The 113998-nt window shown below is 46.2% G+C and overlaps 3 protein-coding genes and 1 long non-coding RNA gene across 5 annotated transcripts; all 4 read left to right on the forward strand.

Moving 5' to 3' along the window:
* Positions 1 to 6611: 6611 nt before the first annotated feature.
* On the forward strand, positions 6612 to 18967 carry LOC144144717 (monocarboxylate transporter 14-like). Of its 2 annotated transcripts, none has more exons than XM_077676246.1 (5): positions 6612 to 6701; positions 8155 to 8398; positions 10624 to 10767; positions 14207 to 15205; positions 18801 to 18967. In XM_077676246.1, exons 2-5 carry the CDS (start codon positions 8164 to 8166, stop codon positions 18947 to 18949), a joined length of 1527 nt encoding a protein of 508 aa, XP_077532372.1. In that variant the 5' UTR covers positions 6612 to 6701; positions 8155 to 8163; the 3' UTR covers positions 18950 to 18967. The 2 variants fall into 2 exon arrangements, with proteins under 2 accessions (XP_077532372.1, XP_077532373.1); XM_077676247.1 differs by lacking the exon at positions 6612 to 6701 and adding an exon at positions 6881 to 7134.
* Positions 18968 to 29497: 10530 nt separating this feature from the next.
* Positions 29498 to 44717, forward strand: LOC144146736 (monocarboxylate transporter 9-like). Its single transcript, XM_077678664.1, has 5 exons — positions 29498 to 29740; positions 33530 to 33768; positions 36796 to 36939; positions 38480 to 39571; positions 44475 to 44717. Exons 2-5 carry the CDS (start codon positions 33534 to 33536, stop codon positions 44621 to 44623), a joined length of 1620 nt encoding a protein of 539 aa, XP_077534790.1. The 5' UTR covers positions 29498 to 29740; positions 33530 to 33533; the 3' UTR covers positions 44624 to 44717.
* A 4764-nt stretch (positions 44718 to 49481) lies between these two features.
* Positions 49482 to 86855, forward strand: LOC144144718 (uncharacterized). The gene is made up of 3 exons (XR_013317321.1): positions 49482 to 49622; positions 85636 to 85879; positions 86717 to 86855. It is a non-coding gene; the product is annotated as an uncharacterized LOC144144718 (long non-coding RNA).
* Positions 86856 to 90072: 3217 nt separating this feature from the next.
* On the forward strand, positions 90073 to 95696 carry LOC144144719 (monocarboxylate transporter 12-like). Its single transcript, XM_077676248.1, has 2 exons — positions 90073 to 91066; positions 95532 to 95696. Exons 1-2 carry the CDS (start codon positions 90076 to 90078, stop codon positions 95678 to 95680), a joined length of 1140 nt encoding a protein of 379 aa, XP_077532374.1. The 5' UTR covers positions 90073 to 90075; the 3' UTR covers positions 95681 to 95696.
* Positions 95697 to 113998: the final 18302 nt, after the last annotated feature.

Below are 113998 nucleotides of genomic sequence, written 5' to 3' on the forward strand. Positions count from 1 at the left end.
ACTTGGGGCAAGGTTTACGTGGGCCAAACGGGAAGATGCGGTAATGTGCGATTGCGAGAGCATGAATTATCGAAACAGAACAGCGCGCATCTCCCCACTCACTCCTCGGCATGCACGTGTAAGCCGTGTAAGCCACTCTTGAAGGCGGTTAAGGTCTTTTGTCGGTGCCGGGATAGCCGGGCGAGAGAGATACGCGAAGCATATTACATAAAGAAGCTGGGTCGTGATGAGTGCGTCAGCGAAACGTCGATCTGGTTGCACAACCGTAAGATAAAATTTATTTATAACCGGAGTTAAGGTATTCGATTTGTTGGTTTTTATTATCGTTATGCCAAGTCCTCTTGGTTTTTATATTGCGCATGCGCAGTGGCGGTGTTTCCGGATGTACTATCGCGGTCAAACTTAGTGGGAACACGGGAGCGCGTGGCGCGAGCTACTACTAGAGATTCCTAACGGCGCCGCGCGGAAACAGCACGCATGCGCGCTGTGAGGGTCCGGAGAATACAGAGCTCATTGCGCGCATCGCGTCACCGGGCGGCAGAGCGTCGTCTGCTACATGCGAGCTTCCGGCGCTAAACGAGCAGCAGACGTTGCCAGCGGCCGTGAGCCTCATTCGCGGGTATACGCAGCAATTTCTTGCTGGAAATCCAGATCACATCGCGCTTCGTTCCTCAGATGCGCACCGCTATTCTGCCGTCTTGGCGTTCACAAGCAAGAATTGCCACCGCGAGCAGATGAACCTTTGATGCGTGACCACACTGGCTATGCGCGGCCACTGCCCGCGTCGTCTTTGGGGGTGTCATCTTTAAGAGAATTTTTTTCTTTGTGGGCGTGAATATGCCCGAAATGGCGGTCATGCTGAAATACGTTTTACGCCAGTGATGTCGGGATCCACGCATATATATCTTTTGCGCGTGGTTTTACTTCATCAACAAACTTCATCAACAAACTTCGTTCGTCCTTGTTCCTTTCGCGCTTACTTACACGAAGCCGGCATGGGTGGTGACGGGAGCCGACCTCAACATCATCGAGAATGATTGGGGCCGCATGAAAGTGGCGCTGAACTGGACCCCCATATCTTCGGCCCCTGAGGTCCAGCTGTGGACCGCAGTGCTCGCCGATTGGCAGCGGCTGGCAAGCGACACCTCACTTGTGACAGCGCTCTACGAATCGCTTCCGTTAAGAATGTCTGCTGTCGTCGAAGTGAACGGTGACATGACGCGCTACTAAGGGCGTCTCAACTGGTTACTTATTATTTTTTAATGGCCCAGGCCACCGTCTTTCATAAGAAAAGCTTGAAATAAAGTGTTTCCTCGGCCATTTGCTTTACAGCACCTTTGTTACTGGCATTACCATGCGAAATAATTTGCGTGCTCGCGTCAGCGATAAGTCCGTCGCTGATAACTTTTTGCCTTGAAAAGCATACAAAATGTATTTACCTTCAAACAAAGTTCCTAAAGTCATGGTTCTGCCTATTGCGGAGCTTGCGGTGACAATTATTATGTGTAAAAAAAATCTTAGACGTCTGCAGTTGTTTATTACTGCGGTTCACGGCAGCTCGCTTGTAGCAGACGACGCGCTGTCGCCCGGTGACGCGATGCGCGCGATGAGCTCTGTACTCTCCGGACCATCACAAAGCGCATGCGTGCTATTTCCGCGCGGCGCCGTTAGGAAGCTGTAGTAGTAGCTCGGGCCACGCGCTCCCGTGTTCCCACTAAGTGTGAATGCGATAGTACTTGTATGTGACTTTGGTGTAATAAATGGTATTTGCAAGTCTGCGCCTGTCCTGTGTTTCTTCCCTTTCTGTGGCCTAGTTTTTTATCGCGTAGTTTTTTTACTTTACGTTGAAGATGCACAAACTCGGCCACCAACAAGTTCTTCTAAACCGATATTCTCTAGTACTCATTTGCTTGGCCTCCAGAATATTTACGAACCCAAAGGTGCCTCGGCATTATAATGAATAAAAGCGCTCCTGGTCCCAAGAAGTGAAAAGATTGCCACGCGAATATAAGCAGTATCCCATACTATTAAATTTCTTCGTGGTACTCGCTGGGACAATGACTGTCGCTCTGCGGTGTTCCACTTCAAGGTATATGTTAATGGTGTCTTGCCCTACAGCCTACTCGTCCTGCAGCAACTGTCCCCGACTAGCAGAAAATAGCTGGAAGCGGCAAGGAACAACTGCCTGAGGAAGTGCCTTGGCCTTTCTGCAGGCTCGTCATGTTGGGCTAATATTCCGCAAGCGGGCTGTCTGCCCGTGGATGTGTTACGGCTTCAATAGTTGCTACGCAATCATTTGAGGCAGAAACTGCATGCCACAATCCATTTCCTCGATCGTATTGAGGATCCCGGTCCTTCCAGCTTTGGACCAACAACAAGGACAATTACTGCTTCCGTTCCAAGTAAAGCACCGCAAACCATGCCACTGGATTCTCCGCCATGGACTCCGGTTGCAATGAACATTTCATACCTGGAATTGATTAAACAAGATGGACATCCCAAAATGCTCTACTTCAGATTGCACTTGCCCATACTCACAAATATTACTCAGCAATGACCAACATTTTTAGATGGATCTGAAACAAATCAGGTCAGTTCTTCTGGAGTTTTTATTCTGTCAGCTAACAAATCATTGTCACACCATCCTCAGTGAGCGACTTCGTACACGCTATCTGAGCTTTATTGCATCAAAGTAGCCGTGCAGTACAGTCGCGCTCACTATGACCTACACCGCTCATTAGTATTCACAGCTTTATATGACCTTTGTCTGGCACCCGGGGTTAAAGACCAAGTGCGCATTAGGAGAACAATGTCCTAATGAATCATGCCTTATCCTAACGTATATGCCCATAGTCATTATTTTGACGATATATTCGTCTGAATACTAATGAGCGGTGTAGGTGATAGTGAGCGCGACTGTACGTCCTTCGTCAGCCAACGACTATATGTAATATTTTGACGGACTCGAAAGCCGCACTGCAAAGCCTGTGATGTGCTAGCTGCTTCAGCATCCGCGACCACATCCAGCATGAAGTATCTTTACCATCTCTCGTACACTGCTGGCCATCGCGTAACCCATCAGTGGTTCTCCAGACACCGTGATGTTCTGGGAAATCAGAGAGCAGATGAGGCGGAGCGCAGGGGTCTAGAAATTAAAGAAGGAACATTTTCTTCACAAAAAATAATGCCTCAACTATTGCCGAGGCCCTAGGTCTAGCAGAAAGAAACCTCTTGTGGCCCCTTCCGATGCATCATCAGAATTGTCTGTTCTCCAGTGACAGCCAACATGAAAATCCGGCTGCCAGAACGACTACGTCGCGGAATGGAAACGTTATCTTATAAACTGCGACTCAATGTGGTGTTCACCAGTGCTTACTCACATCGTTTAGGGATATCGTGGAGGCTCGAGTCAAGGTCGCGGGGTTAAAAAGAAGGTCCCCTTCACACCGCGTAGTCGTAGGGGCGCTGGCAACCACCCACAAGCACAGGAAACAATTGCCTTCGTATAAATACCCTAGAAAGTGGCGGGGAGCACAGCCCCACCGGTAGCGTATTGGTCGTGGCACCAGACACGAATTCTGGAGGTCGTGCGTTCGAATCCCACCCGGCGGGCTGATTTTCCCCGCTTTCCTCCTTTATGTCTTCCTTTCTTTCTTGGGTTCTTCTTTTCTTTCGTTCTTTCTTTTTTTTTTTTCAACAATCTGCATCTGTTCAACGTTAATAAATGAACGACCACATTATCCTGTTTGCTTTCCTTGGCTTTCTTGACTGCTACCCTTGTTTCTGTAATTATTCAACGAACCCCTCATTTTCCTTTCAAATTCGCTATATGCATTGCCAAGGTCTCGGTTGTGGCAGTCTTGGTGCAACAGGTAGCTTAAGAGGGTTCAACGCTGGTCGACCACTCTCGACATGTCGTGGACGCTCGTGTCCTGGCCCGGGGGTTAGCAAGAAGGTGCTCTTCACCCTTAGTAGTCGGAGTGTAACTGCCAACTCCACTGGCCACTGCCATGCACAAGCACGGAAAAGTATTGCCTTAACATAATTGCCCTCAAAGGTGGAGGGGAACACAACGCCGTCGGTAGCGTAGTGTCCACCACACCAGACGCGTATTATGGAGGTTGTGGGTTTGAATCCAACCAGGTGGTTATGTTTTTCTCCACTTTCTTTCTTTCAAAAACCTGTATCTGTTTCAACCATAATAAAGCACCTACCACCTTATCCTCTGTGCTTCCCGTGGCTGTCTTGTCTGCCTATCCTTGTTTCTGTTTCCCTATATATATCTACATATTAGTGTGTATATATACATCTATACAAATGTATGTATATATATATATATATATATAGAATAAGGAGTGGCAGTCAAGAAAACCTCAGAAAGCAAAGGCGGGAACGTAGTAGGTGATAAAAACAGATGAAGATTTTTTTGAGTCAGAAAGAAAGTGGTGAAAAAATGCTCGCCGGGTGGGCCGGCAAAGGAGTACTAGAGAATATCGGTTTAGAACAACTTGTTGGAGGGCAAGTTTGTGCATCTTCAACGTAAAGTAAAAAACTGCGCGATTTTGGAAGGCCACAAAAAGGGAGGAAACAAAGGACAGGCGCAGACTTGCAGATAAGATTTTTTCACCACTTTCTTTCTGACTCAAAAAATTCTTCAACTGTTTCTATGACCAACTACATTCTCTGCTTTGCTTTCCGAGGTTTTCTTGACTGCCAATCCTTATTCTGTCTTAATTCACCGAGCCCCTCATTAGTCTAGAAAACCAAAGAAAGGAAAGGGGAAGATGTGGTAGGTCATTTATTATTGTTGAAAAAAGCACAGATTTTTGAAAGTGGAGAAAAACATGCCCGCCGGGTGGGATCCGCACCCACAACCACCAGAATACGCGTTTGGTGCTATTACCACTTCGCTCTCAGCCGGGATACGCCCCCCTTCACTTTTCGGGTAGGAAATTGTTTCCTGCGTTTGAGGGAGATAGCCAGCGCCAGCGTAAGGGGGTGGTAACCAGCAATAGCTACCACACGTAAGCGCAGGATTCAATTTCCATAACATAAGTCACCGAGAAAGTGGAGGGGAGCATATCCCCGCCGGTAGCGTAGTGGTCATCGCACCGGACACGTATTCTGGGGGTAGTGGGTTCAGATACCACCCGGCGGGGATATTCTCCTCCACTTTCTTTCTTTCAAAATCTGTACCTGCTTCAAGAATAATAAATGACCCACCACATTGCCCCCTCAGATTTTTTTTTTTTGCTTTCTTGGCTGCCTACCCTTATTTCTCTATTCAACGAGGCCCTCATGTCTCTTTCTGATTCGCTACATGCATATCGAGGGTCTCGGTTGAGGCAGTCTTGGTTTCATAGGTACCTTAATAAGAGGGTTCAACGCCAGGCGACAGCTCCCGACATGTCGTAAACGCTCCAATCATGGCCCAGAAGAGGGGGGGGGGTTACAAAGAAGGTCCTCATCACTCCGAGTAGTCGGGAATAGCGCTGGCTACCACCCCCAAGCGCAGAAAACAATTTCCTTAACATAAATATCAGAGAAAGTAGGGGGCAGCATTTACCCGCCCGTAGCGTAGTGGTCATCGCACCAGACGCGTATTCTGGTGTTCGTTGGTTCGGATCCCACCCGGCGGCATGTTTTTCTCCACTTTATTTCTAAAATCTGTGACTCTTTCAGCGATAATAAATGACCTACGACATACTCGCCTTTGCTTCCTTTGGCTTTATTGACTGCACATCCAAGATATTGGTGTGTGCGTGCATCTATGTGCGTGTGTGTGTGTGTGTGTGTGTGTGTGTGTGTTCAGACCTCTGATGCCCCAAGAAACGTGAGAAGGGGGCCATGATGTCGATTCTGTGTCCACGAGGCGAAGTGCGGCGGTCCGCCGGGGTGCGGGCGCCAGGAAGACAAGTGCATGAGGCGTAGTCATTGCGGAGCGGAACAGTTCCACAACAAAACCAAATGCTCTGTGCTCTGCTATATCTCTGTTGTAGCCTGCTCAGCAGGGCCCGGGCGGTACTGGCACATCGACTCAATTGGAGCATAGTGCTGAGTGGGCCAGCTCTTCGTAACGACTGGCGTAAGGGCCACCCCAAGCGAAGTTGTTGGAGCATCCCTTCAATAGCGATCTACCCAGTACTTTTATGAAATAATTTAAAGGCATGTTGAGTTCCTCCCTGAGACATGAGCACCATTTGGTTGAAGTGGGGCTGGTTTTTACACAATGATTTAAACACTTTCGTTCATAAGTGCAGTGAAGTGTACAATACAGAGGGCGGGCAGACCAAATGAAAAGGCGATGTCCTTTATGGTTGTTCTCTTAAGGTGTATGCGATTAAGGAAACCTCTTTGAATGTTTTGACATAGTTGCTGCGCATCCTCTCCTGTCCCCTTGCTTCTACATACGAACGCAGCTACTTCCAGTTAAGCTACCCATTGTTTTTATTGCGAGGACATATAAAAATAGCGGCATTGGAAGGCCTGCGGTATGAGAGGAATGTGTGACGCGCGCTTGGAGACAACTGACATGACATATACGTGATTCGAAGGGATGTCAGGCTGCTTTGAAAAGTTATTTTTGTTTGAAAATGCCCGAGAGAGATAATAACGCTGTGTAGCCTCACGGAATTCCGATGCTATTAATGTTCAGCGTGCGCACAACGTTGGCTACCTTGAGGGAAACAACTCGAAAAGTCGTAAGTGTTGCTTCTTTCCGTTTCCGTAAATGTACCTTACGCAACGTCTTTCGTGCCACCCCATACCGGTCATTAGCAGCAATTAATGCCAAGGCAAATTAGCGAACCTTAGACAATATAATGAACTACTTGGCTGGCAAAATTATTTCTTGAGTAACAAAAAAGTGTTTAAATAACGCCTCACGGGCGGACAAATCCCACAAGTGAGGAACACACACTTGACTGGTCTTCGCAACCGGCAGTACGAAATTTTTTGAATTGAAGCACTGGTAATTTTTTGTGGCTGAGCAACACAAGCATGCTGCGCAGGAACGGGGTTTCTAGCCGCCTCGGAGGATGTGTAAAGAACAATGTGCAACTGCAAGTTCAGGTTCCCGAGAAGAAACCTCGTCTCTTGTTGCTGCACTATGAATACCTGTAGAGCACCTTTTTCGTAAGTACTACAGTGGTCATTTATATCTATTGGGTTGACGCTTGCTTCTTGATTTGAACTTTGACGAACGCACACATTCTCAGCAAAAACCTGTGATAATGTGTGTTTTAACGCTTATAATGTCTTGTTCTGAGGCGATCCGGCAGCTGTGCTTCGAAATGTAGCTGTTGTGAATTCGGACGCACATGCTCATCCGCACTATGACCGGTCATCATTTAGCGAACTCTCACAGCTCTAAAAAGCACTGTGCGTCTTCAAGGGCAACATAGCAACACCTTTTATGCTCTTTGGAATACTTCCGTGGCTGACATGTAGTGATCTGTTTGTCTGGCGCTTGCCTTGTCTAGCTACATATCGACGAGACGTCTCTAGCTCTTGGTCAAGTTCCAGTAAGGGGTCATTGTAACAATTCAAGTGATTGCAAACACTCAAAACAGCCCTACAATCACTCATTTTGGTGCGTTGCCTTGTTTCGTTTTCAAACGGCTGTGGAAGGAGTCTTGAATGGCTGCATTTGAGTTGATAAGGCTTTATTTCGTTGCGACGGACATGTCGGCTATCAGGTGGAGAAAGTGGTTGAGGCAATACGTCTTCGATACTCATATGATGCAGTCGTTAAGAAAAATTATACATGAAAATTTTAAAAGTATAGTAAGGTTCAGTTCAGGTGAGCCACTGAATACCTGCTACTCTGTTTTGTTCTGTATATCTAGTTGTCCCCGACACTGGTCTGGTGGGATTCATTCAATCATCACAGCGACGCGCTTGACAGTTCCTTGCGCCAGTTGATTAAACCTTCGAGCAGGTACATATCAACCGGCTGCCCTCCCAAAGTTTAACGCTTCGCTGAAATCAGAGCAGCTTTCATGAAACGTGGGAAACGAGGCCACCCATGGATCACACAGAGGTCGTGAACCGGAAATACCTTCAGTGGGAGAAGAAGGTCTGGCGGATAGGGTTCAAGTTGAACTCCTTCAAACTTCAGGTATTGTTACAACGTATACTCTTTTCTTTTCCCAGGCTTTCTAAATGAGGACCCCACCAACCTCAGATTCACCCCGGAAGAACTCAATGCGGTCTGAGCTCACTGCTGTGGACCGCTGCTGGGCGCTGCCAATTGTTTCGGCTTGCTCATCCTTCCTATACTCGACGCCTCAAATGAACAGCGGCATCTTCTTTGTCTTGTTCATGGAGAAGTTTGGTGTCAGCCGTGAAAGCGCGCTGTGGCCGAAGACTATCGACTCCATGATGACAAATGTCATGGGTAATTCCAGCGCTTCGTACCCCCTCTTAAAGCCTGTTTGAAGACAGTATCGATGAGTAAGTTAATATTTAGGCCAGTAACACGCTTCTATTCTCTATCATCTTTCGATTATTTTCCTTGTGCTTTCTTTGATCAGCAATGCCAAATTCACTTTAACCTCTTTGTAAATAACAAACGTTGTAAAATTCTTTTTTGAAATTTTCGTAATATTTTGTTCTCGACTTCAGTGTAAACTTCATTATACCAGCTCAGTTTATTTCAATATTGTGCTGCAGTCCTTTCATGCAGTAGGGCAGGAGACGAATGAGACCACGCTATTCGCCTCAGTCGGAATTTGATAAAAAGATATTGGTGATTTTCTACCGAAGCATCCTATCTGGGTAAGGTTCGTACTAAAAGTTTTGCAGTTTAGCCATCCACCAGACACGTGGTGCGACTGCACTTACACCAAATTGCTGACCGCGAAGAATCTTCGGAAGGTTTTGTAAAGTAAAATGTTGCAAGGACTTGCAATGGAATTGCAATTAATCACATTTTGTGGGGGGGCGCATATTCGCCATTGTAAAATCAGCTAACCTCACGCATTTGTAGTTTCGACAATATTCAACAAGGGAACGCAGGTAAATGACCATAGACCAGTACGCTTCTACTCCGTTGTGCCTGCCGTATACGTGACACGGGAGATTACTTGTCGTTTGATACGGCGCAATAACACAGCAGGCCGTTACGGAATCGCACGGAAGATCCGGTGGAAAGCGTTCCGAAAATTTTTCAGTCGTACTACTCGTTGGCTACGTGTGAGGTTAAGGATATTAGCAATGTTGGTGTGTGCGAATACGATTACGGCGCAATATCCACCGCAGTGATATTGCTCCGCCTCAAACGTCAACGTTATCACCGTGTCACGATTGCGGCTGGCACTCCGGAAGAGAAGCGCCCTTGGTGGGTGGTGGCGTCTGCCCATTAGATTGGCGCATGCGAAATGACGCGGCCGGACCAAGCCTGTGCAAGGTCCGCGCCCGCGCGCAATGGCCTGCTATCTCCAACCCCGCAGCCACCAGAAGATGTAGGCAGCATGCTCCGCAGACGGGCGCTCGCGGGCCCTTGAAAAGCCTTATGCGCACTTACTCGGAATCGCCTACATCAGCAACTGCTGTAAAACATGGCAGCACACACAACAGCGGCATATCCGCTACGCAGTCCAACACTAAACATTGGTGATCACTACGTCCTAAGGAGTGCCAAGACCTCTATTTTGGCACTACGGGAGACCATAAATATACGCTATGAAAAAAAACAATAAATAGAGCAAGTACTTTTCTTTTGTATCCACCAGTCAACCAAATGGTACCATCAATAGGCATGTGTTGTGATGCTTACTTTTATGCATATACCAAACGTTAAGCCAATCGTGGGGCGTGAAGAGCACGCAATAAAAGCGGGTCTAAGAAGGTACCTCTCGAAGCCTAAAAAAACGGTCGATGTCTTGAAACGAGAGAGCAAAGGGCGAAGCTACGCGTGTCTTAAGGCGAGTACACGTTAGTACTACGACAATTAAGCCCATTACTCGCATAGAAGTCATCGATCGCAGGTTCTGCAAAGCATCACGGCAAATAAGCCCATTACTCGCATAGAAGTCATCGATTGCAGGTTGTGCAAAGCATCACGCAATGATGCATCTATTGTAGGGGTTTATATGAAGGTAATCAACATTTAAACCAGATTTAAACCCGATACGAGAGAGCATGGCCAACGCAGCCATTATTCACTGACTTTCACGTTAGGCGACATTTTCTATTGGTCGCCGCAGATTAAGGGTACTGCCCAGAAAGCGTCCGCGAATCCTGCGGCCAGAGAAAGTGGATCACCTCACTATGCGCCTCGAATTCCGCAACAGTTACGTAGGCGCTCGAAGTGGTTGATGTGCTCCCAGTTGAAGATATGCTCCGTCTGTTGCCACCCTCCAAGCTGCTGCAATGCTGCCAACGTTTGCTATGATCTTAGCACTTGTTATGCGATTCCCTGTTTCGAATTCTCCGAAGCCTCCCTATAAACCGGGAATTGCAACTAATATTTTGATGACAGTGTATTTCTAAAGCCCTGCATCAATTTTTTTTGCAAGTCGCAGTGTGCTCACAGTGAAAGATCTTCTTTTTACAATTCTTGTAGTGTTTATATCGTCTGTGGTAGCTAAATTTTGTTGTTGCTCATTTCCATTTTTTCAGGTTTTGTGATCGGCTTTTATCAGAAGAGATTCTCGGTGTACAGCATTATCATGATGGGTGCTTTCGTATGCCCCTTATCTGTCATCTTTTCCGGCTTTGTACCGAACATGGCTTGGATGTCAGTCACCATGGGGTTTTTCTATGGCAAGTACCACGTTAATTCGTTTCTTGTGCACTAAAAGTTGTATCGTTCGATAGGTTGGTTTCAGTGGAATATACAACACTCCAGCAGTTTATTTTATAACTGGCTAGCAGAAAACAACAATGTACCCGCCCGTACAGAGGCACATATTGACCGATCTTTCGTCATAACGTTACAAACATATTGAAGCACTCAAAATGGTGATCTTGACTACGATAATGAGCCCCGAAATAAGCCGTGCGCTAACAACTAACCACCTCAGTATTACATGCTGCTTCATCGTAACCAAAGCGTCATTTTTAGCGTAATCACGACTGTCTTCACACCAATGTCATCGTCTTGCTAACTTGCTCTCTTTGCAAGGTATGGCTGAATATTTCCAAACAGTTGAGCTGGACTGGCTCCGAACACAAGGAGTAGAAGTTAGGAGAATGACAAAATAACCTATTTCAGGATTAAATGTTTGCAGAAATAGCACACTATGGTTTGCAGATTTCGTAAGCTTTGACCAGACAGCCTTTGTATTTCTCCGGAAACACATGAAAAGGACGTAAAATTTCATAATGAAGGAAACAACCAGCTCAAGAAAGACGAGAACGAGGGCTACAAACACAGCGCTGCTCGTAGCCTTCCTCGTCCTCGCCTTTCTTGCGCTGGTTGTTTCCTTCATCATGAACCCGTACCAACTCGCCCGGCCAACTTGCCATCTTGCTGCAATACTAACAATTTGTCGTGATGACGGGCCGCTCACCGCTGATGTTATTATACAAGATCAAAGCAACAAAAACACCTTAAATTATTTGAAGTAAATGATACCAGTGTTATATGTGATGCTTATGAAAGGTCATGCCGGGCATGCGCTCCACTTGGAAGTACTTCGCTGAGACTGTGTCTAGAGTGTCATGCGACGGCACAATGAACCCTCCAGTAAAGTGAGGTCGAATTTCATTTCGAAAAATGCCGCGTCTGGCGCTACATCGCTCTCCCTAACATAACGCAACATAACTCTAGCTAAGAAAACCTAATTAACCGAAAGGAACGATTTAAAAACCTAGTACTGACCTATGTACGTCATCAAGAAATATTTTAAACTAAAGATGTAAAAAAATTAAGAAGGCAACAATAGGCCTATAGTTGGGTACAACTTAAGGGGGTCTCATCCCATGTAGCAAATGATTGTTTCTACACGTGATAAATAGGTAATTAGCTACTTACCGCAACAAAAGAAACAAGATGCAAATTTTTTCTGTCAGTGCCCCTTTGAGGCGGACTCAACTGATCAACGGACTCAACTCAATTAGTACGCCCTATGTGACGTAGTAATTCATAACAGATGGGCTTAAAAAGCACCGTGAACCGAACACAAAGTTTTACAGACGCATGAAAATGTTCCTAACGGCCTTGTTTGATTTGTGTAGGAATATGTCATTTCCTTGCTGACCCGTATTACTGGCTTATTTATCACGTGTAGAAACCTCATTTGCCTTAGCGCGTGACGGTTGTTTAATTAAATACGTTTTTAATCCGGCCAGTCGCAGTTTCCGTTGAAGCGGGTGCCGCGAAAGGCTGGATTTGGTATAAACAACGCTGCCCACGTGACTGTCGGACGGATATCACAGAGCCGAGCTGCCGTAGTACTGTCGATTCCGCGTCGGCGGAAGTTTCTGCTAACGCCCCAACGTACTGATCTCGTCAGTAGCTTAAAAAGAGACCGTGGACGTGATGCTGGCGCCGCGAGTGCAATTTGCTGCCGCGGCTTGAGAACGACGCGTGAAGCTCAAGACAGTGGGTGGGGAGACGCACGCTGTGAGCAGCCGGCCGGTCTGCCTACAGGTCCGCCTACAGATGTGTTAGGCTTGAAACTGCGGCGGATAATCGATTGCCGCTCTCGTAAGCGGTGCAGATGACGATTTTTAATGCACTTCGCTACCGCAGCAGTAACTCCTTTCTCGTATGTGCTATTTTGTTTGGAACTCGAGTCCCCTTTCGTGCAGCGGTAACAAGCTGTCGCTCGAGCTACCTGCGCCGGCCTGAGCTACTTCTCGGCCGTGGCCGCCGCCTGCGCAGCGACCGTGAGGCTCGCTCAGTGCCGCTTTCGTGCCCCCGGCGCATTTTGCCTCCAGTGTTATATGAAGCAATAGGAACAGAGTGCCTGGAATCGCTGTAGAGACTAGATCGCGGCCAGCTGCCCGATCAGCCAATGAAATCCCGGCGCCTCCACCGCCAACGATCGTATCTTTCGTTGCTTGAGAGCAAAAGTTCAGACCTCCAACCGCAGCGGCAAGCCGGAGAGAAACGCCGGCAGTGCGGAAGCGGCCAACACATACTCGTGACGTGTTCGGACGTTGTTTATTTACTCACATCCCCAAGATTGAGGGACACGCGCCGCCAAAACCTGATTGCACCCTCTCCGGGCGCTTCGTTATTCCGGGCGCAACTGAATGGCGCAGTATACAAACGGCCGCCGATTGATACCTAAGACAGCTAGGATAAAATACCCCGGGGTATCATTAGCATCGCTCCAGCGGCACGCTGCGGCAAATTGTTAGGCTTGTAAGGCTAACGTGTGAGGCTCCCTGTTCGTCTAAACTTATTCTGCTGCTGCCTATGAGAACAGGCTGCATTTCAGGTTGTGCCGCCTTGGTTAACACAAAATTGTGGGACACAGCTAAAAGATAGAAAAAACAACGCTCGGGTTTCGATAGCTCAGGTTTGGGGCTAAAACCATTTATTGTAGATTTCTTGCAACGTTGTTTGCGTAGCTTCCCTACAACGCATTCCATTCATGGCTGGCGTTTGACTTATACGTATCCTCAGGTTGTCCGAGAACCATGTGTTAGTTGTGATGACCCTAGCCGGGAGTAGCAGTCCGTAGTGTCAATGTGAATGTGTGCAAAGCAAAAAGGCCACACCAACCTGGCCCGCCCGACAACTTACCGGCTTCGTGTATTGATGTGACATTACCCAAGAATGGGCCTGGAGTGGCGAGTGTGCAAATCATGAAGCATAATACCGACACAAAGTCGCTATGACAGTTGCTAGGCGACGATGATTGATGGGAGAAAGCATTCCTAAGTTTTTCAATTAGCTGAGACGAATGGTCGCTTGTTTTTTGTCAGTGGCTACCACAGATGTATTTACCCGCTATGAGCTTGCGAGTTATCACGCCGCTTATTCTAAGGCAAATTTTATTCTTATCCGAACACACTGTTGGAGACGGCACAAATTCCCAGTGGCATCAATTATGTGGCTGAGTGTTTATGTTCACCTACCCTAAACAGGATTAAGATTACTGGAGGTCGTCGCTTTATAATTATGATTTCTGTGTACTTCTGCTAAAAACTCGCACACCAAAATTTTGTAGCCTCGCTATCAACAATCAACTTTTGCTAGACGAATTCTTGCCCGAACCCTCCTAATCGCTCTTATTTCTACTTCCAGGTGCATCACTGGGAATCCTCAGTATTGGGACGTCCATCTACATCGTGTCTTACTTTGAAAAGTATAGAGGTGCTGCAACGGGCATCACGCTTCTCGGCGTCTCGCTTACGGGCATCGTGGGACCATTGGTGCTACCGCACTTAATGCTTATTTATGACCTTCGTGGCACATTAATTCTCACTGGCGGTCTTATGCTAAACTTGGTGCCACTCTACTTGATGCTAAAAATGCCACGTCCCTCTGAACAATGTTTCGGTGAACCGAGCAAGAAGCAGCGGAGCCTGGAGAAACAAGCAGTCATTGCAAATTATGGGACAACGGAGAAAGAACCGGGACAAAGTCACTTGCAGTCATTTACGCACCTTACGTGTCGAAATAATGATTTCTCAAGCAACTCAGGATGCCACAACGGGCGCATTTGCGGCGACTGCGAGTTTGATGATACTTTAAGCGGAACACCAGGTGCAGCTTTACGGTCACCACTGAAGTCACCAACGTTTCTACACGGTAAAAATAGTGATGGTATTACCACGCAAGCTACACGTCTCTTAAAAACACCCCGCTTTTATGCGCTTTCATTTTCGATTGTGGCCGCGAAGTTTACTTTTCATTTATTTAACGCCACTATCGTCGACTACGCGCGGAACAAAGGAATGTCTCTGTACAGTGCCGCCCAACTGGTGACTTGGTCCTCTGTGGGATGCTTATGCGGAAATCTCGTTATTCCCTTCGTGGCCGACAAGGTTGGCATCAGCCGTTACACAGCAGCCACCTTCAGCTTTGCCGTCGCAGCTCTAAGCTTCATTGTGATGCCTCACACTGGTCTTTTTGCGGCTGTAAGCGCGGCAACAATAACGAACGGAATCCAGCAGGGCTGTATTAGGACTCTGAAGCCTGTTCTCATCGCTGACTGTCTTGGCATACACCACGTCGCCGTGTCATGGGGCATTATGGGCGTCATAGCGCTGCCCTTCACCTTTTGCGAACCACTAGTCGTGGGTGAGTCAATTTTATATTACTTTTTTATTTGGGGTAACAAATACTACCGCACCTGCCATGTAGTGTTACAATGCAACTACTTGTCTGCTCTGGTGTGCCCACCTCGGACGAGGTTTGGGTCACCCACCAATATTTGTTCGTTTCGCGAACATAGAGCGACCACACCCCACATTGGGCCGTAAAAAGTGATGATAACTGGTGAAACATTAAGGTACCCAACAGTATGTAGAACATCACTTCGCTCACGAGAGCAGCAAGAATGAAACGCGATCTCCTCTCACAGGGAACGGATCTTGTAGAGGCTATGGTTTGGTTTCCCTCACTAGTGAGCAGCGAAATAAAACTCCGCTTGTCGTGCTAAAAATACCCTAAACATACTTTTCGTCCCGCTTGCTTGAACCCAGATTTATGCGCACGTTTCTTGCAGATAAGTGGGAAATTTTTCTGCAGTTTGTTACGCTACGCGCGATACCCGGGGGCGGAAAATACCTTCAGTGCTTCCAATATTGAGTGTCCCCATTTGTTACCTACAAAACATTCTTAAGTTCCTTTCATCATTTCGCCGTCATTCTCTTCGGATTATAGCGAACGATTGCTGATTTGTAATACATTGTTAGTGCTTGTCTACTTTAAGGTACAGCAGCAACCTGAAAAAAATATGTAGAAGGTAACCAAAAATAGGTTTACCTGCAAAATCCTCCACCATTCACTTCTGCCTCACAAATGTGATCTCATGGCCGAGTCTTTTTTCACAGTTAACCATCCGATTAAGATTCATAGAAAAAAAAGGCGTCACAAACATCGGAGAAGCGCTTGGTGGAACATGGCTTCTCGACAGCAAATATAGACAGATTAATTTACTCCCGTACTCACTAATCCTCGCATACTCACACTAGAAAAAATCTACACATAATATACTAGCAAGATAACAGCAAATACACTGAGCTATCTGGGACATTCTCTTTTGTCAATTTTACACCTTAACACCCCTCCGTACCCAACAAGCAAGCCATCATCTATGGCCTCCTTCGGACCGGTGCCTTCTACAAAAGGCTTTCCGGCTCATCGCAGCTTTTTCAGCAGGGATTACTCTGTAGTTATGCAGCGGAGTGCAATATATTTTTGCACAGCTAGTATTGGGGACGCAATCTTTTTTTCCTCGACCGAAGTCCAGAGCCATGGAAACTATTCCGCAGAAATGCAGGCGAAGTCAGTTTTCACAGCGATTTACAGAAAAAAATATCAGTATCCTGAAAACTGTTTTTCGAGTTTTCATGTACAATTCAATTACTCGCTCCATGGCAAATATCACTTGCCTAAAATGGTTTCCTATTTTCCTGAGAAGTAGGAATTTTGAGCGAGAAAGGTGGCGGTGATCACGTCACCCTCCACCAGATTGTGCCCACTATCTATGCACGTCAACATAAACACGATGACCCCCCGCTCACCACAGCCCACCTTGTATACTTCTGTCCCATTACCCTAACCCCGTCCTCTTTCGCACCCCTGGGCAGCGGGAGACTGCGCTGATCAACCCGTACCCGGCTCGTCAAACAGGCTTGGTTTCTCGGGTCATATATTTTGCCCTGTGAAAAGGCACCCTGTAATATGGAAGCTTTACCTCCACCCTTTTTTGTTTTTTCTTGCTCCAATAAACGCTGTCTAGCACGGGAATAGAAACAGCAAACCAGTAGTGAGTTTCACACCGTGAAACGTGCAAGTCCACCAAATGGGCAACCCGAAAGCCATATGTACAAGCGAAAACACTGTGCTCATCAAGCCCACGTTTAGTGAGTGCGTTGCTACATTCGGGAAGGCATCCCCGAACTGGGCTCCCCTGCTTGTGTCATGTGTGGTAACGTGGTGGCCGATCGGCCGGGAAACGCTGCTGCGTCGGAGATAACAACAAGCCCTGGGCAAACTTAAGTTGTTTACTGCATGGCGAAAGATGAGCCAAAGCAATACAGGAACAACGTCCGGGCGAGTTTACAGCATGACGCGACAGGGCAACAACATTGATTCGCTGCTGCAAAAGGCAGGAATTTATCCACCAAGAGGATGGGGTTTGAACAGAGAGGTAACGGTCTCAGGGTTCCCAGTGCTTCTACGAACATGGCCCGAACATGGTACAGACACACACAACACTCTCTCCCGAGTTCGTAAGGATCGGCAGTAGTGGTGCACGCTGAGCCTGAGGGAGGGGGAGAGGAGATATCGGTGAGGAGCGTCGGCTTCGCCGGGGCATGGCTCAACACAGCGAACGGTTTGCTTCGTATTTTTAAACAGCCGCAACTCGAATCATCCCTCGCCAACAACACGTTTCAACATGTTTATCGAGGTTACGGGCTTTCCGCAAGGTACACGTGCATGCATGAAGTGTTCAGCACGCGCGAACAGGGAACCAGTGAGCTGAATCGTAACTGCATCTACAGCGCCTTGTTTGGCGCGCATCGCAATCTTGTGCTAGCGTATTGCAAGTGCAAGCGCCAGTACGTGTTTCCGCCTTCCTTGACATCCTTTCTATGCATCTCCACTTGTGAGCTAGATTGTCTGGGTAAGGTTCCTCGTTTGTAGGCTTGACCTCAAGACAGGGCATCTATATTATGTGAGCAGTTCATTTCTTGCGCAAGGGATAACGTCACCGACCGATAAGCCTTAGTTACGTTTTCGCTTGATCTTTTTATTTTTCTGGTAGGATGAAATATTAAAACGAACTTTTGTTGCTTGTAACCCCTCCTAAGCACGACCTATAAAAAAGAAGGCATGCGTAAGGAAGTTCGACCCGCACACACAGTGAAGAGTGCACAAATTATCTGCGAAAGTTTGATTTGTGGATTCGTGTAAGTGTGAGGGGGTGGGCTTTCTTACGCAGAAAGGTACCCAGGGTGTTTCACTTAGTATGAAGGGTCAACCTTCACCAACACAAACTTTGCCAGAACAACTGATTGTATGACCAGCCAGGCAAAGCTAGGCATTATCAAAGCCAGACTCCTTGCACCGGTGATAAAACATTGCCGGTCCCCTCTTCAGCGGCCTATGGAGTTTCCCTAGTCTTTCCCGTGTGCCCTTCTCCATCCGGCCTTCCTTCCTACATTTTTGATTTCTTTCTTTTGTTTTTTTCCTTCCTTTTTGTTAATTTGTGTTTTCCTTTTCCTTTCTTACTTCTTTCCTTCCCACCTTATTTAGTTACTCCCTCCCTCAATTTTCCTTCCTATCTTCTTTTCTTATTCGCTACCTTCCTCCATTTTCTATTCCTTCCTTCCTCCCTTCCTTCCTTCCTTCCTCCCTCCCTTCCTTCCTTCCTTCCTTCCTTCCTTCCTTCCTTCCTTCCTTCCTTCCTTCCTTCCTTCTTTCTTTCCTTCCTTCCTTCCTTCCTTCCTTCCTTCCTTCCTTCCTTCCTTCCTTCTTCCCTTCCTTCCTTTATTCCTTCAATATGCAGTTCGTTTACGAAAAAATCAAGCATCTCAATTTAACAATATACTCGATGATCTGCTCAAATGTCCCATGTGACATACAATAGGGGTCTGCCGATATCTTCTCGTGTATAGCAGTTGCTTAGATTGCCTTAGTGATGTCGTTATTATTTTCTATGCAGGTATGTTTCGTGACAAGGGGGGCTCGTACGACAACTTATACCGGATGTGCGGAACAATAGATCTTGTGGCCGCCTGTGTGCTATTTTTGCAGGCCTGCGTCGATGCCAGAAACGAAAAAAGACACGAAGAAACGTTGTTAGACAACTAAATAGCGGCACCTTTTCTCACCTGGATGTACAAAATGTTCGTAGCGTGAAGTGCCCTGCTGATTGCACTTGGCGAACTTGGCAAATTGTGTGAAGGTAATAAATAAGTATACGTAATACAGCAGGCAACATGTGTAACAAAATTGGCGCCGATTGCAATAGGGGTGCAAGGCTGGAGAAAAAAAGTCGCCCGCCCGCATCTTCCCACGGGGGGAACTCAAGTAAATGCGTCGCATAGGGGTGGTTGTATTGCGTGAAAGTTGCGTAATTGGGTAGTTTGTGGTTACCGTTTGGATGTGGGGAGGGTTTGGAATGCTTAATTATTTCTTTCGCTCCGCCGCTTATATACACTGCGCGTGCTGTCGAGGGAGAGGAGTATGGGGGAGAGACGCGCATGCGCGCACTTCCGTGCACAAGCGCGCGACCTTTCGACGCCCCCCACCACACTGTTGTCACGCAGCTGTCACGCCGCTAGCACGCCGCTATCACGTGTACACCTGCCGTTGTTGCTGCTGAGCGCGACGGAGCGCACGGGGTAACTACTGCGCATGCGCGCGCAGACGCGTTCCCCCCGCACCGCCGCAGCTGTTGTTGAGAACGAGGAGGGTACGGGGGAGAGGCGCGCACCTGCGCCTCGACGTGACGTCATGAGCTGCGGACGCCTATGGACGGAGGAGTTGGCGAGCCTAAGAAATGCTCCGCATTTAAAAGCACAGCTGGCGGCACCTTTTCCCAACTAGACTCTGAAAGTTGTCCAGCACTGGCAGGCCCAGATCCGTTCTTCCGCACGCTTTCACATGTCTCCCAAATTGGGCCGCGTGAGCACCCGCTAGATCCTGCGGCCAAGTCCAGAGCCAACGCCCACGCTACGAGCCGAAAGGGAAGGCTGTGCACCCGGAATGCCATGATATATCAATCAGCGAGACGTCGGTTTCAGAACGTGAGAGGCCCATACTTGATTCCGACCAGGCGAAGCGTTTTTTGCCTTTCCAATAGGCTGCAATTCCTATCCTTCCCCGCCGCTGCTAACCCCGTATTCCTCGGGCCTTAGGAGTGGCCCAGTGGTTAGCTTGCCGGTTTCAAGGCGTAGAGGCATCGCGTTCGATTCCCAGGACCTCTCTAAACACATGCTTTTCTTTAGGTGCACACTCCTAAGACCTGCTCATGGGCTCCTTGCTTCCTCACCAGTTTCCCCACACTTCGACATTTTCGGTGCGACGGACGGATACCGCTCTGCCTAACCAGCTCTGCTGTTAAAAAGGAAAATTATGGAATACAGTTACGTATTGCACTGATAACGGGTCCGCATCCAACTGAGGGATGTTCTCGGACATTCGACTTCGGTGGCCGTAATAGTACTGGCAGCCATGGCCTGAATGACTGTTGTCTCTGATTGCGTTTCGGTCATTCAAGGAATATAACTGCTTTAATTCGTGAGTGTGTTTGTACTGCTGTCATTTTTTGTTCACGTTTCGTGCTTTTCTGCGGGTGTGCGCCTAGCAAATCTTAATTGCCATCTACGGTAGAAAAAACGTGACGGACGCTGCTTTCATATCTCTACCTAATTGAATTTCAATTGCGAAGATTTTGTTTTGTGCCCCATAACCCCCAACAGCATAAAGGATGGAGAAAACGCTGACTAGAACGATTAAGGAAAATAAAAACGCTTACTTGCTCCTGACTGTTTAAAACAGAAACCTCACATTGATATCAGTGATCTTGAACCCTCTAGTGTCACGATATGAACATCGGCTGTCACCGTGTCATTTGTGACAAAGCGGTGTTGAAAGAGCCATGCAGAGACCAACTGGTCACACCACTCACAACATGCCTTTACAATGATACTGTGTACCACCAAACGACCCCTACTTTTATGCAAAGCCATTTGACGTCAGACGTAGGCAGTCACTCTCGTTCTGGCTCACAATTTATAATTCACTTCTTCGGGTGAGCCCTAATGTAGCCTGCAGGATTCTGTAAATGTAATAAAAAGATAAAAATGGTAATTAGGTTGGAACAATATATTAGTGGGGCGAAACGAACAGTAACACTCGCAGTTACGCCAATGTCCCAGAATAAGCTAAAACTAGACACTCTTCAGCGTAGCAAAGTGCGTCCTAATGTTGGAGCGAAAGCTTCACCACTAACCATACAAATTCAGAAAACACTCCACTCCTCACAATATAAATGTAACCTTCAGGTTCAGCAATGACCAAGCCCGCGCCTCTTGGGGTTGCTGAGTGAAAGGCTGTTATCGCTCGTTCCTTAGAAGGCAATGAGTGCGGAGAGGGGGGTAGGACAAGAACAGTAGAGCCTAGTAGTAGTACAAGGAGGCTCTGACTACACATAGTTTACCCGGATTAGACTGGTTTAAGCATGACTCATTAGTCCAATATCATGCGGCCTGCCCTATCATCGAGTCACCCACATGGAAGAGCACAAAATTTACGTTATAATTCAAAATGCTAACAAAGCCGCGTTGAATCTTCTGTTTAATCTGCACTGCCAATGAGAAACTCCTTCACCTAGATCTTCATAACATCGTTCAAGAGATACTCACAAGTAAAAAGTACGTCTGAAGTGCACTACAACGGGCTGCGCCGTTCTCGTGAAAGCAGACACTCCACGTGAGCGACAATGAGTCTAACCCATGCTAGATATGAAGGCTGAACAACGGCAATATTTAAGCTTGTCCTCCCGAGCACCACGAACTCCAGCCAATACAAAGAGAGGATACAGACAAGGGTCAAATCCTTATTTAGAAATTTAAAGATCGCGAAAATACAGTGTATACGGATGCATGCATGTACATGACTTAATAGCCACCATTGTAGCACTGTACTTTAAAAGGGTTGTGCAAGACCACGTGACCGTTCTCCGCATTGGAACATAGCAGAGGGAGGTCAGGGCCATCCTCTTAGCTCTCCGTCAATGGGAGACCTCGAGCGGCAGTCTCAACATTATACACACTAGCCACGGGCTGTACGACTCCTGGCCCGCAAGATGAATTCCACAGCGCTCTAGAGGGCTTCTCCCCTCCCTCATGAAGTAGAAAGATCACATAAATTGAGGCCCATGGCACCAGGGCCTGGACGGAAACGAGGCGCCCGACCTGGTATTGCGTGATCGCACACACAACCCCACTTACAATTACGACTACAACGTTCCCCTTACAAACTTTGCAGAGCCTCATCCCCCTACGCGTAAGACGAGGTTCTTTCTCTAAACCTCAGAGGAGTTTGACCGCCAGCGAATCCATAGCACAGCGAAAAATTCAGAAGAGTAATACTTTTTTTTCTTTTTCCAACGTCTCTATGGGCACTTATATTCGAAAAAAAATGAGCCGATCCTGAATGGGAATCGGCAACAGTGTGGAGAACTGTACACTTTATTTCAGGCGTCCTGGGTTTGTCCTTTCATTTGGCCCGGAGACACCAGCCCCACACACATCACTTCAACGGAGGAATGGTAGGTGGCCATGACCAGCTCTTCCCCTCATAATGAGCGCTCACTTATCCAGGTTACGAATGCACGAGCCGTTTCATCTGTAGAGCAAGAACTTGGGCGCCACCTATGAACACTTTCTTCCTTTCCTTCCCCATTCCCCCTCCTTCTTTTACTCTCTTACAAATGTTTTGCAGTTCATCCACCCACCCATCATTGCGTGGTAATGGCTATGCTCCAACTTCGCCAAGCAGTGCCTGCCTTTTTGTCTTGTAGTGGCATTGTTCCTACGTTCAGTCTTCACTCTAGGAATGAAAACTGAGCTGTCGATCGACAAACTTCGTGTCATCGAGGTAAACGATGCCGAATTATTTATATAAATACAGTGGCCTGTCTTGCCGATGCTAAGAGGGGCCATACGGGGAACTGTGAACCACGGAGCTTACAGACTCCGCTAGCTGTGGGATCATCTGTCTGCAAGGTTCGAACGTACGGCATATGTGCTTGTCTTCCACATCATGAGCCCTGTTCTCGGCTCCAGTTTTAGCGGGAATGTTTCCTGGTTGGCCTAATTTTATTATGTGCTTGACCTAACCAAGTGGTTGTGTATTTATTCCTCATTGCATTTTTCGGGACACTTAAGAGCGTCAGTACTAGGATGTACCTTTCTTCTCGCTAGTGAAGTTAGCGAGGACAAAGGTTCATCTGGGTTTGAACTTGTTCTTGGTCTCAACTCACAAACTGGACTAAATACCACATGCATGGCAATGTAGGCTTGCTTTTGCATAGAAAAAGTATCGCTTGTAGGACAAACAACCTCTCTGATTAGCACAGAACACGTGCTGTATTGTAAACAGTTGGTGGGGACGCAAAATTCACCCGTTAAGAAATTTAAGGAGCTTAAAGGTCAGGTTACTTTATGCAAGTCCTTGAAAATTATGGTTGCCGCCGCCCCCAAAGCAAAGAAGCAATTAGACAGACCTCTTGCGTCCTATATTCTCGTGAATTTGCACCAGCCGTCGGTTCCCCCGAGGTGCTGCTTGAGACGGTTGACTACAAAAAATCAAACTTCTTCTGCTCTGTTTACAAGCTCTCTGCGCTTCGGCCTTCCAGACGTACTCGCGTGACATACGGCGCCTAGCACGCAAAATAATGCGGTGGCACACCGGACATTCAAGCACCCTTCCATCTTCTATATGGCGCACGTAACTGCGGAACCTACGACGAACAGACCGCAAACAATTCCATGTGCCTGGCGCACTATGGAGTCACCATTAGCATGACCTGTTGCAGCTCTGAAAACACAAGAAAACTGACGGCTGTGCTTAGTGGGCCACAGAGCCAGGTATCTCGTGACTTGGTATACCACTCCTACCAACCCTTCGCAAACTGACGGCTTCGGCTGAGGCGGTAGGAAGCTACGAAAATACGCAATCTTTTCAAGTCACCTAGGGTTCGCGCTCGTGTTGTATTCGGTCTTTTAATAACTCTTCTTGGTATCCTGCGGCCAAAGCCTGTGTTCCACGCACCCAACTAGAATTGCAGGCGTAGAATATTAGAGCCGTCTTCCACCCAAAACGCCAGATTTATTCCCTCATAGGCAAAATAAAACTTCCGCCACATAACTAAGCGTAACCCTAAGTAACATTTTGAACTGCATAAAACTTTTCATGTTTCGTTTAAAGGTGTACCAATCAAATTATAGTTATTAGCTCGTATACACAGCATCAAAAAGGGTAGTAAATTCCTCTTCTTTAGAAATAAACCAAATGGCTGAATCCCTCCATACTTCTAGTACCTTTTCTTGGCACATGAACGAACAAGAGGGGTAAAGGAAATAAATGTATTTTGATCATCTTCACTGTGGTAGAGTTTATCCTCCAGAACGGGTGGATGGGTGCATGGGTCCAGGTTCCAATGGCTTTCAGCTCCTCGTCTGTCCCGGACCACCAGGACGCGCTGGTTATCCAGTGCCTCCCAGGACAGCAGCGCCTCCCACTGCTCCGCCGATGTCGGCAGGACCTCTTGGAGTTTTTAACCCCCTAGCAACCGCACACCATGTGGTAGGGAGTGTTGGGGGCATGTAGAATTTACAGTCGTAACGAAGAAGACTGGGGCGAATCTTCTGCAACAGTGTGGCGTGCGGGAACAGTCCGTCGGAAGACTTCCTGACTGACTTGCTTCTTCACTTCAATACAGTTTAGTTCAGTTCAGTTCAGTTTACCCGTTAAAAAGATCTCGATAGATATACATACATTCCGGGGCTAAATCTTGTTGAAAACAACTTGACTAGGGCCCAAGCGACTGATGGCTTGGCTTATATGGCACAGTAAAGAATAATTAGGAACAAATACAATTCTTCCGTAGATGTGTACTTGGAATCCAAAAACTATTTAAATTGCAGTAGGTATCACAAAACAAAAGATATAACAAGAAAGATAGTCAGTTAAACATAGCAAACAACACCCTTTGTGGGCAAAATAAGAGGTCCCGGAGATCTACATAACTTAGTACAATGCAACAGTGACGGATAATTGGTTGAATAAATAAAGGTGTAAGCGGAGACAAAGAAAAGAGGTAGAGGTGTATAACTCCAACATACCAAACAAAAACTAAGAATGTAAACTCAGACATTGCCAAAAGAACTCAACCTAGCAAAAACACCACACATAATTCAAATTTCATCAATTAGTACCAAGTCTACAAAATACCGGAAGGGTTTTCTTAAATTAAAAATGTCGTACTGTTTTAAATCTATTAAGAACATCAGGAAGGTTGTGCTGCAGAGATTATAGCTTCTAGTTGGTACGAAGGCGGGGTATGGGCCAGGTGTCAATGTTGCGCGTGTTTACTACGCGTGATGCATGTGTCAAAAGTGCTGTAGAGGATAAAAAGTTCCTCGATGCGACGGATGAAAAGTAAAAGGAACGTACAATGCGGAAATGATACATACGCATGAAAGCTATTATATTGTAGGAGTTAAATATACCGGTTGGTGGTGATAAATATTGCACACTTCAAATGAGTGGCATAACGTTTTTCTGCCATATTTCGATTTTTGTTGTAGTTGTTTTTGTCGAGGTTGCCCAGACTAAGCTGCAGTAATTGAGGTGTGACTCAAATGAGGCGTAGTATCATTCCTTTCATTGTTACTTTTAAGGGCCGAAGTGAGCGGGTGCGTGCCAAAATTCCTGTTGCTGAATAAAGTTTTCTACAAATGTTATTGATGTGGGTATCCCAGCTAAGGCATTCTGAAAAAGTGACACGAAGAATTTTACCTACGTTCACTATTTCAATAGTACTGTTGCAATGTGTGGTTATATGGTTTAGTTTCACGCTTTGCTCTAAAGATGTTCTTTGGAGCAAGATGTTCTTTGGACCTTTGTTCTTGCTAGATTTATATTTATTCCGTTGGATTGGGGACCAAAAGTGCAGCCTTTAAAGACTACCCTTGCATTTCGTTACTAAGTTATACTCAAATTGACAAGATATCAGTAAAGTACAATCGTGAGCATACCTTATAAATTTTGCTTCTGAGTCAAATTGTACGATATCATTAACGAACACATTGAAAAGGAGGGGTCCCAGCACACTTCCCTGTGGTACCCCAGTTATTGTGGGCAAAAAGGATCAAACGTTATCACGAATACAAACTCATTGATGCCGATTGGTTAAGTAAAACTGAAGTAGTGATAAGGAAGTTCCACGCATTCCATTCGGCATCAGTTTGTGTATATCATGATTAAGTGCATCTAAAGCCTTCTGAAATTTATGAAAAGACCGAGGGTGCAATACCTGCTTTCAATATTTTGCAATATGCTTTCTGTACTTGAAAATAGAGCTTTCTCAGTTGATTTGGTTTTCTTGGAAACCAAATTTGCATCAGATAAAATGGTACCACTGTCGAGGAAACGTGTTATAAGGGAAAGCAGCAATTTTTCTATTGTTTTAGAAAACACTGAAATTACTGATACAGGTCGATAATTAAATCTGTTTTTTTCTATCGCGCGACTTTTATGTATTTCCGAAACCCTACTTTTCTTCACATCGTCATCAAATGCAACTTTAAATGCATAAATTATACAGGCGAGTAAGCACTGGGGTATTTGTTTCTATGACACATTTTATAGGTTTAATTGTTAGGTTGGCAGTGCCCAAGGCTTTGCTGTTTGAACAGCTCATAAATGCGGAATAAACTTCTTGTTGATCATTTGGTGCAAGGAAAGAGGTTCCGATGGACTCTGTGATGGGGTTATTTATGGCTATGACATCATTAACTGGAGGGACGATATTAACGAAATACTTATTAAATTGTTGGGCCATTGTCTCACCCGTTAGTTTGAGATTGTTGTACATTATGCTATCGGGAAACGATCTCTTGCTTGCTCGACCTACTACGCGGTTCAGTAATTTCCAACTACCGTCTGGTTGTTTGGCACTGATGTCAGCAAAACGCTGCACATAGTAGTCTTGTTTTGGTCGATTGAACTGCGCAGTGACTGCATTTCTGGTTTTCTTAAATTCCTCATACACTGCCGGCATTCTTTTGATAAGAAAGCGATGGTACAGACTGTTTTTCTTGTTCATCATAGCCAGATGTGTTTTAATAATACATGATTTTTAATTTTTTTGGAGATTTGAGTGGTTTTAGAGGAAAGTGGGAAGTGTATGTCTGAACAAAAGGCTGAACAAATTCTCGGTACGCAACGTTCACAATATTTTCGTTTAAAACGCTAGACCAGTCAGGAAGGTTTATGTCTTGTTTGAAAAGTTCTAAACCTTCGTTGCTCACACATTGCACATGATCTGCTTTATAACTACTTGATGTATGTCGGTTCTCGGGGCAATATAGTGCGAAAATTGGGCAATGATTACTAATGTCAGATGTAATTGTTCCATTGTCAAAAACAGTTGTGTCTTTCGTAGGCTTCGTATAAGATGGTGGATATTTGCGTGCCTGATATGTTGGAATATGTTCCTGATAGGACTTGGAGTATGTATAAACATTGACGGAAGGGTTTTTGTGATTGTGGTGAGGACAGTGATTGCTGTTTAGCGGGAACGACCTCTGGCTGCGGTGTTGGCCGCCATGTAACCCTCGAGAAATTCGTGCTTTGGTTTCCACACTATGTATATGTCCGGTATATCTTTTTTTCATTTTCTTACTTCAGATAAAGGAGTACATTGAGCAACACTGTGGAGAAAAGACCCTTCGGAAAAGCTTTGCAGGCGGCATGAAAGCCCGTGCTTATGGTCCATCGATCTTCACTTGTCGTCATCGTTGCAGTGGCGAGAGCAATCGCTTGATCATCTGTCGTGTTGATGCCATCAGTTGGATGGTCGCTGAGCTTCGCTGTTTTCCTTTGCTGTTTCTTCGGCCGTCGCCTGAGCTCTGGAGTTGACTGAAAAATAAAATACAAAATGATGCAGATTTTATTACAACGGTGATTGACTTTAAGATTGCGGAATAAGTTATTGGGCTGCATCAGCATGGTTTTTCATTATTAGCGAAGTGTATCAAGTCAATTACCTCGCCATCGCCATTATCATAGTTTTTTTCTTGCGGTCTCTGCCTAGACATACTGTAACACTGCCACAGACGATTGCGGGGCAATCGTAGCGGCAGTAAAACTGATAACAAAAAATAGCTTCCTAGTAAATATAAAAGCAGAAACCCCAGCGGTGCTATCAAAATTAAACCACAATAACTAAACAAAAAATATTGCGTTACATTTTTTTTTCGTTTCCGCACGCGTTCACTTAGATTTGGCTCAACTGTACCGGAACGCTAAAAAATGTGTTCTTTCGCTAGCGCTTACTTACGTAATGCTTCTTGAAATACTGTTTCAATATGTGTTATGTAAATATAAGACAGCTTGGGGATCGCTTTTGTAAAACAGCCGCAAGTCTATCATTCTTACGCAAATTAATTTACGCTCATCGTGCCCTCCACTTCTTTCATTTTTACTGATCTGCAGTTTAATTTTCTATTATCGGTACCTGCGCTAGCTTAAGTGGACCGCGGCTTCTTGAACTTTTATTTTTTGTCTTTCTGTGGTCCATATCCTGTTGCCATCTCTTACTAGCAAATTTACTTTCTAGTTTAGCGGGTGCGGTGTTGCATTTTCCCACACTGGAAATGGTTTCATTTTCTGCTTTGCTTACTTGTTATTCCACCGAGTTCATTAGGTCATCATAATATATTACATTTGCTGTTCACACATGCATTCTTTTTAATGGTTATTGTCAATGTCCGCCACATTGTGCTTACATTTCGGTATACGAAGTTCTTCATTGCAGGCTCCCAAGTTTCAGAAATTGAGTATATACTCCACGTTTGCTACCCAGTGTGCTTTTTTTTCTGTCGTTCTTATGTTTACTTTTTGGCTCGTGTTTTGTGAAAGCACACTCTAACCTACAGTAGTCTGTCTGTTGCCAGATTGCAACGTTACATGCTGGTCGCCGTTATGTTCCGGGTAAGCTGTCACAACTTCCGGTCGACACTCCCAGCAATAGAGACTCACTGCAATCTTTGGACCCATGCATAGGCTAAACGAGGACATTCGAAACTTCCGCACTTATAACTGTTTGTAATAAAGCCTTCCAAATTTCTATTTTCTCTCATAGCATCGTGAACTGTCCACATATACCATACTCTGAGCTACTTAATCTTTCCAGCCATGGCGTTCACACATCCACCTTTTAGAGCCATGGTACTCTCTTTGTTCTTTCCTCTTCGCGTACTGAGCATGAGCTCGAAAAGTTGAGTATTCGTTTAAGCGCGATCTGATGGAAAGAACCCTTCTTCATACCGACCATTCCCCCGGCAGCTGCCGATTCCAGCTGGCATATAAGTGACCCGACCGTTATCTCGAAAGTCTGCCGGATCAGAACAAGGTACGCCTGTTTTAAAGCAATGACGCGTAAACCGATTCTGAAATGGACTGAAGGGTTTGGCTTGCGGAGACAGCGTGACACACGATCCGGATGAGTGACTGCGAAGGAACGTGGTATGTGTATATGACACGCGTGTTGTCAAAAATTCACTTGCAGCTGGCCTATGTGCTGCCTTCACAGATGTTGTTTGTACCATCACACAAGTGCGATGTAAGAGGCAAGCATGATTTGTCCTGTAGTAGCTTTCTCGTTGTTACCTCTGAGTGCGAAATCGTCGACTTGACTATCACGGCAATTGCAGTCGTAAGTTTTTGGCTTGGCGTAGGCAGGAAAGGTATAATATGCAACGCCGTTTTGTGGCGCTTGGCAGACATCCTTATTCCCGGAAGAGGCGATGACCGAACAACCCCATCAAATTTAGTCCTGGATCTGTAAATCTTCTGCTATAACAGGTAAACATTTTCTTACCTTCTTGATATCCGCCTCTTTTCTGAACTCGTCCTATGCGTCACATGTTCCGGGTCGTGCATTGATGCTAGGCATAAAATTTTAACTCATGTGTTCTCAATGTACAAACACCTCTGCAGCCTTCAGTAATGATAAATTCTGCAAGGTAAAATATTCCTGCACGGCTATTGGAGAAATATAAAATTATTGTTTAGCCTACTTCTGTCACTCAAAAGAAAAACCTCCAACCAGTGCACACTGCCGGTGATGACATACGGAGCTCAATCTTGCAACCTTACTAAAAAATTTTGAAAGAAAACGTAGGTCGCCTCAACGATCCATGGAACGAATAATGCTAGGAATAACACTCAGGGACAAGAAACGAGCTACCTGGATCATAGAACGAACTAGAGTTGACGATATCGTCGTTCAAATAAAGAAAAAGAAATGGACTTGGGCTGGCTTGTTGTGAGATGAACCGACAACCAGTGGACAATAAGGGTAACAGAGTGGATACGAAGCAATGTGTCTAGAAAGGGGAAGGACAATGACACGATGGAGAACTGAATTAGGAATCCTGGGGGGGGGGGGGGTGTAAACTATGGACTCCAGTAGCCCATGCAGGACCGGAGCGGTTGGAGGTCAATGGGAGAAGCCTTCGTCCTGCAGTGGACCTGAGCTTGCTGTTGTTGTTGAGGACAATGTTGATGAAAATAAATGTCTTTTGAGTGGTTTCAAAACTGCAGCATTAGCAAAACTGATTCATCCTAAACACAACCATCATCGCACGTTGCTTCAGAATTGCTTTAACTGACTCAGGAACTGCCGCTTGTTTGTAGCAGGTTGTATTGGTCTTCCGCAGAGTGCTCGTGTATTCCGTGGGAAGTCCCAGACTCACGGACGTAGCCAAGGGCGGTGGTGTTTCGGTGTTAGTTCCCCCCCCCCCCCCAATTTTCTGAGTAGTGGATTCACCCCATCGCTGCCCCCGCGTTTCGGCCTTTTTTCCATCTATGCCGTTCACATTCCGCACTTGCACATCAATAGGTGAAAACTCAATGAAGAAATTAGATAAAAAATCAAAATAAAAACATGTCTGCGCGCAGCGTATTTTTCCTTATAATTTTTTTAGTTTTTTTTGCCGCCGACGTAAAGCACCCGCGGAAAATATTTCTGACTAAGCCATTGCAAAGTTTTAGCTTTTCCTTCTGTTCTATTTGGCCCACTTTTGGCGATAAATGCGAACATGAGCCACGCAAAAACAAAATGAAGGAAGCTCTCTCTAACGCGTAAAGCGTAAAGGTAGCGAAGCTGTACGAGCCTGCACGACCATCACTCTGGTTTAAGTCCCAGATGCAGTTCATTCTGTTCTTCGCTGCCGCAACGGCATTTATTCCGTCATTGTTGCTATAAGTACGGGCTTCGTTCATTTTGAAGTGATAATCATTGTACACTACCTTGACCTTCAATTGTACAATGTGATATATATTGTACATTGTACGCGATGACGTGTCTTTCTCGTTCCGAGCAAGTGTTGCCATCATTACGGCGAACGCTAGAGTGTTTTTGGCCGATTTCTTCCAATCACTTCAAGTGGATGTCCCTAGCATGAAAAACATGCACCGGGGTTGCAGGCGGTTGCCACCAGGCACGAACACACGAGCGCTCGGCACTTTCTGTTTTTTTTTTTTGCTGGGCAGCCGCCACGATGCACGCGCTCATGTGCGCGAGTTCAGAATTTCTTGGTGTTTTTCACTGCTGATAGTAAAAAACACGATTTCCTAACAGCTTCGCCATTATATAGTGTTGAAGTGAATAATTGTTGGTTGAGAAACAAAAACTTGCGCAAAAGAAGCCAATCAAATCGGTTATTGATGATGATCAATGCTAGCGTTTAATCTAACTTTCTTGATATTCGGAGAGTGAGAAATTGAAAAAGGTGAAGGCCCCCTATTTTCTTCGAGCTGTTAAATATAAAGTAGAGCAAGAAAAGGCAATACACAGATAGATTTGCTTCTGAATTTTTTGTTTTCAGTGGTTACTTTTTTAGCTTACGTGTATTCTAAATGTTCTATATTTTTTGTGATTTCAATACCTTTTGCGAGGCAGCTGAGCCAGTTTAATCCCGACTGAAAATATAACAAACATCGCAAACAAATGTTACTTTCCACTGCTTCAAGGCGCCTGATAATTCATTGCTGAAATGCTCAGACACGCTATTATGCCGTGGGCACGCTTATTTAAAGAGTAAGTCTGATGAAATGGACTTTTGGGCTCACTCGACACTTTGAAATGCAGTACACTGCGACCGCTTTACTACGACTGTATTTCATCGGGAATTAAAACGTTTGAATGCGTGCTAAGAGAACGCGTTTTGCACCGAAATTCGAGGGGTCTGAGAAGTCAGATCTATTTGGCCACCATTATTCATAAAAATGCGCATATTCACATGCAGAGCACGTCGCACGAGCGCCTTCGTGCAGGCGCGATTCAACATTTTTCCTCTTGAATAAAGAGCTCACACGAGAAAGATAAATATACAGGAGAAATACAAGCAGCCTTTCTGGAAAGCCCAAAATAGGTAGACTCAAGGCCCGGAAAGACCCAGTCTGGACGTCAAGCTACTGAGATATCATGCAGAGGGTATTTTTTAGTGCCCGAGCTTTGAGAGGGTGGACCAAAAGACACCTTCGCGCCTACTTTGAAGCCTGCGTAAGATCCTGCGAAAGTGACGCAAGGAAGGAGAGTACTGTTCCAGCACCGAGCGGGAACGACTTAACTGCACTTTTGCGGAGCAGAAAGAGCACGCGTGGCGCCACGACAACTGAAGAAGGGCGACGAAGGTGTGCTGCTTGACCCGCGCGCGGTTATTTGTGGTCATGTTAGTGGGTGGCACCCGCGATCACATATGGAACGGCGAAAGGAAGCGGTACCACTCCGATAGGGCAACAGACGATAGGAGGAGGAAAGAACATGAACATACGCACAAGTGAGAGACCGTGAGCATGATTCTGTGTTTGCTACCTAGGTCACGCAAATGAACCAAAAAAAAGCGTGCTTTTTGAAACGAATTTTGCATGAGGTCCTTTATAATTTTATTGGTGACCCACGGCGGTTAGGTGTGCTGATGGTAGGCTCGTGAAACTACTGGGGACCGCTTTAGGCTGGGGCTTGTTATACATCCGCAGTGACACCTACATCCCTAGAAATCAGTGTGGTTGTCACGATAACACTGAACCAGAATATCTGGCGGACTTAAAAAAGGTTACTTTTATTGCATTTGAATTTGAAGCTAAGCGCAGTTTGGTTCCAATAGGCGGGACTGATTTTGGACGGGTAACACACATGTTCTGGTACATTGATGACTAAAAACTCAGGTGAAACAACAGGACAAATATTATTTGATGCGACGTTTATCCGGCCTATCTTAAGTCAGTTTCTCTTTAGTTCCCGGTATGTATAGTATGTGATGCGCTTTATTATACAGCAATGTGCCTGGGATGTACGACACAAAATGCTGGCTTTGACTACGGTTAGCTATATCAAAACAGACTTGCCAAAAACGTGAATTCTTATCTACTGCTCAATGTTGCCCAAAGCCATTACACTACGCTTCAAAATTGCAGACGTTCACAGTCATTCGTGGACCAGAAAAGCTCGCTATCTGCATCTACACAAATTAGGCGGCAATGGCGGGCAGGCAGCCTAATGATTGGACACAAGTTTTGTTTTGCTGTCTTTATTGCTCGCATTAATTGATTGCTGTTTCGCAAACGAACTTCTTTTTTTTTTCAAAGGTCCATGGATGATGGCTCCAGTAGTGGTTCCTTCGTCGTCGAACAGCACGGTTGCCCCAGTTCTGTCGTTGATCGTTGCTGGGCGTTGCCATTTGTGGCGGCTTGCTCGGGCTTTTTGTTCGGGATGCCTCAGACGAACAGTGGCATCTTGTACGTTTTATTCATGGACAAGTTCGGAGCCAGCCGACAAACAGCCCTGTGGCCCAGGACCATCGATTCTATTACGTCTAACTTCATGGGTAATCACCGCCTGTGCGCTTTCTCATATTTACCCGCAGCCTCATTATGCGGCAAAAGATGTGGTGGCAAAACGTTTATTGAGCTTAAAGGGAAGGGGTATAAGGGCGTGGTTAGCCTCCTAAGTCCAGGAGGCCTCTAGTCCGGGCTGCCTCCAGTGCGCGCCGCACCAGGGCGACCTGGCGCTCCGGTGCGGAGCTGGTCAGCTCGGACTCCCACTGCTCAGGGTAAGGGGAGGGGTGGGGATGTGGGTGTTGGGGGCAGGAGAAGACGAGGTGGTAGGTGTTGAGAGGGATGTGACAATGGGGGCAGTCGGGTGGAAAGAGGGAAGGGGAAATGTGGGATAGGATGATGTGGTTAAAGTATGTTTCGGTCTGTAGTCGGCGGAGGATGTAGGCCTGTTGGGCGGTGAGGGAAAAGTGGGGAGGCGGGTATCGCCGTCGGGAGTTTGTGTGGTGGGAGAGGATGGAGTTGTACGTGGGGTCGAGAGGTGTCAGGGCTGCTGGGTCTGGGGTTGGGGGAGTTATTTGGTCGAGGCTAGGCGAGGGAAGTGCCCGGGTAATGAGTGCGCGGGCTGCGGCGTGGGCCGCCTCATTCCCTGCCAGGCCGGAGTGGCCGGGGGTCCTGACAATGGAGAGGTCAGTGTCTTCAGGGAGGCGTTGAAGGAGGTGAATGGCTGCTGGTGGGGCGAGGCCGGCTTGGTAGAGGCGGCACGCTTGCTGCGAGTCGGTTATTATGGTCAGATAGGGTTGGTGGCAGTGGGTCAGGGCAGCGTGGGCGATGGCGAGGGACTCGGCGGTGAGCGTGGGGATGTGGCGGTAGGAGGCCGCGGTGGGGAGGCGGCCCTCCGCAGGAACGCGGAGACGAATTGGTAGGCGTGGTGGCCGCAACCGGTGTGATTGAGGTTATCGAGAAAAAAACAAAAATATCTCCACATGGTCTCTCCACAAGCAACCCTGTAATGCAGCCGTTTTGCCAATGAATGAGGTTCTATAAAGGGTCTACACCAGAACCCTAGCCTGAATACTAGTTTTTGCGTGTGGTGAGCAAAATTGATTTGTTATTACAAGTGGGGTTTTGTTATAAACAGCACCTGTGCTAATAGAATTCCGCATGAATAACCCACTTTTCAACTTCGCTAGTTACATCCTGCAAATATGTGTATTGATTTATTTATTTATTTATACTGAAATTCCAGATAGGGACTTCAGTAGGTGGGTTACAGGGCATAAAAATAATAAGCTGTGGCAAATACTATTACGCATAAATAAAAATAACAACAGAAGATTTGTTACGCAAGGCTATAAATAAGGAGAGAGTCAAACAAACTTAGAGTGCCTATTATACCAATGCTCGAATTTACAGAGAAAATGAAAACTGCTTTAAAGCCCTGTATCAGCCAATTACGTGAGAGACTTCTATCCTTTTAGGTCTGATCTGCTACCTTGTCACAGGGTGTTCAGTGGAAGAAAGCGGGGGGAAGTCCTGGTGACCGCCTAACATTTCTGCCACCTAAAACTTTTCGTTGGAGCGACGCACGCAATCATATAGCGTGATCAAGACCTACTTATCACAATTGATAAAACTTCTCAACAATCGCGAACACCGACTGTTTTATACACCATTACCGTTTTTTTTTACGCAACGCAGCAAGCATTGCCCACTAACTTCGAACTTTTCGCTGTTAAAAAGAGGCTCAGGTTAGTGACTCGAAGGGAGCAGGCATTGCCCAACGCGTTCCAACGCATTCACCCCTTATAGTTAGCATAATGCTAGCAAAAACTAGTTCTCGCATTGAGTTCACTTTAGCGCTAGTGCATTCCACTTTCTGCATGAGAGAAGAATGTCTCGCTTTCAAAATATGATCACCGCAATAAAGGTAAGGAGTGAAATATCTTTTTTGGAGCATTTAAACACATACCGTAAGCGCTGCAGCCCTGTTATAGCACATACAGGATTTCTATTACCAAACATTGTTGTAACAGTGATCAGTACTTATTGCCGGTCATACCCTCGTGGGATGTTTCGCAATACAGAATTATTCGAGTAAAGAATGCTTGACTGTCGAAACAGCGCCAGAATAAAAACAGGGGTATGTTCTGGTAACACATGATAACAGACTAGGATGTTACTTTCAAAATTTTTGACATTTTGTTTTATCTTGAAAGACTGAGAGAAGCTCCAAATCATTGTCTCTATGGACACCATCTATACGAAGTATGCGGAAAGCATACCGCCAACGTATGGTGCCGTATCTCGCTTTTTAATCAAGGCACAAGCGTGACAACCATGCCAAGCATTTCTACTTTAAAAAATTATTTTATCCTTTTGGTTTTGAAAAGATAATCTGCAATGTGTATGTCCAGGTGCGGGACACGTGTATGACTTCTCTATTCCCACAATGTATTCCCGTAATGGCGTATGTACGGAACAAGCGTTCCGTGTATACGCAATTATGGAAATACAGAAGTCATACGGCGTATTTGGGGTATTTTATGAATAAATGTTGTTATATATATCTGAAACAATTTAATCCCAAAAAAGAATCGATAAAACACATGTAGTCTGGGATCCACTGCTCCCGGTGTGCCCTATCTACTAATCGAAAGGGCTTTAAATACCGTACTGAAGCTAAATTTTAATATAGATAAATTGTCTGGGTGTAAAGACTTCCGTCCAAGCCACGCGGGCAATCCGGAATTTGCAGATCCAAGTGAGCGCTATTTAAATAAACACATTCTACATAACTGCCACAAGACATGTAGAGTGTAGTAGATGTTTTCGGCCTACCATACCATACCTTGTGCGTTTCTAGAACTCGTCGATGAAAAAAGAATTGCTTCATTGGTGAAGTGAAAATGTGGCTACAAAACGAGGCAAATTATGTTTAAAAGCCGTCTGTCAAAATGAATGAAGCTCTCAACACGACGGTGTATACTTGCATTCAAAGGACTACTTGTCGACCTAATGTTGTTGGTTTCGGTGACATGAAGGACGCTTTTGCGTAACTTTTTTGTTCTTCTTCTCAGGATTTGTCATTGCTGCGGCACAGAAGAGACTGCCTGTCTACAATTTGATCGTGGCGGGTGCCATCGTGTGCCCCTTGTCTATAGTGGCCTCAGCCTTCGTCCCAAACTTGGCGTGGATGTCGGTGACGATGGGATTCTTTTACGGCAAGTATTATTCGGTAACTATTTTGTGTGTTACCGTGCATGCTGTTTTTATTTTAAAACAGGCCAACAGCTTTTACTCCAACATACGTCGCGCAGACTATTTTCGAGTAATTTTTACTTTTTACGGTGTGTAAGCAGTAACTGATTAATAAAAGAAAAACGTGGCAATAAGGACTCTTTAAAGAGGCCTCAGAAATCCGGAAGAGCCAGCCCCGGTGAGCAAAGGGAGGGGGTTTTATGTGACAAGTAGCCCGCAAGGCAAATGTAACTTCGCATAGCCCGGATACTTAAGAAAGTTTGTTTAGGTCCGGCAGCATTTTTTGAAAAGAACCAGTATATTATGCGTGGGTTTCCACAGAATTAGACACCTCATAACAGGTCCAGATTTACTGTCAGCTTCGATTACTAACAAAAATACTGCTGTACAAACGGAAGCTTTTCAGAATACAGGTGTTTGAATGTGGGGCATTCCGAGGTGTGTTTGTGCATATGCTCGAAAAGACAGCGTACAAGCTTAACAACAGGCCCAGCATAGCTTTTCGGGGCCAATATAGTTCCACGCGAGAAATGAAATAAATTCTTGAGACATCTGCGCAATTGACGACCAGATGTAATACCGTGACTCAGAAAAGCTGTGTATTTATTAGAATCTACCACTGACGATGTAAGAAATAAATTCTGTAAGCATTGTTTTTTATCGTCTCCCAGAGGACGAGGGTGCCGTCTTTGTTTATAATAAATACTTTGAAAGCTATGGAATGTCATCTTCGTCTAATCAATTTTTTAGTGAACAGTTATGTTTTTCTTATTATGTCTCTCTAGCTTACCATGTTCTAATATACTATGTTTTACTAATTACGAAGGTGCAGTGTGTTGTTGAAATACCTGGCCGTTCTTTTCAGTCTGTGTACCTGCGTGTCTTCTCTTTCAAACCACTTATAATATTTGATTAGAAGAATAATAATGATTACCGCTTAGCAGATCCTAAGCTGTAGTCATTTCTCTTCTTGTATCTAAAATATTTACTCCATTACCTTTACAGATTTCTTAATCTTCAACGCAGATTTTTTTCTTTTTCTTCATTCCTGCATTCCCATACGATCTGTACTGAGTAGAAGGAGGCATCCCTATGTTCTCAATAACCCCACAAAATGATGATAGCAGGTGTATCAAATGTTACGTATAGACTTCGTACAAGTATTTGAGAGACTGTTTTCGCTCTCATTCTGCCTAAATATTGCGGTGTTCTTATTTTAATTGCAATTTAAAAGACAAGAACTACGTTGTTTTTTCAGTCGAGCACATTTATAATGCACAACCGCATTCGCGGCGTATGAATATGTCGATGGACCCTCATTTGTACATTTATTTCTGAGAAAATTCCAATCCCCCCAATGCAAAGTTTCGCTCGTGGAACCAATGCCCTGACTACCGGATCCCCTCAATGCTGTTTATAGTGTGCCTCTTGGGATTTTGATGTCGTCCTCTTGGATATTATTTCTAGTGAACACTTCTCAATTTTTTTCTTCTCTCCTTCAAGGGGCATCGGTTGGAATCCTGTTGATCGGGCAATCCATCTACACAGTGTCTTATTTTGAAGAATACAGAGGTGTGGCCACAGGCATCACGTTTGCCGGGGTGTCGCTGTCGGGCATCGTGGGACCTGCGATATTACCGCCATTAGCGCAGACTTACACTGTAGATGGCGCCATGATTTTAGCCGGTGGCATCTTGCTGAACTTGATACCATTAGCCTTGATGCTAAGAAACCCGCGACCCTTTGGACGAAGTTTGTGCGGTTGCAGCAAGACCTCAGAGTGCCCGTATAAACATGTGGCTGCTACAAACTACGGCGCCATTAAGCCAGCTTCTCATAACGCTATTTGTGGCTTCTCTTCCCAGCCCGCACATAGACATCATGATACATCAAGCATAGCTGTATATCAAATTGGCAAAACGCGCCCAAGCTCGGCGTTCGAAGAGAGGTACCTTACGTCATTAAGCACCGAGAAAATTTCATCACAGCTTATAGCTCTTCAAAGTGACGAAATGGTACACAACACAGCGCTGGAAGATAGTTACCTTGTATCATCAAGAACAGAAAAACTGTCATCACCGCTACTGTCACTTGCCGAACAACGTGAAAGCAAGAATACCGTTTTAGACCAAACCTTGCATCTTTTCAGGCAGCCCTGCTTTTACATTCTACTGGTATCGATGGTGGCTGCAGACTTTACATTTCATTTGTTTACCGCCACCATAGTCGACTACGCTCGGGACAAAGGACTCTCTCTGAATGGTGCCGCCCAGCTTGTTACGTGCACTTGTGCCGGTGGCCTGTGCGGACATCTGTTTCTTCCACTTGTAGCCCACAAACTCGTGAGCAGCCGTTCCACAACCGCCAGTGTGAGTTTTGCTGTGGTGTCTCTATGCTTCTTCGTGATGCCTTCGCTCACTGGTTTTGTGAGTGTCAGCATAGTGACGTTCGTGTCCGGCGCCCAGCAGGGGTACATTAGGACTTTAAGGGCTGTACTGGTGGCTGACTATCTGGGCGCTGACTACGTCGCCATGTCCTGGGGCATCATGGGATTTGCTGCCCTGCCATTGATATTTTGTGAACCAACGATTGTGGGTGAGTGTATTCGACATACTGTCTTTCTTTGTTTAGAGAAGCAGAGTAAACCTAATAGTGGTGTAGCAGCTGGTATTAAGGTCACGAAAGCTGTAAGAAGCACTTTCCCTTCTGTTTCTTTTGCACTGCCTAAACCATAATTGGTAAAAGAAGAAGATAAGAATTTCGTAGTGTATTCAACATACTGTCTTTCTTTGTTTAAAGAAGCAGAGTAAACCTAATACTGGTGTAGCAGCAGGTATTAAGGTCACAAAAGCTGTAAGAAGCACTTTCCCTTCGGTTTCTTTTGCACTGCCTAAACCATAATTGGTAAAAGAAGAAGATAAGAATTGCTCACTTAGATAAACGTGATTTGCAGACTTGAGCGATGGATTCAGTTACTAACTTCACCAGGCCTAGTAGGTAGTTGGTGGAGTCCACTTGAAGGCTACATCAACCTGAGAAACAGTATACGTGGTATGAGTATACGCGGTATGAGAAACAGTAAACTCCGTATGGAATCCAGAGGGTCCACCTCATTAGTTTCCCCGCTAAGACCAAGCTACCTTTTTCTCTCTTTCAAAACACTTTTCCGCCGGTCCTATAGCCAGGAGACAAGGGGCTCACAAGAGCATTTAAAAAAGCAAAAAAACAAGAGCACTTAAGTTTACCTTGCACCCGCATCCCATCTACAAGAGTTCATTAGGCTAACTTAGTTCGCAATGCTTATTTTACGTCGTCTCCTATGCAAAGCATTGTTGCGGAATTACCACTTCTGAACTGGAATGACTCCGGGTCATTTCACTTTTTTCCGACCCCGGAATGGAATGAGAATAGAATGCCAACAAGGTTTGAAGGATTGGAATGGGAATGGATTTGGGCACCTTTTGTCCGGAATGGAATGGAAGGTTTTATACTAGCTGTATCTCTGTTAAAGTGCTACCTACAGCCAAATCAGCTCTTGGGCAAGCATCACTGCAACCCAAGCGGCCAATCGCTGTATTTCGTGCTTTTGGAGGCTGCTATGAACTTGTGGATGAAAGTGGTGACTCCCAATAAATCAGCCAAAAGAGAAGCTCTAAGCATGCAAAATGTTTCTTGCACCTACACTTTGCCAAAGCGGCTGTTCCGCACGACTACAATCGGATCCCGCAGTCGGGCAGTCATCAGAACATATAGCAGCACTCGCTGTCACTAATCCCCGCCAGGGAGATTCCTTCCTGTTCTGGTGTGGATCGCATTTTACTGGGCTGCATAAATGTACGTTTTTCTAAACTCCAGTACTGAGCCCCAGATGAAGCAAAACGTAATGTGCCGAACCAAAACAATTTTATTTTATTTCGTCATATTCCGTTCGAGAGTCACCGTATTTAAGAGTGATCGTGTCGTAATCGCCCCCAATTCATTAATATGAACATTTAAACTGCTTGGGAGAGATTATAACATGGTCAACCTAAAATTTGAATGCGGTCACATTATTTTACAAGGTTGACACAACTGTGCCGTGATGGTATCTGTCACCCGCTCCAGCTCAAACATTGAAGATTAAGAGTTTGCATTTAATTTAACGCTTCCAAGCTTTACTACGCCAACAGAACATGCCCTATCAGGTGTGTGAGACGAACCTTTCGCTGGCGGCGTAGTGGGAAGGGTGACCCGGTTTTTTTACGGGTGAGCCTCACTCATGTACTACGTGACTGAAGTGGCGAAAAACGCGCTGTCCCCGTATATTCGTGACGCCAGAAACGTGAGCGCAAAATTCTAATTAGCGGAGAACACAGATATGCATTGACTCCGAAAGCGGATATGTGTCGGCCTGAATGGGGGTATGCGCTGGTCTGATAGTCTCTATTGGCTGGGAGCGTGTGATGATTGACGTCCGCGGGCCGCAGAGTGCGCCAGGAGACGGCGGTGAAAGAAAAGTAGACGACGAGCGGAGAGCACGAGAGGGGTGTGTGCCGGCAGTGACCGCGGACGAGACAGCGCAAGGATCCCTCTCGGGAGGCGGTTCGAGGGCAGGCCACCCTTGACTGGTTGCCACCCTTTCAAAACGCTGGATGTATGCGTCAAGCTCATCACGATCCTCGTTAAAGGCAGGAATGAACTTGTGAGGGCTGTGGACGCCTTGTGCTGCATTAGCCGCAGTGTCGCCTCCCACATCGTGAGAACCCTGCGACCCTTCCTGAAGCCGCAGCTTAAGTTCTACCAGGGCCCGTTCAGCCTCAATCCGCGCTCTGGTCTCGGACTCTGTCTCCTGGGCTAGTATTGCCGCCTCTCGAACCGCCTCCCGAGAGGAATCCTTGCGCTGTCTCGTCCGCGGTCACTGCCGGCACACACCCCTCTCGTGCTCTCCGCTCGTCGTCTTCTTTTCTTTCACCGCCTTCTCCTGGCGCACTCTGCGGCCCGGGGACGTCAATCATCACAGAGCGGAGTTTGCGCCGGCCTGACTTCCCAATGGCGGGTACGGTAGATGTGGCCTAACAAAAAGGGTGACAACGTTATATAAACATTTTTACTTGACAATGTGTGGTCGGTGGCCTAAAAAAGTGAAAATATCAAAACATAACCAGCCGAACTGCTATGGAGGGATGGGTGGGCGTGTGTATGCCGTGGCCCGACATTATTGCTAACCGTATGTTCTAGGTCTAACGTATCCAACCGGTGCGAACAGCTTGACGTAAAATAAGTTTGGCATAGCTTAGTACGTCGTTAAGATGAGTGATAAGATGGCTGACGTTAAGCCTGAACATAGGCCTAACACGAGGGATGGGCGGAGGCTGGTGACGACGGCAGATTTGAAAAGGAAAAAATGCAATGTAAAATATGGTGTTGAATATTTCTGAGTGGTGTTGAATGTTTCGCGACTAAACTCAGCAGCGTCAAAATTAGTGAAACTAAAGTTAGCGACATAACTCGGTGAAATAACAAAGAAAAGTGATGCTCACGCATTCTTACAACACTAAAGAAAGCATAGCGGTGACGCGTATAATAACGTGACTATTATGTGGCATTCTTAGGTAACTCTATACAGCCGCCAGGATGTGGTTTCTACGTTGAGAATTTACAGGAATAGAATTGATTTCCCTCCATTCCGGTAGTGTGAAAGGGTGGGATTTTGGGATTCCAATGATTCGGAGGAAATAGTATTGCGTAATTCCTCGTAATAAATTGACATGAAATAGGAATGCCCACTCCCCAACACTGATGCAAAAACAACGGACTGTTGGCGTCTGAGGAAATAGCAAATACTAACTAGCATAAGGGTTGCCCTGCAAGCAAAGTTTTATTTATAATCTACTATGTTTCCTCAAGCGGATGTTCTTCCCACATCCGCGTTAAGGATGTTTTGCCAATATTACGCAGCCACGCGGCTTTCATGCGCTAGAGATGTTCCGGCAGTGAGAACGTGGAGTAAATCGGCTTCATTTCGCAAACAGATTGCCTTTTTTTCGACGCGGTAAATAAAAATCATCCAAAGTCAATAACTAATCTTAATGTTAAAAATCAACTGACCCTTTAGGTTCCTATTTTCTAATCAACTGAAACTGTTTTATGTGACTGCTGGTTAGCCCGCACAGTTTTCTCCTGATGCGAATGATTACATACAGCCATACACGTCCACTTGTCCAGACAAAAGTAATGTGTAAAGCAAACTGAAACGTTTGCGCGCGAAACTCATGCATTGAGTATGCAAGCCCTCAGAAACTCTTAGCTTGGCGTGACTACTAGTGAACGTGGTGCTTTTTAATATTGCCGCATAACAGTCGTAGTTGCACAGCTGCATCGCCTCCCTCCAAGTGTCTGCGACGAACATACAAATTTAGCACCCAAGTATACGTGAGCAGCACTCACTAAGAAGAATAAAAAGTGCATGGCTAAACGCCCAAATGACGAGTGTTGGAAGGAAGGATAATAGAGTGCATGAAAGGCAGGGAGGTTAACCAGATTACAGTCCAGTTGGCTAACCTACGCTTGGGAAGTGGGAAAGGAGGGATTTAAAGAAACAGAGCGGGTATTGAAAATACGGGGAATAAAGCTTGAGGAGCAAGAAACAAAAAATTGAAGGTAACTACAAAAACAAAACCATGGGCGATAACAACGCCTACACTGAACAGGTAAACTAACCAAATGACGATTGAAAATGGTACACGATGTCTCTACAATCGTTCAAACACGCCTGTATCCTTTAAAAACGAAGTAATACTTTTGTGGCCTTTTGGGACTGCACTGGGCAACACCTGTGACACAAAACAGTCTGCGCAGTTAATGGCTGGTTATCGATTTTCCAGAGTGCGGTTGACAAGTGCAGGCTCTGCGTTGCTATCCGGGCACAGTGACACAAGAAATGTTCTATTGTTTCGTCCGTGGCACAAACGTCACAAGCAGCGCTGTCAGTCATACCGATAGCGAAGGAGTAAGCTCTGGGGAAAGCATCTCCTATCCACAGGCAGTATAGTAGGGTGACATCCGAGCGTGGCATATTAATGGGTAACAGGCGCTGCAGGTCGGGGCCGAGCAAGTACAGACGGGAGTTTGTAAAGTCGGGCATATTCCAAACTGTAAGCGTGATTTTGCGGGCGATGGTGCGCAGTGACCGTGCAGCATCATGGCGTGATAACGGGATGTCGGCCAATTGAGCACTTCCATGTTGGAGCCCCTTGTGGCCACCAATGGGTTTCCTGCATGTCTAGTAGTTTTGCTGTTCAAATACAGTTGTTTATGAAGGTAGTTTGAGAATGAACTTTACCTAGCCCAATTACTGTGATAAGGTGATACACACTCACTCTGTCCGCATGGTAGAAGGGCTGCACATTAGAGGAAATCTCATTTGGAGAAATGAAAACATAAGCAATAAAATTATATTTAAATAAACCCGAAAAACATGGCTCACCCCTAATGACTGTACACACTGTCTTCAACGCAGGTCGTTTTCGTGACGCTGAAGGTTCATACGACAACCTGTACCGGATGTGTGGAGCTGTGGACCTCATCGCTGCTTTCGTACTGTTAATACAAGCTTGCTGCGACACCAGAAACAAGATAAAGAAGGATAACATTATAACACGCCAATAAAAACATCCGATATCCCTGCCCGCACATGAAATATTTCGAAGGTTGGAATGGTGGGAAGTTTGAAATAAAATAGCCGTGGATTTTCCTGCCTGAACTTAATTTTCGAAGTTATGCTTCTGTTACGCCTGACTGAAGCGTTAGGACTCATGAAATGCGACGTATTATACAAGTGATTTGGTGTTTTAACGAAATAATAAAAAGCGACAACTTGTTCAACTTTTTAATTTGGCACAAATCAATGCATAGCATCGCCTGCAAGTTCTTTCCTCTCGTAAGAGTTTCTGTCTCCCAATAGACGCTGTAGCTATAGGTTAATACACCATTAACATATAGTAAAACTTGCTGCAATAGTAGTCATTAGTTAAGAGAAACTTGCCCTGGTCTGTGAGAAAATCATAAATACACGATCACTTATATTCATTTTCGTAATCTACCTTTACAAATTGACGTATTTACTAATCACGACGTAGAAAACCAGATAAATATGATCTAAATTCATGGCTTTCTCTGTCTCTAAATTATAGGTGCATATACAGCACGTAGCGAAATTTTAGAATTTAATAAAGTGCTCTGTTTACGCGATAGCTGTGGCCAGAAATAAATTCAATGAACTTGTGCCCAACTTACCTTTCAGGAATTATCTGTAGGGTATTACTAGATTAACTCATTTTAGCACATCATTGACCCCAACATATCGTGTCGTCGTGGAGGACGTGTTGCTCCAAAATTTTTCAAACATTTTTGAAAGTACTTTGCGTTCACTGTTCGATCGGCTCGAGTAACGTCGCGTATTGGGTTAGTTGCCGTAGATTAGTCTTGTAAAACAGTTAACCTCCACAAATGCTGAAGAAAGAGAGAGCGCGCAAAGATGCCCGACCTCGTGTTGTAACTCTCCTCGTACCCTTGGACCAACTCCAGCCCTGGTGTCCCGGTGACAGTGTCGAAGTACTTGCCCATGTACATAGACTGCTGCTCCTTCAGGGCCAACGTACTGATGGTCCTCGCAGCTCGAAGCTTTCCTCTCCATGATTTCTGCAAGCTTTGGGTAAAACCTGAACTTATTTCGCGCACCAAGACATCCCAAGCACAGTGCTAGAAGGGCTTATTTTTTTCAGAGATATTTAATGCCGGAGTATGAGGTCTGTTTTAATTCTGGTTCTTTTGGAGAAGCAATCTCACCGTGGACTACGGGTACCGGATAACCTACTCCGCTGTTTACAACCATGACATGAAGTCCCCTAAATGGCTTGTGTTTCCTTGTTTCTACCTCACCGTTTGTTTATTTCCCCTGTTTTAGAAGTTAGCTCGACCTCAGTAGTAGTGTGCAGAGGAATTAGAGATCAAACACCGTATGGGAGGAATGGGGTGCTATGTGGCCATATTCTTCGCTTTCGCAGTCCCGTTTTGCATCCGAGGTTGGTGAGGTCGGCATCTTTTATACAGAAAGAGGATCTAACGTGGCTCGCTGGTTCTACGACATGGAAACGACCGGGAAAGACCTTACGTCTTCCCCGCCGATTCAGCTCTGCATTTTCACGTAGCACCCACAGACTCGGCATGGTTGTAAGTTAACAATCGTTGCAAACGACCGCTGCTTGCATACAAGAGGTGGAAATGAGGTCATAGGTCGACAGAACGAAACAAGGTTCATCAGATCGGCCGCAATCAGCAACCTTTATACCATATTTGTTTTCTCGAATCAAACAAATGCAATATTACAGCCTCAAACACTGTATGAACGATACTTTTGGTGTTCATACATCTTAGAAACACCAAAAAGGTTTTACAAACGTAGATTGCACTTACCAATCTCAAACAGGTTTCCTTATTTTTCATTTGTGCGGACTAAATGATAAAAAGCCCCACACATTTGAGGTTTGAGCGTAAGCCTGATCGCCTGTGTTCAATTTTCCTGCGTACTGTAAGAAAATGAATGCAAAGCCATTTTTCTCAAGAGGACAATAGTTACAACGCGAAGCTTTTTCATGCAACCTGAGTAAAACGCTAAGTCCTACCAGCCGCAGTGGCTCAGTGGCTAAGGCGTTGCGCTGCTGAGCTCGAGGTCGCGGGTTCAATTCCCGGCCGCGGCGGCCACTTTTCTGATGGAGGCGAAAAGCAAAAACACCCGTCTGTACGAGATTTCGGTGCGCGTTAAAGATCCTCTGGTGGTCAAAATTATTCCGGAGACCTCCACACGGCGCCTGCGTTGCGTCGGTGCGTTAGACACTACAATCAATCAACCAAAATGCTAAGTCCAAAATTCACAGTGATTTTACCTTGTCATCCTGACGCAATCGGAATTCCGTCGGCTTCATAGAGGGAGGGACCCAGGTTTGGTTCGCACCACAAGAAGCGTTTTCTTTATTTTTTGAGCTATTGATGCATGGTGTGGAATCCCATTATCATTCTGTGTCCTGCGATTGTGTAAAGTTGGCTTTTTGTGCAGTGTGTTACGAGTAACGTCGCCATCACTGGGGCAAAAAATGCTTCGCTTTAAAACCAAATGCAGTTATTCACACTGAGAGTTGCTACCACGGAAGGCAGCTTGCGATGATTGTATAAAAAAATCATGCAGGTGAAATCAAGGCTTGTACAGCTGTACAATCCCACCCTTTTCATACAAACACGGGTGGGCGCTATAAAGAGCAGGAGACGCGGAAATGACTAATCATGAATTGTAGCGTTCGTCATCGTCCGAAACACTATACCAAGCAGCTCCACAATGCTGTTTTGCTTATCACACGTTCGCGCTCATTTGCACAACTCTGTCGACACTGGTGGTTCAAAAAAGACGCATAATTTCATTCAGCTGTGGTTGTGTGGTTGCTACTTATTTTCATGAAGCAGAATTTCACCGAGTGCAAGCACTGCAAGGCTGCGCCCGCTTCTCTCTCTCTCCGTTCCTCCCGATTAGCCCGCCTCTCTCTCTTCGCCAGGCGCCAAGTATCGCGCCCTTCCTGCTGGTCGAGTTACTACACGGCTTAACACATGGTACTTTCGCTTCACATAATAAGTACAAGACTGACGCTACGCCTCGATAAACATCACACCCCGAGGCTTTCGTGGTATGCGAGGCATCCTGCCTAGGGATCCACCGTCACCGCATGTTGCGGATTGGATTTCTCCTCTCAGAAACACCGCCCTGGATCTCAATTATGTTTCGAGAGTTGAATTGCTTCGACGGTGATGGTTTCGATTACGTTCATTGTGGCAAGAGTGAGAAGGAAGGGAAAGCAGTTGAAAGGTTGCAGGGGTAGCGAGAGGGGTGTGATACGGGTTAGGGGAGGCAGAATAATGTCGCTTTTGAAACACATTGGAACACGCCAAGCAAATGGGAGACTGCTCTTTTTATTTTATTATTTGACCGTCAGTCGTGCATTCCGACAGTCAAATGAACGTGGCCGCAGTTGCGTAGCTGTGACTGTGGCAGAAAGGTGCACGTTTCGTAGCAGCAACAAGAAGAGCAGCAGTGCCTGATGTAAAAACAGCGTGGTAGGACGAAATACACGAGGAAAGGAACCAGACAGGACGAGCGCTGACTATCAACTGAAAATTTTATTTTACCGGAAAGACATATATCCTTAAAAATCACTGAAATGACGCATGCGCTAACATCTGTGCCATACCGACATTGATAGTGATAAAAAGGGGAGAAACTAGTTTGCTCCTTCATAATGTCAACCACAAGCAAGATAAGCCACTTCTTTAGCATGTAAAGTAACGGATGCCTGACTAATGCACTCATCACCAAGGCTGTTTATATACAACGCCTCTATTATTTCGCGCTTTACCTGATTAGAATGACGGAACAGTAAGACCGTTTTTTTCAAATTGAAGCTGACATGAGCGCGTAGAACACGAACGCCAGGCATCAGACAAATGAGATGTCGGTGTGCCTTTCAAATAATTGAAGTGCTCTCTCAAACGCACATTTACACAACGGTCCGTTTGTCCAACGTAAACATGACCACAAGACAAAGGTATTTTATAAACAACCCCAACACTACACGGGATGTACTTGTTCTTGTGTTTGACAGTGCAAATGTATGGACTATCTGAATTTGTGTCTGGTTTCTTTCTGTCTACTATGGCACAGACTTTACCTAGTTTATTTGGTGCTTATATGGCAACCTGCACCCCATATCTGGAAGCAGCCTTTTTTAATCTGTGAGTGGTACGGTGGATGTACGGAACTACAGCGAACTTCTTTTTTTGATCTACTTCTTTTTGTGCGCTATGCTTGTAGCAGACTTTTATCATTCTTAGAAGCTTATTTCATGCTGCAGCCAGCGCACTAGTTGGAAAACCAGCTTCCTTTAGCTTTTTAACCTGCTCTTGGAAACTTGCATCCACTGAGTGTACGCACAATTTCGACAATGCTGACCGAAGGCTGGAAAAAGCTAGAGTGTTTGAAAATATCACTGTGGCCCGAATGGTAGTTCAACAAGGGTTTTACAGACCTGGGTGCAAATTTCCAGCAGGCGTGGTTTGCTCCGAATTTTAACGAAAGGTCCAGAAACTGCATGCAGGAGTTTTTATGGCTTCAAAGGTGAACTTAAGGACCATACCATTTTCTTTAAAAATCTTCAAGACATCTACAGTTCTGCGGAGAATATCACGCCTTTCGACAATCACTAAGTAGTCGTCTACATACCTGAAAAAAATTTTCACCATCCCTGACAGAGTTTCATCCAAAGCACGATCAACTTTCAGCAGCAGTGTAGCAGCAGATGTTCCATCGGTGGACGTCCTGTATTTGTGCACTTACCGGATATGTGCTCAACCCGTTTTTTAAGGCCACGTTTGCGCTGATGACTTTTTTTTCTGGGATACGTCAGCGGTTTTTATACTAGCGTTTTGCCTGACTATTGTGCCTGCGTCGTTGCGACAGCACCTATGAAAAATGATCTGTGGACACAGCCCATAGCTGTCACCGCGATGCCATCTTTCTCGGATCATCCGTCAGCGTGCCTATAAGAGAAGAAGTGCGTTTTTCCGTGTGAGTATTAAAACTTTGGACTGCAGTTTGTTAATGTGAGAAAATTGTTTTCAATTACAGTTTGTTTTTCTGCTTGCGCGGTTGGACTCCATCGCATTTGTTGGTGTCATCGTAAAGCCCTGCAGCTGCGCGATGGCATCTGATACATTCAGGCATCGTTATGGTGGTTTTCCTGAAATCTTCATGCCTTAGGAAATAACTTCCCATAAATCATGCAGCAAAATGTCCCTATTTGGTGAAATGACAAACGTGTCATCTGAGCTGGTTGTCGAACGGGGACCGAAGCGAACCGAAAACCGGCGCCGAACCGTGATTTTGAGCCCACTGAACCCTAACCGGAACTCAAGCGAAAAGTAAATAACGATTACCAATTCACGACGAAATGTTTCGACCACCTGTTGAGAATGCGGAGTCAATCTTAATCAGGCTTTTCTCTTTCACGCACTAAGAGTTTGGTGACCTCTCGTGCTCTTGTCGTCCTCAGAACAATCACAGCACTATGGAATGCTCTATGCGTAGTCCCGGCACGGGAAAGGTATGCGCACCAATGTTGCGAGTATTGGTGCGCATACCCTTCTCATGCTGAGAGCACGTAAATAACGTCGATAGTACTGTGTTGCACTCACGAAGAAAGGAGCGTCAGAGGTGCGAAGGAAACAAATGACACATTTCTGGAATCCTGCCGCCCTGGTCGCCCACCCCTAAGGCTGGCGCTGTTTACGCCGGAGTACAACAAGAAAATGTTCATTGCTTTTTTTAATTATTCCGCGCGGAGGTTACTCACGAATCGTTTGTCGTCTTTTTTGTTGCCTTCAGTCACTGAAAAACACAATACCAAGGGGTAGACATTTCCCCAGGCATCCCTTCCTCTACCCGACCTTTCACATAAACAAACTTTACATCACTGCGTATAACGCCAGCTATCCCCGCACGGGGCACCTTGAGTATTCATGGTGACGGTGAGCAGCGACACCGCGGACCCCGAGCTCCCAACATAAGCCGTGTCCAACCGTGGCGAGGTGTTTAAAGGTGAAGGGTAGAAGCCGTAAACGGTGGCCGCCGGAGCCTTGGTCAAGCTCCGGCCGATGGGCTTCCTGCCTGTCTACCAGGCCGGGAGCTCCGAAACCTCTTTGACTACCAGGGTAAGGTCAAAGGAGACAGTACCCCAGTCTCCCTGCTTTTCAATGTATCACATGGCATTTTCCAAACCCCCCCCCAAAACGTGATCGGCTCCCGAAAAGAGGCCGCACCGAAGTTTCCTTTCCTCCGTTGCCGTCGTTAACCTTTCCTGAACCGAACCATTTTTCTCGATTTCTTGTGATGGAATCCCTCAATCCAACCCACCCTCTTGCATCTCAGTCAGTCTTCTTGATCGCCAAGTATCTTGAAGCCAAGGAGGAAAATCGTATAAATGCAAAAAACAAAGGTCTGGTGAACTCCTAATTGAAATAAATGACAAGCAGCAGTCTGCAAAGCTTCTAGCTCAGACTAGACTGGCTGATCTTGACATCCGGGTCACACCCCATGGGAGCCTCAACAGCTCGCAGGGTGTGATATCCGAGACAGACCTCCTGAACGAAACCGATGCGGATCTTCTTGCCGGCTTGAAGGATCAGGGCGTCACTGCCGTGAGACGCATCACTATCCGTAGAGACGACAAGGAGATTCCCACCAAGCACATCATCTTGACCTTTGACCGCGCAGTTCTCCCACAACATATATATGCAGGTTTTATCCGGTGCTCAATACGTCCGTACATCCCGAACCCGCGGCGCTGTTTTAAGTGCCAGCGGTTCGGGCACGGTACGAACTCTTGCCGTGGCCGAACGACGTGTGCGAAATGCGCGGCGCACGATCATCCTAGTGACAACTGCCAATCCAATACCCTCACTTGTGTAAACTGCGGGGGACCGCATACAGCGTACTCCCGCAAGTGCGAAAAGTTCCAACTCGAAAAAAAAAGATAATCAACATCAAGGTAACCGAGAACATCACCTTCCCGAAGGCGAGAAAGAGGTTCGCCTCTTTCCCTCTGGGGAGGTACGCTGACGCGGCTCGCGGGGGGCGGAGCGGCGTCTGGTGTCCGCAGGGACCCAGTTCAGCGAGTCTGACCTGGTCCCGCCCCCGCCCCCCGCTGGGTTTTCTCACGCAGCCCAACCCGGCACCACGCCGCTTGCTGAGGCAGCAGCGGTTGTGGCGCAAACCACTCCTGTCGGGACCGGTGCCGCCCCCGCCTCTGTCTCCCCGTCCTCCAGTGGGTTGGAGGGTACCGAGGTGATGGACACCACGGGCCCCGCACCGGCTCCCACCGCCACCGCACCGCCTGTGCCACCTCTGGCGCCCCCGACGGTGGCGGCTCAAACGAAGGGCTCCCGAAGGGGGGCCAAGTCCGGGGGGCCCGGTCCGTCGGGCACCCCTCGGACATCCGACGACGAGATGGATGTTGGGCCGTTCCTGCCTGCAACGCAGCGCAAGGAGCGGCCACCGACTTCCAAGCCTGCAGAAAGGCCCAAAAAGCCCAATCCAAGAGTAACAGCCCCGAAAGACGACACATGAACACACACGAACACACACATTCCAGTCATTCTTAAATTTAAATAATGGGAACAGAAAATATCATCCAGTGGAACTGCAGAGGCCTTCTTAAAAATCTTGACGATGTGTATGAGATTCGGCATGCCAGTCAGCCAAGTATTATGTGTCTCCAGGAAACCCACCTCAACTCTAAACAAACAAATTTCTTAAATAGGTACATGGTATTCAGAAAGGACAGGGTTGGCTGCACCCACTCTTGAGGAGGTGTGGCCATTATCGCCCGGAAATCATTAGCATGCCACCCTGTCACTTTAAACACTGTCCTCGAGGCTGTAGCGATCCGTACCATAATATTTAATAGGTTGATAACGGTATGCTCCATTTACATCTCTCCTGATTTTGCACTTCTGAGCTCTGATTTCGAGGCACTGGTTGACCAGCTGCCCGAACCATACATACTAACAGGCGACCTTAATGCGCACAACTCTCTTTGGGGCTCCACCAGAACGGATGCCCGAGGTCGCCTGATAGAGAAGTTCCTTACATCCTCCGGAGCATGCCTTTTCAACAAAAAACAGCCTACATACCATAACTTTAAGACACAATACATACTCGCATCTTGACTTGGCTATTGGTTCCGCAGTTCTCTTTCCATGTCTTGATTGGGGTGTGGGCACAGACCCATATGGTAGTGACCATTTCCCCACTTCATTAACGTATATAGGTATATGCCCGAGCAGTCCATCTTCCCATAAAAGGTTTAATGAATCACAAGCAAACTGGAGCACATTCACACAAACATCTCAACTACACCACACATCCATAAAACACCTACACGTGGAGGAAGCCGCCCAACTCGTCACAGCGTACATCCTCGACGCCGCCGAAAAGTTCATTCCCCAGGCCTCCAGTGGGTCCCGCTGCCCAAGGAGGCCGAGGACTGTAGGCGGGCGCGAGAGGCCCAGAACAAGGCGTGGGGTGTCCTTCGCCGGTACCCCACGTCAGATAACCTCATTTCTTTTAAACGGGCAAAGGCTGTTGGGAAGCGAGTGCATCGTGAGGCGAAAAGGGAGAGTTGGCGCACCTTCCTCACTTCCATCAACTCATACACTGACACACACAAAGTCTGGACACGAATACGAAAACTAAAAGGACAACAGACACACAGCCTGCCCCTGGTTAGTACAACAGGGCACACACTGTAAGACCAGGCTAACACACTTGCACAACACTTCGAACACGTGTCCAGTTCAGCACACTACACAAACACCTTCACGAGACACAAAACATCTGTAGAAAAGAAGTCCCTGCGTGATAACAACAAGTCGCACACTTCTTACAATTCTCCTTTTTCAATTCATGAGCTGAAGGTTGCTCTGAACGCATGTAAGCCTTCAGCTCCAGGTGCAGACAAAATCACATACACCATGATACAATACATACACCCAGACACTCTTGAAACACTCCTACATCTATACAACAACATATGGCTTTCGGGGCACATTCCTCGCTCTTGGAGAGAGGCCATAGTAGTGGCTTTCCTGAAGGAAGGAAAAGACACTTCCTCTCCCGCTAGCTATCGGCCCATCGCCCTCACAAGCTGCCTGTGCAAGCTCCTCGAGAAGATGATAAACAGGAGACTCATGTACTTTCTTGAGTACATTGGTCTTCTCGAGAGCTGCCAGGCAGGCTTCAGGGTGGGGCGGTCCACAAACGACCAACTCGTCGCGCTCGAGTCCTATATAAAAGACGCCTTCATTTACAAACAGCTTTGCACAATGGTGTTTTTTGACCTTGAGAAGGCCTATGACACCGCTTGGCGTTACGGGATCCTCAGTGACCTAAAGTCTTTCGGTGTTTCGAGCCATATGCTCAACACCCTTGCTAGTTATTTGTCCGAAAGAACGTTTCGCGTGAGAGTAGGTAGCGCACTCTCAAGAGTTCATCTGCAAGAAAACGGCGTTCCGCAAGGTGGAGTGCTAAGTTGCACTCTGTTCATAGTTAAGATGAACTCCCTTGGGAAGGCACTGCCACCTACAATTTCTTATTCAATGTATGTAGACGACATCCAGGTATCTTTTAAATCATGTAATATGTCCATCTGTGAGCGTCAAGTCCAGCTCGGTGTCAAAAAACTTGCCAGCTGGGCAGACAAGAACGGTTTTAAACTTAACCCAGAAAAAAGCACCTGTGTTGTCTTCTCCAGGAGGCGTGGGATCCATCCGGACCCAGATATTATCCTTAATGGCGTATCGATTCCTGTGAGGAAGGAACACAAGTTTTTAGGTGTGGTGTTGAATGAAAGGCTTACGTTCATCCCTCACATTAAACAATTTAAACATAAATGTCTAAAGGCTCTGACCATTCTTAAAATCTTGTCCCACCAGTCGTATGGAACGGATAAGCAACTCCTGTTACGTATTTTCAGAAGCCTAGTGGGGTCTAGATTGGACTATGGGAGTGTTGTGTATGCGTCAGCCACTAAAACAGCACTTAAAATGCTCGACCCAGTGCTTCACTTGGGGTTTCGCCTCTCTTGTGGAGCATTCCGTACGAGCCCTGTACAGAGTCTTTACGCAGAGTGTGACAAATGGTGCTTATCACACCAGCGAACCTATGTTGACTTGTTATATGCCTCTAAAATTTCATCAATGGACAACCATCCTTTTAAACCGGTTTTTAATGATACATCCACATCAAAACTCTTTTTAAATCGCCCATCCATTCCTGTTCCCTTCTCGCTCAGAGTAAGGGACGAGGTCACTATTCATGAGGTCTCCTTTGTAGACACATTCAAGTCATCTATCACCGATCTTGTAGCACCATGGCATCTTCGTCCTGTTGCATGTGACTTGTCTTTCTTAAAATACAATAAGAACAGGACACCAAAAAGTGGAATTTTGCAGCATTTCATGTATATACAGGATAAATACAAGGCTGCAGAATTTTTCAGCGATGCATCTAAAACGTCCACTGCGGTGTCTTGTGCTGCGCATGGGCCCAATTTTGAAGCATGTAGAACAATGAATGTTAATACAAGTATTTTTACGGCAGAAGGATATGGCATATTTCTCGTTGTAAGTCACATAGTTGAACATCGTATTCCTACATCCGTCATTTATACAGATTCGTTGAGCGTCGTCCGTGCATTATCATCCGGAAAGTCATCAAAAAACCATGTCATTAATCTTGTCTTCAAAACAATTATGGTAGCTTATTCCTCAAACCTTGGGGTGACTGTGTGTTGGGTGCCAGGCCACTCTGGCATTGGCGGTAATGAAGTGGCGGATGAAATGGCCGCCAATGCTGCACTTCGAAACACAGTAGACATGGCAACACTACCTTACACAGACCTCAAGCCACACATTAGACAACAACTCCGTAAAACTTGGCAAGCAGACTGGAGCGAACAGACAGACAACAAACTACACGTAATAAAACCACACTTGGGACAATACACTACTGACTCACACAACAGGCACATTGAAGTTACCTTAGCTAGATTACGGATAGGCCATACACATGTGACGCACTCGCACCTTCTCACGGGATCTCCAAGACCCCTGTGTAGCAGGTGTGGGGAGGGCCTATCCGTGGTCCACATACTCATACAATGCAAGGCACTTGACACAACACGACACAAACACTTCAGAGAACTCTACAGACAACATATTCCCCTACATCCATCGTTTTTCCTAGGTGATGATGCCATTGTTTCCGTGAAACGTGTGTTTGAGTATTTGTCCGACGTCAAGTTTTTAAACCTCATTTCCTATCACGCATCATGAAATCTGGCCCTATACACCAGCCATGCTCATTGTCGTTTTGTGATTTTACTTTTGTTTTTGCTGATTTTACTTAGTGTTTAAGGTTTCACCCCTATCATCGACTATTGTTTTGGCGCTCTTTGCCCCAGTTGGCCTTGCGCCATAAACATCCAACGATCATCATCATCATAACGCCAGCTATAGTCAATAGTTTGTCAGGATGCTCAAAACGGAAGAGCTTACTCTAGTTGTTGCTTGTCTTACGAAGACGTCAGAAAGTGGCTACGAGCCACTCTAGTATGTCATCGCAATGCAGATAGCATTATCGTAAATCGTGCTTTCTAGGCACGGAATTTATGAATAATGCAGCATGTTCTTATGTACCCGATAAAAAAAGAATTCTAACGTTGGCTTCTATTTGAAAAAGGAAAAAAGCGAAGGTGGCCTTTTTTATATTTTAAAACGTGAGAACACGGCCGACTTACCTTCCATGCAGAGAATTTTTTATATTGAACCACTTTTGATACATGAACTAATATTGGCACAGAAAACGGAAATTTCTTGCAAATAATTAAAAAAATGAACTCCTGGATCGTTTAGGTACAGAAAAACAGGACACGACATTATGGAAAGTTCTGAAAATGGGTCAATTTTATCATTTTTATTGAAAGAATTCCTCCTGCGAACAAAAACAAATCTGCCTAACGAGTACTGACACAAAAATTGATAGACATTCAGGCAACAAGGAACAACGAAATCCCTGACCATAGCCACTAACGTGAAACCTGCTGGGGAGTTGCGAGGCATGAAGTGTACCAGTGTATTCTTCGTGCCTTGGATTTTTTGCCAACGTAGACGAAACTGTTGGGGGTACAGAGGCATACAACTTTGCTGTAAAACTCTCTTGTCTTTGAAGCACGAAGCTCTCTAGCACGAGGCGGAAACGAGTTTCCCGGTGTTTTAGTACCGTTACTACATGAGACGAAGATTACGACGACGACGACGGGAGACGCCAGCAGCATAAGAAGCTTCGCCCTTACAAAATACATTGATCCAGTCATACGTATGCAGTCTCGACAGGAAAATATCTGCGGGAATATCTGCAGCAGTCTGTGCTTTACACAGGTAAAATTTTGAACTTCGCACGATTCGTCCAATGTGTCTCTGACCAGAGCCGTCTTTAGGGTTTTTGTTAAGAGAGGGAGAGAGAGAGAGACCACTTTATTTTTGTCCAGTTGTTTGTAAGGAGTCCTCCTTCCTAAACGGCGGCCAGCAGCCCTTGGGTCCTGGCGGCGTTTTCAGCCAACTGGACGGCCCAGAGTTGGCCTTTTGGGGCAGAGCTGAGCAGCACGGTCTCCCACTGCTCGTCATTCGCAATTTTACGGCCTTCTTGGGTCACCTGAGCACAAGCTCATAGTATACGTGACAGGTCCGCCCGGTTCTTACACAGTGCGCACATGCCAGAATATTGGCCAGGGTAGTAATAACTGTATGCCACGGGATTTGGATATGTATTCGTTTGGAGGAGACGCCAGACCACTGACTGCCTTTTGTTCAGGGATTGATGAGCGGGAGGATAACGGGCCCGGTCGAATCTGTAATGATTAGTAATTTCCCTGTATAAGACCATGCGGTCTCTTCCCGCCCTTAGCGGAGGCTGCTCGGTGGCTCGGCATGCGAGTCCTCGAGCCGTGTTGTGAGCTGCCTCGTTGCCCGTGAGGGAAGAGTGTGCAGGTGCCCATAAAATTTGGACTTTTCTCTGGTCTGGGAAATTTACCAGAATGCGTTGTGCCTCCGGCGATATGCGCCCTTTATTAAAATTTCGGACTGCCGTTTTCGAGTCACTGATTATGTATTTAGCGGTCGTGGCGGCTATCGCAAGTGCGATGGCGCATTCCTCGTCTGTCTCGGATTTTGCGGTTACGACCGTTCCGCAACAGGTTAATTTACCTTCACAGTCTACTGCTGTCATTGACATGACATCACACGTGGCATATTCTGCCCCATCGACGTCCGTCACATTCCTAGAATTTGGAAACCTTTTCTTAATGGCTTTTGCTCGCTCTTGCCGTCTTCCCCCGTTGTGTTCCGGGTGCATGTTTCTTGGCAACGGAAGTAGTTTAGCACACTCGCGTATTTTCTGAGGAATTTGGAGGGCTTCGGATTACTTTTGACCAACTGGGCATCTTTCACGTGCGCTGATACAATACAATACATCTTTAGCGTGCGCCGAAATCTCGTACACGTGGGCGTTTTTGCTTTTCTCCTACCTCCGAAAAGCGGCCGCCGCGGCCGGGAACCGAACCCACGACCTCGTGCATACTAGGCGTCGTAACGACTTCGTTTCGTTTGCTTAACATCTGGCCCAATTGTTTAAAGTGGCCTTTGAAATTGCACCACTGTTATTGGTAAAAAGCACTATTTTGAATTGTTGTGTGTATTTTGTTTTTACGGTCGCTTCAGAATATAGAATACTCAGCATTTTTTCGCACTTCGCTGCTAATTGAACTCACCGAACCCGTTCAAGGCTCCCAAACCGGTTCGCGAACCATTTCAGCGCGCGATTGTGTACAACTCGAACTGAACCAGAATGAAATGAATTAACCTGAACGTGAACCGTAAACGAACTCGTATTTCTTTGGGTTCGACACACTGACTTTGAATTACCAGATGAGGTCACCAATAAAAATTTTCCAACCCTAGTCGTTTGTTTCAGAAGATAAAACTTGCAGGGGCGAAGTACACTACCTACAGGCTACTGGTACTTTAGATCAAACACTTTTGATATATTCTGAAAATCTTTTAGTTGTGATACCAGGAGTATAGTGGCTCTACTCGGAAGCCTTTCAATTCATACCAGGAATGAAGCTAGAAGTGACTAACGCTTCAAAACAAACTTTCCAAGCATACTAGTTCTTTTGAACAATCTGAATGTAATTTGTGTTCACGTGGACCACGTAAGCTGAAGACGTCTGCAATTTCTAACACCTTGTTTCTCTAACAAAAGCGTATATGTGAGCTAACCATAAAGTGACTCCTTGAAAATTTGTCCTATGCTTCCATCCTCCACAGGCCCGAACACTTCGGCGTCACATGTTTAAGCATGCATTTCTTTTTTAAAAGAAGGTCCTGCCTTTGTTTTAAATTCTGAATCGCATCTAATCCGAGGCCCAGATAGACGTTCATGTCCTGCACATTTTAAGCTTCAACATGAAAACGTAGTAATTTAAGCGTGGAATTTACAGCTTGGATACAAGTCGCGGTTCAGTGAAAGAATACTAATCAAGTTACATCCACTGGGGAGCTTTACGGGCGCTCAAATCGCTAGTGTGAGTGGTAGCCACTAACAAATAGGCACGCGCAAAGCGTATGTTCACAAAACGTACTAAACTTCTCTTGACATAATTTCCTGGCTTCGCACTTTGTACGATCTTATTTATGCCAGAAATGTGTCTTGACCACTAAAAACACCTAGAGGGAATATTTCTCTATAATATTGGGTGTCCCAGTAAGAGCAGGCGTGCCTTTGTATGTCTAAGCTACACTATTTTCCGCTGCTAGAATCCCTCATGTCTCATTCGTCTCTGTTACTTATGTACCAATCCGGTTTTTCGTGTGTTGTACTAATAACGTAATAGGTGGAAGGGGGGAGCGGACGAATACTGTGTATTCTATAGCATCGAGTAAATGGAGCTTTCAATAGCTCCCCGGCACAACCGTAGTATAACCGGTTATACCCAATTGCAACAGTACAAAAATAGGGCCAACCGGCAAGGAGAATTTTGTCTACCCGAAGGTGGAGAGAAATTACCAGGAAAAGCTTTCTTGCGACCCACCGCCAGGGGGACGAGCCCGGGGGGACCCCCCTTGTCCCCCCTAGGAAAAAGCCGGATAGGGTGGGTTGCTGCGAACGGGAACTTGGACATCGGGATGGGTTATGGGAAGAAGGGTGGGAATGCGGGCAGAAATTTTGCTCCAATCCATTTGTCTGACTCTCTTCCAAGACTGATTGCTCAGCGAGGGCATCAGACAGTGCCAATTGCCAAATAAGCGGTCCCTGTCGCGGGTAACCGCTCACCCATAGGGTCCGATAACTGGGCCCCAACTGTCGGAGACAGGAAGTACCCTATTTAGTGGCGACGGGCGGGCCCCCGACCCCCAGCTCTGCGGCCGATGCGTACTAACGTCCTCGATCGACGGTCCCGCACCAGGTACTCACGAGTCACCAGTAAAGCTTTCAACTATACACGGGTACTTGCAACACCTGCTTTTCACGGTCTCCGGACACCAGAAGTTTGTATGCGAACGTTAACTGAAATCCACATTCGCAAGGCTCCCATGGGGGCCTAATATGAGAGCCTTTTTCTTATGTCCTCCTCTGTGCCTATGCTTTCACTCAATGGAACAAGAATCTTCAGGCATTGCCGCTGGGCTCGGCAGAGGGGATCGGTCCGGGCCTACTAGCCGTTACTAAGCCAGGAGAGTTTCCCCGGTCGGTGTACTAACCTCACCTTTCATCGTGCTCCCCGTGCGGGACACCAAGTAGCTCGTGCAACTGCGCCCCAGCGTCATTTGGGTGACGAGGTTCGCCTGCACCTCAGCTACAGAAGATCAGTCTATAGGCCCCTCGCAGCAAGGTTACAGGAGGGCGTGACCCCCCCCCCCCCCCCCTGCCCCATACGGACTGTACGACATCTAGCCCCCAGTGACGTTCGGATACAGGGGTCTGTCACTCCCCCCGGCTTTTTGCGATCAGGTCGCTGGCCCCGCCATAGCTTGCGGTTACAAGGGTTGCCAGTCCCCCGGCCCGTAAGGGTTTCCCGAATTTAATCGGTATTCCCAATACAAACGACTGTACGCTTGCGGCACTTGCTACTTTCGCAACTTGACTCGCCGGCCTTCTCTAACGCTGGATTACAGGGGTGCGTTACTTCCCCTGGCCAAAGAAAGTCATAGTTGATCGATCTCGGCACGCTTTCCTGCTTCAATCGCATTGCCAAGTGCCGGGTAGACACCCGACCGCCCGACCTCCGCGTAGGACCTGATTCCAGTTGACCAGGAACCTCCGCAGTGGCGGCCGTTTTGCACGCTCCCTGGGCAGGGATTGTGCGGCCTCCCTGATTCCTCGAGGAGGTCTCGTGGAATTACCGTACTTCCACGCTCTGGCCCCTATGACATTAGGTTACAAGGGTTTGTCACAACCCCCGGCCTGCAGACCAGTTCGCAAGTTCAACAGAACGAGCCCCAAGCTATGGTTACAGGGGTGCGCACGCCCCCGGCTCGGTAGTGGTCTACCCATTGCTTCAGCAATGGTACGCCAACACTACGTGCGAACTGTACCGCTTCAGCGCAGTGATTACGGCGCAACATTAACCCGCTGGCTTCCTCTCAAGCTGGATTACAGGGGCGCGTTACCACCCCCAGCCTTTGGCCTCCTCCCACACTGGATTACAGGGGCTCGCTACTTCCCCTAGCCAAGAGAGTCATAGTTGCTCCACAATAACCATCTTTCGAAATACAAGGGATCCTCTGAGGAACTCCCAGTGGCTCTGCACTCTCGCCCCCAAGACTGAAGGTTACAAGGGCTCATCAAGTTCCCTCGGTCAGCAGACCAGTTCGTATTAAAGGCCCCTTCCATGCTCCGGTTACAGAGGTTCGCTCCACCCCCGGCCTCATTGTGTGTACCCATGCTTCAGCGTGGCACGATAAAACGAACTGTACCGCATGTACCCCTATGACTCGGGTTACAAGGGCTCGTCACCTCCCTCGGCGAGCAGATCGGTTCGTGTTTGTAGGCCCCTTCCTAGCTGCGGTTACAGGGGCTCGCCACTCCACCGGCCTCATAGTAGCGCTCACATTGCTTCAGCAACCGTGCGCCACTATAACACAAACTGTACCGCTTGGTGCAGTTGCACTTCGCAACATTGACCCCCCGGCCTCCACCCACACTGGATTACAGGAGCACGTTACCGCCCCCGGCCAAAGAGAATCATAGTTGATTCACAGAGATTTGCGACCACAAATTTTGATCGAATTACCATTCCAAGCACCAACCTCCGTAGCCACCCAGGCTGTCCGGGCCTGCGTCCGCATCACGCATCGGTGTTCTTGGAAGGCACTTGCCCTCAGAGTGCCTGGGAGTTGCTCAAGCTCCCATGGGCGTTGAATACCCAATACAGTGGGCCTGGCACACCACTGACTCCTGCCATTGCGACGGACCAAAGCAGGACAGCCGAAACCGAGCTGTATTCTATAGCAGTAAAATGTCTTGTTTGCTGAAACATAATGGGGTGATACTTATGCTAGCGCTGAGGTAAGTGCGGTATAACATCTACATTGGCTCACCAACTAACTTCCTTGGATCGTGATGCTATGTCATCTGCAGGTGTGTTCCGTTACACCGGGGGCTCGTACGACAACTTGAATCGTACGTGCGGAGCTGTGGATCTGATGGCGGCCTTGGCGCTTTTAGTGCAGGCGTGCTTGGACGTCAGAAACCAAAGAAGACTGAAGATAACAACACCTAACTCGTAGAAAGCATTGTGAATTGCTACTAGGACCTACAACAGTTCCTCCATTGCATTGTAGATGGGTTGTCACGCAGCTCGACTTCATTTTAAGGTTTGAGAATTTTATGCGTGGCCGAGTACTACGTCTTGATGCTTATTCTTCATGGCGTTTATAAATCAATCTGGGTAACTGTAAGGGACAAATAATAAACAGAATTTCGTACTTAAAAAACACAAATCAGGCAACATTTTTCTCACGCCTCTCATATCCACGCTAATGGATGTGGGCGAACAACCTGTCCCAATTATTTTTCAAGTACACCCTGTATACGTGTAATCAAACTCCTCCATCTTGTACCACGGAGAAAACGTAAAGTTTAGGGATAGAATCACGTCTCAGACAGCTGGCTGAGCGATGCACAAATGTAACTCATGTAGGCCGAGCTTGTCACAATGATGCGTAGCAGCGCATGGGGAAATTTATTGCTTTATGCTCATTTTCAGATCTCCTCAGCTCGAGGCCCATTTTCGCCGATCGCAGAAAACCATCAGCAATTTGCTAAAGCCACTCACATGCACCTGAAACGATTAAACCAATATTTTTTATTACACCGCGCAAACAAACAACCCCCCCAATACAAGTTTCAAAAGCTTAAAACAAAGCAACTGCGTTACTCGAAAGAATAAAAGGGGGCGCATTGCGGACAAAGCAACTTGCTGGACAAGTTTTATGAGGCCACCTGCGTCCGTAGCTCATCGTGCTGGCTATATGGCAGGAAGCGTTGTGTTCTAGGGTAGCAGTGGCCCTGGGCATTCGATTGATGCGCCGTGGTGGATTTGTTGGTTAGTACACTGAACTTCCGATTATAAATAGACCTCATTGTGGGGCGGATATAAACTCTCCTCATCAATAAACATTGGGAATATACGGAATTTTCTGAGTAGAAAAGTGCATGTGATCTCCGGCTTCCGAATGTTCGATTGAATAGCTGAGCTTACAGGTTCAGTATACCGGGATTTTGAACACACTGTTTTTTTAATAGCTGTAGTCTTTTCTGGGCTACTTGAACGCGAAAATTTTGGTCTCTCTTTACGGCCGTCTGTCTGTCTGTCTGTCTGTCTGTCTGTCTGTCTGTCTGTCTGTCTGTCTGTCTGTCTGTCTGTCTGTCTGTCTGTCTGTCTGTCCCTCGATTGAACCTCCCGTCTTATGTAAAGCAGATGCTACACAATTAGGTTCGTATAGCCACTGCCAAATCTAACAGTAGAAGTCCGGTGGCAATTTGCTCATACTTGTCAACATTGTTGAGCCAGAACAAAATATCACACTTATCTGGGGCAAGACATCAATTCATAAGTGATATTCTCAGTGTTTTCTTTACTCAAATACACGAGTGGTTGATTTAACGAAAATACGTCCAGGCAGATGCAAAAGCGGCTTCACGCGGTTTCTCTAGCAGCATGTTAAGAAATCAAACGGCAGCGGTAAGGAATGGTTCCACTAGATAGCTTTCACGTTCCGCTTGAAACACACTTGGAGCAGAATTACACTCTAGTACGGTGCCTCGATTCACGCGCGCCTCCGCCGTACAACAGCGCTGGCTTCGAAGCATTAGGCGTTAAGGGGTGGAACGCCGTAAATTTAAATTTACTGGAGCAAACCGCTAGCGTTTTTATCTTTGGAGGAGCGAGACGGGAGTGGAGCAGCATAAAAGGTGAGCGGGAAAAAGAAGAGAGGCATTTACTTGGGAGGGGCACCAAACGACTGTAGCCCTTCGTGGACATTAGAAACAAAGTGTGCAGATGTTCTGCCAATTATTTTAGGCCAGTTCTTTCGGCTCCCCCGTGATACCCACAACGTTGCCGGCTGACGCTTGGAGGCTCTGAGCTTATAAGTCACAGCCGTTATGACAGCCCTGTTCACAAAAGAACCATAGTGTCAACCTCGACATGTCTTGCTATCAAGGCGAAAAAATCTAGCTCCGGCACAATAACTTCTGTTTATTCGCCAGTATGGAGTACGGTCTCGATGTCGGCCATTTGTATGGGTGCGGTGATAACACTTATTCACGCAATGAGCATTTGCGTTTGTTGAATTTCAAAGCGAACGTTTTTGGACAAGAATAACTGATCGTATTACAGCAAAACGTAACATATGCTATCAATACTACAGTTGAACCTCTTTATAACGAACTCTGATACAGCGAGTTATCGGCTTTAGCGAACTACATACGAATTTAGGTTGGTGACGCTTTATTTCAGTGACACTTAATTTTTTTATAACAAAACCAAAACCGACAGAGCAGCCTGCGTCATCGGTTTTAAAAAAAATATTTGGTGTGCGGAAGGCTTGGAACAAGAAAGCCGCTTCAAAAGCCAATTAAGAAAATTAGACGATAACAGTTTGTAAAGGGCCTTTCCTGCATAGACACTGTAGAAAACATCAGCCGGCAGTGTTGTTAAAGCCGCCAGACGAGACCAAATCTTTCTTGAAATAAATAGGAACGTAGTCCTGTCTTGTCAAACTATGTTCGGTTGCAATTTCACGTTGTCGTGTTTCTGTTTCATTTAGTTTGAAATGCTACATAGAGATACGTAAGGATTATCTCGCCTACAGCGGATTCGAAGCCTAGAATAATGCCTTTTAGTGGCTAATATTTCTGCGTGAGCCCCATTGCTGATTTGCTGGAGCCAATGTTTGCCTCTAGTGCTACAACAAATATCCGATATAACTAATTTACTGTCCCGATGTTACTTCGTAATAACGAGTTTCGACTGTATATTGCTTCCGAGCCGGAGGAAATGTATTGCACAATTTTTCTCCTTTCATTTACATTCGTCATACGCTGGCATATGCATCATAACAAAACTGCACTCTAGAGGCAAGTTATGTTGTTCAATTCAATCAACCTCATCTCAAATCTCCCAAAAATTAGTTATTTACGCTTGGAACGTAAACCAATACTCCCAATGAGGTCCTTGAAATATAAATTTGTTCCTTTCCATTTTTAACACTCGCGTAACCAGTAGATGTACTATTTCGCATATTTATTCGAAAACATTTAAATCCTTCAATGCTCCTATCTATGTCACAACAGCGCGAGTGTACAGAGCTGACTCGTTGTTGTAATGATGACAAGGATAGAAATTGGGTGCATAGTAGGGGTCGCTCAGATGTCTGGTCAACGTGGCCTGTGTTTCTCCTTGGTGACGTACCCCAAATGTTTACACGTTGCATCTAATTTACCTATGCATAGACAACCCAAGCTTCAGACATGTTCCCTCCCTGCACACCGCCAAAACAATAGCTGGTTGGAACGGAAGCGAATTTTATGCAGCCTCAAAAAAAATCCACGCGACCCTGCGGTGAGCCCCGCTATTATATTTGAACTTCTAGTACTGAGCTGACCTTCCACAAAAATAAAAAAGCAATAATCTGATAAAAGCCATAAACAAAGCAAAATACGCCGCTTTCTTATTTCCTGCAGTGCAATGCGATTGTTGGGGCCCACTGCGTTGCAAACAGCTTTAGAGGCCGTTGAGCGTCCATGATAGCACCGGCTAAAACGCTTCAAGTGAAGCCAATGAGAGTTAAGGGGTTATTTGTAGCATTGTAATGTGCAAGCAGACTACCACAGGCGAGTTGCCGTAATGTTCTCCTAACTGCTTTATTTTGGGATTGAGCTTAGGGTGTTTAAAATCATCAGAGGTATACTAATAAACTCGAACTATCTGACCAATGCACTCAAGCACAGACGCTGCCGCCACAGCGAATATGAGAGAAGCAGGCAACAACCGCGCGAGTCCCTTAGAAAACGTCAGGAGACACGGTGCGCCGCTCAGCAAACCCCAACGCCTATATTTGCTTTACGAGATAAATTTAGGTCCTTATACATACGTAGGAGAAAGCGCCATATCCGATGCTGTGACCGTAACTCGGAGAAAACCAACAAATAACTACGGCCTTTTGTATTTATTTTTCTAAATTCAATTTCAATGAGTGAATCGGTAGTTGTACTCCGTAAGCCCCCTCCCTGACCCGCCTCGAGCGTGCGTGTTTCGAAGAAGAATAGGCAAAAGAGAGCAAGGGTAGATGGATATGCCAAGTCTCCTATGAAGAGGCAGACGATAATAAAAGGAAAAGGAGGAGGGCCAGGTCACGTTTCTGGAACGAGACCGGCTCCTGTTTCCGACGGGTCATGGCGACGCCCCAGGACAGAGAACGAATGCTAGGATGCATCCTAGACAGCACCTTACGGCGTCGCACCGTCGGTGGCTCCAGGTTACGGAACCATAACCAGCTGGGTCAGCGGGCTGGGACGCTCGGGCTTCGTAACGACGCCCGCTCCGGAACGCACCCGGGACGACTACGCACCCTGGCTCCTGGTGGCGACGACTGGGCTCGCTACAATAAAGTTCCCATGACCTGATTCATACCCGCATGACAACCACGAATCCAACGACGACTAATAAACTGCAAAGCATCTATGTTTTAGACAACATTCTATGAGCTTTAACGAGAACATTTTCGAAAGAACACTTTTCCACATTAAGCATCGAACCATTTTGTGTCTCGTGTAAGTTATCCTCCCCGTGCATCGAATGAGTTGTTTTTCTCTGCGTCCTATGTGCTTTGACTGACGTGGCAATACCCCACATTTATACTTCCCATCTGCTGAACGTTAATCGGGGAGCGTTCATCCGGCGTATTTCCGGTGATTCTTTTTCTCCGTGAACTGATATGTCCAACCCAAACTGATGGTCGATCTCTGCACTACCATTCTTTCCTGCCCAAGCAGAGCGCTTTGCTTTAAATTACCGGCTATGCAGCTGCTTCTTATGCGGTGTATATTACGGACCTATTGAGGTTTGATGGTATATTTTTAACGTTGCTGTCTTTTGTTGAGGCCGCACGGGAACTAATGTCCAATGCCATATTCATTTTTATTGTTTTTTCATAGCTCCGAATCAGCATTAATAACGCCGGAAGGGCAGCACTGTTCTACAACTCAAGGAAAGCTTTATATGCATCAACGGAATGACTGGACACAGGGAAAAACTGATTCTGAAGCATTCCAAAGGAACGGCACGTGCATGGGAAGGAAACATGTGACAAATATTTGTTTCAGCGTGACAGTATATTGAAATTCTTTGTTTAGGTCGGAATTTTTTACGTATATCGTGGAGTCGTGAGGTAGAAGACAGCTAACGGGCACCAAATTATGTGCGCTTTTGTTACGAACAGTATACACGGACAACTTATTGACCGAAATACGAGATCCCTGCGGAGAGGCTTAAGACGATTTACAGTGGGTCGACTACGTGATACGGGCCATAAGCCCGTATCTAAAGCAAATCACCAAGAAGACCCCTTCGATTGTCGAACTAGTTTTATTGACCCGAAAAAAAACTAGAACGTAAAGTTTCATCATCATCATCAACAACAAAACAGCTTACTCAGGCCCACTGCAGGACGAAGGCCTCTCCCATTGACTTCAGACCACTCCGATACTGCGCTGCCAGACTTATTTATTTACCGAAAATCTCACTATTTCAGCCCTCCATCGAGGTATTGGGCTCCCCCTTGTTCTAGACAAACCTCTAAGCAACCATTTTGTTCCCCGGAGGTACACCGGATGTTCTTTCGTCTGGCTGCATGGCCAGCCCACGTTCATTTCTTTCTCTTTATTTTAACTATAATAACATATAGTCTACTTGTTCCCTGATCTCGGAAGCACGCTTTGTGTCCCCAAGTGCTACTCCTATCATTCTTACTTCCATGGCCAGTTCGACCGACCGAAATTTGCTTTCCAGTTTTGCGTAAGCCCCAAGTACCCGCTCGCTATGTCATCACCGGCGGAATGCATTGGCTGTATATATCGTTCCTTTGAGTAAGAAAGGTAGCTGCTACATTTCATTATTTGTGGGTGTTTGCCGACTGCATTCCAACATGTACCTATTCTGCACCGGACTTCTTTCTCGTGGATTGGGTCAGCACTGACAACCTTTCAACGTATTCATATTCTTCTCTTGTTCAAGCGTTGCATTTCCTAAGCGAAAGAACGCGCTTTCGGTATGTGTATTCATCGTTACTTTACATGTATTCGTATTTATTTCTAGCCCCACGGCCAAGCTTTCTAATCGTACTTCGTGAAGCCTTAACGCAGGCGCTCTGCCCACTCACTAAGTAAGACTACGCCACCTACAAAACTCAAATGGCGGTAGTATTTTGCTTTTATCCGTAATCCGGCATTGTCGCAGTCAGGCTTCCTCAATAACACATCCATACAACCTATGAACAGTTTTATAGAGATGGATAGCCTTGAATACTCCCTTTCAGGCCGAGAAATTTTCGCTTTTTGCAAATGATTATGCTAACCCTACATCGCCTATTTATGTCGCCTACGAGTCTTATCTAGGACTCCTCCAGTATTCACTGGCCTTTCAACGCTTCAGGCACTGTTTCAGTGCCTACTGGATCAAACGCGTTTTCATAATATATAAATGCAATGTAAAGGGGCTTATTAAGCTCCTCGAATGTTTTTTTGTTACTTGATTGACGACATGGATGTTGTCCATGGTTGAATATTCTTTGCTAAACCTAACCTGCCCTCTCAGTTGTTGGGAATCTAGCCTCTAATTTGCGCGGTTAGCTACTACTTTGTTGAAAAGCTTGTACACAACTGAGAGTACGCTGATAGATCTGTAATTCTTAAGGTCTTTGCATCTCCCTTCTTGTGAATGACAATTATATTGCCATTTTTCATTGCTATGGGCCCTTTAAGTATTTTGAAAATAGTGCAGCAAGCTTTTTCAGTAAATGTCGCTTTCCTCCTTTAAAAGATTCACGGTTACACCGTCACCGTCAACAGGTTTGACTGTTTTCATGCCTTTCAGAGTGTTTCCAACTTCCTTTTTAGTTACTAGCGAGACATCGCAAGGTAGGCTTGTACGCTCAGTTTGGCCTTATCTAGCGTTACTGGTGTATAGCCTTGTGTAGAATCGTTCGACTAGGTTATTATCTCGCTATGCTGTGCGCAATGTTGCTAATCTCGACTCTGTTTGCGTACATTCCGTCTTTGCCTTTGAGCTTCCTCCTATTTTCGGAGTTTCCTCATTCACAGTCATGTTGTGCGCTGAGATGCCACTTGTTTTACTTCTGTTAATCAATTTCAACAGCTCTGCTAATGGAAGTTTTTCACCGTTCTCGAAACTTTCATGTTTTCACTTTTTGCAATAACGTCCTTCGTTTTTTGAGTTATTTTCCAGTATTTTTCCTACGTGCTGTTTCTCCCACAGTGTCACAGAATTGAGAAGTAATTTAGTGGCCAATGTCTCGGACGGGAGGAGCGACAAACAACTCCCCCCTGGATACGAATAGAGGATGTGGTTCGAACCTGCTAACCGGCGATAGGTCCGCGCCTGATTGGCCGCTGGCGTGAGGCACGAGACGGGGCACGGGATAACAGTCTCAAAACAAGGCCAATTTACTTCATCCACATACACAGGAATTCCAGAACAGACAGACAGAAGGTTTGACAACTTAATAACACACTGCAGTTGTCACTCCGTCGGGGTCAGAGCTGCCAAGAGACCGACATTGAGCACATTGATGAGAATGAATGAAATGGTACTCGCCGTTTCGAGCCCAAGAAGTAGGCGACAGTAAATGAAGGGGATAGTGGAGTGTACAATAGGCGGGATTGGAGGCTTCCCCCAACTGCTAACAAAGGCCCGCGAAGACCACATACAGCGTGGTGCACGGAAGGAGGCGGATAAGAAGCCCGTGCAGTCCACTTAGAGAAATACAACAGAGAAGACGAGTAGAAGGAGTCCGAAGAAGGGTGGAGAATGGGAGAACATCTTAGCTGCGGTCCGGCTGATGGTCTCGCCGGGGTGACGGAGGCTGTCGGTCGTCTGTGGTGGGGCGCCGCTCATCAGCGACGCAATTTGGGCGAACTTCAGCCGCGCACTTTCACCTCCTCGAGGCGATCTTCGGGGGATCGGAGTTCATCGCCGTCGTCGCTCGGCCTCCCCAGCACAGCCCTCAAGGCCGACGCCGCGTCCCGGCCGTCCGTCCGGCCACCGCCAGTTCTCAGCCCATTCTCCCCGCAAACCCCGCGCTGCACCACGCACACAGTCCACCGGGCCACGCGTCTTCCGAGAATTCGCGGGGCGCAGCCTTCCGAGGGCCGCGGCACTCTCGCCCACCTCTCTCACCGAAACACATGGCCAGCCGACCCGGGTGCGACAATGGCGGCGAAAACATTCCTTCGCTACGCGGTACGCCTCCTCTCGGCCCCAAAAATGGCGAGCGGAAAGAAAACCCGTCAAGCAGGGACATGAATTTCGCGACACACAGCTGCTGCTGATTCTGTCATTGCCATTTTTGGGTTTTTTAGCTTCTCTCCCCTATCCTAGTTCTCTTCTTTTAGAAGAAAGAATTTGTTTTGAATGGTTATTTTAAGTTCCTTTGCCATTTTTGGGTTCTTTAACCTGTCTCCACTATCCTCGTTCTCCTCTTGTGGAAGACAGAATTTGCTGTGCAGGGTTTATTTAAGTTCCTGTGCACGGGCTCTGGCTGACTTCATGCTGGGTTTGGTCTTTACTTTTCCAAATTTCTTCAGTTTTGAGATTCAGCCTTACTTAGCGGGTAACCATCATATGATCGGTGCTCCGAATCTTGCCTAGCAACCTGCCTCCTGCGCAATACCTTGTTTGTCTTCTCAAATGAATTCAAATTCATTTCTTCTTGAACTGATGATAAGTTTTATGTTCATTTACTATTATGTCGTTTGACGAAGAATGTTTGAACAAATTCGGATAATTTCTGCCTGCCAGTGCGACCAGTGTCCCTCCTGCAATGTTACGTCTGCCTATCTCAAATTTTCCAATGACCATACTCCAATTTTTTCTCACCTACTTTAGCGTTTAGTTCTCTCATCGCAACCGTGAACTGTGGTGTCCCGTTCTTCATTGCTGATTCAACGTCCACGACTTCATCATCGTAGCTAGCACCTGACGCATAGGCTTGTACTAACCTGTATGGCTCGTAAAGCGTGATCACAACGACTGCAACTCTCTCATTAAATGGGAAGAGCTCTATAGTTGGTCGTGCTTTTTTGAGGCCTTCGGTGTCAGACAGTATTCCCACTAGTAAGCTTTACGAAGCCTTCTGTTCTTTTAACTACACTTAAGTCTATAATAACCCAGTTAAGATCCGAGGGCACCTCTAATAGTTTTATTAGGCTCCCCCCCCCCCCCCCCCCCCAGACAGTGTTCGCGCTTTGAAAAGTGCCAGGCTGAAGTTCTAAAAGTGGCCTGTCCCGAATCAGAGAGTCTTAGCACCCACTGCGGTATCGCTGTTCTGGCCGCCACCATGGCGAGTTGCTGTACAGCTGCTTGGGACTGAGGGCCAAGAGTTACATTCGTCAGTCATGGGAAGTGGAGCCCAACTACTACACCAAGGTGGCCAGATACTCCTCTGGTGAGGGGTAGCTGTTTGTGTCCCAAAAAGCGTCTTTAGCAGGGTTGCACTTATTTCGTTTAGCCTCTCGGGTATCTAGGAAGATAGTTACTTCTGCCGCAGGCGACCCTCCTTACCTGCATGTCTTGTGCTTGGGGGGCCCCAATAACAGGGGAGCAAGGAGAAGAAAGACAGAGGGGGAAAATGAAGAAATGTTCGCTCTCCGAATACAGTAGAACTCAAGAAACACAATGAGTAAAGATCTACCTTTTGAAATGCGATGTCCTTCTATGTTTACCGCCATCACTCAGGAAGATGCATGGCTGCTCTCTGCCCTCTCTGCCGGCGGAAGAGGCAATATGGCAACAGAGCACTTCTCACACTATTGGCAAAAACGCATATCATGGTAAAGTTCGGCTTCCAATTATTCCCCTCCTCCCGTTTCAAAGAGATCACCTGGTGCGTGGTACATGAAGCTTTGTCGAGGCATCCAGCGCGGAACGGTGCTATGACCCCATTGCAGCCTTCACTGCAGCCAAATACACCCAACACATGTGCACGGCTTCCTGCGCAGAAATTCCATCGCGCACTAGATTTCTTTTCATCGCTATCTAAGCCAGTGTTCCCCAGCTGCAACCGCAGTAGTGACGACATCGTGAGTACTGAGCTTTCTGCTCCTCAATCCTAACGTAAACTGCCGGACGCAACGCGTTGCTAAATCTCCCTACGAAAGTTCTGCCATCAGACTTTTACCGTAGTTAAAAGCTATTGTAAGAAGAATAGAGTTTTTCAGGTCCCCTGCATGCCATCTGGTTTTTTGAAAAAAACTACTCCAGCGAGGGTCGATTTCCGGTCCTTAAAGATGATGCAGACTCCTGGTTCTGCGTACCGCTATTCCATGGAAAATTCAAAAGCTTGAATATTTAACGAAAATAGGACTCTTTACATTCCCAGCTGCATGTCATTATACGTACATCACTAATGAGCGACTGCATATGTTTACCGAAAGGGGATCTTTACGGATCTCCGCATTTGCATGCATATGCATGATATTGACATCTGTAAACGATATTCTAACAGTAGCCGGAACCACCCGCTACGGAATCGTTGGCATAAAGGTGAGGCACGGAACGTCTTAACATATTCACCAACCTTAACCTGCAAACTTGCTACGCTGAGAACATTGGGCTGCACGGTACAACCAAGGAAACGTTTTGCACAAATTATCCTAATAGGTCTATGTACCCCGTAGAGATAAATATGTCTTTGCTTGTAAAATGCCAGCCCATGAAAAACGCTATTTGAAGAAACAGACACTTGCTTGTCCGCCGTGTTCGTTTCCGCGGTCTTCTTTTGCAACTAAGTATAAAGTTGATTGGGTCGGTGATCTTCTTACGCTCAGGATGTTTTATGCAGCATGCAAAAATGGGGAAGTACGACAGCTTTCCTGGCTATAATTTAGATCTACACATTCCTATTTTCGCCTCCCCGCCATCTCTGCGACTATTGAAACTTGAAAAACTATCGGATGGATAATTTTGTTGTTGAAACCAGTTGTAACAGAGCGAACAAAAAAGCATGGTGAGCATAGACGGACCTTCGTTTCTCTCAATATATGAGCTTTAATTGCTGAAAGCTGCGGCATTATTATCTTTTGGGATAAAATCCCGTTATCACTATGCCAAGATTATGTGCACGATTTCTATGTGTACGCGTGAGTGCGAACGTGTACAATTTAGCACAGATTATAAAAATAGGACATAATCCCCTGTACTGAGAGTTCATGCCACCTTAGGCAGTCCGACAATGAAATGTATACCAGGCACCCACAGTCATTAGATGTACGGGTACATTACGTTCTCTCTTTCGGCTAAGCATCGAGCGTAGAGGAAAGAAATAGTGTCGAGGTTGTGCCATTCCTGTTTGACTTGCTCGGTCCATTATATGTACAAGGTCCCGTTTAACGTCACGCCGCAGCCCCTGTATGGTAAGCTATGCAACCAATCCATATAGCAGGAATTTTCCGGCCACCAGATGTCACGAGCCCCATTTTTTAGAGCGAAGCTTGCTATGCCTAATTTGTCGCATTCGAAGTAGCGCCAATATGCACTACCGGAAATCCAACCGTACGCAATGAATTTCAGAGTATCATGATGATGTTCATGATACTGATAATAATAGGCGAAGACACAGCGCGTGCCTCGAGAAAACAACGCTTCCTGTGGTCAAAATTAAACCTCGATCGCGTTATAAAGCTAAAGTCTATTCGATTGCGCCATTCTGACACGATCGATGCAGTTTGGATTTTGGACTTTGACTTTGACTAAGATTGTGTGGGACCCATCTTTGCGTTTAAACCCTCCTTTTAAGAAGAGAGAGAAAATAAACGTTTAAAACGATGGTGGTTGAGCCGTCACTCGGCGGGGTGGGTTCGCCTCAGTCCAGGCACCCTTGGGCCTTAGCTGCAGCCCTGGCACGGGTGGCCAGAAAGATCTGGCAGCGTTACGGGAGCTGGTTAGCAAGCCCTGCCACTGCTCTGGGGAAGTGTTGGGATTGGTGGTAAGCGATGGGGTATTTTGACAGGCCCACGCAATGTGGAGGTAGTATTTAGAGAGGGGCATAAGTGACAAGTGAGGGCGTATTGGGTAGGGGAAACAGCGTGGAGGATGGGTGCGTTGTAATAGGTATTTGTTTGTAATCGTCGCGTGATGATTGCTTCTTCATTGGTTACTTGAGGGTGAGGTTGAGGCAAAGTGAGGCGAAGGTTGCGATAATGGTGCCGGATGTCATGGTAGCGGAATAGAACAGGGAGAGGTGGGGGAGGCTGGAACATGGGTTCTTTCTGAGGGAAATGCTCTGTGTGGAAGGGCACGGGCAGCGGCGTGAGCCGCCTCATTTCCATGGAGGGACGAGTGGCCAGGGGTGTAAGGCGGGAAGTGAGATGCGTCCACGTTGAATGTTGCGGCAGGCATCCTGGGAAACGGTTATTATTGTAGGGCATTTGGAAGCCAGTTGTAGCATCGATGGCTATGGCAATATATTCGGCTGTAGTGGTTGATGTGGAGAGAGTTCTGAGGAGGGTGAAAAGTGTGCCTTGTGAGTTTATAACCGCCAGATCACAAGCCTGGCGTGAGGGGTAGAGGGGGGCGTCGGTGTAGCGAGTATCGGGGTGAAGGTGCAATTGGGATTGAAGATGTTTAACTCGGGAGAGTCTTCTACATTGGTTGAATTCTGGGTGCATATTGTTAGGAATAATGGATACAGAATTGTGGGACCGGATTGAAGATGGAATTCGCTCAAGGGATTGTGAAGCAGGTGGGGTCGGGTATCCGAGGGCCTGGAGGACGTGTCGGCCGGTAGTGGTAAGGAGGAGTCTGGTGAGTTGGCTGTTGCCTTGAGCTTCCGGGAGTTCTTCGAGGGTGTTGTGGATTCTGAGTTGAAAGAAACGACAAGTAGAGGTTTGAGCGGGGAGGCCAAGTCCAATTTTGAAAGCTTTTTAAGTGCGAATGCACTTTATAAGCGACCCCAAACCATCCACCGCCGGCGGCGGCGGCGGCGTCGGCGGCGTCCGCAGTGCTCCTCTATATTTAAAAAAGAAACAGCATCCGGCGCCAGGTTTCGATCCGAGGACTTTGCGGCCGCAGCGCGACGCGCTACCGACTAAGCCACGGAAGCCACGCTGACATCAGTGTGAGTAACGCGCCTTATATCTTTAACGCATTCAAACTACGTCGTCAGCGGCGTGCGTTGGCGACTCAGCGGCGTTATAGCGGCTTGATAACTGCGTGGTGTACACGTGATACTACAAACCCGATGGAAGAGATGGAAGAGAAAGCGGCGAGGCGGTGGGCTGCGGGGGCCGAGCGCAAGCGCCGCAAGCGGGCCGACAACCGTGCATTCGCACTTTCACATTCTCCCCCTCGGGGAAATGCGGGTGAATTTTTTGTATTATTATGTCGACTTTCTCCCGTTCTTTGGGTTTGAGGACTGATTTTTTTTCCTGAGGACTGAGTTTTTTTCCTGCAAACCTAATCGTTGGATCTTCAACGTGTTTAGGAGGCGGAGCTCAAATATTCGCGAACAAGTACAGCTGTTCTTCAATGAGGCGCCCGAGCGAAAGCCTAAAGCTTTTCAGAGTTCCTCCGCAAGAAAGTAAGCTGCCAGCCTAAAAACGTTTCTTGTTAAAACCTGCCATGGTTGTATGCGTATTGACGGTACTTTGGTTTCAATACAGTGGCCTGGCATTGCATACTTTGCGATCTGTCTTACATATCAACAAAGGGTACATATTGACCTTCAGAAATTTCCAACGGTGCAGTACGAAGCTGTATGAATGTGTATACTTTCGTCATACCAATGAAGCGGCACGACTTCAGGTTCATACAAGCAAACCTACAGGAAACACGTTATCCACGTGTGTTATTTGGCACGCTCGATTTCTGGTTTCCTTGGTTTCTCGCGGCTTTGTTTTAACTGAAACGCGAGTTTTTTTTTTACTTTTGATAGGCCTTGAGCTCTCGAAGCGAAAGCTTGACAATACGTTGTCGGGGACAAGCTTTATCATTTGTTTTTTTCCATAATTTGAAACTAACATTTTCTGTGTCAATAGCGCAAGGATTTCAAAAGAGCATCGTTCAAATCCGTTCGAACAAACGTAGTGTTTGAAAGGAACGCTGTCTAAAACTTGTAATCAGATCAGGTGTGCGCCTTTAAACAGGCTTCCGAAGCTGCGGTAGAGCCGCTGAAAGCTTGCCGTTGGCAAATGTTTGGTCCTGGGAAGCCAAAACACAACCAAGAAACAAAATATAGTCATGCACGTTCAGTTTGTATGATAGTTATATTCAACAGTTATAGGATCGAGGTATTAATCAAAGCCATCGCGGTGAAACGAAAACATTCCAAATAATAAAACATAATACTGTACGCTGTGTTGAAACGGAGCACTTTCAACAAACAAGTAGTTTTGGTTCAGTAGCAGTGGGGCGAGACGTTAGAGTTTCTGCATCAGCGGCACCTTGCTTGCATAAAGACCCTTAGCCTTTCTTTGTTAAAACAAAGAGGTTTTGTGAAAAAAATATACCCGACACCCCAGTAGAACGTTTTTCAGGGTTGACGTGAATCGGAAGTTGTACAACTCATGGTTAACACAGCTGGTGGCCGTATCCGTTGTAATAACGATGCAGTTTGCATACATTTGGTCCGGCCGGATCCTGGCAGCTGGCTTATAGTAAGTGCAGCTGATTCATCACTCCCGAACCGTCTATATAAAGAGCATGAAGAGATGGAACTGCGCTTGTTGCGGATGGTGAGTGCCCTCAGACGGTACATGTCCCCTACAAACTTCCGGTTATAACACCATGGTAGCGACACCTGCTGTGACAGGAAGGACATTATGAGCGCTAAATTTCTCGGGCCGAGTCGTCGCAGCTCGAACATGGCAATACCTGGAAGAAAAACAAACGTACACTTAGCTGAACTGCAAGGTTCAATTGAGCGGCGTCTCTCACAAGACGAAAAGCTTAAGCAAAGACGTGAACGGTACAACAAACTGTCATTTTTTAACGGTCTTATGGTGTGTCTAGCATCTCTACTAGATCCATGTTCTGACCCTGGTTTTCAAAATAAGGTTGTACGTGCCTGGAATGCGTTCTTTATTTCGTCAGGTATCGCATCAAAGTATTAAGGGGTCTAATAAGCCTTGCACAGTGAATCCGCCAATGCCGGCCCAGGGGGACCTTTCATGGACAACAACTAGACCTATCTCAAAAAGAGGGTGCCTACTGCAGGTGATTTAATAAAGTATTTGTCATGTCATGTCATGTCACAAACATTGCCGTGAACTTGTGATTCGTTTAACTGGGTCTATGACCCTTAATTTGGTGACATAGAGTAGCCGGGGTCACATTCGCTGCCAACCTCTCCAATCAATAAACCAGCTAACCTTTCTCTCAATCTTTTGCTCGTACATCTACTTCCGAATTTTTAGCAATTTCCGCTTCTGACCATATGCTCTTTCTTCATTCAAATGCATAAAATTCTAATTTACAATTTTGTGTAGCGGGCGCATTAGCCATCCTTACGCCCTATTCCTGGCAAATCCACAACATTGGATTTACCACCAAGCGCTCTCATTAAATGCCCGCTCTTGTGCGCTCGGCATTCTCTTTGCATTTTTTCTGTTCATCGATAGAGAATTCGAGAGCTCTAACAGCTGTGCTGTTAAAATTTAAAGTTTTGGTAACTACTGGCCTGAAGCCACGCCCGAGATATGAGGCGCGTCGTTGTCAAGGGCTCCGGATTCATTTCGGCACCAAGGGATCTTTAATGTGCGCCGAAATCGTCACACCCGGGCGTTTTTGTTTTCTGCTAGCACCACAAAAACAGCCACTCCAGCCGGGAAGCGAACGCAATTCCATAAGCTCGGCAGCGCAAGGCCTTATCCACTGAGCCACTGCGGCGTATTTTCCACCGTAATTTTGCCTCCATCAACATTTGGTCACAAACTAGAAAAGGGTGCCAAAGATTACACCAGTATCCGAGAAATCAAGGGCAGCACATATATGAGTCAAAACAAACTAATAAAGCCCAGTATATAGCGTATAAGTACAGGAATTTTCAGGATACGTTCTGGTACTCCTGTGGTTTTCCTCCGCTGCAAGCTCTGTTTGGCAAACTACGGACAGCGTCATGAGGCCAAGTTAAAATTTACCTGTAAAATAGTTGCTGGTGTACTTACAGAGAACCGTCACAAATATGGTCGCGATGGCTCTGCAGTAAAGCGGCAGAGCCTATCTAACAATCATCAAAATATAAATTTTTAATCAAATAGCTGCATTATAAAACGACTTAACAAGAGAAAAGAAGGAACGAGAGAAGAAGAAACGATGACTCATGTAGCCACTTATGACGAGCCGGATATCGCAAAACTTACCGTAGCAAAAACTTGCCGGCACTGATGAAAACTAAATTAATATCATCATCAGGACAGCATATACGACCGCCCCCGACCTCGTAGTTTCTAGCGTGAGACGAACTGGAAACTGGTTGACCACAAGGGTAACAATACCATAGGCAGGTATAGAAAAGGAGAAGGTCACTAACTCGACGGAGGGAAGAAATAACGCAATTAAGAGGCAAAGAACAGACTCCGAACTGCGCAGGACAAGAGCGTGTAAAGATCCGTGCGAGGCTTTCGTCCTGCAGTGGACATAAGCAGGCTATTGCGGTTGATAAAAGGTATTCAAATTGCGTCTTTTTAACGCATTTTAAGAAATAAGAGAAACGACTCTCCTTGCACGAAAAGGGCAGTTGGGGAAACAATATCGGGAAGGGTCATCGTAAGCGAGACCAGCACCCCCGTCCCCAGGAACAGAAACGACTGAACGCCTTGGTGGAAATGCCACCGATCCTGCAACTTCGCCTAAAAACTATCCCAAATAAAAAAACATGGATCGAAACCTACTAAACGACCGCCGATATGGCGGGATCAATTTTTTTTCGAGGAAAGCTCCAAAATGATGAGACCGCAATGTACACCATCTCGGGGATGTACGGAAGTACGGGGAAGCAATTAGATTAGGCTGGACACCTTTGTGACTCCATGCAACACCTACATGCTGGATTGGAGATGCGGAAGTTGGAGCCATCCTCTTGGCAAACCGATGGAACCACGCTGCTCACGTCAGGTTCTAAGATGGCTTCCCCCGTAAGTCTGACTGCATCGGTAGCTTTCCGGCCTATTTGGCGATTTCCCCGCGGATTTAGACGCAATTCCTTGTTTTCTAAGTTACTCTTACGCTCCGATGGAGTGTCGCAGTAAGCATTTCTTGCAACGGGCAGTATTTTGGAAGTGCTCGATAAAGACCGGTGGGTAGGCCGCCTTGCTCATTTTTTCCCTCCGATTTTGTGCGTTCCACGGGCTTCTTAGGAAAACGGTTGCTTCATTCATAGTAAAGGGTGCTTCATACGTTTTTTCGCAGCGTTTTCAACCACTGTAGCACCCGATTTTCCTAAAATTCACTTTTTTCCAGAGCCCAAGTGGGGCCCGACCGCTGCTTAGCGCTTTTGTTTGGTTGAATAAGGAAAGAGCATATAATCAAAAGCGATTATTGGTAAAATATTCACAAGTAGATGTCGCAACAAAAGAATGAGCTTTAGGAACAGGAAAAGAATAAAAGCTGAGAGGGCAAGCGCCTAGTATCAGACATGTAGGCAGGCTTGCGCGTGGGCTTGAACTGCTTGAGAGGCTCGCAAAAAGAAAAGAAAATATCCAGCGCACCTTTGAGTCAGCATTGGATCAAGCATCGTTGCCGAGGAATTCACTGTCGTGTGCTCCTGACGTCACTCACTCGGCGTGCTAGGGGCAATCATCTGCGCTTATAAAACTCAGAGCCGGCGCGGCGGCAGAGGCTGAATTGTCTCCGACTCTGCGCCGTGCACATAGGAGGTGGGGCATCCAAACAAGCGTGCCCTGCTTCCAGGCAAGAATGCAATCACCAATGAGAACAAGAAGCAGTAGTACTGCAGGCTTTCAAAGGCAAGGGATCGCTCGACAAAGTTTTGCGGTGGCGGACGATGAGGTGTATGAAGACGGAAGACGGCACTGTACAAACAAATCACTCATATACCTTACTTTGCGTTTGGGTTAGTCTTCTGCTGACGAGTGCTGTATATATAAACCGGAGAAAAAGTTATCAGTAACGTATATGGCGCTCGCCGAGTTTTGCTTAGTGAGACGAACACAGCTGTGCTGTGAGTTCAAGCTTGCACTGATGTGCTAGCTGGCTTTGATTTTTTTGCATCCTTTTTTATTTGTCGTCTCTTTGCGTTACCTGGAAATTGCTGTCGAGGATTTCGCAGTGAATCTTGTTTCTGCTGTTACCGATCGGCTAACCTCGTCTCTGAAAAAGTGTTCACTCTCAGTATAGATGCACTTGGCTTATAAGTCGTGAATCACAAGTCCTGGGTGTTGATTTGTGCGAAATCATTTGCGGCATGCGTGATGTTAGTAAAATTATTTGCCTAGGTTCTGTTTCATTCAGTCTTAAAACACTTTGTGTGCTTCATGGTTTCAGGCAAGGGCGTCCGCAGAACTTTTTGCAAGGGGGGGGCATCCATTAGCGGGAGGGGGGGGGGGGGTGCGGGGTGTACGGTTGGATAGCACCAAAAAGGCGTTATTTGTTGTTACAAAAAGTACAAACAGTGAATTAGAACCAGACTTGGAGGATATACATCGGATTTTATTACCGAACAAAGAAAAAGTTAATAAAGAAAACGCGAAAAGTTACCGTCACTTTGTAAAGAGTGGCCAGTCTCGCTGCGTGAGGGTTCTCGACTCACGCCAACTGATCACCAACACACAGTACAATACATTCACATACATAGAACTGCACTCCGTCAATCTTCCTTGAATAACAGCTGCAGAGGCCTCGGGTTTTTCTGGGCAAATTGCGAGATGACATGTGTGATGAAGTCTGTTGAAATGGCTCACACAATAAAGACACTACTCGCCTCCCTGGCTTTCAATGCAGTACAGGCGTACAAGCGTTTTAAGGGGCTGATTTATAGGTTTTGTTTCGGGGCGTGGGTGGTGCCGACATTTCGCAATTTCGAAGAAAATGGTGTACAAGGTGATGGGACGGCACGGGAGGATGTTACACTCTTCCTACTAGGTGTAGTGGTGAAGATTTTTTGCTAGATATAGCTGCAACTTTGTCCGAAAACTGAAGTTATTACGGTAAGACTGCATAAATCTAGAGTTTAGAAAAACAAAACAAAAAAAAGTCAAACCTTTCAGAATTGTTCGCTATCTTCAATAGCCAGCACAAGCAGTCTGTTTCACTGCCGTCACATGACCGGCAATGTTAGTCAGTGTCTAAAGTGCAATGTTGACCGCAGTCCTGAAAGGCGTTCCATGCGGATACGCAGGACTTGAGTGTGCTAATCATTTGAGTAGCGTGGATTGTTGCGCTAGTTGGTTCACGTAGTACATAATTAAAAAGACTTTGGGCTAAAGGATGGGACAAAGGAGAGAATGTCGATGTCGTTCTCTCTCTCTTCCGTCTTTCAGGGCATAGTTATTTTAATTATGGGCCAATGAAGCTACATGTGCAGCTTTTTTGTAGTGCATAAAAATATCCGAATTACCAAGGGGAAGCAGTTGCCCCCCCTTGCCCCCCCTTCCGGACGCCCATGCTTTCAGGTCTTCTGGGTACATGTTATAAGCGGTCTTGTCTTAAATGGGGAATCGTGTGATCACTTCAAAGGTGTTCATAAGGTTCGAAGTCCACTCCCTAAGTACAAGATTCGGCGATCCTGTATTCGGGGACGCTGCTTTAAATCTTGGCTCGAGTGGTGTTCGGAGCCTTCAGTGGTGTGAATGAACAGACTTCCTTTACGGGCATTGTTGGAAATGTCTGTCCTCATGGCACGTTTTTTGGGTTGCGTCGTTACTGACTACGCCTTGAGAAGTTTATTTTGCATAGATGTTCAACCGATCTTGTTTACGGGGTTATTGTAAGGTCGAGATGGTACCTCAAACACCTGACTCCAATTTCTTGCTCGATGAAGCGGTACGTGGACGTTATCGCGTGTGTTACTGGTGCAAATCATGTTTTCGCGAGGTGCTGGCTGCTCGTGTTCCTCAAAGTGGTCGTTTTCGGTACCAATTGCTTCGGCAGAACTTGTGTGAGCAGTAAGCGTATAAAGCATCCTTTCTTGTATACGGTAGGTAGTTCGTAAACCGCAATATTGGATAGAATTCTTGGCGAGGTCATCCGTGCAGAATGAGCTTCCAACGACGTAAGCGGGGCTCGTGGTGCCGTGTCTGGTCGGTTAAGGATTACGCCGTTAGGCTTAGCTTTTTCCACGGCGTGATCAGTAACTTAAACGGCTTTAGTCAGTGCGGAAGCTCCTCCCTCTTGGAGCGGCCGAAACGACTAGACAAGTTTTTGCAATGTAAGGCAAGGGCTCTACGCCGACGATATCACTATCTGCACGGGCACAGAGTCGATCGACGGCCTCCAGGACACACTTTGAACAGGCAACTGATACCGTCAATCAGAACGCGAATAGTGCGGACTAACATAAGCTCCGAAAAAATGGGAACGTCTGGTCATTTGGAGGCGAACCACAAAGAAACACAAAGACGACATCCAAGTCACGCTGGAAGACCGTCCCATCAGGCCTACAAGGACGGTACGCATACTTGGACTAGATATCCAGGCGGACGCAAATGACGCAAATAAAAACAACCGCGAACAGGTGACCGAGACGTAGCGCAGGGAGATGAACAGACAAAGAGGGATGAAAGAGGCGGGCACCACCAGGTTGATCCAGGCCTTTATTCGGTCGCGCATTACCTACGTGGCGCCGTATGTAGTTCAGACAGAAGCAGGGGAAGAGAAGCTGGATATCATCAGACAGAAAGCATACAAACAGCACAGGGAATCCACATGAGAGCTTCGACTTCACTACTGATCACAGTAGGGCTTAACAAACCACCGTGTCAGAGGTCTTCAAAGGACACCTCCTACAGCCAAACATTCAGACTTAAACTCACACCCGCGGGCAGTAAGCGCTTGACGAAACTTTGGTGGACGCCCCAAGGTAAGCTACAACCCGAGCTCTTGGCCACAGACAAGGCTGCGCATACAACTCCTGCCCATCTCCCGCAATATCCATCTGTAACATTATGCTGGCACAGGATCAGGTTAGAGCCCAAGCTCTGGGGAAATGTACGGTGAAGACGGAGGACCAGTTTAAACGGGCCCATCAAGTTAAAACAGAAGGGAACAAGGGTTGCGATATCAACATCGGGAGGCAAATGTCTTGTCAGCTGAACCATCTATAAATTTACCACTTAGGAAGCATAAGAAATGGTCCTAGCGCCAGCTATCGCCCAGGCCAGGGCAACGAAAATCGTTGCAGGCTAGTAGCAGGACCTCAGAAGATTCACATCGCGATCAGGGACTCCCGCAGCGTACTGTCTCCTGGCCGAAACTCCCCAAACCGGAACGCCACGATAGTTTTGGCCACAGCACACTGCTCCCTCGTGCGCAACGAATGCCTTCACGCAACGGTCTGCGCACTCGCCAAACAACCAATCCCTATTGTGTCGTACCGTGATATAACGCAACCCTACATGCAGGCTTGAATGTAAAATGTATCCGCAACCACCCCCAGTATTAAACAAAAAACCCAAAGCTCAGCACTTGACTTACTTCAAGAAATACGTTCGCTCACCCAGTTCGACTCAATGCAGTTCCCCAACTAGCGTGTACCTCAATCAAATTCTGTGGAAATACAGGCTCCCTCCACCACGTAGTCTGGGAATGTAGCGAAAACCCGCTGCTCTCAACCCCTTTTCCTAACCCCAACTTCGAGCAGTGGGAGACTGCGCTCTAGCGCACACCTCACCGGATAGGTCATGCTGACGGAAAGAAAATAGCATGTAAAGGCGATGTAGGGCTTCTGGACTTCTTTAATTCTCAACAGAAGTTGACTGACTCTTCCTCTCTCCCCTCTTGGTTACATTTTGGGTTACTTCGTGTTCCTTCCACGTTTAGACGCCTGACTAGATAAATGATCAGGCTTCTTGGACTCAACGCCACCCTATATGTGTGAAACTTTTGGGAGCACCGAACGCTGTGCGGGTATTCTAAGGGGTCAAGCGCTCGTTATTTATTACGAAGGGGTCCATCAGAAGTCGTAAAATGAGAGTTCTGAACCTTGTTAAGGGTATTTTTAAAACGGAGCTTTGTAAGAGCCTCACTTATGACATTCGACGACTCTCCAGAACGTGCTGCAGGAAATCCAACTTTACGCAAAGAGTTTTACAAAGCGAACATGACGATAAGCGAAGGCACATTACGTGCCACAAGAAAAAAAAACGCTTTCCGTAATCCGAGTAGAACGCAGGTCCCTTGGGTTATAAGCCGACGTCTATCCGTTCTCGCCATTCCGACACGGTAGACGCAGAACCCCCAAACTTTTCCTCCATTGTTGATCGTTCACACTATAGACATTCTGCATTGAGGCTTCGACTTTTATCTCCGAGGTTTCGGACTTTATTCGTTGGGATTTTGTACTTTGCTTTTATTGTGGTTGCATGGAAGGCAGTTTCAAGTTTTAACCATTTTTATCATTAGACGAAGAGGCGTTTGAACATTGTTTTTCAGAGGAATGGTATATGGCTTCGATACCGAGTGTTATAATACTTCGTTAAAAAAAACCACTTTCGCCGTCTCTTTAAGGGACAAGGCACCATTAAACCGCCTTGGCTTCCTTGATGATTCTTGACAGAAGAAAGCGTTATGGTCCGCAACACTTGTCAAATGGTCTGTGATTGTTATAGTTTTGACACACACAATCATTGCACACACGGAATGTTTGTTTTCTCACCGAAGGAACTCTAGAGACTCGGGCTCTAGCGCAGAAAATGTCCCTAAGGCCTCCGCAGTGCAATAGTTTATTGATGTTAATTGACAACCATGAGGAAATAGTTCGAATTAGGGCGGAGCTTGCGTAGCGTTCTTTTATTGCCAGTGCAAAAATCATTTCGGCAACACAAGCTTGATCACAAAATTCTCCTGCGGAACGGTCTCCAACCCTTGATTTATGAAAAGAGCGCCGCTCGTAGAAAAGCGTTATGAAGACTTATTGAACTTTTGTTAGGGTATTCTCTTTAACCTAAGTCGCATTTTTCATGTTCAAAATGGGCTTCACTTTTCTTTTCGCAGCTCAAGTGGATGATGGCTCCGGCCGCAGCGGCGAGTACACCGATGAGGGGGATGCGTTCTCCATCGGCTGTCATAGATCGCTGCTGGGTGCTGCCAGTTGTAGTGGCATTTTCTACCTTCCTTTTCTCAACGCCGCAAGTCACCAGTGGCATACTATACGTGTTTTTTATGGACAAGTTTGACGTCAGCCGGGAAACTGCCCTCTGGCCTAGAACTGTAGAATCAGTCACCAGTAGTACCATGGGTAATATACTCATTTTAATACTGACTCCGCAATTTATCTTCCTAAGGAAGAAAAATCACTCGGCACATTTTCATACCAAGCGGCAAGTTCGAAATTCCAAATTTAATCTGATGAGTTATTTTTTAGTTATTCGCCAAAGAATTGTTCTTTCTTTAGTGACGGAATGAAGGCATTTGCACACTTGAAATCAGCGCTACGACACATGGCGACAATTTTACTATATTTTTAGAGAAATCCTGCATCATGAGGTGGTAGGGGAGCTCGTCAAAGTCGCAGCAGCTAGGGTCTTTTTAAAGGGACCACAAAACGCTGCTAATATACGCTTTCACTCTTTGCTTTGTGGCTACAAACTCAACGAAAGGCGTAGTTGTCTCGAGCAATGAACAGCATTGCGCTGCGTGGTTTGCTTATAGTAGAAGATCCGCCTTCCTTTTCCTTTTGCTGCGATTTTTTCTAATTGGCTACCGAATGAGTTTGGTGCTTAAATTGAAAGGAAGCCGGCCAATAGCCGCAATGTAGCTGGGGCTGCGCAGCTAAGGCGTTGAAACGAGGCCAAAAACGACGAAGATACATTCTTGCGGACGTTTCCGCGTTAGAGGTAGAGGCGTAATATTGGAATGGGGTATTTCTTTTATGCCCACCTATTCTAACTAGTGAATGCGCCTTTTGACTACACGCTGGAAGCATTTCATATTTGGAATAGGCTGAAAAAGTGTTCCAGGCATCTTCTAGCTGGCACTATGAATTCCACCCCTTTTCGTTTATGAATTCTCGAATATTTAATTTCTGTAACAAAGCTATTCTTCCCTTTTCACCCTGTTTCTTTTGTTTTTCTAGGCTTCGTGATCGGCGCTGTACAGCAGAAGGTGTCAATCTATAGCATGATCGTGATTGGTGCCCTTGTGTGCCCCGTAACTATCATCGCTTCCGCTTTTGTGCCGAGTATGACGTGGATGGCGGTCACCTGCGGCTTCTTTTACGGCAAGTACTACTCAGATGAAAACCTCTATTCCTCCATATGTATCCTTGTCCTAAAACCACTGTTAGGGACCAACATCTCAAGTGGTTATATCACTCCTTTATTTTTAAGTACGTCGTATTATTAGCATAATGGTTGGCTTACGGTGTACGCAAGAAAGAGGAGAAAAAATTACAGGAATTCGCGCAGAAATGTGGACGCTGCTGCTCGGTGGTTTTGTTCCTTAATTTCATTGACGCCATCCCATGCCATAGCTGTATCCTTGAATATCGGAGCAAAGAAGGCCGCATGTACAAAAAGATTACCCCAATAAATATTTCAAGCATGTCGGTAAAATCTCGCGGCGCTCATTCGCGTACAAAGAAAAAGAACAAAGGTAGAACAGAGTACGAAAGAACGTGTGGGGAGAAATGTAACGTATAGCCTACCATGGAGCATTGTCGCTGCCTTCACGGAGTTAGCGCCTTAGTTGAAATCGAAGCACGGTTGGGATGGTGGGCAAAGGGTGTGCGAGGCCGTAGCAAAGCCTAATGAATGAAATGAAACCGTAGCAAAGCCTACGCATCCGGAAGTTCCTTAAGTTTCTCAGTCAAAAAAGAATTAAGCGTCCTTTAAGTTCTGGCAATAAATCTTAGATTCTTTTTTTTAATCTCCTATGCCTGGTTGTTCCTTGCGTAGTCCCGTAAGTGAAACAAATTCGCATTTTTTAGGCCAGCACCTTTACTGAAAACGATACCATTTGCCTCAACCATGACTGCGAAAAAGCAGAGTATACAGAGAAAAATTGCCGGCAAACAAAATGAACTGCAAGGAAACGAAGCATGCCGATCAACTTAATACACTGTTTTCAGCAATTTTTCAGCAACGAGTATTTTTAATAAGTAAGCGCTCGAGAGCCGTCAAAGCACCCGGCTTCTCTACGCAATCTTGCGTTTGTAATATGCCCGTATTGTATAAATTGTACAAATTGTACAACTTTCAAAGCACCACCACGTTTTTCTCTAAACGCTTCTATATGTGTCCATGATAATGGTATTGGTTTCCAAACCCCTGGTATTGGTTTAGAAACCATGGTATTGGTTTCCAAACCCCTGAGCTGTTATTTTGGTCATGCTGGTGCTGCTGTCCTTGCTTTTTGCACTACCAACGTTGTATAGGGGGCCGGGGCTGCTGCAATCTGGATAAACAGCTTTCTCTAAGCCTCCGGCATCCAAGAAAAAATAATTCACCGACCGACCGACCAACTGACTGTCCTGCGGTCCTTTAACCCCCCCGTGCTTGCTCAGGGCTTCCTTGGAGTATTCTAATTCGTTTAAGTGCACGATGGCTTGCTTCATGTCGCAAGACGTAGGCTAATGCATATACTGCATCTGCACACACTGTTTTTTGAAGATATAAACACGGCGATGGGAACTTTTAAACGAAAATTGGCTGGTGTACGCACCCATAAATTTTCCTAAATCGGCTTCCGTTAGCTGGGTAAGGGTTGGGATGAAGAATTTGTTATTTGGCTGTGTTCCACGCCCTCGTGATTCCGTGCTTGCTGCCATTCGAATCACAGAGTACCCAGCAGTTATAACCATGTTCGCGTGAGAGAACTGAATCGTCGCGCTACTTTTCCTCTTATTGCATTTTCGTTTGAAGAGCTCGCCGTTGGCAATGTTACTTTCGTTAGGTAATTTTAGAAAAGGTATCCAACAAAATTGCGACGTTCTCCTTTTTTTGTTCAAGTCGCGAAAACCTGTCCTTATTTGGAAGTTTATCAGGTTTATGACTATGCTTTTTACATATGTTAAATGGTTTGAAAGCACGAAGCACGAAAGCACGAAATATTTTGTTAGGCAGCTCGATCGAGAAAAACGCCCCCGGGAAACATTTATGATGTCGAAGTCCGTGAGTAACCCTTCTCGTTCAGTGGCGAAAGCATATATCTAAATTTGTATGTGGACGTCCCTGCCACAGCGATTGTCTGAGTGGTGAACGCACATCTGTAAATGTACCGCTGCCACAGCGATTGCGGAGTCGGCCGTTAGGTTTTATTTGCTGCCGTGATCGTGACAGGTCAGTCCCTTTATTCCTTTATTCCTATTAGTGTGTATGTATTAAGCCTGTATTCAACCTTACTATCAGTTGCAACTAACGACATATCTGTAACGTAAAACTTTGTGCGGGCCAAACTACGGGTCCCGGTTGACGACTATAAACCTAGGAGTGTAACGTTAAGGCTGAAGTTAGGCCGTCGCATGCCCTGTGCGGACGTCAGGTCGTCGCACGCCCTGTGCGCAACCAACCGTGAATTGTTAAATATACTGTGTGCTGATGTAGGATGCTCTCTGATAACATCCCAATCAACCTGATTTGACATGTTGTAGGAAATTGCACTTAACGAGGGAGAGTAGTGGGTTTAATAGAGGCACAACGTACGTTAGCCTTGGGGGAAGCGGGTAAAAGATGGCGCAAGGTAAAGTGGGCTGCAGAATAAAGAGGTTCTTGGTCTTGTCGTGAATCTTCTAAGCGGATTAGGTGTCATGCGTGCATGGCAATATATCGGGCTAAAGCAGCCAACCGGATTCTTAAGAGATATTCTGCCCACGGATGTGTGCGGACAGCGCTGCTTTAGCCAACTACACCAAGGTGATGCCTGAATGATGATCCCGCATTAAATTGATGTTTTTCCCATAGTATGCTGTCTCACGAACGCATTTTATGCTTAGGATTATAGTTAGTCACAAGGATTACAGTTATAAATGAAAACACATTAGGGCGTGCTATCTTGCTGCCCTAATTGTTGCAGTTTTCTATGCAATAGAAAACGTACATTAAAGGAAGCCAAACTGTTAGAACGGTGGAAAAGTTCTGGATGTGCTTGCTTTGTAGAGCAATGGCTCGCTGCAGAAAAAAAAACGTTTTTTAGGGGCAAGGTCACTTTTCACGAAATGAATGTCAGGGTACCACTGAATGCACTTATTCAAAAAATACTATGTTAAATAAATATGTTTTTCAGTTAAGCTTTGGCTTGTAGAAAAGTTAATTGATGCGCACGCCTAAATTGGCCACGAAATGGGGTAGGACTGTAGATGAATTACAGCAATAGGAGAAAATTTGTGCAATTCGATTAAATGTACCGAAGATACTGTTGTAAAAGAAAGTTAGTTTGAATACCCTAATGCCTGTTTATGACCACTTACGTTGGTTGCGTTTCTTTCCAGGTGCATCAATGGGAACCATGTTGATTGCAACGTCCATCTACGTCGTGTCGTACTTTGAAGAATACAGGGCTGTGGCCATAGGTATCAAGTCTATCGGCTTCTCATTGTCAGGCGTTGTCGGAGCTTCCCTGCTTCCATATTTAGAGCGCACGTATGGTGTAGACGGCGCATTGATGATAACCGGGGGCATGATGCTTCATCTGATACCCTTAGCCTTAATGATAAGAAACCCGCGGCCATGTGCGCTATGCTTCTTCCAAGCGAGGAAGGCGACGAGAAACATGGAAAAAGAAGCCGACGCTAAAAATTACGGGACTGCAGAGACGGGCTCAAGGGACAGCCAACCTAGTAGCATTCGACTGCCCCCGTGTGAACACCGGGTTCCATCGAGCAAATATAAAGACAAAAATGAGAACGGGAAACTTGATGTAGAGGTAGACAGCGGGTTACATTTGGAATGTTCAGATGTGGCACCGCCGACGCCCCGACCACCAACTCCTGAGCACCATGAGAGCAGAAGTGGTATCGTCTTGCAGACATTAGGGCTTTTGCAGACCCCCTGTTTTTACATTCTTCTAGTATCACTGGTGTCCGTCGATTTTACTTCCCAAATGTTCAACGCTACCGTCGTCGACTACGCCGGAGACAAAGGGGTACCTCTTAGCAAAGCGGCACAGCTTGCTGCGTGCTCATCTGTGGGCGCGATATGTGGACAGGTGTCCATTCCTTTCGTATCCGATAAGCTTACCCGCAGCCGTTGCACTCCCGCGGTTGTGAGCTTCGCAGCAATGTCTCTGTGCTTCTTCTTGATGCCTTGCTTCGTCGACTTCGTGGGAGTCAGCATTGTAACCGTCCTAACCGGAATCCAGCAGGGTTATCTTAGAACCCTGAAACCTGTCCTCGTGGCTGACTACCTGGGAGCACGCAACATCGCCTTGTGTTGGGGCATCGTTGGGCTCATCGCCCTGCCACTGACGCTCTGTGAACCTTCCATAGTGGGTGAGTGGTTTACAATTCGCAACATTTTATGTTTGCGCCGAGCGTCTTTCAGAAAAAGAACGAGGTGTATTCGGTGTGTAAGCGAAAATTTCGGCGTACGTACACACCGCGACACAATGCCATCCTCATCATCAGCCGCGGAAAGCAATCCGGCTGATGTAAATCATGAATATGATGCTGGTAGTGCTGGTGTCGGTGGTGGTGGTCGTTGTGGTAGTAGTGGTAGTAATAGCGGTGTCGTTGAGGGGTAGTGGGGGTAGTGGTGTTGTGGTGGCAGTGGTGATGGTGGTAGGGGTGGTTGTGGTGCGCACCAAACAATAGGCAGACACATGTACAATCAAAGTCAGCTTGAAGGGCATCACGCGAGCATCGAATTGCGGGCCTTTGAAGCTGCGTAGTGGACGATTTCAGAACTTTGTAGATAAAGATGGAGCTGCCTCCTTCGCTTCGTAGTTTCTTTCTTGGTACAATCCGTAACGTGATGGTGCAGCTTTTTCTTTGCTAGTCGAGCTATCACCTTCAAATTGATAGCGACTGTACATCACCGCGTGCGTCACGACGCAGCGTCGTCGCCATTACAGTTTGTGCTCTTGATTCATAACTTTATCGTCGTCATCGTCGTCGCGCAACCAACATGTTCAGCTTTGCGGAAAGGCCCTACGAGTATTACTTGTTATTAGGGCTTTGAGATAAATTTATTAAGTAACCCCAATAAGAGAGATCAAAGACTTTTATTTCTAAATGCATTGGACAGGAGTTTTCAAACAATGGCTTTTTGATCTCTCCTTCGTTCAACAGCCCTCAAGAACTGCTAGAATTTACCACACATGTCGGAGATGTTGATATTTATCGTCCAAATCTATCCGTGTACTGGGGCGTGGTAGCCGCCGCCTACGGTAAAAGTGAGGGTGCTGGAGGCTCCGCCGCAGTGGAATAGAGAGGATTACATGCCGCAGAGAGGTATGGGGGAAGGACACAGCGACGAAAGACACATTCTTTGGGTAGGATTTTATGAGCTGTGGTTGGGTGTTTCGAGCTAACCTGTAATTCCAAGGGATCTCAAGTTTTGTGATCAATAAGATCTTGCTCTCTTGCTAGCTTCTCGGAGAATGGCGGGATTTCTCTCGGGTCACGAATTCGGCGATATCATTGCCCATGGTAGCAGATGTGGCAGATGCGCATATTATCATCATAGCTCCTTCCGTAGGGCGCTGGACTACGATTTGGTGCGCTGTCCGGTTTATCTGCCCGCACGAAATATTAGCGAACGCTTGCTCCGAATCATTTATAATCAATTCAATAATGAATGTAGTTTTGGTGATGGTGACCGCAAACACCGGTTGCGCTGTTTGTAAAATACAAGCGGTTGTATGCACTGAGAGGTGTTTATGAGCCCTTTTTATTGTTGAAACACTTCCAACGCATCAGAAGTGCTTTCGAAATCTAGGCAATGGCCTTCTGTCTAAGCAGGTTTTGTTTAACGGTTGTGGCAATACTCATCAGCCCACAACACATGCATGGTGACAACTGCAAACAAGCAGGGGCAGGAAGAGATAAGTTCAAAGGCATGATTAGGACAACATAAAAGTTCTTTGATAAAAAGTTTCAATGCTTTAAAGCATTCGATGTTTTATAGTAACTGTGAAACTTATTTGGCGGAGGGGGGTCATTATTTGGCGAAGATAAAATTCGCTCTTGGATCTCGGCCTTGATGGGGGTGGAGCAGAAGACGAAAACAGGAAAAGGATAGGCTGATAAAAAAGAAGACTGTATTTATAATTATTGTAAACAAAAGGGTATTTACAAAAATAAGTGGAAAACATTGATATCTCCCCGATCCAAAAACTCAGTTACACCCTAGAGGCACAGGCTTTGTGATCGCCTGTTACGTAGTTACGGCCTAGACAGCAGGTGGTTCACTTGCTGTTTACACGGAAGCTCGCCTATTTGAATGACACCAGTTCATTCTGGCGCTGACCATCTTGCGGCATGAATTTAACCCTTGACGATTTAATTTAACACTGCTGCAGATTTTCTTGGTCTGTTCAACCCTTTCAAATAAACCAATAGTGGGTCCAAAAGCTGCCAACGGCACTCTAAAGGATTTGATTTTCTCCCATAGGGAGTGTAAGAAGGAGACAGAAAACACGCCGCCAGGGCTTGATTTTCACAGTCCGGGGATGGCATAGCTGCTGTTGTGGCAACGACCATCGTCGCCTCTTGGAACGGCAATTGCCACGCGTTGGTCTCGCAGGTATGTGGGAAGACAACCCATAAACAATGACGTTTTGCTGTCACTCTGCGGATAAGTCATTACGTGAAGTCGCGGGCAGGAACAGCGTTCGCCGATTGCTTCTGGGCAATAACTACAAAAAGGCAGAAATGGGGATGGGCACGTTGACTGAGACCACGTGACGCCCGTGCGCACGCGTCTTTGAGTTCGCCACTCTCCCGTCCTGTACGACAAGAGGCGCCATGAGGTGGTAGGAAGGTAGCTCTTTAGATAATGCGCTATTGGCTAAGTAGTCTAACAACAATCGACTACGCTCAATTTCTCCTGTTTAATCTCCTGTTTTGCGCCATCTACAGTGATGTATTCCAGGGAAGTACTTAAAACGGAAAATAGTATGCTGACCTAGTGTAGAATGCAAATGCTGCAATCCACCAGGAACTTGAACGGCAGCAGACACGACGCCATGCAACCACGCAATTAGTTGCTTTCGACCTGTCTAGGTAGCACAACGACGCCACACGGTGTCATTATACTTGCGTTTTATTGTTTTACTCTACCATCCTGACGGCTTGAAACGTTATGTGCAATACATTTCAAGCGTCAATATCTTGGTCTTCAATCTTATAAAGCTTATTTATTTGGCGGTTCATTTGTCGGCATCAGTCATTTGCACAAGCGGAGCCTAAATCGAGCGTGTCAAATTAGCTGGTGAGTGGCATGCCTATTCCTTGTTTTGCTTAATACAAGACATATTTAAGTTGATTTTGCTTCAAAAGTACCATGAGTGTCTTTCTAATGGGGTAATGTTCATAATGAACCAAACGCGCGCTATTTCTGATAGCCTCTTCAAAAGTGTGTTGCGAATGAACGTAACAGATCAGTCTAAGAGGCGTTGCCTCCGTCTTTTATTCTAAGATTCGGATCTCTCTTCACTGATATTTCATTCATATGGATGCGTGGGCGTGAAGTAGTTAAATGATGCCGACATTTCGACCAACTTCTTGGCAATTGTCTCGGATGCGGGAAACTTTTATTTTTATCTGATTCAACAAATCAGGTGTCTTTATGTGTTTTCTTCACGTGTCATATTTGTTATCTCCGCGGGATAACCTCCTGTTCATCGTGTAGTCCATCAGCGTCACATGAGTCCCCCTCCTTTTTACTTTTGATCCACGCTTGTCTTTTCTTAACATCATATGTTGTGACCACAAACTTTTGTACAGGTAAACCAAACAATGTCTCGCGCTAAAAATTGATTCTCATTTGTATCTACACGTAACTACGTTTCCTAAAATAACGCAGCATCTGAAGAAAGCAGCCCTTTGAGCTGATATGCAAAATTAAGCAACTGAATGTAACTCAATATCTTGGAAGCCGCTGTACTTTCTCAACAACTAACACACATACTTCAGCTAAGAAAAACGTTTTGAATACGTTGAGCTGTAGATTACTTCTCGATACCTTAGCTAAGATTACCTACCAAAATCTCACTAAGGTGAAGACATAGGCGGTACAGTAAGATATAATTTTTTAGAGGTATTAAAACGTCTTCAAAATGGAGAAACATTTACGTTTTATTCACAACTTTAGAGTAAGTGCAAGACCTGGCAAGAAAATCCTAGACGTCTATCAGGCGGTGTGTGTGCAGTAGGTACCTGTAGAAGATAGAGCTTTCACAAATATCCACATCCTTACATTATCCAGTAGCAAACCCACGGGCGCATTCCACATTCATGAATAACATGCTAATTTGGTGGGAACTTACAAACAACCTTTACCACATATTTTGTGTCAGGGTCACACTACATTACTAGGCCTATATATAATTCAACAGCATGGAATTTCTGGAATATTGCATGTATGCCTTCGATTTGACCAGATTGCTTGTAGTAAACTGCGCCAAAGTATTCTTGGTATAAGAATATAAGGTGTTATAATAATTGTAGGATAACGTATTTCTGTCGCGAATTTACTTCTATTCGTCTCAGTAAGTGACGGTTTTTTTTGCCAATGTAGCCGTCTTTTCAGCTCTGTAACCGTGAAAGCGCGGTGGTAGGTAATAAAGGCGTTGAATTCATTAAATGAATATCAATTCCCTAATTGAAATGCTTTATTTACAATAACACCGCCGTGTCCTGAGATGCCTAAGTCGTAGGCGTCTGGTCAGACACGTAAATTGTTTACAACAGCTCTACAATTATCGTCTAAATCGCGATATTACGTCATACGCAGGTGCATTTCGTGACACCGGGGGCTCGTACGACAACTTGTACCGGACGTGCGGAGCTCTGGATCTGCTCGCTGCCAGCGTGCTGCTAGTGCAGGCTTGCCTGGACACCAGAAACCGAAGACGAACCAATATAACAGCGCCGAACACATAGAAAGCATTCTAAATAACTACTGCAACCTGAGACAATTTAATCCTTAAGCACGATTTAGAACGCTTAGGAACGCCTACAAAGTTTTCCTGGGTTTGTCTACCCACCTGAGAAGCTATATGGGAGAACGTCATCAGCAATGTTAATAATGCGATTACAAAGAAAGCAATATTCTATTGTGCTTCTAATATGGGCACAAAGGAGGCAAAAGAAATCTGCCGAAATTCTTTTTATTGGAGGTTCTGTGTACCTGATTGAAGTGTTTTCATTCTCTGCCACGGCCAAGGAAGAGGAGGCAAAACGTTTTATTGAGCAAAAAAAAGAAGAAGGTGGGTGGCGTCCTCAGTTCAGGAAGCCGCGCACTTCCGCAGCCCGGGTGGCCCGGTTGATCAGGCGTTGGTGGTCCTCCGGGTGCAGGCTGCTCAGTGCACGTTCCCACCGCTCAGGGGATGGGGAAAGGAGGGGATCGGGATGGTGCGGGGGGGGGGGTGGCAGAACCATACAAGATGGGCTGTTGTGGCGGGGACGTTGCAGGAAATGCAGAAGTAGGAGAATGTGGTAGGGGAGATGTGCGACAGTACGGTACAGTTGAAGTATGTGCCGGTCTGTAGCCGGCGCCACGTCCGGGCCTCTGCTGTAGTGAGCGACGGGTGGGGATGGGGGTAGTGGAAACGAGTGTTGCCACGGCCAAGGAAACACGTTTTGGAGGTGCCATTTATTACACAACTTGAAGCCATGAGAAAAGGAGTTGCTCCAGTATGTGGCTACGTCATATCACAGGGCGCAGTGCACTTTATTGCTTGCTGCTCTTCGTTGACTGTCGTCTGCTGAATTCCGACTTTGGGAAACATATAAGGCCATCGGAATCTCACAGCAGTCTGTAACGCGTTACGAGGATGGAAAGACTTTCTTATTTATCCATTCTTCCACGAGGGCAAGGCGAGAACCATGTTAAATAAACGTTCCAAAACAAAAAAATCGTCAGCAAAACCATCTGTTTTTGGACTAGCTGTACCAGTGAATGCTCAGTGCCGGGACCGCAGGAGTCATAATGGCACAATAAATGTTGGGGGAATTTACCTTAAGAAGGTACACCAAACATTTGCTTAGAAATAAGGCCTTACTGGAGGAAGAAAATGTGTACTGGCTGAAAAACATCAACTGCACTCACGATTTGTTTTCGACGCGATATTCAACTTATCTTTAAACTTACCTGCCTACATGCATGTTGTTATGAGTATTGAATGAATATAGGTCTCAGGAACCGATGAGAAGTCGCTGTTTCCCCAACAAGCTGTCATGGACATGGTGGAGCTCGTTACAACGAGGCAGTCCACGTGAAACATTTTTACCCGAAAACTAGTGAGAGCTCTCAAGATTGGGTGCTAAAAATACTCGTTTTACTTCATTGTAGTGGTAAGAAAGGGAACTGGTACTAAAGTAACAAAAGCATTCGGATATTTATTGCGCTTCTTTGCTCCCCTTATAATTCTGCGCTCAGCACCTTACTCGGATGTTATTGGTGTTCCAGAAAACATCCCTTGCTTCGAGCCGCTTTATACATAGCTTTTTGCTGCGACACAGGATATAAACATATACGTGGTAATATCGCATACACCGCAAGTAAGTGCGGAGGCAAAAGAGAACTGCGAGCGGTCGCATGCGAGCAAAATGCGTTAAGCCCGTTCTACATGGGGCGAATTTCGCCTGCGAATTCGCTGTCTCGGCACAGCCCGTGCGGCAAAACAATTTATTTTCCTATTTTCACTGCTGCAACATATTACCAAATGCAAAGCGGCGTTCACAATAGAAGTTCCACTCTTCTAAACATTTGGAAATTCGCCACAGCAACGACAATAGATAATTTTGGTTCACGAACGGCGCCGCAGCTGTGAATTCGCAGGCAAAATTCGCATCATGTACAACGGGCTTTAGAAGATGCCTAGAGCTAAGCAAGTGTAGGATGTGAAGTATAATAAATTTGCAAGCCTCGTATTACATCACTTTCAGCAGATTCTCGAAAAAAAAGGGCCGAAAAAGCGGCTTTGACTGACACTTATCTCCAAGGACGGGTGGATAAGGTCACACTACCTGGTACTTTTGCTGTGTGAGCAGTAGATGGGCATGCCGACGAAATTCTGCTTTGCTCTGTCGATACCGGGGGCGTCGATCAGGCAGCAGTGCGAGTGACAGAAGGAGACATAACGAGAGAGTAAAAAAGGCATAGAGAGAGCTGTTCTCACAACGATAAGGACGTTATCAAAAAACTACAATTCGGAGCGCGGAACAGTTGTCGCTTCTTCGACTGGTATCGGCACTCCCGCCACTGCTTGTGCGTGTAGTAGAACATAGTTTTGCAGCTACAGCGGGTGCCCAAAAATTAACAAATGATTATGAAGATAGTAGTTCGCAAAAGGGGCGAGTCAGCGAACCCCACGGCAAAACGAAGCAAACAAGACACCCGAGATAGCTAGAGCACGAAGCACCGTTGGGACAGGGTACGAGAAACGTGTGAGGAACGCCGAGCTTCCGAAGTGGAACGAAGGCCTGCGCATCCTTCCAATCCTCGGGTGCACGAGGGTGAGGGCCCCAGTTGATTTCCAATTAATTTTTAAATTAAGAATAGTGTCGGTTATATGCGTATGCTCAGAGAAAGCAAGTGTTAAGCAACTGTGCTACGACACATCTGGTGTGCACTGTTGGAGAGAGATACAGTTTTCAGTGACGAAACTTTGCAAGGGATGCTTCCTTCACCCGCCTAAGTCGACGTTACACACAATTTATCTGTCTTACAGCTTATTTGTATACTGTGCGCAGATATTTTGAAAAGCTTCTAGACCACGTTTACTACCCCGAAGTTTCAGACATTACAAGAACAAGAACACTTATAGAGCGCTATTCAGATATTTTATGTCCTCAAAATCGAGAAAAAAAGAATTTTTTCAACCTACAACGGACATTCCTGTGAGCCTGACGAAGCAATTCTTTGGTTATTTTGTAACCAATGGGACAAGCACAGTTTCGTAAATCACCTCGCCTGCGCGGGACATCAATCTTCGTAGGTGCTGATTTGTTAGTTCTATTTCTACGACAGTTACCGCATACTGCACTCATATTTTCTGCAAAATAAGTGGTTTGGTTCTGTCAAAACGTCAAACAAGCCACTTCAGTCATTGTTGGGAATTGTGTGAAAGTTTCGCGGTCAGATCAAAAGCTGCTTATGTCGAAATTGGTTTGTTTGTACGCACATGGTTCTCCAAAGCACCAACTCCTACAAGGATAAAACAAAGAACACGACGACGCCTCGCCATACTCTGTCATGTCCTTGTCGTCAGCTTTGTCTTGTCCTTATCGGTAAATCCCGCTTGCGGCAAATTACATGTTATAACAACTTGCCCAAGCGAAACCCGTTGCCTGTTTGTTTTGGTTTGTTATAAATCTTTATGTCTGTGCTTTTGTTTGCATTTAATGTAGCGTCTCTCTTTTCCGGAAACTCTCCGCAATCCTTGGCATAGTGTACTTTATTTTGGAGGTATCGCGCACCTACCACCTCCAGTGTTGACCAATCTATCCTTTTGCCCTTCTAACCACGTCATCCTTTTTAGTTTCTCTCTTTCGTCTCCTTCCTGTTACTCCTCGCACTTTTTGACGATCACTGCATTTCGAAGTCACCCTTTTATATATACTGCCTGCTAAGTGCCTACTTTTTCCCTTTGTTCGATTTCAGGCCAACCGAGTGTGACGGTGAACGAAAGCTGCCACAGTGGGCAGAAATAATTTCACAATATGTTTATTCTGCTTTTTGGTGCGAAGTTACAATCCGAACAGCGCAAGCACAAAACGTGGGGAAGAACACATAAACGAGGCGGCTCTTTCCTGTCGTCCTATCTGAACCGCCTTTGCGCGTTGCTTACTTAAGAACATTTTATTAGTTTTTATTCTGTGAACAATACATGGGGCGTGGAGGTAGAAGATAAGGATCGCTTCGGGAACCCTTTCGCAGCGCTCTTTAGGTACAGCATGCAGGCAGGAACAAACTAGAGAGGAGAGGGCGCGAATAGATAGCAAGTTTTGGAAGTGCAGAGGCGACGTGGTCAATGGTATGTGGGTCCTGTTGCTCTTTCGTGACCTTCACCACTTCGTAGTTTTTTTCTAGGACTCCTGAACTGGCAAGGTTTTGCCGGTGGGATTCTACCGTAGAAAAGCGGCCGAACCAGGCGTCCATATGGTCGCGGTTTGTCACCCTTGATGCATTCTGTGATGTAAAGTGTCCGGCTACCGCAGAGCCAAGACGTGGGATAACCACAAAATATGCTCGACGGCAAGGCATTACTGCAACTGCTGAACAGTGGAAAGATCGAGTTCTTCGGACATTTTTAGCGATACCCCTTCAGTTCTTTCCCATAACTGCTGCTTTTGGGTCACGTATAGGTCATTGGACTAAGGGTGCATCGGTTACAAAAAAAAACTCGCGCGGAATCCAAAATAAAATCGCAAGAACGAGTGCTCCCGACGAAAAAGGCGCGCAAATGCAAGTAACGATTGGTTTACATTACGAGCACACCGGATGCATGCAGAGTACATTAACCACAGTGTCATGTGTACTGAGTCTGTAAGCACAGCAACGCGACACTGTCAACGAGGCTGGCCAGCTTTGTGAACTCACCTGCTCTCGAGCGATTTGAGTTTGAAATAAAACAACACGAGCCGATTACGCACGGCGTACCCTGCATACCCTCTTGCGCTCAAAGCAAAATATTCTGCAGTGGTAGGCGTCACCACTGTCTAAGCGCGCAGCTCACTCATCGCAAAACGAAGTACAGGCGCAGCCGCTGTTAGAGGTAACGCGGAGTGCGGCTGCACGACGGACGCCTTGTGTCCTTGCGGCGCATGCGCAATCAGTGCCAGAAGGGAGATAACTGCGCGTCGTCTGTTACGGTTACTCACACGTTGCACAAGTGGCGGAAGAACGCAAATAATCTAGCCACCGTGCTATAAAAAGCTATTCCGGCTGAGCTGTTAAAGCACGCATTGCTGTAGAGGCCTATATTTAATACTATTTCCACTTCCGTGGGTTACTGTCGTTCACTGGTTCGAATTCAGCGTTCGTATCATTGCAAAAGAAAAAAAGATCACACGACACAATGCTGATTTAGTAAATCCACGCTGCAGATTTATAATATCCTAAATATTGGGTGCATCCTGAATGCGTGTCTGGAAAACTCAGTTCAATAATTTAAGAGAGCGCGATGTGCCTGTGATTTTGTACGAGAGCGCGCACAGCGAAATGAAAGGAATCGTAGAAGACGACGCGCAGCTATCTCCGCCTCAGGAACTGATGGCGCATGCGGCGCGAGATTAGCGCGGCACCCGTCGCGGCGCTCCGCGGATCGAGGCAACACGCTCCGTGGGAACTCTAACAATGGCCGTGCTTGTAGAACTGAAGTAAGTGTGAAAGATATTTTACTGCACCCACAACACGCGCGAGTTAGGTTCAGTTGCAGCTGCATGTCTTTTATAAGAAATATCTACGAAGCTGTTTTGTATCTGCCGGTTATTTTTTACATGAACCCCCTTTCCCCTACATTTCGCGGTATGCGATGTCCCGCAGGTGCGAGCATAGCGGGAACTGCACCGACATTGAGCCCTGCATAAGAAACGCAAGGTCTTCACCCGCGCGATCTCTTGTTCACGTTTTTGGACACGCACGGGATGGTTTGCCCGGATCCACGAGATTTATAGCCGACAGTAGCGTTTGCGCGTCACGCGCTTACGCCTGACATGCCAGGAATCCACCCCTGCCTCGTAAGTGCTGGGAGTTCTTTTGGTATAGGTTTGTTTTATAATATCATAAAACACAAGCAAACTGCATGTTTTGCGCCGTATTGGTCGCTATGCGCATGGGACAGGTGCACACTGTTTTTTCGGACGCAGGTGTTGGTATCTACGAGAAACTGTTATTTATTCAGATGCGGCATGTCGGTGGGCACGGAAAAAAATCAGTGGTTTTTACGTTTGGTACGACGTGCTCTGTCGGCGGAGCTTGATGTTATGGACACGGTTACCAAAGCATAGTGTCGGGCAAATAAAGCCTCATGCGCTTCTGAAGAACAAAATTTACTGCATCAATGCTTTCACCCACGGGCAGTAATGTCACCTAATAATTATTTGACGAATTTGTTTTCTTTTTAGCCCGGGGGAATAATTTTCTGTCCCCAAGGCCAGATACCCGCAAGTGTCATATTTCTGAAGGCTCTTATCCAGGAAACTAAGTGTTTTCAGAAGCGAATTGCAGAGAAAGCATAAACATGGACGTATTTATTGTAATCACACAAGGCATTTTTATTCTTGTCTTAACTGTTCAAATTTAATATCTAAAGAAGCAAAAGCAAACCAACATATATATATATATATATATATATATATATATATATATATATATATATATATATATATATATATATATATATATATATATAGTAAAAAATGGGTATAGCTTCTAACAAAACTGCTTATTGGTCGACGTTTCGATATATATATATATATATATATATATATATATATATATAGATTTATATCCAGCACAATTAACGGAGTGGGGAGGTCCTTTTTGTTCCGCTATGCTGGCTGTCCGACATACCTCCTCACCCTAGTACTTACCTTTAAAAATAGAAAATTAGAGCCCTTCCACTCTATGAACATGGATGACCTGCGATGCGGGATGTAGCCCAACAACTGCATAAAACAAAGCACGTTTGTTAGTAATTTGGTATTCAGCGTATTTCTTAGCATATATATCAAATGAAACTGGAATGAACACTGGGGCGTTAGACATAAGCTTCTTCGCAGCAAAACGTTACATTATAGACTCTAAATAACTACTTTGGTGCCGAGCTGGCACTTCTTGGCGACTCGGTCAGCAGTCGAAAAAAGTCCAGTGAGATTGGGAAACTCAAGAAAATATGGTACAAGAGCTTACTAACACCCAAATTAGGAGAAAATAAATTGGTACGCCAGTACAACTCAGATCCACCTCCGCGCATTCCGCTTTCACGAACAACACGCACCACAAGCTATGCTATTGTTTACGGCATAGAGGACCTGAATTAGCCCTCCCGTGAACAAACACACCTCGCACCCCCACCGTCTGTGCCCCTTTTTCTAAAGGTAAAAAACCCCCAGTAGCTCACGTGCCCCACTTTCACGGCCACGGCATTTCACTCATAGAACACAAGCAAACCATCATATTATCGCCAGAATGTTTCAAAGATGACAGTTCAATTCTATTAACTGGGAACATTGTTCCTCAAATATTTACCCGTTCAAAAAAAGGCGGACGCGGTAGTAACCACCGCGTGTTAAGAGAGAGAGAGAGAGAGAGAGAGAGAGAGAGAGAGAGAGAGAGAGAGAGAGAGCTCTAGTCGGGGCCTTTGTGCCATAGTCTCTTCATTAGGAAACGGCCGGTCTGTAGATCTCCTAGATCCCCTCACTCGCCCAAAGGCAGTGGGCCGCCAAGCAAGCTCGCAGAGAACATTATCCGAAGCGAATTCGATCCGTATTTTGTATTGTAAAGACCAATTAGAACTGCGTATACTTTAATAACTTCTGCATCTATTTGACGGTCTTGTGAGCCCCCTGACAAAGATCAGTACCGGTAGCATTCCTATATCTATTACATTATCCTCTTGCCTTTGAGCCGTGCCCAAGCCCTGGCGATAGTTGTTGCTGTATGCCATCGCTCAACACGTCAAATATATGTTTCTAATTGGAAAGAATTACGTGTCCCATTTAAAGAAAAATTGGGCGACCGGTGTCTGCAGTGGCCGAACGGATCCTAAGCCTCTGGTGAACTGACACGCAGAGGGATAATGGCGAACACGAACCATAGGGATTTTTTTGTTTTGTGTCAGTCCCGATACCCACTTTTGCCTCCATAGCTCGAGCAGCACATACGCTCCAAGGTGCATTAAGCCGGAAAAAGGGCGGCACCTGGCGTCCGGGTTCCTCGCGTACGTTCCACAACACGAGACGTGCTATGTTGTGAGCCTAAAATTGGCAACGCGCCCCCGTGGGTTCAATTCTACATCTTTCTACGGGCTGAACAGTGGCGATACGAGATTTACGCCGCGTAGCCAACAATGTTACTGTCTCAATGGACATCCACAGTACCTGAGCCCTCTTCGGGTGTTGTGGGTTCAGAGAAATACGCTCCCCGCTCATATTTAGGGATATTGAGCTTGCCAACCCAGAGTTATTCCTCGGCCTCTGTCATTACTCACACCAGCCCCACAAGAAAACTTTCTCAAATGAAAGTAATATGTGCGTCGCGCCGCACCTTCCTTTTTCGTACCGCGTCAAACGGACCTCCTTAGTAGACGTGCTCGCTGGAAGGAGGTCTTCCTGCGAAAACATCGAATTGGAGTACCTCTACCACCTGCTGTAATCCGGGCGTGGCCAACCACTCTACCATGCCCAGTTGAATGACACCTTCGCCTCCCGCATAGCTTCTGCTGAACAAGCTGATGCAATTACGTGCCCTTCACTACAACAAGCAAGAGGTCGACACTTTCGCGGCCCAGGTCTCTATCATACAGAACCCCCGACCTCCAGCGGTGTCTCTAGGGGCCCCAGCACTGCTCCTCTTTCTCGCCAGGACCAGTCCTATATGTAGCTGTCAAATATGTTATTTTTATGCCATTTGGTAAAATGTCGCATATTTAAAAAAGATAGCAGAAGAACGTAGCCGAAAGAGGCAATAGAGAGCAGATGAATCCATCATCGTGACCTCTCCCATTTCAAAGATGTAGGAAAAGGCAGCGGAGCTACGCGTACAAGGTACCCGCCGCGGTGGCTCAGTGGCTAAGGCGTTGCGCTGCTGAGCACGAGGTCGCGGGTTCGATTCCCGGCCGTGGCGGCAGCTTTTCTGATGGAGGCGAAAAGCAAAAAACGCCCGTGTGTACGAGATTTCGGCGCACGATAAAGATCCCCAGGTGGTCAAAATTAATCCGGAGCCCTCCACTACGGCACGCCTCATCGCCTACGTTGCGTCGGCGCGTTAAACCCTACAATCAATCAACGCGTACAAGGTAGGTCGGCGCCATTCAAAAGCATTATTTTGGACTACAAAGGAAAACGTTCCAGCCCACAATATTAAAAAGCCCTTTGACGAAGCGAGGTAAAAAACTGCGGCTCAGGCATTCAAAAAGACATCCCTGCTTTTGCACTCACAACCTCTACACATTTCTGTGGTGTATTCGGATTTTTGGCAATTGCTTACTTCTGGATTTACAAAAAAACAAAAAAAAACGAAGACTACATGAGACGCATGTTAGTAGCCGCGATGCGCTCCACAGCGCGTGTTCCGCATTATTGAACACAAAGGAGCGCATGCTGCTATGTAACACTTGGGAAAGCGCAGGGCAAAGTGAAAGCGGAGAATATATGGGGTGGTGGTTTCAGCAGCCATTCCGCGTTCAGGGTGGTGACGACGCGTGAACAAGCATGACTCGCTCTTTCCCTATGGCAGCCTCGCAGGAATCACCAGGAGCCAGGACGGTCTATTTATGCGGCAGCAAATATCATACAGCTAAAGTATGGCGAATATGCGTTGTCGACGGCAGTAATATCGAAGGTGGTCGTCTATGCCATTACACCGTACACGCGCAAAAGCGAAACTCAAAACCATTAGTCGCCAGGTTTCCTCCCTGCAGCACTCAACGGAGTTCAATAATTCCAATGGTGTGTTTCTATTTGCAATTGGTAACAAGCGCCTAATTGCATTCGTAGTTTCTTGGTGCTGCTTGATACTCAGGCTACTGCTATTCAAACCCATTGTCTAAATGTCCCGTTAAGGTATGGCTTCATATAATCAAACTAGTGTCTTTCTGTAGAAATCGCTAACTAAGGAAGTGACGTAGAATGAAAAACAATGTCTTTTTTGTGTTGGAAGCAAACACCCAGGAACCACCAGATTAGGCGTCACTTGCCTAAAGCTGTTTTCAGCCGCGGTGCTGAGAGGGGCCCATGGCGCTGCAAAACCATTTCCATGATACCACTGCGTATAAGAGGAAGCAGATAAAAAAAAAACGGCCTTAGAAATTCTCTGCACTGGTGGCATGGTACGCACCTGTGAACATTTCGCGGCACAAGAAAAACCTTCACACATAATTAGGGCAAAGAACAAGTGCAGAACGTAGCCTGGCAGAGTTTTTTTATAGGCATTCAGTTAGTCGTTACAAAAATGCGTTTACAAATTGGAGCCCAGAAGGAGGCTTGTTGCAGCTGGTACCCTTTCGCGGAAAGCGCTGAAAAAAGACAAAGAAAAATATGTGCGCTCATGTGCTGCCGAGAGACGACATCGTATTCCTTCTATTGAAGTGGTCTACGCCAAACAGCTGTAAATGCGTCCCAGGCTTCCAATTAGTTCGCAATGATGCGGCTGTGTCTGACAGGTTGGCTATAGTCTTTTCTGAGGCTCGGTAATAAGAAAACTTTTTCAATTACTTCCTATTCACTTGGCAGAAGGATGCCACAACAAAAGCTGCGGGTTGTGAAACTGACACATACTACTCATATCCCATGGACGAATTTTCTCAAAAGATACAGACTATCACGCACATGAATAATATTTCTTCGACATTTATACATGTGGGCTTCATATACAAGCCATTAAAAGAGATCATGTCAAATTTTCTGTTGCTTTAGCGCCCGGAATATTAGCAGAAAGGGTTGTTCGGCAACAAAACGCCAATAAAGTCTAAATCCCTGTTAGTAAGTACATGGCCTTGAGTGACAACCTGTTAGCAACGTACGGGCAGACAGCAGTCACATGTGCGAAACGTATACGCAGCGGATCATCGTGTGACGCGCATTCCGGGCCTCGCGACTTCAATGCAACCTTCACTGGAGCGCTTTCCGGGCACGAACATGTGTGACGCTTCAAAATGTTACAATTTTAGCCACAGAAAGTTTTCTCGCCGTTTGCGCAGCACTGAATTCTCGCTCCCTGCCGCCACATTACTGCTCCTAACGTAAGTAGTGTGCTATTGGCTTTACGGATGAAATGCTGATGAATGTGGGGCAAGTGGCATTGCAAATTTTAATTCCTACCGAGCCGCCCGTGCTGCAGTTTTATCGATTAAGTTACGGGATAACGGTTAACTCATCGAATTCTCCGAAAAGCATACGTTTCAGACTTTTCGTGAAAAGCTTTCGGCTGTACTTGGGAGGAGCATCACAATTCGAAGGTGTGCATCACGTTTGCTTCGCGCGCACAAGCCTCCTCGCAAAAGCCCCATGACGTTATCCCCTTGTTTAAAATGGCCCGTGAACAAAAGCCGCGCGACATAATCTCCGCGTGCCAAAATCCCCGATGCCAGATTCCCCGAACCATTCTCCCGTGGCGATTCGAGGAAACGTTATTTTTCGGTGCCTAAATGATTTAGGAATATTATATTAGTGTTCGATGGTAATCTCTGCGAAAATGGTAGAGGCAGCAAAAGGGCCGAAAACAGTACTCAGAAGGGAAGATGTCTTCCAAATCGCTCGAGTGACGTGGTTATCGAAAGATCGCGTCTCCCCCCCCCCTACCTTGAATCTCACCCCCCCCCCCCTCCCTTGAATACCTTTTTAACCTTAGCAGCGCTAACTCTGTGTCCGACTCTCTGCGGCGAAGGCCTGTGGCACACAAGACTACGGCCCGCTTCCTCGAAGCCAAATAACTTAGACTTATTCGCATTAGAATCTTATTGGCAGGCTTCATCGGGGTCTAATCCTCCCTAGGCTATCAGACGCGTTACCGGAACTTATACGGCAGCGAATGGGACTCTAAACAAAAAATTACGCCCACCTCCCCTCACGGGAACCCTGGTGGGATGCGACGCTGAGGGGGGGTTCAAGCGCAAGCGGAGAGCAACCGTCGACCGAAAGGCCGCCGGAGCGCGGCACACCGGTTATATGCGCAGCGCGCCCGAAGGAGAGGAGACCGCGGAAGAGAGAGTACTGCACATGCGCCGGCGCCAGTGCGTCTGCCGCGGCTATGACGCAACACAATCCACTTTAATCCAATCCAATCCAAATCCAGTCAAATACAATCCAAGCCACGCCAAGCCAATCCATTCGAATCCAATCCAATGCCCCTCGCGAGAGAGGGGCATCGGAGAGGAGAGCGGGTGAGCGGCGGAGAGCGCAGCTCGCGCGGCGAGGAGAATGGGGGAGGGACGGACGCCGACGACGCCGGATGCAGGGACAAGGCCAGTGAATGAGATGCAGTCGCATCTAAAAATGCATAAGACTGTGAGTAAGCCTGCACCGAGCAGCCTTTATCACAGGTTTGTTATTTTGTGGTCGGTCATTTATTCATGAGGGCCGACTTCCATGCATCAAAAACCCCGTCGCCAGAAGCCGCAAGGCCTCCGTACGGTACATTCATGCGCACGCGACGGCTGCAGGCAGTCACCGTTTCCACCTTTCGCTGTGCGCTATGGGCGTGTGGTTGTTTTTACAGGGTAGCGCGCATTTTTTTATCCCTCACGTCACACAAAGATGTACGGGAATGGCCGTGTGCGGGCCCATATTTGTCCCGAGCAGTCGCCGGGCGGCCGAGCCCGCAGTGTTAATATGGGACCATCTGCTATATCGGCTGTCGCTGCATGGCTACGAAACGTAGGCACTTGAAGGGCGGGACAAATGTTCTTTTTTTGTTAAATCATGCCCATCAACTAAAAAAACGACGAGTAGGCGTTCATAATGAACCTGCAGCGTGATAACAAAATAACAAAATGATAACAGCAAAACGTTAACGGCCTTGAATAGCTCTACCCGCGAGCGTTAAATAAAATCGCGTTTGCAAAGAGAAACTGCCAGCTTTCACATTTTTTTTCAGTCCCTTTCAATGTGACGGGTACGGAGCTTGACTGTGTCAGTTTCTGCTTCGATTGCGCATCCTTCTTGGGTAATTCAGGCGTTTTGCACGTAAAAGCATGCGTGATATCAACATTTGGCTGTATTCTACAGCACGAATATTTACAGCTGCAGCCCACGCTAAGCAAGCTGCCCGCTAGGTAGGGGGAGTTACAAGCTGTTCCGTGCTTGTTTTCTATGTGTCGTTCGTATGTATGGCGTAACAGAGAGCTATTGCAAATGTAACGCCATTTCCGGCGGCGTGAGCCGCTGCAGTGCTCGTTGCAACCGAACCTACAACGATGAACCCCAAGCCAATTCGCAATTCTCTAATTCACTGCGAGACGAAATGCACGACTCGCGTTCCGACCTGACACAATCTGTTGGCTTTTCACGTTCGACCAATCTGTATCTCGGGCCAATCCTTCGTAGGAGAGTGTCTTCGTTTACGATTTCGTTTACGCTCTGGGCGATGGAGGCCCTGTGGCCCGGCCGCGGGAGCGGCCTTCCAAGGTTGGCGGGTCATTTTAACATATGTGTGACCGGGCCCTAATGCGCGGCCCGATGTCCAACGTTTCTTGAATTTATCCAATCATGATCGAAATAAACGCTTTCCCAATGCCGGTGACGCAAACATGCAGTTTAGCGGCGTATTCCCCGCTTTTCCCTAGCGACTCCTCCCGTGAGCGCCTAGGTACGCGCTTTCCCTAGAGAATTCAATAAGGCTGCTCTCTAACCTACCCTGTGTGCTTTCGGGAAAGCGACTAGTCCGAATTTTATTCGCGATCTCTTTCAAGTCCGTTAATTATACTAAACAGCGAATAAGACTGCCAATAAGCACGTTTGTTCAAGCAAACGGGCCCACTTGGCTCCGAGCTTTTACGGGTGCCATCGTTGCCGGGAGGCACCCTAGTCAAGTGAGCGCGACATTTAGTACCAAATGAACTACTTTGCCATAAGCACTATTCAGGTTTAAAAGGACATGATACGCTTTATAGATCTCTACAAGTATGCAATGGTAACCTACATGACCAATTTTAACAACAAAATTTATAATTGAAAGACTTCGCCTCATACAGATAGAAACCATTCACCACCGGATGGGCCAGCAACGTCGGTCAAAGTTAATTTCCTTCTCTCGTTTGTACCCATCCCATCATAAGCCGCACAGAAAAACTGCAAACAAAACTCTGTGGGCTTATATTATTTACGGCACGGAAAGAGCGGGTCATTGGGCACAGGGCAAATGTGTGAGGAGCTTGCGCGGTAAGAGATTTCAAAATTGAGGCATCAAGCGCCGGGCGTCCGGCGTGGGGCAACTAGAACGGGGCTTTTGTAATCGTGGGCTTTCGTGCGCCACCAAAGCAGGGTGAAGGAGGGCGCGAAGGGAGATGCAGGCAGCGGTGGGAGCGGACGGAGGCAAATAGGGCAGAGGAGGGGCGATGAAGTGCATCCAGGTGTTATCAAGTCTATCCTACGAAAATCGCACTGCCGCCGGGAAGTATAACACAAGAGCCGGAATTGGAGCGAACATGTGTTATTGGCGCTTTGTGTTCTTAAACTTGGAAAAACAAATTTTATGTCACTAGAAGCCTACGGCATCTAAAAAAAGTGTGTAAGCTGCTCCTTTTTGCCGCACATCACGAGTGCAGTTCCGATAGCATCTGGCTTTTTGTCCTTGAGCTGCGACATGAACGTACAGTCATGGACAAAAGAAACGCGAACACGCAAATATGAACCAGATCGCACAAATAGCGCAATTTCTTTCAATGCAAGTCAAAATGACGCGTGGCTTGTATACAAAAACAAAGTTGGAAAATGTCGCCTTCTGATTATGCCAATGGCGCCCCATTATTGGACCTCCTGAAACAGTGTTTTCCAATACTACGTGTTTCGGTTAATATTTTCGTGTTCGCATTTTATTTGTCAATGACTGCAGTTCCTTCGTCCTTTGACCTAGCGGTTGTCGCTAACTTGTGAGTGAGTGAGTGAGTGAGTGAGTGAGTGAGTGAGTGAGTGAGTGAGTGAGTGAGTGAGTGAGTGAGTGAGTGAGTGAGTGAGTGAGTGAGTGAGTGAGTGAGTGAGTGAGTGAGTGAGTGAGTGAGTGAGTGAGTGAGTGAGTGAGTGAGTGAGTGAGTCAGTCAGTCAGTCAGTCAGTCAGTCAGTCAGTCAGTCAGTAGGAAGCGATAATGAACGTTGCTCATTCATACCAACACTGATCTAAGCAAATTACTTATCCCGCCGAAGCGACAATATTAGTCTCATAAGGTTCACCGCCTAGCAGAGTAACTTCAACTTCCTTGGGGCTCTTGTTCAACTTCGCTGTTATCAGACATAGATGCACTGGTTCACAAAGCAGCATATGGTATTGTGAAGATGGTCCAGTGCATGGCTGGAACCTTTGCGAGTAAATTCTAATAATATCAGATATCCCCAAATGACGTATTTCAGCAATGATTTGTACCCAATGTGGCCCGTTACGGCCGGGAGTACAATGAAGGCATTAAAAGGATGTGTGAGTGTATTGTGAACCGCCTTGGTATTCATTTAAAATTGTTAGTACAATGTAAGTTGTTTTCGTTTTTCAGGCTTTTACGCATTTTGGAACTAAAACAAAAAAAGTGTCTTCAAATGTCTCACTCCTAACCGAAATCCTGCTTGAATAATTTTAACATCAGCTGTGCGGTGATATTGTCGAAGGCAACGTATAAAATTCAACGAAAAGCCAGTAGTTTTCGCAGCATGAACTGTTTCTGAAACAAAGGTGATTATTACCCCGACAGAGAGGGTATTTGAGATATCAGAGTTTTCAGAGATTTCAGAGATTACAATTTACAGAGTAAAACAGCGTATACTGCACTGAAACAAATAGAGTATCACAGTCACTGGTTCATGATTCGTGTCAGTTCACATACGATACATTAGTTTGGTATGACCCTTACCATAGCATAACCCGGTATAGTTGAGCAAAGCAACGATATGGGGATGTTTCGAACCTAAACGCCCAATCAAGTCACGAATAAAGGCGCGCATTTGTGACGTATGTTGAGCCAGTGCACTATGAAAGCAGCGTATCAGTTTTTGCAAGCGGATATATTAGGCTTTGGAGTGCAGTTTAGAAAAACGTTTATAGCCACCAAGCGGAAGCAAACGCTGATGATACCATCTAGCAATAAATGGCCGTAAAACGAACGTGACACCGTTGCCGACCTTTATATAAACCCATTGTCAATAGCAACCAAGCAAGGGGATGACCAGTCGAACACTTATTGTGTTATTTTTGTCAATACGTGCCTTCCTTCTCCATTTCGTTGACTTCTAATGCAGGATGTCTGCCTTTTTGCAGCTTAGGTAGGTAATGGCTGAAGGTCCGAAGGCTCCGTCGGTGCTTACGGCTGTGGCTCAGATGGATCGCTGCTGGTCGCTGCCTGTTGTAGCGGCCTGCTCGGCATTGTTCTTCTCTATACCCACTACCAATTGCGGAATTCTGTACGTCCTTTTTATGGAGAAGTTCGGTATCAGCCGGGAAGCAGCCATGTGGCCGAAGACCATCCAGTTAGTGACGGCGAGTATCATGGGTAATATATTCTGCGTGAAGTGTTACCTTTGTTGCACACTACTACACGCCAGGTGGGGTCCTGGGAGGAGAGGGGTGTGCACAATCTGTAAACGTGCGCACGCATCCATGAAATTTCAACAAATAATGCTGATTCTACCGTAATCGGCACATCTTGATAGTAACAATGAAGACTTTGGCAAAGCATTCAGTTGTGTCATAGTTGTTAGAAAAATGAGTTTTAGCTTTAGTCAGAATGGGCAAGTAATTCATTGATACTGTAAGTGTTTTGGTAGCGACACGCGCTTTTAGGAGCGTTAGTAATGTAGTCCTGTTGCGATATTCTAAGTTTGTGTATGTAGAGATAATGGAGAAAACACTATTACTTCAATGATTCAATGATTCAATGTGTGCAATTTGTGGCATATCTGCGAGAGAGTCTTGCGGTTTATAATGTGTACTGTCATAAATGGCTCCCAACAAGAGTTTTTAATATTTTCCCGAATTATAGATGCGCTAGGGCATACAGACAATGCTCCGGTATTGCAGGGTTAGTCGTAGTATGGATTTATGTGAGGTAAGACAAACAAATCGGAGTGTCGCCTAATTTGTAGTTGAGGAAACCTAACTTGTTTATGGGCGAACGGTAGTACGGTAAATATCAACGTTCTCCACTAAAGTGAAGATGTCAGCGTTCTTCCCCAGCATCTATCTTCTTCTAATCATTTATTTTATCACCGCCAATAGTGTAAAAGAAGTGATACAGCTTTCATTTGTGATTTTCATCTGAACAATCTCGCCAAAAATAGTTATCTCGTCCAAGTTTCTTCCGCCTGTATGCAAAGAAAGATTCAGAAATTGCTGGTCCGCGGTATTCACAATAGAATAACAAATACACAATCATCTGCGAACAACTTAGGTCATATAGGGGGTGTCGAACATGCACAAGATGACGGATTTAGAAATCGAATAAAACCTGTGCCAACGCTGAACCCTGAGGGACGTCCGAGGACACACCTAAAAGACCACAGGTGCCATCAATCTTAACATATCATAACGCCATTTCATTTAAATTTATGAAAAAATAGCAACAGTGATACACAACCAACGAGTGTCCACAATGCTAATTCTATTAATCAATTGCTTTCTAGCCCTTTGAGGGTCACGGCTGTACATGTACGGGGTCGGCAAACACTTACAAAATGGTCAATGACGTACATGTACGGCATTGCTTGTATCTTTAAAAATCGCGCCTTTTTTGCCAACTTCCCTTGCTTAGCATGTGCTGCCACACTTCGGAAATACGTCATTTTTTTTTTTTTTTGCGACGGTGGCTCTTCTTTGTGCTTTTATGATTTACTTCAGCGGCGCCCCGGCTATCGCTTGAGCATCCGCTAAAGAGGGGGCACGCTGGGTATCGCCGTCCGGGTGCCCGGGCGCCTCTCGCTTCTTGCGCCTGCCACAGACCAAGCTCGCCTGCGAAACTGATGATACTCTTTTCTCTCTTTTTTTATATTTTATGAGCGGTGCGCCGTCTATCGCTCCCGCATCCGTCCGCGCGCGCACAGCGGCTAGTTTCGGTATCGTCCTCCGGGCGCTTCCCGCTTGTTGCGCCCGCGAAACTGATGTCTATCTTATTTTGATTCACTCAAAAGGTGCTGGCTTGTTACTGTCTCGTTTTTATTTAGAATTTGTCTTGTATTACTCATGAATAACCCACATATATGTAACAACACAAACGATTTTTTGTCACTTTACGGTCACCCTAAAAAATTACGGTAATTTTTTCTCGACATAGATTAACCCGAAAATTTTAAATCACCAATAAAAAATCGACCCCTGGGTATGGCATTTGGCGAGAAAAT

Source organism: Haemaphysalis longicornis, unplaced genomic scaffold (assembly GCF_048455015.1).
Source record: "Haemaphysalis longicornis isolate Haplotype H1 unplaced genomic scaffold, Haemaphysalis longicornis Haplotype H1 scaffold_7, whole genome shotgun sequence".
Lineage (NCBI taxonomy): Eukaryota > Metazoa > Arthropoda > Arachnida > Ixodida > Ixodidae > Haemaphysalis > Haemaphysalis longicornis.

What these genes read in the sequence shown, in the direction of transcription:
- LOC144144719 (XM_077676248.1), top strand. Translation starts at nt 90,076, where the DNA reads ATGGGAACCATGTTGATTGCAACGTCCATCTACGTCGTGTCGTACTTT. An exon ending in CTGTGAACCTTCCATAGTGG is followed by an intron (nt 91,067 to 95,531) that starts GTGAGTGGTTTA and finishes CGTCATACGCAG; the next exon opens with GTGCATTTCGTGACACCGGG.
- LOC144144717 (XM_077676246.1), top strand. Translation starts at nt 8,164, where the DNA reads ATGAGGACCCCACCAACCTCAGATTCACCCCGGAAGAACTCAATGCGG. An exon ending in CACCATGGGGTTTTTCTATG is followed by an intron (nt 10,768 to 14,206) that starts GCAAGTACCACG and finishes TTCTACTTCCAG; the next exon opens with GTGCATCACTGGGAATCCTC. An exon ending in TTGCGAACCACTAGTCGTGG is followed by an intron (nt 15,206 to 18,800) that starts GTGAGTCAATTT and finishes TTTTCTATGCAG; the next exon opens with GTATGTTTCGTGACAAGGGG.
- LOC144146736 (XM_077678664.1), top strand. Translation starts at nt 33,534, where the DNA reads ATGGATGATGGCTCCAGTAGTGGTTCCTTCGTCGTCGAACAGCACGGT. An exon ending in TATTACGTCTAACTTCATGG is followed by an intron (nt 33,769 to 36,795) that starts GTAATCACCGCC and finishes TCTTCTTCTCAG; the next exon opens with GATTTGTCATTGCTGCGGCA. An exon ending in GACGATGGGATTCTTTTACG is followed by an intron (nt 36,940 to 38,479) that starts GCAAGTATTATT and finishes CTCTCCTTCAAG; the next exon opens with GGGCATCGGTTGGAATCCTG.